The following is a 144,179-nucleotide window of genomic DNA, read 5'->3' on the forward strand; positions in this document are numbered from 1 at the left end:
AAGCGTGCCAAATCACAACTTCCCTAGTACAAGTCCTATGGTCCGTTCTCTGATGAGGTCCCGGATCCTCAACTTCTAATTGTTCAAATCTGGGTTCTCGAAAAAGATGCACGAGCGTGCCAAATTGCAGAAATTTCCAACCGTGGCCCCAACGGCGCTGAAGAGGCATGAAATTCGAATCATGCATGGACAAATGTGTGGCAAGCAACCCGGATCTTTCTTGTTGCGTTCAGATGCGATTCGGACTCATTTCGGATCTAAAACTCTGTTATGGCGACTTTGCACTATCTTCGCTGGGACCCAACTTTGACGCACTGGGAAAAGTGATTGCGATGTCCAAATCCATGCACGGAGTGATGTGGACATAGAACTTCCCTAGCACAGGTCTGTGTGGTCCGTTCTCTGATGGGGTCTCGGATCCTCAACTTCTAACTGTCCGAATCCGGGTTCTCGAAAAAGATGCACGAGCATGGCAAATGGCGGAAATTTACAACAATGGCCCAAACGGTGTCGCGAAAAGGCATTAAATTCAAATCATGCAAGGAAAAATGTGTGGCAAGCAACCCGGATCTTTCTTGTTGTGTTTAGATGCGATTCGGACTCATTTTGGATCCAAAACTCTATTATGGCAATTTTGCACTATCTTCGTCGGGACCCAACTTTGACGTACTGGGAGAACTAATTGTGATGCCCAAATCCATGCACGGAGTGATGTGGACATAGAGTAACTTCCCTAGCATAAGTCCGTGTGGTCCATTCTCTGATGGGGTCTCGGATCCCCAACTTCTAACTGTGTGAATCCGGGTTCTCGAAAAAGATACACAAGCATGGCAGAAATTGCCAACCGTGGCCCAAACCGCGCTGAAGAGGCATGAAAATCGAATTATGCATGGACAAATGTGTGGCAAGAAACCCGGATCTTTCTTGTTGTGTTCAGATGCGATTCGGACTCATTTCGGATCCGAAACTCTGTTATGGCGATTTTGCACTATCTTCAATGGGATCTTCGGTGGGACCAAACTTTGACGCGTCGGGAGAACTGATTGCGATGCCCAAATCCATGGATGGAGTGATGTGGACATAGAGAAGCTTCCCTAGCACAAGTCCGTGTGGTCCGTTCTCTGACATTAGGGGAAGATTGAGGTCTATAGGGGCCCTTTAAGATGCCATGTGATTAAAAGGTTATTAAGGAAAAGAGCCAATCGTGTGATGCCATGTATACAAAAATGTTGGGTGATTAAAGGTGGTCAAAAGATTCTCTAGAAGATGCCTTTTTGTACTTTTCATTTTCAAAAAGTGGGGGGGAAAGTTTTTAAAATTTTGGGCCCCTATAGACCTCAACCTTTCCCTAATGTGGGGTGTCGGATCCTCAACTTCTAATTGTCCGAATCTGGGTTCTCGAGAAAGATACACGAGCATAGCAAATGGCAGAAATTTACAATAGTGTCCCAAACGGCACGCCGAAAAGGCATGAAATTCGAATCATGCATGGACAAATGTGTGGCAAGCAACTTGGATCTTTCTTGTTGTATTCAGATGGGATTCGGACTCATTTCGAATGCGAAACTCTATCATGGTGATTTTGCACTATCTTCGCCCGGACCCAACTATGACGCGCTAGAAGAACTGATTGCGATGCCCAAATCCATGCACGGAGTGATGTCGACATAGAGCAACTTCCCTAGCCCAAGTCCGTGTGGTCCGTTCCCTAATGGGGTCTCGGATACTCAACTTCTAACTGTTCGAATTCGGGTTCTCGAAAAAGATGCACGAGCGTGCCAAATGGTGAAAATTACCAACCGTGGCCAAACGGCACCGAAGAGGCATGAAATTCCAATCATGCATGGACAAATGTGTGGCAAGCAACTTGGATCTTTCTTGTTGTGTTCAAATGCGATTCGGACTCATTTCAGATCCGAAACTCTGTTATGGTGATTTTGCACTATGTTCACCAAGACCCAACTTTGACACACTGCAAGAAGTGATTGCGATGCCCAAATCCATGCACGATGTGATGTGGACATAGAGAAACTTCCCTAGCATAAGTCCGTGTGGTCCGTTCTCTGATGGGGTCCCGGATCCTCAACTTCTAACTGTCCGAATCCAAGTTCTTGAAAAAGATGCACGAGTGTGCCAAATGGCGGAAATTTCCAACCGTGGCCCAAACGGTGCTGAAGAGGCATGAAATTCGAATCATGCATGGACAAATGTGTGGTAGGCAACCCGGATCTTTCTTGTTGTGTTCAAATGCGATTCGGACTCATTTCGGATCCGAAACTCTGTTATGGGGTGATTTTGCACCTTCTTCGTCGGGACCCAACTTTGACACACTCGGAGAACTGATTGCGATGCCCAAATCCATGCACGGAGGGATGTGGACATAGAGCAACTTCCCTAGCACAAGTCTGTGTGGTCCATTCTCTAATGGGGTCTCGGATCCTCAACTTCTAACTGTCTGAATTTGGGCTCTCAAAAAAGATGCACGAGCGTGGCAAATGGCGGAAATTTCCAACAGTGGCCCAAGCGATGCCGAAGAGGCATGAAATTCGAATCATGCATGGACAAATGTGTGCAAGCAACCCGGATCTTTCTTGTTGTGTTCAGATGCGATTCGGACTCATTTCGGATCCGAAACTCTGTTATGGCGATTTCGCACTATCTTTGCCGGGACCCAACTTTGACGTGCTGGGAGAATTGCTTGCGATGCCCAAATCCATGCACGAAGTGATGTGGACATAAAGAAACTACCTAGCACAAGTCCGTGTGGTCTGTTCTCTGATGGGGTCCCGGATCCTCAACTTCTAACTTTTCGAATCCGAGTTCTCGAAAAAGATACACGAGCGTGGCAAATGGCGGAAATTTTCAACCGTGGCCCAAACGGTGCCGAAGAGGCATGAAATTCGAATCATGCATGGAAAAATGTGTGGCAACTTCCCTAGCACAAGTCAGTGTGGTCCGTTCTCTGATGGGGTCCCAGATCCTCAACTTCTAGCTGTCCAAATCCGAGTTCTTGAAAAAGATGCACGAGCGTGGCAAATGGCAGAAATTTTCAACCATGGGCCCAAACGGCGCCGAAGAGGCATGAAATTCAATTCATGCATGGAAAAATGTGTGGCAAGCAACCCGGATCTTTCTTGTTGTGTTTAGATGCGATTCGGACTCATTTCGGACCCGAAACTGTGTTATGGCGATTTTGCACTATCTTCGCCGGGACCCAACTTTGATGCGCTGGGAGAATTGATTATGATGCCCAAATCCATGCACGGAGTGATGTGGACATAGAGCAACTTTCCTAGCATAAGTTCGTTTGGTCTGTTCTCTGATGGGGTCCCGGATCCTCAACTTTTAACTCTCGGAATCCAAGTTCTCGAAAAAGATACACGAGCATGCCAAATGGCAGAAATTGCCATTCGTGGCCCAAACGATGGTGAAGAGGCATGAAATTCGAATCATGCGTGGACAAATGTGTGGCAAGCAACCCGGATATTTCTTATTGTGTTCAGATGCGATTTTGACTCATTTCGGATCCGAAACTCTGTTATGGCAATTTTGCACTATCTTCGCCAGGACCCAACTTTGACGCGCTACGCCGAGAATTGATTGTGATGCCCAAATCCATGCACGCAGTGATGTGGACATAGAGCAACTTCCCTAGCAGCACAAGTCCATGTGGTCCGTTCTCTGATGGGGTCCCGGATCCTCAACTTCTAGCTCTCCAAATCCGGGTTCTCGAAAAAGATACACGAGCGTGCCAAAACGCAGAAGTTTCCAACCGTGGTCCAAACGGCGCCGAAGAGGCATGAAATTCGAATCATGCATGGACAAATGTGTGGCAAGCAACCCGGATCTTTCTTGTTGTGTTCAAATGCGATTCGGACTCATTTCAAATCCAAAACTCTGTTATGGCGATTTTGCACTATCTTCGCCGGAACCCAACTTTGACCCGCTGGGAGAATTGATTGTGATGCCCAAATCCATGCACAGAGTGATGTGGACATAGAGAAACTTCCCTAGCACCAGTCAATGTGGTCCGTTCTCTGACGGGGTCCCGAATCCGCAACTTCTAACTGTCTGAATCCGGGTTCTCAAAAAAGATGTACGAGCGTGCCCAATGGTAGAAATGGCCAACCGTGTCCCAAACGACGTCGAAGACGCATGAAATTCAAATCATGCATGGACAAATGTGTGGCAAGCAACCCGGATCTTTCTTGTTGTGTTGTGTTCAAATGGGATTCGGACTCATTTCGGATCCAAAACTCTGTTATGGCAATTTTGCACTTTTTTTTTCAGGACCCAACTTTGACGCGCTGGGAGAAGTGATTGCGATGCCCAAATCCATGCATGGAGTGATGTGGACATAGAGCAACTTCCCTAGTATAAGTCTGTGTGGTTCGTTCTTTTATGGGGTCCCGGATCCTCAACTTGTAACTGTCCGAATCCAGGTTCTCGAAAAAGATGCACGAGCGTGCCAAATGGCAGAATTTCCAACCGTGGCCCAAACGGTGCCAAAGAGGCATGAAATTCGAATCATGCATGGGTAAATGTGTGGCAAGCAACCCGAATCTTTCTTGTTGTGTATGCGATTCGGACTCATTTTGGATCCGAAACCCTATTATGGCGATTTTACATTGTCTTTGCCAAGAAGTGATTGCGATGCGATGCCCAAATTCATGCATTGATCTAGCTGTGTACCATGGAAATCAACAAAACCAATTACTCTAAGAAGAGACCACGACGAGAACCAGGGAGCTAGAATTACATTTGATCTAGCTCTACCATGCGGTAAAGCTGTATTCTACCTAGACCACATGAAAATCGAATCATGCATGCAAAAATGTGTGGCAAGCAATCCGGATCTTTCCTGTTGTGTTCAGATGCGATTCGGACTCATTTCGGATCCGAAACTCTATTATGGCAATTTTGCACTATCTTCATCCCGGGACCCAACTTTGACGTGCCAGGAGAAGTGATTGCGATGCCCAAATCCATGCACGGAGTGATGTGGACATAGAGCAACTACCCTTAACACAAGTCCGTGTGGTCCGTTCTCTAATGGGGTCCCGGATTCTCAACTTCTAACTTTCCGAATCCGGGTTCTTGAAAAAGATGCACGAGCGTGGCAAATGGCAGAAATTTCCAACAGTTGCCCAAACGGCGCCGAAGAGGCATGAAATTCGAATAATGCATGGACAAATGTGTGGCAAGCAACCCGGATCTTTCTTGTTATGTTCAGATGCGATTCAGACTCATTTCGGATCTGAAACTCTATTATGGCGATTTTGCACTATCTTCGCCGGGACCCAACTTTGACACGCTGAGAATTGATTGTGATGCCCAAATCCATGCACGAAGTGATGTGGACATAGAGCAACTTCCCTAGCACATGTCAGTGTGGTCCGTTCTCTGATGGGGTCCCGAATCCTCAACTTCTAGCTGTCCGAATCCGAGTTGTCGAAAAAGATGCACGTGCATGGCAAATGGCGGAAATTTCCAACCGTGGCCCAAACGGTGCCGAAGAGGCATGAAATTGGAATCATGCATGGACAAATGTGTGGCAAGCAACCCGGATCTTTCTTGTTGTGTTCAGATGCGATTCGGACTCATTTCGGACCCGAAACTCTGTTATGGCGATTTTGCACTATGTTCGCCGGGACTCAACTTTGACGCACTGCGAGAAGGGATTGCGATGCCCAAATCCATGCACAGAGTGATGTGGACATAGAGAAACTTCCCAAGTACAAGTCCATATGATATGTTCTCTGATGGGGTCCCGGATCCTCAACTTCTAACTGGCCCAATCCGGATTCTTGAAAAAGATGCACGAACATGCCAAATGACGAAAATTTGCAATCGTGGCCCAAATGGCGCCGAAGAGGAATGAAAATCGAATCATGCATAGAAAAATGTGTGGCAAGCAAACCGGAGCTTTCTTGTTGTGTTCAGATGCAATTCGGACTCATTTCAGATCCGAAACTCTGTTATGGCGATTTTGCACTATCTTCATCCTCGGGACCCAAATTTGACGCGCTGCGAGAAGTGATTGCGATGCCCAAATCCATGCACGGAGTGATGTGGACATAGAGCAGCTTCCCTAGCACAAGTTTGTGTGGTCCATTCTCTGATGGGGTCACGGATCCTCAACTTCTAACTATCCGAATCCGAGTTCTCAAAAAAGATGCACAAGCATGCCAAATGGCAAAAATTTCCAACCGTGGGCCAAACGGTGCTGAAGAGGCATGAAATCCGAATCATGCATGGACAAATGTGTGGCAAGCAACCTGGATCTTTCTTGTTGTGTTCAGATGCGATTCGGACTCATTTTGGATCCAAAACTCTGTTATGGTGATTTTGTACTATCTTCGCCGTCGGGACCCAACTTTGACGCGGTGCGAGAAGTGTTTGCGATGCCCAAATCCATGCACGGAGTGATGTGGACATAGAGCAACTTCCCTAGAACAAGATTGTGTGGTCCATTCTCTGATGGAGTCCCGTAAAACTGTCTGAATCTGAGTTCTCGAAAAAGATGCACGAGCGTGCCAAATGGCAGAAATTTCCAACCATGGCCCAAACGGCACCGAAGAGGCATGAAATTTGAATCATGCATGGACAACTATGTGGCAAGAAACCCGGATCTTTCTTGTTGTGTTCAGATGCGATTTGGACTCATGTCGGATCTGAAACTCCGTTATGGCGATTTTGCACTATCTTCGCCGACGGGACCCAAATTTGACACACTGGGCAAATTGATTGTGATGCCTAAATCCATCCACGGACTGATGTGGACATAGATCAACTTCCCTAGCACAAGTCAGTGTGGTCCGTTCTTTGATGGGGTCCCGGATCCTCAACTTCTAACTCTCTGAATCCGAGTTCTCGAAAAAGATGCACGAGCGTGGCAAATGGCAGAAATTTCTAACCGTGGCCCAAACGGCACCGAAGGGGCATGAAATTCGAATCATACATGGACAAATGTGTGGCAAGTAACCCGGATATTTCTTGTTATGTTCAGATGCGATTCGGACTCATTTCGAATCCGAAACTCTATTATGGCAATTTTGCACTATCTTTATCGGGACCCAACTTTGACGCACTGCGAGAATTGATTGTGATGCCCAAATCCATGCACGGAGTGATGTGAACACAGAGCAACTTCTTTAGCACAAGTACGTGTGGTCCGTTCTCTGATGCGGTCCCGGATCCTCAACTTCTAACTATTCGAATACGGGTTCTCGAAAAAGATACACAAGCGTGCCAAGTCACGGAAATTTCCAACCGTGCCCCAAACAGCACCTAAGAGGCATGAAATTGGAATCATGCATGGACAAATGTGTGGCAAGCAACCCGGATCTTTCTTGTTGTGTTTAGATGCGATTCGGACGACTCATTTCGGATCCGAAACTCTGTTATGGCGATTTCGCACTATCTTCGTCGGGACCCAACTTTGACGCACTGCGAGAATTGATTGTAATGCCCAAATCCATGGACGGAGTGATGTGGACATAGACCAACTTCCCAAGCACAAGTCTGTGTGGTCCGTTCTTTGATGGGGTCCCGGATCCTCAACTTTTAACTGTTCGAATCCGGGTTCTCGAAAAAGATGCACGAGCATGTCAAATCGCAGAAATTTCCAACCGTGGCCCAAACAGCATCGAAGAGGCATGAAATTCGAATCATGCATGGACAAATGTGTGGCAAGCAACCCGGATCTTTCTTGTTGTGTTCAGATGCGATTCGGACTCATTTCGGATCCGAAACTCTGTTTTGGCGATTTTGCACTATCCTTGCCGAAACCCCACTTTGACGCGCTAGGAGAATTGATTGTATGCCCAAATCCATGCACAGAGTGATGTGAACATAGAGAAACTTCCCTAGCACAAGTCAGTGTGGTCGGTTCTCTGATGGGGTCCCGGATTCTCAACTTCTAACTGTTCGAATCCGGGTTCTCGAAAAAGATGCACAAGCGTGCCAAATCACAACTTCCCTAGTACAAGTCCTATGGTCCGTTCTCTGATGAGGTCCCGGATCCTCAACTTCTAATTGTTCAAATCTGGGTTCTCGAAAAAGATGCACGAGCGTGCCAAATTGCAGAAATTTCCAACCGTCGCCCCAACGGCGCCGAAGAGGCATGAAATTCGAATCATGCATGGACAAATGTGTGGCAAGCAACCCGGATCTTTCTTGTTGCGTTCAGATGCGATTCGGACTCATTTCGGATCTAAAACTCTGTTATGGCGACTTTGCACTATCTTCGCTGGGACCCAACTTTGATGCACTGGGAAAAGTGATTGCGATGTCCAAATCTATGCACGGAGTGATGTGGACATAGAACTTCCCTAGCACAGGTCTGTGTGGTCCGTTCTCTGATGGGGTCTCGGATCCTCAACTTCTAACTGTCCGAATCCGGGTTCTCGAAAAAGATGCACGAGCATGGCAAATGGCAGAAATTTACAACAATGGCCCAAACGGTGTCGAGAAAAGGCATGAAATTCAAATCATGCAAGGGAAAATGTGTGGCAAGCAACCCGGATCTTTCTTGTTGTGTTTAGATGCGATTCGGACTCATTTTGGATCCAAAACTCTATTATGGCAATTTTGCACTATCTTCGTCGGGACCCAACTTTGACGTACTGGGAGAACTAATTGTGATGCCCAAATCCATGCACGGAGTGATGTGGACATACAGTAACTTCCCTAGCATAAGTCCGTGTGGTCCATTCTCTGATGGGGTCCCGGATCCCCAACTTCTAACTGTGCGAATCCGGGTTCTCGAAAAAGATACACAAGCATGGCAGAAATTGCCAACCGTGGCCCAAACGGTGCTGAAGAGGCATGAAAATCGAATTATGCATGGACAAATGTGTGGCAAGAAACCCGGATCTTTCTTGTTGTGTTCAGATGCGATTCGGACTCATTTCGGATCCGAAACTCTGTTATGGCGATTTTGCACTATCTTCAATGGGATCTTCGGTGGGACCAAACTTTGACGCGTCGGGAGAACTGATTGCGATGCCCAAATCCATGGATGGAGTGATGTGGACATAGAGAAGCTTCCCTAGCACAAGTCCGTGTGGTCCGTTCTCTGACATTAGGGGAAGATTGAGGTCTATAGGGGCCCTTTAAGATGCCATGTGATTAAAAGGTTATTAAGGAAAAGAGCCAATCGTGTGATGCCATGTATACAAAAATGTTGGGTGATTAAAGGTGGTCAAAAGATTCTCTAGAAGATGCCTTTTTGTACTTTTCATTTCCAAAAAGTGGAGGGGAAAGTTTTTAAAATTTTGGGCCCCTATAGACCTCAACCTTTCCCTAATGTGGGGTGTCGGATCCTCAACTTCTAATTGTCCGAATCTGGGTTCTCGAGAAAGATACACGAGCATAGCAAATGGCAGAAATTTACAATAGTGTCCCAAATGGCACGCCGAAAAGGCATGAAATTCGAATCATGCATGGACAAATGTGTGGCAAGCAACTTGGATCTTTCTTGTTGTATTCAGATGGGATTCGGACTCATTTCGAATGCGAAACTCTATCATGGTGATTTTGCACTATCTTCACCCGGACCCAACTATGACGCGCTAGAAGAACTGATTGCGATGCCCAAATCCATGCACGGAGTGATGTCGACATAGAGCAACTTCCCTAGCCCAAGTCCGTGTGGTCCGTTCCCTAATGGGGTCTCGGATACTCAACTTCTAACTGTTCGAATTCGGGTTCTCGAAAAAGATGCACGAGCGTGCCAAATGGCGAAAATTGCCAACCGTGGCCAAACGGCACCGAAGAGGCATGAAAATCCAATCATGCATGGACAAATGTGTGGCAAGCAACTTGGATCTTTCTTGTTGTGTTCAAATGCGATTCGGACTCATTTCAGATCCGAAACTCTGTTATGTTGATTTTGCACTATGTTCACCAGGACCCAGCTTTGACACACTGCAAGAAGTGATTGCGATGCCCAAATCCATGCACGATGTGATGTGGACATAGAGAAACTTCCCTAGCATAAGTCCGTGTGGTCCGTTCTCTGATGGGGTCCCGGATCCTCAACTTCTAACTGTCCGAATCCAAGTTCTTGAAAAAGATGCACGAGTGTGCCAAATGGCGGAAATTTCCAACCGTGGCCCAAACGGTGCTGAAGAGGCATGAAATTCGAATCATGCATGGACAAATGTGTGGCAAGCAACCCGGATCTTTCTTGTTGTGTTCAGATGCGATTCCGACTCATTTCGGATCCGAAACTCTGTTATGGGGTGATTTTGCACCTTCTTCGTCGGGACCCAACTTTGATGCACTGGGAGAACTGATTGCGATGCCCAAATCCATGCACGGAGGGATGTGGACATAGAGCAACTTCCCTAGCACAAGTCTGTGTGGTCCATTCTCTAATGGGGTCTCGGATCCTCAACTTCTAACTGTCTGAATTCGAGCTCTCAAAAAAGATGCACGAGCGTGGCAAATGGCGAAAATTTCCAACAGTGGCCCAAACGATGCCGAAGAGGCATGAAATTCGAATCATGCATGGACAAATGTGTGCAAGCAACCCGGATCTTTCTTGTTGTGTTCAGATGCAATTCGGACTCATTTCGAATCCGAAACTCTGTTATGGCAATTTCGCACTATCTTTGCCGGGACCCAACTTTGATGTGCTGGGAGAATTGCTTGCGATGTCCAAATCCATGCACGAAGTGATGTGGACATAAAGAAACTACCTAGCACAAGTCCGTGTGGTTTGTTCTCTGATGGGGTCCCGGATCCTCAACTTCTAACTTTTCGAATCCGAGTTCTCGGAAAAGATACACGAGCGTGGCAAATGGCGGAAATTTTCAACCGTGGCCCAAACGGTGCCGAAGAGGCATAAAATTAGAATCATGCATGGAAAAATGTGTGGCAACTTCCCTAGCACAAGTCAGTGTGGTCCGTTCTCTGATGGGGTCCCAGATCCTCAACTTCTAGCTGTCCAAATCCGAGTTCTTGAAAAAGATGCACGAGCGTGGCAAATGGCAGAAATTTTCAACCATGGGCCCAAACGGCGCCGAAGAGGCATGAAATTCAATTCATGCATGGAAAAATGTGTGGCAAGCAACCCGGATCTTTCTTGTTGTGTTCAGATGCGATTCGGACTCATTTCGGACCCGAAACTGTGTTATGGCGATTTTACAAGTCCATATGATATGTTCTCTGATGGGGTCCCGGATCCTCAACTTCTAACTGGCCCAATCCGGATTCTTGAAAAAGATGCACGAACATGCCAAATGACGAAAATTTCCAATCGTGGCCCAAATGGCGCCGAAGAGGCATGAAAATCGAATCATGCATAGAAAAATGTGTGGCAAGCAAACCGGAGCTTTCTTGTTGTGTTCAGATGCAATTCGGACTCATTTCGGATCCGAAACTCTGTTATGGCGATTTTGCACTATCTTCATCCTCGGGACCCAAATTTGACGCGCTACGAGAAGTGATTGCGATGCCCAAATCCATGCACGGAGTGATGTGGACATAGAGCAGCTTCCCTAGCACAAGTTTGTGTGGTCCATTCTCTGATGGGGTCTCGGATCCTCAACTTCTAACTATCCGAATCCGAGTTCTCGAAAAAGATGCACAAGCGTGCCAAATGGCAAAAATTTCCAACCGTGGGCCAAACGGTGCTGAAGAGGCATGAAATCCGAATCATGCATGGACAAATGTGTGGCAAGCAACCTGGATCTTTCTTGTTGTGTTCAAATGCGATTCGGACTCATTTTGGATCCAAAACTTTGTTATGGCGATTTTGTACTATCTTCCCCGTCGGGACCCAACTTTGACGCGCTGCGAGAAGTGTTTGCGATGCCCAAATCCATGCACGGAGTGATGTGGACATAGAGCAACTTCCCTAGAACAAGATTGTGTGGTCCATTCTCTGATGGAGTCCCGTAAAACTGTTTGAATCTGAGTTCTCGAAAAAGATGCACGAGCATGCCAAATGGTAGAAATTTCCAACCATGGCCCAAACGGCACTGAAGAGGCATGAAATTTGAATCATGCATGGACAACTATGTGGCAAGAAACCCGGATCTTTCTTGTTGTGTTCAGATGCGATTTGGACTCATGTTGGATCTGAAACTCCGTTATGGCGATTTTGCACTATCTTCGCCGGCGGGACCCAAATTTGACACGCTGGGAGAATTGATTGTGATGCCTAAATCCATCCACGGACTGATGTGGACATAGATCAAATTCCCTAGCACAAGTCAGTGTGGTCCATTCTTTAATGGAGTCCCGGATCCTCAACTTCTAACTCTCTGAATCCGAGTTCTCGAAAAAGATGCACCAGCGTGGCAAATGGCAGAAATTTCTAACCGTGGCCCAAAAGGCACCGAAGGGGCATGAAATTTGAATCATACATGGACAAATGTGTGGCAAGTAACCCGGATATTTCTTGTTGTGTTCAGATGCGATTCGGACTCATTTCGAATCCGAAACTCTGTTATGGCAATTTTGCACTATCTTCATCGGGACCCAACTTTGACGCACTGCGAGAATTGATTGTGATGCCCAAATCCATGCACGGAGTGATGTGAACACAAAGCAACTTCTTTAGCACAAGTACGTGTGGTCCGTTCTTTGATGCGGTCCCGGATCCTCAACTTCTAACTATTCGAATACGGGTTCTCGAAAAAGATACACAAGCGTGCCAAGTCACGGAAATTTCCAACCGTGCCCCAAACGGCACCTAAGAGGCATGAAATTGGAATCATGCATGGACAAATGTGTGGCAAGCAACCCGGATCTTTCTTGTTGTGTTTAGATGCGATTCGGACGACTCATTTCGGATCCGAAACTCTGTTATGGCGATTTCGCACTATCTTCGTCGGGACCCAACTTTGACGCACTGCGAGAATTGATTGTAATGCCCAAATCCATGGACGGAGTGATGTGGACATAGACCAACTTCCCAAGCACAAGTCTGTGTGGTCCGTTCTTTGATGGGGTCCCGGATCCTCAACTTTTAACTGTTCGAATCCGGGTTCTCGAAAAAGATGCACGAGCATGTCAAATCGCAGAAATTTTCAACCGTGGCCCAAACAGCATCGAAGAGGCATGAAATTCGAATCATGCATGGACAAATGTGTGGCAAGCAACCCGGATCTTTCTTGTTGTGTTCAGATGCGATTCGGACTCATTTCGGATCCGAAACTCTGTTTTGGCGATTTTGCACTATCCTTGCCGAAACCCCACTTTGACGCGCTAGGAGAATTGATTGTATGCCCAAATCCATGCACAGAGTGATGTGAACATAGAGAAACTTCCCTAGCACAAGTCAGTGTGGTCGGTTCTCTGATGGGGTCCCGGATTCTCAACTTCTAACTGTTCGAATCCGGGTTCTCGAAAAAGATGCACAAGCGTGCCAAATCACAACTTCCCTAGTACAAGTCCTATGGTCCGTTCTCTGATGAGGTCCCGGATCCTCAACTTCTAATTGTTCAAATCTGGGTTCTCGAAAAAGATGCACGAGCGTGCCAAATTGCAGAAATTTCCAACCGTGGCCCCAATGGCGCCGAAGAGGCATGAAATTCGAATCATGCATGGACAAATGTGTGGCAAGCAACCCGGATCTTTCTTGTTGCGTTCAGATGCGATTCGGACTCATTTCGGATCTAAAACTCTGTTATGGCGACTTTGCACTATCTTCGCTAGGACCCAACTTTGACGCACTGGGAAAAGTGATTGCGATGTCCAAATCCATGCACGGAGTGATGTGGACATAGAACTTCCCTAGCACAGGTCTGTGTGGTCCGTTCTCTGATGGGGTCTCGGATCCTCAACTTCTAACTGTCCGAATCCGGGTTCTCGAAAAAGATGCACGAGCATGGCAAATGGCGGAAATTTACAACAATGGCCCAAACGGTGTCGCGAAAAGGCATGAAATTCAAATCATGCAAGGAAATATGTGTGGCAAGCAACCCGGATCTTTCTTGTTGTGTTTAGATGCGATTCGGACTCATTTTGGATCCAAAACTCTATTATGGCAATTTTGCACTATCTTCGTCGGGACCCAACTTTGACGTACTGGGAGAACTAATTGTGATGCCCAAATCCATGCACGGAGTGATGTGGACATAGAGCAACTTCCCTAGCATAAGTCCGTGTGGTCCATTCTCTGATGGGGTCCCGGATCCCCAAGTTCAGATGCGATTCGGACTCATTTCGGATCCGAAACTCTGTTATGGCGATTTTGCACTATCTTCAATGGGATCTTCGGTGGGACCAAACTTTGACGCATCGGGAGAACTGATTGCGATGCCCAAATCCATGGATGGAGTGATGTGGACATAGAGAAGCTTCCCTAGCACAAGTCCGTGTGGTCCGTTCTCTGACATTAGGGGAAGATTGAGGTCTATAGGGGCCCTTTAAGATGCCATGTGATTAAAAGGTTATTAAGGAAAAGAGCCAATCGTGTGATGCCATGTATACAAAAATGTTGGGTGATTAAAGGTGGTCAAAAGATTCTCTAGAAGATGCCTTTTTGTACTTTTCATTTCCAAAAAGTGGGGGGGAAAGTTTTTAAAATTTTGGGCCCCTATAGACCTCAACCTTTCCCTAATGTGGGGTGTCGGATCCTCAACTTCTAATTGTCCGAATCTGGGTTCTCGAGAAAGATACACGAGCATAGCAAATGGCAGAAATTTACAATAGTGTCCCAAACGGCACGCCAAAAAGGCATGAAATTCGAATCATGCATGGACAAATGTGTGGCAAGCAACTTGGATCTTTCTTGTTGTATTCAGATGGGATTCGGACTCATTTCGAATGCGAAACTCTATCATGGTGATTTTGCACTATCTTCGCCCGGACCCAACTATGACGCGCTAGAAGAACTGATTGCGATGCCCAAATCCATGCACGGAGTGATGTCGACATAGAGAAACTTCCCTAGCCCAAGTCCGTGTGGTCCGTTCCCTAATGGGGTCTCGGATACTCAACTTCTAACTGTTCGAATTCGGGTTCTCGAAAAAGATGCACGAGCGTGCCAAATGGCGAAAATTGCCAACCGTGGCCAAACGGCACCGAAGAGGCATGAAAATCCAATCATGCATGGACAAATGTGTGGCAAGAAACTTGGATCTTTCTTGTTGTGTTCAAATGCGATTCGGACTCATTTCAGATCCGAAACTCTGTTATGGTGATTTTGCACTATGTTCACCAAGACCCAGCTTTGACACACTGCAAGAAGTGATTGCGATGCCCAAATCCATGCACGATGTGATGTGGACATAGAGAAACTTCCCTAGCATAAGTCCGTGTGGTCCGTTCTCTGATGGGGTCCCGGATCCTCAACTTCTAACTGTCCGAATCCAAGTTCTTGAAAAAGATGCACGAGTGTGCCAAATGGCGGAAATTTCCAACCGTGGCCCAAACGGTGCTGAAGAGGCATGAAATTCGAATCATGCATGGACAAATGTGTGGTAAGCAACCCGGATCTTTCTTGTTGTGTTCAGATGCGATTCGGACTCATTTCGGATCCGAAACTCTGTTATGGGGTGATTTTGCACCTTCTTTGTCGGGACCCAACTTTGATGCACTGGGAGAACTGATTGCGATGCCCAAATCCATGCACGGAGGGATGTGGACATAGAGCAACTTCCCTAGCACAAGTCTGTGTGGTCCATTCTCTAATGGGGTCTCGGATCCTCAACTTCTAACTGTCTGAATTCGGGCTCTCAAAAAAGATGCACGAGCGTGGCAAATGGCGGAAATTTCCAACAGTGGCCCAAACGATGCCGAAGAGGCATGAAATTCGAATCATGCATGGACAAATGTGTGCAAGCAATCCGGATCTTTCTTGTTGTGTTCAGATGCGATTCGGACTCATTTCGGATCCGAAACTCTGTTATGGCGATTTCGCACTATCTTTGCCGGGACCCAACTTTGACGTGCTGGGAGAATTGCTTGCGATGCCCAAATCCATGCACGAAGTGATGTGGACATAAAGAAACTACCTAGCACAAGTCCGTGTGGTCTGTTCTCTGATGGGGTCCCGGATCCTCAACTTCTAACTTTTCGAATCCGAGTTCTCGGAAAAGATACACGAGCGTGGCGAATGGCAGAAATTTTCAACCGTGGCCCAAACATACATCCACATCCACATTCTCATTCACATCTATACATCCACATCTACATCCACATACATACATACATCCACATCCACATTTCCATTCACATCTATACATTCACATTCATATACGTCCACATTTCCATTCACATCTATACATCCACATTCATATACATCCACATCCACATTCCCATTCACATCTATACATCCACATCTACATCCACATACATACATACATCCATATCCACATTCCCATTCACATCTATACATCCACATCTACATCCACATCTACATCCACATTCCCATTCACATCTATACATCCACATTCATATACATCCACATCCACATTCCCATTCACATCTATACATCCACATCTACATCCACATACATACATATATACATCCACATCTACATCCACATCTACATCCACATACATACATACATACATACATCCATATCCACATTCCCATTCACATCTATACATCCACATCTACATCCACATCTACATCCACATTCACATCCACATTCCCATTCACATCTACATCTATATCCACATTCACATCTATGCATATACATCTTCATGTATACATCCATTTTCACATTCATATATCCATTTTCACATTCATACATCCATACTCCCATCTCCACATCCACACATCCACATACATACATCCATTTCCACATTCCCATTCATGTAACCCCATATGCCTTCACATCTAATCTTTTACATCACATCCATTCTCGTCCTATCACAACCCATATGCATCTTATCCTATCACATACACTTCTTACCTCATCCCCTACACATCTTATCACATCTTAATTCATCTTATCACCTCTTATCATCTCTTATACACCTCTTATCACATCCTATCACATCTCATATCTATTTATAGAATACAAGAGAACTCTTATATTTGATATAAGATTTCTTTACACATTTACTTATGCATAAATTCCATTTAAGGAGATTAATACTTCCGAAGAAAAATCAATCTTTTATGCATCTTCCTATGCATAAATTCATTTTAAATGAAAATGACACTTTTGAATTAAAATTCAATCTTTTATGCATCTTCCTATGCATAAATTCAATTTAGATGAGAATGACACTTTTGAATTAAAAATCATTTTTTTAAAATGCATCTTCTTATGCATAAAGTCAATTTGGTAGGAATTACACTTTTAGAATAAAAGAATTTCTCTTATGCATCTAAGTTATGCATAAAATCCATTTATGATGAAAATCACACTTTTAGTATAAAAAGAATATCTTTTATGCATACCTCCATGCATGAATTCCAATTATGATAAAAGTTACACTTTTATAATAAAATAATCAACTTTTATGCATACCTCTATGCATGAAATTCAATTGTGACAAAAGTAACACTTTTTACATTAAAATAATCATCTTTTATCCATACCTCTATACATGAAATCCAATATGATAAAAGTATCACTTTTGATATAAAAAAAAATTATCCTTTATGCATACTTCTATGCATGAAAATTAAAAATGATAAAAGTAACACTTTTGATATAAAAATTTTCCTTTATGCATACTTCTATGCATGAAAATTAAAAATGGTAAAAGTAACACTTTTAATATAAAAAAAATTATCTTTTATGCATACTTCTATGCATGAAAATTAAAAATGATAAAAGTAACACTTTTGATATAAAAAATTTTCCTTTATGCATACTTCTATGCATGAAAATTAAAAATGATAAAAGTAACACTTTTGATATAAAAAAAATTTCTTTTATGCATACTTCTATGCATGAAAATTAAAAATGATAAAAGTAACACTTTTGATAAAAAAAAATTTCTTTTATGCATACTTCTATGCATGAAAATTAAAAATGATAAAAGTAACACTTTTGATATAAAAATTTTTCCTTTATGCATACTTCTATGCATGAAAATTAAAAATGATAAAAGTAACACTTTTGATATAAAAATTTATCCATTATGCATAATATTAAAATTCAATTTCTCCATGATTGTAATGAAATTCTTTCAATTAATCTAGGATGATAATTCCTAGAATATGGTAGGAAGTCCTCTTTTTATGCTTTGAATGAGATTATTTTATGCATAATTTTTATAAAAATTTTGCCATAGCTCCGCTGCTATGACTGATAAATCTCAATTTTTCTAAGGGATAATGCTTATCATTAAGAAAATAATTAAAATAATCTCTAATTGGATTATCAATCCATAATGGATTGAATCATTAATATACATAAACTAAAAGCATAGAAAAAAGCCATTAATTTGGCCTCAAGCATAGCTTAATCTTGGGTTAAGGAAAAGCTTTATGAAAAGCTTGATTTGGATTGAGAACGGTTCATGAGTATGACCATTTCTTGAGTGAGAGAGAGAATTTTCATAAAAATCATTAGAATTTAAACATAAATGAAAATTAACTTCAATAGCATTATGTAACTCTTCACTACTATTCAAACTTCAATAGCATTAAAAAAAACCATACCACTTAAACTTCTCAAGCTTGAGAGGGGTTGAGAAGAGAGAAACATTGAGAAATTATAGAAAGATCAATATTCACTAATTACCTTACAACTTGCTTGATTCTTTGTTCACGGTAGAGGCCCCCAACCAATCAATTGGTTAAGTATGTTGATGGAGCCACTAATGGGGATTGAAGAAAGAGGGAAGCTCCAAAAACTAGTGAATTATTAAATGAATTCACAGTTTCTGGCTTAGGTGGAGTAGAGTAACGATGCATAAACACTATATATTTTTCAACAAGGGGGAGGCTTCTATTTATAGGAAAAATTGAGCTCCTAACCAAACAAACTAATTCTAGAATTTTCTAAATCAGTTTGGTCAATATTTGACCATTTTTAGATCAGTTAAGCTAACTTTTTGGAACTAGACTTGAATGAGGAGAGAGGAGAGATGAAATATCTCAATTTTTATGAGTTTAAAACTCATTCAAGCATGTGAAATATGCACCTCCTTTAAAGAACTCCCCTTCCTTACATATGTGTCATAATGGAATCATTTTAATATTGCTCATAGTTTTTTTTACTAATAAACCTTGTACATTTTCAACTCTTCATCTTATGTGAAATATGCACCTCCTTTAAAGAATTCCCCTTCCTTACATATGTCATATTTTTAATATTGCTCATAGTTTTTTACTAATAATCCTTGTACATTTTCAACTCTTCATCTTATGTGAAATATGCACCTCCTTTAAAGAATTCCCCTTCCTTACATATGTCATATTTTTAATATTGCTCATAGTTTTTTACTAATAAACCTTGTACATTTTCAACTCTTCATCTTATGTGAGCATTTAAGGGACTCCCCTTCCTTACATATGTGTCATAATAAAATCATTATACCCAAAATATCTCATATTTTTAATATTGCACATAGTTTTTTTACTAATAAACCTTGTACATTTTCAACTCTTCACCTCATGTGAGCATTTACTCATTTTTGGGTATTTTCTTTTTACAAGTTGGATTTATCTCCTCCCTACACATGGATTGATGCTATTGGTCCATAGGAACCTTAATTGGACCATAGTCTAAAGATTTCTGAAAATCTAGACCCTTAGGCTAAGGTTCTTTATAGCTATTTTCAATTAATTCCAATTGCACATTGGAAAATTCTTTTTGAATTTCTATTTCAGGGGAACTCATCTGAATTAGAAGAGATATTTTTCTATCCAAAAATATTCAAAATCTAAATATTCTCTCTCTAGAATATTTTTCTCTCTCTAGGCTAAAACAGATAGAAACAAGGTCTTTATATTTCTGAAGAGGGATTGATTACAGGGAAAGATACTAGACATCAAAAAGGGGGTGGGGGACGAATCTTACATTCTACCCCACTTAAAAAAATGCGAGATGTCCTCATCTCGCAAACTGGGATAATTTCGCAAGATGCACGAATATGAGACTTAGAGAAAAATTTTAATCAAGATTAACCACCAAGATAAGTCTTAAAGAGAGCAAGATTCAAAATACGAACAAGATTTAAACTTTATTCATTCTCGGAACTTATACAGTAAAGATAGAGGGACTCTTTACACTTCCATAAGCCTGTCCATCATATGGTCACAAAAGCAGTCCTCACAAGCTGCACAAGTATAAGGTAACTCATCTATGGGAATGATTCTGTGGGTTATTGCTGCGCCTATCTCAGTGGTATGAGGTGTTCTAACAAAAGGACCTCTGAGAGGCAAGCCAAAAACGGGGTAAAGGCATATCTTCTCATGAGGAAGAAAACACGCCAGTAAGAAGACCCGCTCAGAAAACCCAGGATGCCTTGATCTCATGACGCAGTAGTATCGGGGACCCAAACCCAAAGCTTCAATAACCATGGCCAAGCGGACATTGTTACGAAAGTGCTGCTGACCCCAGGGTGTTACCCTAGTTATGTCTTGATAGGTCCGCCATTTTGTCTGCGCTACAGAAGTTCCCAAGTGAGGGAAAAGTGAGCGCTCATACTGCTCTATAAAATCTTTCTTCACAGACTCCCTTGCGTCTTGAAGGTGAGAAATCATCATGGATAAAACTAATTCTTGTTGCCAAGCCATGAAGGAGATTAAGAAAGAAAGGAGATCGATGGAAGTAAGATTACTGTGAACGACAAGTAAAAGTTACGACTTATATAAAGGAAGGAGCTAGCGTAACTTAGAAGCCAACGGTAACTTGCCACTGAAGTTTTACCGTCTTTCCATGATTTGGGTTTGGCACATTTTTCTATAGAAGGCATTCAAAACTTTGAGATGAGGAGATAAAAGAAGTTCGTAAGCTAAATCACCTACTTTCTTTGGTCCACAATATCTGGGAGATAACTTCTTATACTTCCCAAGAGATAAAGAACTTCTTTTGGGCCGTACTCGAGACCAAAACCTTGATATCCAAAACATCGATTCTCACTTCTGAATCCTTAAAACAGGTGGGACTCTTGAGAAGTATTCAGGAAAAAGGTTCTTCCTTTTTTAAACAGAATCTTTCTTTTATTTTAGAGAGAGAATAATTATAAGATCAGAAAGGGAGATTCTTACTCCTGTATACCTCTAAGGCTGGGGAGGAACCTTACACGTTCTCTGATGGGGTCCCGGATCCTCAACTTCTAGCTCTCCAAATCCGGGTTCTCGAAAAAGATACACGAGCGTGCCAAAACGCAGAAGTTTCCAACCGTGGTCCAAACGGCGCCGAAGAGGCATGAAATTCGAATCATGCATGGACAAATGTGTGGCAAGCAACCCGGATCTTTCTTGTTGTGTTCAAATGCGATTCGGACTCATTTCAAATCCAAAACTCTGTTATGGCGATTTTGCACTATCTTCGCCGGAACCCAACTTTGACCCGCTGGGAGAATTGATTGTGATGCCCAAATCCATGCACAGAGTGATGTGGACATAGAGAAACTTCCCTAGCACCAGTCAGTGTGGTCCGTTCTCTGACGGGGTCCCAAATCCGCAACTTCTAACTGTCTGAATCCGGGTTCTCAAAAAAGATGTACGAGCATGCCCAATGGTAGAAATGGCCAACCGTGTCCCAAACGACGTCGAAGACGCATGAAATTCAAATCATGCATGGACAAATGTGTGGCAAGCAACCCGGATCTTTCTTGTTGTGTTGTGTTCAAATGGGATTCGGACTCATTTCGGATCCAAAACTCTGTTATGGCGATTTTGCACTTTTTTTTTCAAGACCCAACTTTGACGCGCTGGGAGAAGTGATTGCGATGCCCAAATCCATGCATGGAGTGATGTGGACATAGAGCAACTTCCCTAGTATAAGTCTGTGTGGTTCGTTCTTTTATGGGGTCCCGGATCCTCAACTTGTAACTGTCCGAATCCGGGTTCTCGAAAAAGATGCACGAGCGTGCCAAATGGCAGAATTTCCAACCGTGGCCCAAACGGTGCCAAAGAGGCATGAAATTCGAATCATGCATGGGTAAATGTGTGGCAAGCAACCCGAATCTTTCTTGTTGTGTATGCGATTCGGACTCATTTTGGATCCGAAACCCTATTATGGCGATTTTACATTGTCTTTGCCAAGAAGTGATTGCGATGCCCAAATTCATGCATTGATCTAGCTGTGTACCATGGAAATCAACAAAACCAATTACTCTAAGAAGAGACAACGACGAGAACCAAGGAGCTAGAATTACATTTGATCTAGCTCTACCATGCGGTAAAGCTGTATTCTACCTAGACCACATGAAAATCGAATCATGCATGCAAAAATGTGTGGCAAGCAATCCGGATCTTTCGTGTTGTGTTCAGATGCGATTCGGACTCATTTCGGATCCGAAACTCTATTATGGCAATTTTGCACTATCTTCATCCCGGGACCCAACTTTGACGTACCAGGAGAAGTGATTGCGATGCCCAAATCCATGCACGGAGTGATGTGGACATAGAGCAACTACCCTAACACAAGTCCGTGTGGTCCGTTCTCTAATGGGGTCCCGGATTCTCAACTTCTAACTTTCCGAATCCGGGTTCTTGAAAAAGATGCACGAGCGTGGCAAATGGCAAAAATTTCCAACAGTTGCCCAAACGGCGCCGAAGAGGCATGAAATTCAAATAATGCATGGACAAATGTGTGGCAAGCAACCCGGATCTTTCTTGTTATGTTCAGATGCGATTCAGACTCATTTCGGATCTGAAACTCTATTATGGCGATTTTGCACTATCTTCGCCGGGACCCAACTTTGACGCGCTGAGAATTGATTGTGATGCCCAAATCCATGCATGGAGTGATGTGGACTTAGAGCAACTTCCCTAGCACATGTCAGTGTGGTCCGTTCTCTGATGGGGTCCCGAATCCTCAACTTCTAGCTGTCCGAATCCGAGTTGTCGAAAAAGATGCACGTGCATGGCAAATGGCGGAAATTTCCAACCGTGGCCCAAACGGTGCCGAAGAGGCATGAAATTGGAATCATGCATGGACAAATGTGTGGCAAGCAACCCGGATCTTTCTTGTTGTGTTCAGATGCGATTCGGACTCATTTCGGACCCGAAACTCTGTTATGGCGATTTTGCACTATGTTCGCCGGGACTCAACTTTGACGCACTGCGAGAAGGGATTGCGATGCCCAAATCCATGCACAGAGTGATGTGGACATAGAGAAACTTCCCAAGTACAAGTCCATATGATATGTTCTCTGATTAGGTCCCGGATCCTCAACTTCTAACTGGCCGAATCCGGATTCTTGAAAAAGATGCACGAACATGCCAAATGACGAAAATTTCCAATCGTGGCCCAAATGGCGCCGAAGAGGCATGAAAATCGAATCATGCATAGAAAAATGTGTGGCAAGCAAACCGGAGCTTTCTTGTTGTGTTCAGATGCGATTCGGACTCATTTCGGATCCGAAACTCTGTTATGGCGATTTTGCACTATCTTCATCCTCGGGACCCAAATTTGACGCGCTGCGAGAAGTGATTGCGATGCCCAAATCCATGCACGGAGTGATGTGGACATAGAGCAGCTTCCCTAGCACAAGTTTGTGTGGTCCATTCTCTGATGGGGTCTCGGATCCTCAACTTCTAACTATCCGAATCCGAGTTCTTGAAAAAGATGCACGAGCGTGCCAAATGGCAAAAATTTCCAACCGTGGGTCAAACGGTGCTGAAGAGGCATGAAATCCGAATCATGCATGGACAAATGTGTGGCAAGCAACCTGGATCTTTCTTGTTGTGTTCAGATGCGATTCGGACTCATTTTGGATCCAAAACTCTGTTATGGCGATTTTGTACTATCTTCGCCGTCAGGACCCAACTTTGACACGGTGCGAGAAGTATTTGCGATGCCCAAATCCATGTACGGAGTGATGTGGACATAGAGCAACTTCCCTAGAACAAGATTGTGTGGTCCATTCTCTGATGGAGTCACGTAACTGTCTGAATCTGAGTTCTCGAAAAAGATGCACGAGCGTGCCAAATGGCAGAAATTTCCAGCCGTGGCCCAAACGGCGCCGAAGAGGCATGAAATTTGAATCATGCATGGACAACTATGTGGCAAGAAACCCGGATCTTTCTTGTTGTGTTCAGATGCGATTTGGACTCATGTCGGATCTGAAACTCCGTTATGGCGATTTTGCACTATCTTTGCCGGCGGGACCCAAATTTGACACGCTGGGAGAATTGATTGTGATGCCTAAATTCATCCACGGACTGATGTGGACATAGATCAACTTCCCTAGCACAAGTCAGTGTGGTCCGTTCTTTGATGGGGTCCCGGATCCTCAACTTCTAACTCTCTGAATCCGAGTTCTCGAAAAAGATGCACGAGCGTGGCAAATGGCAGAAATTTCTAACCGTGGCCCAAACGGCACCGAAGGGGCATGAAATTCGAATCATACATGGACAAACGTGTGGCAAGTAACCCGGATATTTCTTGTTGTGTTCAGATGCGATTCGGACTCATTTCGAATCCGAAACTCTGTTATGGCAATTTTGCACTATCTTCATCGGGACCCAACTTTGACGCACTGCGAGAATTGATTGTGATGCCCAAATTCATGCACGGAGTGATGTGAACACAGAGCAACTTTTTTAGCACAAGTACGTGTGGTCCGTTCTCTGATGCGGTCCCGGATCCTCAACTTCTAACTATTCGAATACGGGTTCTCGAAAAAGATACACAAGCGTGCCAAGTCACGGAAATTTCCAACCGTGCCCCAAACGGCACCTAAGAGGCATGAAATTGGAATCATGCATGGACAAATGTGTGACAAGCAACCCGGATCTTTCTTGTTGTGTTTAGATGCGATTCGGACGACTCATTTCGGATCCGAAACTCTGTTATGGCGATTTCGCACTATCTTCGTCGGGACCCAACTTTGACGCACTGCGAGAATTGATTGTAATGCCCAAATCCATGGACGGAGTGATGTGGACATAGACCAACTTCCCAAGCACAAGTCTGTGTGGTCCGTTCTTTGATGGGGTCCCGGATCCTCAACTTTTAACTGTTCGAATCCGGGTTCTCGAAAAAGATGCACGAGCATGTCAAATCGCAGAAATTTCCAACCGTGGCCCAAACAGCACCGAAGAGGCATGAAATTCGAATCATGCATGGACAAATGTGTGGCAAGCAACCCGGATCTTTCTTGTTGTGTTCAGATGCGATTCGGACTCATTTCGGATCCGAAACTCTGTTTTGGCGATTTTGCACTATCCTTGCCGAAACCCCACTTTGACGCGCTAGGAGAATTGATTGTATGCCCAAATCCATGCACAGAGTGATGTGAACATAGAGAAACTTCCCTAGCACAAGTCAGTGTGGTCGGTTCTCTGATGGGGTCCCGGATTCTCAACTTCTAACTGTTCGAATCCGGGTTCTCGAAAAAGATGCACAAGCATGCCAAATCACAACTTCCCTAGCACAAGTCCTATGGTCCGTTCTCTGATGAGGTCCCGGATCCTCAACTTCTAATTGTTCAAATCTGGGTTCTCGAAAAAGATGCTCGAGCGTGCCAAATTGCAAAAATTTCCAACCGTAGCCCAACGGCGCCGAAGAGGCATGAAATTCGAATCATGCATCGAAAAATGTGTGGCAAGCAACCCGGATCTTTCTTGCTGTGTTCAGATACGATTCGGACTCATTTCGGATCTAAAACTCTGTTATGGCGACTTTGCACTATCTTCGCTGGGACCCAACTTTGACGCACTGGGAAAAGTGATTGCGATGTCCAAATCCATGCACGGAGTGATGTGGACATAGAGCTTCCCTAGCACAGGTCTGTGTGGTCCGTTCTCTAATGGGGTCTCGGATCCTCAACTTCTAACTGTCCGAATCCGGGTTCTCGAGAAAGATGCACGAGCATGGCAAATGGCGGAAATTTACAACAATGGCCCAAACGGTGTCGCGAAAAGGCATGAAATTCAAATCATGCAAGGAAAAATGTGTGGCAAGCAACCCGGATCTTTCTTGTTGTGTTTAGATGCGATTCGGACTCATTTTGGATCCAAAACTCTATTATGGCAATTTTGCACTATCTTCGTCGGGACCCAACTTTGACGTACTGGGAGAACTAATTGTGATGCCCAAATCCATGCACGGAGTGATGTGGACATAGAGCAACTTCCCTAGCATAAGTCCGTGTGGTCCATTCTCTGATGGGGTCCCGGATCCCCAACTTCTAACTGTGCGAATCCGGGTTCTCGAAAAAGATACACAAGCATGGCAGAAATTGCCAACCGTGGCCCAAACGGCGCTGAAGAGACATGAAAATCGAATTATGCATGGACAAATGTGTGGCAAGAAACCCGGATCTTTCTTGTTGTGTTCAGATGCGATTCGGACTCATTTCGGATCCGAAACTCTGTTATGGCGATTTTGCACTATCTTCAATGGGATCTTCGGTGGGACCAAACTTTGACGCGTCGGGAGAACTGATTGCGATGCCCAAATCCATGGATGGAGTGATGTGGACATAGAGAAGCTTCCCTAGCACAAGTCCGTGTGGTCCGTTCTCTGACATTAGGGGAAGATTGAGGTCTATAGGGGCCCTTTAAGATGCCATGTGATTAAAAGGTTATTAAGGAAAAGAGCCAATCGTGTGATGCCATGTATACAAAAATGTTGGGTGATTAAAGGTGGTCAAAAGATTCTCTAGAAGATGCCTTTTTGTACTTTTCATTTCCAAAAAGTGGAGGGGAAAGTTTTTAAAATTTTGGGCCCCTATAGACCTCAACCTTTCCCTAATGTGGGGTGTCGGATCCTCAACTTCTAATTGTCCGAATCTGGGTTCTCGAGAAAGATACATGAGCATAGCAAATGGCAGAAATTTACAATAGTGTCCCAAACGGCATGCCGAAAAGGCATGAAATTCGAATCATGCATGGACAAATGTGTGGCAAGCAACTTGGATCTTTCTTGTTGTATTCAGATGGGATTCGAACTCATTTCGAATGCGAAACTCTATCATGGTGATTTTGCACTATCTTCGCCCGGACCCAACTATGATGCGCTAGAAGAACTGATTGCGATGCCCAAATCCATGCACGGAGTGATGTTGACATAGAGCAACTTCCCTAGCCCGTCCGTGTGGTCCGTTCCCTAATGGGGTCTCGGATACTCAACTTCTAACTGTTCGAATTCAGGTTCTCGAAAAAGATGCACGAGCGTGCCAAATGGCAAAAATTGCCAACCGTGGCCAAACGGCACCGAAGAGGCATGAAAATCCAATCATGCATGGACAAATGTGTGGCAAGCAACTTGGATCTTTCTTGTTGTGTTCAAATGCGATTCGGACTCATTTCAGATCCGAAACTCTGTTATGGTGATTTTGCACTATGTTCACCAGGACCCAACTTTGACGCACTGCAAGAAGTGATTGCGATGCCCAAATCCATGCACGATGTGATGTGGACATAGAGAAACTTCCCTAGCACAAGTCTGTGTGGTCCGTTCTCTGATGGGGTCCCGGATCCTCAACTTCTAACTGTCCGAATCCAAGTTCTTGAAAAAGATGCACGAGTGTGCCAAATGGCGGAAATTTCCAACCGTGGCCCAAACGGTGCTCAAGAGGCATGAAATTCGAATCATGCATGGACAAATGTGTGGCAAGCAACCCGGATCTTTCTTGTTGTGTTCAGATGCGATTCGGACTCATTTCGGATCCGAAACTCTGTTATGGGGTGATTTTGCACCTTCTTCGTCGGGACCCAACTTTGACGCACTGGGAGAACTGATTGCGATGCCCAAATCCATGCACGGAGGGATGTGGACATAGAGAAACTTCCCTAGCACAAGTCTGTGTGGTCCATTCTCTAATGGGGTCTCGGATCCTCAACTTCTAACTGTCTGAATTCGGGCTCTCAAAAAAGATGCACGAGCGTGGCAAATGGCGGAAATTTCCAATAGTGGCCCAAACGATGCCGAAGAGGCATGAAATTCGAATCATGCATGGACAAATGTGTGCAAGCAACCCGGATCTTTCTTGTTGTGTTCAGATGCGATTCGGACTCATTTCGGATCCGAAACTCTGTTATGGCGATTTCGCACTATCTTTGCCGGGACCCAACTTTGACGTGCTGGGAGAATTGCTTGCGATGCCCAAATCCATGCACGAAGTGATGTGGACATAAAGAAACTACCTAGCACAAGTCCGTGTGGTCTGTTCTCTGATGGGGTCCGGGATCCTCAACTTCTAACTTTTCGAATCCGAGTTCTCGGAAAAGATACACGAGCGTGGCAAATGGCGGAAATCTTCAACCGTGGCCCAAACGATGCCGAAGAGGCATGAAATTCGAATCATGCATGGAAAAATGTGTGGCAACTTCCCTAGCACAAGTCAGTGTGGTCCGTTCTCTGATGGGGTCCCAGATCCTCAACTTCTAGCTGTCCAAATCCGAGTTCTTGAAAAAGATGCACGAGCGTGGCAAATGGCAGAAATTTTCAACCATGGGCCCAAACGGCGCCGAAGAGGCATGAAATTCAATTCATGCATGGAAAAATGTGTGGCAAGCAACCCGGATCTTTCTTGTTGTGTCCAGATGCGATTCGGACTCATTTCGGACCCGAAACTGTGTTATGGCGATTTTGCACTATCTTCGCCGGGACCCAACTTTGATGCGCTGGGAGAATTGATTATGATGCCCAAATCCATGCACGGAGTGATGTGGACATAGAGCAACTTTCCTAGCATAAGTTCGTTTGGTCTGTTCTCTGATGGGGTCCCGGATCCTCAACTTTTAACTCTCGAAATCTGGGTTCTCGAAAAAGATACACGAGCATGCCAAATGGCAGAAATTGCCATTCGTGGCCCAAACGATGGTGAAGAGGCATGAAATTCGAATCATGCGTGGACAAATGTGTGGTAAGCAACCCGGATATTTCTTGTTGTGTTCAGATGCGATTTTGACTCATTTCGGATCCGAAACTCTGTTATGGCAATTTTGCACTATCTTCGCCAGGACCCAACTTTGACGCGCTACGCCGAGAATTGATTGTGATGCCCAAATCCATGCACGGAGTGATGTGGACATAGAGCAACTTCCCTAGCACAAGTCCATGTGGTCCGTTCTCTGATGGGGTCCCGGATCCTCAACTTCTAGCTCTCCAAATCCGGGTTCTCGAAAAAGATACACGAGCGTGCCAAAACGCAGAAGTTTCCAACCGTGGTCCAAACGGTGCCGAAGAGGCATGAAATTCGAATCATGCATGGACAAATGTGTGGCAAGCAACCCGGATCTTTCTTGTTGTGTTCAAATGCGATTCGGACTCATTTTAAATCCGAAACTCTGTTATGGCGATTTTGCACTATCTTCGCCGGAACCCAACTTTGACCCGCTGGGAGAATTGATTGTGATGCCCAAATCCATGCACAGAGTGATGTGGACATAGAGAAACTTCCCTAGCACCAGTCAGTGTGGTCCGTTTTCTGACGGGGTCCCGAATCCGCAACTTCTAACTGTCTGAATCCGGGTTCTCAAAAAAGATGTACGAGCATGCCCAATGGTAGAAATGGCCAACCGTGTCCCAAACGACGTCGAAGACGCAACACCATATTGGGGAATATGGGAATTTCCCATAAGTTTGGGACATGTGGTCAAAAGTTTGGATTAACCATAACTTGAACACCACTAATCCAAAATGAGCGCTTTATAGCTCTTTAGATTCCATTTTTCAAGCGCTTTCCAACAATAGGTCATATGATAGGGTTTTGAGAAACTTACAAACATGTTATCCATGTCCCCTTTTTTAAGTATTCAAAAATGGGAATTGGGAAATTCCCAAATTCACTAATATGGTGTTACGCATGAAATTCGAATCATGCATGGACAAATGTGTGGCAAGCAACCCGTTCCTTTCTTGTTGTGTTGTGTTCAAATGGGATTCGGACTCATTTCGGATCCAAAACTCTGTTATGGCGATTTTGCACTTTTTTTTTCAAGACCCAACTTTGACGCGCTGGGAGAAGTGATTGCGATGCCCAAATCCATGCATGGAGTGATGTGGACATAGAGCAACTTCCCTAGTATAAGTCTGTGTGGTTCGTTCTTTTATGGGGTCTCGGATCCTCAACTTGTAACTGTCCGAATCCGGGTTCTCGAAAAAGATGCACGAGCGTGCCAAATGGCAGAATTTCCAACCGTGGCCCAAACGGTGCCAAAGAGGCATGAAATTCGAATCATGCATGGGTAAATGTGTGGCAAGCAACCCGAATCTTTCTTGTTGTGTATGCGATTCGGACTCATTTTGGATCCGAAACCCTATTATGGCGATTTTACATTGTCTTTGCCAAGAAGTGATTGCGATGCCCAAATTCATGCATTGATCTAGCTGTGTACCATGGAAATCAACAAAACCAATTACTCTAAGAAGAGACCACGACGAGAACCAAGGAGCTAGAATTACATTTGATCTAGCTCTAACATGCGGTAAAGCTGTATTCTACCTAGACCACATGAAAATCAAATCATGCATGCAAAAATGTGTGGCAAGCAATCCAGATCTTTCCTGTTGTGTTCAGATGCGATTCGGACTCATTTCGGATCCGAAACTCTATTATGGCAATTTTGCACTATCTTCATCCCGGGACCCAACTTTGACGTGCCAGGAGAAGTGATTGCGATGCCCAAATCCATGCACGGAGTGATGTGGACATAGAGCAACTACCCTAACACAAGTCCGTGTGGTCCGTTCTCTAATGGGGTCCCGGATTCTCAACTTCTAACTTTCCGAATCCGGGTTCTTGAAAAAGATGCACGAGCGTGGCAAATGGCAGAAATTTCCAACAGTTGCCCAAACGGCGCCGAAGAGGCATGAAATTCGAATAATGCATGGACAAATGTGTGGCAAGCAACCCGGATCTTTCTTGTTATGTTCAGATGCGATTCAGACTCATTTCGGATCTGAAACTCTATTATGGCGATTTTGCACTATCTTCAATGGGATCTTCGGTGGGACCAAACTTTGACGTGTCGGGAGAACTGATTGCGATGCCCAAATCCATGGATGGAGTGATGTGGACATAGAGAAGCTTCCCTAGCACAAGTCCGTGTGGTCCGTTCTCTGACATTAGGGGAAGATTGAGGTCTATAGGGGCCCTTTAAGATGCCATGTGATTAAAAGGTTATTAAGGAAAAGAGCCAATCGTGTGATGCCATGTATAAAAAAATGTTCGGTGATTAAAGGTGGTCAAAAGACTCTCTAGAAGATGCCTTTTTGTACTTTTCATTTCCAAAAAGTGGGGGGAAAAGTTTTTAAAATTTTGGGCCCCTATAGACCTCAACCTTTCCCTAATGTGGGGTGTCGGATCCTCAACTTCTAATTGTCCGAATCTGGGTTCTCGAGAAAGATGCACGAGCATAGCAAATGGCAGAAATTTACAATAGTGTCCGAAACGGCACGCCGAAAAGGCATGAAATTCGAATCATGCATGGACAAATGTGTGGCAAGCAACTTGGATCTTTCTTGTTGTATTCAGATGGAATTCGGACTCATTTCGAATGCGAAACTCTATCATGGTGATTTTACACTATCTTTGCCCGGACCCAACTTTGACGCGCTAGAAGAACTGATTGCGATGCCCAAATCCATGCACGGAGTGATGTCGACATAGAGCAACTTCCCTAGCCCAAGTCCGTGTGGTCCGTTCTCTAATGGGGTCTAGGATACTCAACTTCTAACTGTCCGAATTCGGGTTCTCGAAAAAGATGCACGAGCGTGCCAAATAGCGAAAATTACCAACCGTGGGTCAAATGGTGCTGAAGAGGCATGAAATCCGAATCATGCATGGACAAATGTGTGGCAAGCAACCTGGATCTTTCTTGTTGTGTTTAGATGCGATTCAGACTCATTTTGGATCCAAAACTCTGTTATGGCGATTTTGTACTATCTTCGCCGTCGAGACCCAACTTTGACGCGGTGCGAGAAGTGTTTGCGATGCCCAAATCTATGCACGGAGTAATGTGGACATAGAGCAACTTCCCTAGAACAAGATTGTGTGGTCTATTCTCTGATGGAGTCCCGTAACTGTCTGAATCTGAGTTCTCGAAAAAGATGCACGAGCGTGCCAAATGGCAGAAATTTCCAATCGTGGCCCAAACGGCGCCGAAGAGGCATGAAATTTGAATCATGCATGGACAACTGTGTGGCAAGAAACCCGGATCTTTCTTGTTGTGTTCAGATGCGATTTGGACTCATGTCGGATCTGAAACTCCGTTATGGCGATTTTGCACTATCTTCGCCGGCGGGACCCAAATTTGACACGCTGGGAGAATTGATTGTGCCTACATCCATCCACGGACTGATGTGGACATAGATCAACTTCCCTAGCACAAGTCAGTGTGGTCCGTTCTTTGATGGGGTCCCGGATCCTCAACTTCTAACTCTCTGAATCCGAGTTCTCGAAAAAGATGCACGAGCGTGGCAAATGGCAGAAATTTCTAGCCGTGGCCCAAACGGCACCGAAGGGGCATGAAATTCGAATCATACATGGACAAATGTGTGGCAAGTAACCCGGATATTTCTTGTTGTGTTCAGATGCGATTCGGACTCATTTCAAATCCGAAACTCTGTTATGGCAATTTTGCACTATCTTCATCGGGACCCAACTTTGACGCACTGCGAGAATTGATTGTGATGCCCAAATCCATGCACGGAGTGATGTGAACACAGAGCAACTTCTTTAGCACAAGTACGTGTGGTCCGTTCTCTGATGCGGTCCCGGATCCTCAACTTCTAACTATTCGAATACGGGTTCTCGAAAAAGATACACAAGCGTGCCAAGTCACGGAAATTTCCAACCGTGCCCCAAACGGCACCTAAGAGGCATGAAATTGGAATCATGCATGGACAAATGTGTGGCAAGCAACCCGGATCTTTCTTGTTGTGTTTAGATGCGATTCGGACGACTCGTTTCGGATCCGAAACTCTGTTATGGCGATTTCGCACTATCTTCGTCGGGACCCAACTTTGACGCACTGCGAGAATTGATTGTAATGCCCAAATCCATGGACGGAGTGATGTGGACATAGACCAACTTCCCAAGCACAAGTCTGTGTGGTCCGTTCTTTGATGGGGTCCCGGATCCTCAACTTTTAACTGTTCGAATCCGGGTTCTCGAAAAAGATGCACGAGCATGTCAAATCGCAGAAATTTCCAACCGTGACCCAAACAGCACCGAAGAGGCATGAAATTCGAATCATGCATGGACAAATGTGTGGCAAGCAACCCGGATCTTTCTTGTTGTGTTCAGATGCGATTTGGACTCATTTCGGATCTGAAACTCTGTTTTGGCGATTTTGCACTATCCTTGCCGAAACCCCACTTTGACGCGCTAGGAGAATTGATTGTATGCCCAAATCCATGCACAGAGTGATGTGAACATAGAGAAAGTTCCCTAGCACAAGTCAGTGTGGTCGGTTCTCTGATGGGGTCCCGGATTCTCAACTTCTAACTGTTCGAATCCGGGTTCTCGAAAAAGATGCACAAGCGTGCCAAATCACAACTTCCCTAGTACAAGTCCTATGGTCCGTTCTCTGATGAGGTCCCGGATCCTCAACTTCTAACTGTTCAAATCTGGGTTCTCGAAAAAGATGCACGAGCATGCTAAATTGCAGAAATTTCCAACCGTGGCCCCAACGGCGCCGAAGAGGCATGAAATTCAAATCATGCATGGACAAATGTGTGGCAAGCAACCTGGATCTTTCTTGTTGTGTTCAGATGCGATTCGGACTCATTTCGGATCTAAAACTCTGTTATGGTGACTTTGCACTATCTTCGCTGGGACCCAACTTTGACGCACTGGGAAAAGTGATTGCGATGTCCAAATCCATGCAGGGAGTGATGTGGACATAGAGCTTCCCTAGCACAGGTCTGTGTGGTCCGTTCTCTAATGGGGTCTCGGATCCTCAACTTCTAACTGTCCGAATCCGAGTTCTCGAAAAAGATGCACGAGCATGGCAAATGGCGGAAATTTACAACAATGGCCCAAACGGTGTCGCGAAAAGGCATGAAATTCAAATCATGCAAGGAAAAATGTGTGGCAAGCAACCCGGATCTTTCTTGTTGTGTTTAGATGCGATTCGAACTCATTTTGGATCCAAATTTCTATTATGGCAATTTTGCACTATCTTCGTCGGGACCCAACTTTGACGTACTGGGAGAACTAATTGTGATGCCCAAATCCATGCACGGAGTGATGTGGACATAGAGCAACTTCCCTAGCATAAGTCCGTGTGGTCCATTCTCTGATGGGGTCCCAGATCCCCAACTTCTAACTGTGCGAATCCGGGTTCTCGAAAAAGATACACAAGCATGGCAGAAATTGCCAACCGTGGCCCAAACGGCGCTGAAGAGACATGAAAATCGAATTATGCATGGACAAATGTGTGGCAAGAAACCCGGATCTTTCTTGTTGTGTTCAGATGCAATTCGGACTCATTTCGAATCCGAAACTCTGTTATGGCGATTTTGCACTATCTTCAATGGGATCTTCGGTGGGACCAAACTTTGACGCGTCGGGAGAACTGATTGCGATGCCCAAATCCATGGATGGAGTGATGTGGACATAGAGAAGCTTCCCTAGCACAAGTCCGTGTGGTCCGTTCTCTGACATTAGGGGAAGATTGAGGTCTATAGGGGCCCTTTAAGATGCCATGTGATTAAAAGGTTATTAAGGAAAAGAGCCAATCGTGTGATGCCATGTATACAAAAATGTTGGGTGATTAAAGGTGGTCAAAAGATTCTCTAGAAGATGCCTTTTTGTACTTTTCATTTCTAAAAAGTGGGGGGAAAAGTTTTTAAAATTTTGGGCCCCTATAGACCTCAACCTTTCCCTAATGTGGGGTGTCGGATCCTCAACTTCTAATTGTCCGAATCTGGGTTCTCGAGAAAGATGCACGAGCATAGCAAATGGCAGAAATTTACAATAGTGTCCCAAACAGCACGCCGAAAAGGCATGAAATTCGAATCATGCATGGACAAATGTGTGGCAAGCAACTTGGATCTTTCTTGTTGTATTCAGATGGGACTCATTTCGAATGCGAAACTCTATCATGGTGATTTTGCACTATCTTCGCCCGGACCCAACTTTGACGCGCTAGAAGAACTGATTGCGATGCCCAAATCCATGCACGGAGTGATGTCGACATAGAGCAACTTCCGTAGCCCAAGTCCGTGTGGTCCGTTCCCTAATGGGGTCTCGGATACTCAACTTCTAACTGTCCGAATTCGGGTTCTCGAAAAAGATGCACGAGCGTGCCAAATGGCGAAAATTGCCAACCATGGCCAAACGGCACCGAAGAGGCATGAAAATCCAATCATGCATGGACAAATGTGTGGCAAGCAACTTGGATCTTTCTTGTTGTGTTCAAATGCGATTCGGACTCATTTCGGATCCGAAACTCTGTTATGGCGATTTTGCACTATCTTCGCCAAGACCCAACTTTGACGCGCTGCGAGAAGTGATTGCGATGCTCAAATCCATGCACGATGTGATGTGGACATAGAGCAACTTCCCTAGCACAAGTCCGTGTGGTCCGTTCTCTGATGGGGTCCGTTCTCTGATGGGGTCCCGGATCCTCAACTTCTAACTGTCCGAATGCAAGTTCTCGAAAAAGATGCACGAGTATGCCAAATGGCAGAAATTTCCAACTGTGGCCCAAACGGTGCTGAAGAGGCATGAAATTCAAATCATGCATGGACAAATGTGTGGCAAGCAACCCGGATTTTTCTTGTTGTGTTCAGATGCGATTCGGACTCATTTCGGATCCGAAACTCTGTTATGGGGCGATTTTGCACTATCTTCGCCGGGACCCAACTTTGACGCGCTGGGAGAACTGAATGCAATGCCCAAATCCATGCACGGAGGGATGTGGACATAGAGCAACTTCCCTAGCACAAGTCTTTGTGGTCCGTTCTCTGATGGGGTCTCGGATCCTCAACTTCTAACTGTCTAAATCCGGGCTCTCAAAAAAGATGCACGAGCGTGGCAAATGGCAGAAATTTCCAACAGTGGCCCAAACGACGCCGAAGAGGCATGAAATTCGAATCATGCATGGAAAAATATGTGGCAAGCAACCCGGATCTTTCTTGTTGTGTTCAGATGCGATTCAGACTTATTTCGGATCCGAAACTCTGTTATGGCCATTTCACACTATCTTCGCCGGGACCCAACTTTGACGCACTGGTGGGAGAATTGATTGTGATGCCCAAATCCATGCACGGAGTGATGTGGACATAAAGGAACTACCCTAGCACAAGTCCGTGTGGTCTCTTCTCTTATGGGGTCCCGGATCCTCAACTTCTAACTTTTCAAATCCGAGTTCTCGGAAAAGATGCACGAGCCTGGCAAATGGTAAGAATTTTCAACAGTGGTCCAAACGGCGTCGAAGAGGCATAAAATTTGAATCATGCATGGACAAATGTGTGGCAAGAAACCCGGATCTTTCTTGTTGTGTTTAGATGTGTGCGCCACGAATGGCTGCAAGCATACAACCAGGAAAGCAAGCTCAAACAGAATGCAAAGGGTGTGTGACTCACCGCTGAACCGCCGCCTTGAAGGATTCCCGCGTCGCAGCCGTGAAGAAGGAGCCGCCATCGCCGCTCTACCGCCTCTCTGCCGCCGTGCCGCTACACAGTGCCCGATCGCTCTCTCACTCTCTCTCTCTCACCACACACGCAGGAGAAGGAAACCAAGGAGATAAGGCAAGAGCACTCTTGTATTCACAACACATGAGAATGAGGGTTTTAGGGTTACATTTGACTCTTATAGGTGACTTGGCCGTTCACACATGGGCGCCCATACATGGCCGGCCAATCCTAACCCTTACCCTACTGATATTCAAGGTTCGCCTCTCATCGGCGATCACCCAATCCCTTTATCCTTAACATATGGTGCCCACAAGCCCGGCCCATGACTCAGAATATTTAAATTAATGACGTAAAACATAGTACGTCTCAATGTTCATCATAGGTTAACATGCCCCCCTTCCTGATATAGATTCCGTCCTCGGAAGCTGTGGTATGGTAAGCTCGATAGGGTTGTTGTGGTGGACTGTCTGCAAAACAGGGAAGTAGAGTGAAAGTATGCTGGAATTCAAAAGATATAAAGTGTATAAATTCAAGCATGTTAGACCACAATGGATGTTGCTATGAGAACTTAGTTTAAGGGTCATATGAATGAGCTAGTGTAACAAATTAACAGGAGTTTAAAATTATTGAAAGTAAATCAAAAGTTAGCAAGGTGTCAAAGGTTAATCAAGGTTTATAATAACTGGCCTAAGTCAAGGAAAATAACCAAGCTTAATAAATAAACAGATGACCACACTGTGTCTACTCTAAGAACAAGTTAATACCATGAGCCTAGGGACACAAGAAACATCAGAGTTACAGGAGCCTTTTGCCTTTATTTCTTTATGCACGTGACAATTTTTATACACAATGGCGACCTTCCTAAGGCAAAACTAACATCTATCCTGGTACCATGTTTAACACAAGGCATTATCTAGGAATCTATTAGCTCACTTTAGGCAAGATTACCCCCTACCAACCAAGGCATCGGTGTGAAGTAGAATACTCCTCGCCTACCAAGTATCAATAAGGCGATAGGCCAACATTAAAGCACATCATAGACTTGTATTGCCATTTATTGTAGGCTCTTTTTTTTAATAATTTCTTTTGATCTTCGCTCCTGAACTATAATTTGTCTTGCATCCTTTCGACAAAGGGGTAAAAGCTATGTCCTAGAGGTCAACACACACATGGCCAGGTGTCAAACATTAAGATGGTTTGACCCTAGACCTAAGACAATCGTATTCCAAGGTTAACTAAAGACGTCATGCATTCTCAGGAATATATCCAATAAGGTTAAGCTCATTAATGATTTACACTAGCACGTCAACCAACTTCAAAAACTAACTAGTACATTGACAATTTCCATGTGGTCATGCATTATAGTTCATGCAATTAATTGAACAGAAAAAACGAAAGAGAGTGGGTATGGAAGAATTACACCTGTATTTTGGAGATCTCCTTGATTCGATGAGAGAAATGCCCGCAATTTGATGAGATATTTATGTATGAGCGTTGCAGCTATCTCAAGACTTGAAAGCGAACCGACCTCAAACTTTTCAACCTGTACAATCAACTAACAAGCACTATACCTCGAGAGGCACATCAGTGTGAAAAATTAAAGACTCGTTTAAGAAATCCAAACTAGAAAAAACTTGAAAACACTAACCTACCTACCACTCACCACACTAGTACTGAGGATACGGTAAGAGGATGTTGTAGAGTCCTAGCTCTAGCCCTAAGGCTAAGCCTCTATCCACATCATCCAAATAAATAAAGTCAACCTCAGTAGTGCCATGAGTTTCATCCGTCCATTCATCATTGTCAGATATTTCCTTTTCATTTTCCCATCCACATAAACTCATCAAGAATGTAACCATGTGAGGATAGTCATCTTGTGGAAAAGGAAAGCATTGGGCTATCGGGGATATTTCCTCTATACGGAGTAGGGGTCAGTCATGGTCAATAGGCGAATTAGCCATTCTAATTCCTCAACATTTTCCTCTCTGGCTAGTACATCTTGTTGAGATATCGAGCTCGTCTAGTGAGGCGGTGGACACTGATGACCCGCCTGGGGGATAGGCCCCACACTTACACCACTGGCATGGTTGGTGAGATCATGGGAGATATGCGGCCAGTGGGATGACAGGCTGTGTGACAGCCATTCTAGAGACTGGCAAAGTTATAGCGCCAGCTCATTTAGTCGGGTTCACACTATAGAGAACCCGTGTATGTATTGGTTGAGTACCTTTCATATTAAGTGTACTCTTATTCTTGTATATGGTGTGTTGAGTGTTGAGTAGAGAAGAAGAAGATTTTCAACCTCTCACCTTGTGTGTTCTCTATTAGGGTTTTGTGAGTGTGTGTGTGTGCTTGTTGCAAGAGCTCAAGCTCTCTTCCCCCCTGCATCTTTTCATGGTATCAGAACCTGGTTCCTGCTAAGGGCTGAGCTGCAAGCAAGAGAACCACAGGAAGCGGTACGAGGGTAAGAGCTTCAACTACTCCTCCCTATTTGTGTTGGTGACTACACCCTTGTTGTCGGGAGCTCTACGGGAGGCACCGAAAACGATCTCTGATTGAGGAGCTTTCTTCACGGGAGTAAAGCTATAGGGCAACTATAGTGTCCTATCGGACATATTTTACTGGGCCGAAGATGCGTTTCGGGCGTGTCTGGACCTCCGTTTTTCAGAAAGCAGGCGATTTCGAGCAGTGCGGGTAAGTCATCGATTCTCTGCAGAACTCTGTTTTAAGAACTGCAGGAAGACAGATTGACTGTGCAGACACTGTGGGTGCTGCAAAGAGGTCTACAGTTGCCATTGGGTGTATGTATGCACATTGAAGTCACTAGTTGTGACATTTGAGAGTACTACAGTATCGCTGTGCAAAAAATACAGCAGTTTGTGCATAAAAACCAGAGTGCAGGTTCTGGTAAAATTGTGTGTTTGGCAAAATGTCAAATGATGGGATAACCCAGATTGTGGCTGAGAAGCTTGATAAGAATAACTTCCATGCTTGGAGGTTCAGGTTAACGAATTTCCTGATGGGAAAAGGTTATTGGGACTACATAGAAGGTGAGCATGAAGAGGCACCAGAGATACCGGCTGCTGCAGATGTGAAAGAGTTTAAAGACTGGAACCAAGGAGCCAATAAGGTTATGTATTGGCTCTCCATTAGTATACAGGACACCATGATTGGGCACATTCAGGATGCCAAGTCTCCCAAGGAGGCGTGGGACACCTTGGTAAAGCTCTATGAAACAAATACCAAGGCACGTAAGATACAGTTGAAGAATGAACTTCATACTGTGGAGAAAAAGAGCATGTCTGAATGACTATGCATTGAAGATAAAGGGTATTGTGGAATCCCTTGCATCTATTGGTGTGTCAGTAGATGATGATGATAAGGTGGAGGTCTGCCTACGTGGTTTCGGGCCACAATACAAGGCGTTCAAGACGTCTATTCAGACTCAGGAAAACATTCCCAACTTTACAGATTTGGTGTCTATGCTGATTATCGAGAAGAGCTTGGGTGAAGACCAACAGTCTTCACAAAGCAAAAACAGTTCAGAGCAACAGACCTTCTACACAAGTTCAGGAAGAGGACGAGGTAGAGGAGGCCGTGGACGCGGTCAAGGAGGTGGCCGAACAGGCAATCAAAATTATGGCCAGCACAGCAGCAGCAACAACAACAGTCCCAGAATAATAAAAAAAACAACAACACCAAGGTGGAAGAGGCAAATTCAGAGGCAGGGGGGGTCAAAGAGGTCATGGAAATTGGCAAAGGCAATATAATGATGCACGTGAATGCTATTATTGTGGTAAGCCTGGACATGTGCAGGCAGAATGTTATAAGAAGCAGGCTGACATGCAAAATGGGAAAGTGCAGCAAAACAACTATGTATCCTCAAGCAGAAATAATGAGGATAATGAAAGGTTATTTGTTATGCAGCATGTCGTGAATGCCATGTCTGAAAATGTTGATGCAGCACAAAAAGATAATGTATGGTATGTGGATTCAGGTGCTTCGAACCACATGACAAGTCATGGGAAAATGCCAATTTGGGAAGCAAACAAAGCATGTGTTTCCACATAACAGATATGTGAGCAGAAATGCACTAGATGTTGTGCATTCAGATATATGGGGTCCTACGAAGACCATATCTATGGGAGGCTGTAGGTATTATGTGACTTTCATTGATGACCACACAAGGAAAGTGTGGGTATATTTCATGAAGGAGAAGAGTGAGGTGTTCACTCACTTTGAGAATTTCAGAGTTTTGGTTGAAAAGCAAACAGGGAAATATGTATAAGTGCCTAAGGTCAGATGGAGGGGGAGAGTACTTCTCCAATGAGTTCTCTAAATTTTTGAAGAAGAATGGTATTCGGAGACAGTTTACATGCAGATACACTCCGCAGCAAAATGGAGTTGCTGAGCGGAAAAATAGGCACATTGCTGAGATTGCGCGAGCATTGATGGAAGAGAAGAATATGCCGCATTGCTATTGGGCTGAGGCTGTTTCTACAGCAGTATACATCATGAACAGGACTCCAACTGCAGCCATACATGATGTAACTCCAGAGGAGAGGTTTACTGGCAGAAAACCAGATTTGTCTCATCTGAAAGTCTTTGGATGCATTGCATATGTGCATGTGCCAGATGAGCTGAGAACTAAGCTGGATCCAAAAGCTGAAAAATGTGTGGTTATTGGATACTCCCTTAAGCAAAAGGGATACAAGTGTTATAACCCTGCTACACGTGAGTTGAGGGTAAGCAGGGATGTTGTCTTTGATGAGATGAGCAGCTGGTATGCTACTGAAAAAGAAGCTGTTGGGGCTAATGTGAGTGGAAGTGTGGTTGCACAGAATGCAGGTCAGCAATCACAGTCTTTGAGTGGACCGGGAGAGTCCTCATCTAGTGGGTCTATTGATAGACCATGGAGTGGCAGGCTGCGTCATAATACCAGTCCTGCAAATGTGATTAGTACATCACGTAAAGGAAAAGAGAAAGTGGTTGAGCCCCTTGGTATGCCTGACATTTCTGTAGGGCATTCTCTTGTTGATGGAGAGTCTAGTGGCTCAGATATGAGCCTTGATGAGGATCTTGGAATCCCAGCTATGAGAACACCTAAGGCTATAACTCAAATTTAGGAATTTTGGGAAATATGCACAATTTTGGGACAATTCTTTGTTAGATCCAATACAATGTTTACTGTGCAATATGCAAGATTTATTATTGGATGTTCTCAACAAGCATTCTTTGTTGTTAGATCCAATACAATGTTTACTATACGATCTGCAAGATTTATTATTGGATGTTCTCAACAAGCATTTGAATAATGCGATATGATTTATATACTATTGTACATTTGTAACAAGTGTATATGATGTTGGTGGTGGGATGTAAATTTGCCTGCACACGAGGAATTAAGCTTGTTTATATCACGTAGCCTCCAGTTGACCATCAAATACAGAAATTTTAACAAAGAAAGGATATTCAATGTAACTTTAAGTTGTAAGAAAGTCTAGGTGATAGAATTAAAAAGATCACCATCTGTATTGAATCAAAATTCTTGAACAATGGGTGAACCATAAATCTAAAAGCTTAAGAAAGCCTTACAATCTGAATAATGATCGAACTATGAGTTTGGTAGCTTCATACAACATTGCTAAAAGATTACGAAGCTAGTTGCCCATATGCTAACAAATTATTCTTGCTGAACTGCACTGACATGTTGATTCAATTGATTCTGTTTGGCCTTCAGTATTATAGCCTTTGGAATCTTGATTTTCTCTGGAAGTCGTCCACCCTTGGGCTTTTCCATGCCCAAATGATGCAACTAGTATCTTCCCAGCGCTGAGGATCATTTCGTTCTCTCGCCAATACTTGTTCCAGCAATCCTTATAAACCTCCACATCACTTGCATTCTTCTTCTTTGAAATTGGTGCCCAATATTGTATCTGAACTTGTAGGTAGTTTATCGAGTTGTTGTTTTGATCAACATCACTTGTTGTCACTCCCAACCATATTGGGTAATTTGCATCACAAGGTTGTACAAGCGTAAAATCTCCTTTAGACACATCAAGAGTCGGGTTGAACTCTTCAGCAGGTCTGTTGCGCATTGGACCACAATAATGGTCCTCATTTACATCAAACCCTTCATCTAAATTATCCTCCACTTGAAGGTTAAGAGGCTCAGCTTTTTTGCATACACTCCTTGGCCAAAAGTCATAAAATCCAATGTCTTCCCTTGCACTAGGGGTTTGCATGTTTAGCATAAGATTCTCCCAATAGGCAAGGACCGGATTGATCCACTTAGCATAATCACTTTGGTCTCCTTTCTCTTGCAAGTGCTCTTTCCACCAATTGACATGTTTTTTTAAGCCCTCCACAACCTTCTCATTTTCCTTAACATACTCAAAGGGTGGCAATACTTTTGGAAAACCTTCAGGAAGCTTGGGTCCTCCCTGGTCATTTCTCTTCCATAACTCTATACCGCTTTCTGGTAACCAATCAACATTTTTGGGGTGTACTTTGTATTGCATCAAAGGTATTCCATCACTCATAAAAAACCTGAATTGCAATGGCTTTGAATGTCCAATCAAGCTATCGGCTCCATCATGTAAGCATCCCTTGACAAAGCCTTTGAAGTCTGCCACCTTTTGTAGGAGAAAGGGTGCTGGATGCATGCTAACACACTCATTAAAGATCTTCATCAAATGTGGAAATGTGAAAATGGTTTGTTTCCTTAACTTCTCAGAGAAGCGACTGAACAATGCATCAATATCTTCATGAGTATGACCAACCATAAGAAAACCAAGCTGCACCATGTCAAACACTCCTCGTGCAACCAATAGGGATAGATAGGCAAATACATAACGGTTCTTATTTTCAGAACCACAATTGTCAAGTTGCAACAACAACGTCCTTGGCAATCTCTTAAAAAATGTCCTTGAATTTGATGGCATTAAACTTGACGCATTTCCATTGCCCCTATCTTGCACATGTGTGTTAGTATGAAAGACTGACTGCATATGTGAAGAACAATTTCCCTCTATATCCACATTTGTTTCTGTCTCTGCATCTGCATCCTCAATGCTCTGCTTGCAATATGCATTTCTCTCCTTCAGTACTTCCATATGCTGATACAGGGCCATAGTAGACAAAACACAATCAAAAAGATCTGTTCGTGGTTCAGCATTTGAGTTTTGTGAGCTCAAGTCACCATACATGTGTTGCTCTCCTCTTTCTAAGTTTCTTAAACATTTTGAGAGAGATGAAATTGTGAAGTTGGGATCACTTGGCCATAACCCCAAGGCAAAGTGACCATAAGTTGTTTGTCCATGTCCATGAGTGAGCATTCCTGTTAAGGATACTGGAAGCCTCTCAACCCCATTGAGAGATTTAGGAACTGGTTTAATTTGTGGTATGGCAGTCTTTCTCTGGTCCATCTTATCATGTATAATACACAAATACCTGTTTGGGTTCATTTCGGAAGAGCTCCTCCAAGCATAGTATAGATTTCTACAACTCATTTGTTTCACTATGTGTGCCCTTCTTTGTGCCATGTATCTAGCACGCTCCTCTTGATTTTTTGTTGATTCCAACTTGACCTTGATTGCCGTACAAATGTCGCATTTTGAGAAGGTACTGGTTTTTGATAAACTAACTGTCTTGAACTCTGTGTTCCACAATCTTGAGAATGATGGTTGTGACAGTGGCCGGTATTCGAACGAGACAAGTGTGTCATTCACTTCACGCAATATGTCCACCTGTTTGTACATTGTTGGTAGAACACGTTGGGTCTCGCAAGCTCCATGCATAGTTGTCCTTGACCTATGTGGCATTTGATCGGCATTATTATCTATGAAGCCCTGCATGATTGATTTTGCCATCTCAACATGTGTCATGCCCTTCCGTATTATCCCACTGTTGCCATGACTGACATTACATGCACCATTCAAGAACTTCTTTCTGAGCCTATAGAACGTTGACTTACCGATGCCATGCATTACATACCATGCTTTACTACAAACCTTCTTCCCATCAAATGTGAACTCAAAGCACTCGTCATCTTGACCTTGTCTATAGGCCATGCCCATGCAATCTAGTACAAATGTGTATCGTGTACTATAGCTCTGTCCCCAAAAGTGTACCCTAGCTTGCATGATTTTGGATCTATCTCCAATTTGACAACATCGGTTCTCACAACAATCAATGGTTGCGACGTTGTGAATGTTTGCAACATCACATTTTTTGCCAGCTCCATGGGTTTTATCGTAATTTTTCATTACCCTTACCCTATGGACATAGCTCCTTTTCTTATTTGTCCCTTCAATGATATCATAGTCAGTGATCATGGCATCATGGTGTTTGTCATCAGAACTATCGCCATCATTGCCCTCTACATCATCATCCTCTTTTTCATCACTTGAAGTGTTTAGGCTGTCAATATTTTTTTGCATGAAGTGATCTTGAATACCCTCATCAATAGAAGAAGATTCTGTGTCCTTCACTAATGGTTCACCATTCTCAAATGTGAGTTGCCTGATCGGCCAACTAACCAAATTCAAACCTGAAACACAAGTTGAACTTGGATGCAAAGATCCTTCTATAATGACACCCAAGCTACTCTCCCCTAGTTCTCTACAATTTATAGCCTCATATGGGTGGACCAGCAATACTACTCCATTGCCAAGTTTTGTAGATCTGTTGTCATCCCAGAGGATGACACTTTTCTCTTTCCAGCTCTCCCTATCTATAAAGTGATCTTCTTGATCAACAAGAAGTTTCGCAAAATTATCCTCTTTGGTATTAGTAATGTCTCTGTCCATAACAAGGTTGACCAATGGCCATTTGATGATGCTTCCAACTGCTTGAGACATTGTTCTTGCATCCATTGTGGCAAATGGAATGAGAAATGTGTCATCAAAGCTTTGTTGAACATGTATTGCTGCACATGTCTCACCAATAAATTGAAAACCACATGTTTGAGATGCATCAATGGAATGAATAACCCCGCGTGCCTTCCTTGCAGAACCATCAATGAGAAACACTGAAGCACCTTGTTTTAGACCCTCCAATCCCTGAAAAAATCAAAATCTCAATAAACACTGAAGCGATGTTTTTGCGGTAGTACACAAAACTATAAATGTAATTCAATCTCAACATGAGTTCAGGCTCCAACCAAAGTTTGAATCTCACCTATCAATGCTAATTTGCTAAGAGGCTAGGCTCCATCTAAAGCTTGAGCCTTTGCCTGCATATACTTAGTAGGAGGCTCCATGAGGCTCACCATCATATGTTAGTTTGCTACTAGGAGGCTCCAGTTAAAGTTATCATCCTCACTTGCATCATATATTAGTTTGCATATGTTAGCTAGAATGGTAGGCTCCTCCAACAAAAGTTAAAGCCTCACCTGCGGATGCTAGTTCGCTTCTAGGAAGCTGCAGGTGTTCAAGGTCAAGCTCAAGGCTCGAACTTGAGTTTGAGCCTTGTCTATTACACAAGTGGGGAAACTAGCCTAATCCCATAGAACAAGTGGGGTGTGGATGAAGATGAGTATATAAGTATATTGGGTGTATGGGAAAAATAGGGAAGAAAACAAGAAATCTCAAGCTCAAGGCTCGAACTTGAGTTTGAGCCTTGTCTATTACACAAGTGGGGAAACTAGCCTAATCCCATAGAACAAGTGGGGTGTGGATGAAGATGAGTATATAAGTATATTGGGTGTATGGGAAAAATAGGGAAGAAAACAAGAAATCTCAAGCTCAAGGCTCGAACTTGAGTTCGAGCCTTGTCTATTACACAAGTGGGGAAACTAGCCTAATCCCATAGAACAAGTGGGGTGTGGATGAAGATGAGTATATAAGTATATTGGGTGTATGGAAAAAATAGGGAAGAAAACAAGAAATCTCAAGCTCAAGGCTCGAGCTTGAGTTCGAGCCTTGTCTATTACACAAGTGGGGAAACTAGCCTAATCCCATAGAACAAGTGGGGTGTGGATGAAGATGAGTATATAACCAAAAGTGAAAGTAACTATTATCAAAAGACCTGGGACCTGGGGCCTGGGCCTGGGCTTGGGCTTGGGGAATGAAACCAAAACCAGCTTTCTGCCGGACCGACCCGGCGCTCCTCCGTCCTCCTCGCATCCGGAACCGAGTCCGCGCAAATCGAATCCTCCCTCGAACAGCCAGCCCCTTTCTCCTCTCGGCGGCGGCGCAAATCAAGCAGCTCCCCCTCCCTTCCTCCGTCGGCGGCGGCGCAAATCGAGCAGCTCCCCCTCCCTTCCTCCGTCGGCGGCGAGCACAACCCCCCCTCTCGGCACAACCAGCTCCCCCTCCTCTGCTGCAGCCACCCTCTCTCCCCCCTTCCTCCTCCGTCGGCGCGCGCAGAACCCCCCCTCTCCCGGCGGCGAGCAAAACCCCCCCTCCCTTCCTCCGCTGCTGCAGCCACCCTCTCTCCCCCCTTCCTCCTCCGTCGGCGTGCGCAGAACCCCCCCTCCCTTCCTCCGCTGCAGCCACCCTCTCTCCCCCCTTCCTCCTCTGTCGGCGCGACGCGCAGAACCCCCCCTCTCCCAACGCAGCCAGCCTCCCTGACGGCCGCCCCCCCCCCAAAATTCAAATTCAAAAATTCCCCCCAACGGCCGCCCCCCCAAATTCAAATTCAAAAATCCCCCCCGGGGCCCAACGGAAATTCAAAAATTCGAAATTCCCCCCTCCCACGGAATTCCGCCCACACCCCGAAATTCCCCGCCGACCCCTAAAATTTTTTCGCCTTCTCTCTCTCGGAAAAAGAATCGCCTTTCGCCTTTTGCCTTCCCCTTCCCTCGCAAACAACCAGAATCGTCCGACCTCGCCAAAAAAACCTGCGCACCCGCCTTCATCTTCCCTCATTAAGAAAAACGGCCGACCTCCCGTTTCACCCATACAAAAAAACTGCGCGCCCGGGAGAAGATCTCTCGCAGCAAAAACTCTCCGCTCCCTGCGTTTCCAGTGCGCCCTCTGCAGAGCTTCGTTTCAAACGCATCTTGGAGCAGATCCAGCCCTGCGTTTCAAGCGCACCTTGGAGCAGATCAAGCCCTGCGTTTCAAGCGCACCCTGGAGCAGATCTCCCTGCAGCCCTGTGTTTCTAGCGGTTTCCTTTCCTCGGATACCTCAAGCATCCGTCAAGATCAAGACTGTGCAACATGGGAGACTTCAGAAAGTAAGTCCTTCTTTAAATGATTGTCTACACTAATATAAACGCTTACTTGATTGCATGCTAAGTGTGTCATTTGTCGATCGTTGCTCGTCGTAGATTGTTTGCACCACTTGCTGCTCTCTTTTGTATCTTTACATATGTCGAGAACCTGTAAAACTGATCCAAGATAGACTCCACAACTTGGATATAGACTCCACCTTAAGGCTCGAACTTGAGTTGGAGCCTTGGCTCTCGATGCTAGTGTACGGCCTTAAGGCTCGAACTTGAGTTGGAGCCTTTGTTCTCCAATCTAGTGTACACCGGTAGTGTACACCGGCATCGAGCGACAAGGCTCCAACTCAAGTTCGAGCCTTAAGGCCGGTGTACACTAGCATCGAGAGCCAAGGCTCCAACTCAAGTTCGAGCCTTAAGGCCGCGGTGTACACTAGATTAGAGAACAAAGGCTCCAACTCAAGTTCGAGCCTTAAGGCTGGTGTACACTAGATTGGAGAACAAAGGCTCCAACTCAAGTTCGAGCCTTAAGGCCGGTGTACACTAGCATCGAGAGCCAAGGCTCCAACTCAAGTTCGAGCCGTAAGGCCGGTGTACACTAGCATCGAGAGCTAGGCCTTAAGGCTCGAACTTGAGTTGGAGCCTTGGCTCTCGATGCTAGTGTACACCGGCCTTAAGGCTCGAACTTGAGTTGGAGCCTTGGCTCTCGATGCTAGTGTACACCGGGCCTTAAGGCTCGAACTTGAGTTGGAGCCTTTGTTCTCCAATCTAGTGTACACCGGCCTTAAGGCTCGAACTTGAGTTGGAGCCTTGGCTCTCGATGCTAGTGTACACTGGCCTTAAGGCTCGAACTTGAGTTGGAGCCTTTGTTCTCCAATATAGTGTACACCGGCCTTAAGGCTCGAACTTGAGTTGGAGCCTTGGCTCTCGTCGATGCTAGTGTACACCGGCATCGAGAGCCAAGGCTCCAACTCAAGTTCGAGCCTTAAGGCCGGTGTACACTAGCATCGAGAGCCAAGGCTCCAACTCAAGTTTGAGCCTTAAGGCCGGTGTAGATTGGAGAACAAAGGCTCCAACTCAAGTTCGAGCCTTAAGGCCGGTGTACACTAGCATCGAGAGCCAAGGCTCCAACTCAAGTTCGAGCCTTAAGGCCGGTGTATACTAGCATCGAGAGCTAGTGTACACCGGCCTTAAGGCTCGAACTTGAGTTGGAGCCTTGGCTCTCGATGCTAGTGTACACCGGCCTTAAGGCTCGAACTTGAGTTGGAGCCTTGGCTCTCCAATCTAGTGTACACGGCCTTAAGGCTCGAACTTGGAGCCTTTGTTCTCCAATCTAGTGTACACGGCCTTAAGGCTCGAACTTGAGTTGGAGCCTTGGCTCTCGATGCTAGTGTACACCGGCCTTAAGGCTCGAACTTGAGTTGGAGCCTTTGTTCTCCAATCTAGTGTACACCGGCCTTAAGGCTCGAACTTGAGTTGGAGCCTTGGCTCTCGATGCTAGTGTACACCGGCCTTAAGGCTCGAACTTGAGTTGGAGCCTTTGTTCTCCAATCTAGTGTACACTGGCCTTAAGGCTCGAACTTGAGTTGGAGCCTTGGCTCTCGATGCTAGTGTACACCGGCGGCCTTAAGGTTCGAACTTGAGTTGGAGCCTTTGTTCTCCAATCTAGTGTACGGCCTTAAGGCTCGAACTTGAGTTGGAGCCTTGGCTCTCGATGCTAGTGTACACCGGCCTTAAGGCTCGAACTTGAGTTGGAGCCTTTGTTCTCCAATCTAGTGTACATCGGCCTTAAGGCTCGAACTTGAGTTGGAGCCTTGGCTCTCGATGCTAGTGTACACCGGCCTTAAGGCTCGAACTTGAGTTGGAGCCTTTGTTCTCCAATTTTTAGTGTACACCAGCCTTAAGGCTCGAACTTGAGTTGGAAAGGCTCCAACTCAAGTTCGAGCCTTAAGGCCGGTGTACACTAGCATCGAGAGCCAAGGCTCCAACTCAAGCTCGAGCCTTAAGGCCTCCCATACATGGAACTTCGCCTTAAGGCTCAAACTTGAGTTTGAGCCTTGTCTCTCTATGCTAGCGTACCCCTAGCATATGAGTGCACAACTTGGATCTAGGCTCCACCTTAAGTCGAGCTTCTGTATAGATTAAGTAAATGCAAGTGAGGCTCTTGCTATTCAAGAAAACTTTTTGTAGCATGCATTAAGTTTCTTAAGTTTGATAGGTTTTGATTTGATATGTGTTGAGATATCGAGCTCTAGTGAGGCGATGGACACTGATGACCCGCCTGGGGGATAGGCCCCACACTTACACCACTGGCATGGTTGGTGAGATCTTGGGAGATATGCGGCCAGTGGGATGACAGGCTGTGTGACAGCCATTCTAGAGACTGGCATAGTTATAGCGCCAGCTCATTTAGTCGGGTTCACACTATAGAGAACCCGTGTATGTATTGGTTGAGTACCTTTCATATTGTGTGTACTCTTATCTTGTATATGGTGTGTTGAGTGTTGAGTAGAGAGAAGAAGATTTTCAGCCTCTCACCTTGTGTGTTCTCTATTAGGGTTTTGTGAGTGTGTGTGTGTGCTTGCAAGAGCTCAAGCTCTCTTCCCCCCTGCATCTTTTCATGGTATCAGAGCCTGGTTCGTGCTAAGGGCTGAGCTGCAAGCAAGAGAACCACAAGAAGCGGTACGAGGGTAAGAGCTACAACTACTCTTCCCTATTGTGTTGGTGACTACACCCTTGTCGGGAGCTCTACGGGAGGCACCGGCAAATGATCTCCGATTGAGGAGCTTTCTTCGCGGGAGTGAAGCTACAGGGCAACTATAGAGTCCTTCGGACTGAATTTTTCGGGCCTAAAACGCGTTTCGGGCGCGTCCAGGCCTCCGATTTTCAGAAAGCAGGCGATTTCGAGCACTGCGGGTAAGTCATCGATTCTCTGCAGAACTCTGTTTTAAGAACTGCAGGAAGACAGATTGACTGTGCAGACACTGTGGGTGCTGCAAAGAGGTCTACAGTTGCCATTGGGTGTATGTATATGCATTGAAGTCACTGGTTGTGACATTTGAGAGTACTACAGTACCGCTGTGCAGAAAATACAGCATTTGTGCAGGAAAAACCAGAGTGCAGGTTCTGGTAAAATTGTGTGTTTGGCAAGATGTCTAATGATGGCATAACACAGATTGTGGCTGAGAAGCTGGATAAGAATAACTTCCATGCTTGGAGGTTCAGATTAACGAATTTCCTGATGGGAAAAGGTTATTGGGACTACATAGAAGGTGAGCATGAAGAGGCACCGGAGATACCGGATATAAATCCGACTGTTGCAGATGTGAAAGAGTTTAAAGATTGGAACCAAGGAGCCAGGAAAGTAATGTATTGGCTTTCCATTAGTATACAGGACACCATGATTGGGCACATTCAGGATGCCAAGTCCCCCAAGGAGGCGTGGGACACCTTGGTAAAGCTGTATGAAACAAATACCAAGGCACGTAAGATACAGTTGAAGAATGAACTTCATACTGTGGAGAAAAAGAGCATGTCTGTGAATGACTATGCGTTGAAGATAAAGGGTATTGTGGAATCCCTTGCATCTATTGGTGTGTCAGTAGATGATGATGACAAGGTGGAAGTCTGTCTACGTGGTCTCGGGCCACAATACAAGGCGTTCAAGACGTCTATTCAGACTCGGGAAAACATTCCCAACTTTACAGATTTGGTGTCTATGCTGATCATCGAAGAGAAGAGCTTGGGTGAAGACCAACAGTCTTCACAAAGTAAAAACAGTTCAGAGCAGCAGGCTTTCTACACGAGTTCAGGAAGAGGACGTGGTAGAGGAGGCCGTGGACGCGGTCAAGGAGGTGGCCGAACAGGTAATCAGAATTATGGCCAGCAGCAGCAGCAGCAACAACAGTCCCAGAATCAACAACAACAACAACAACACGCAGGTGGAAGAGGCAAACTCAGAGGCAGGGGGAGCCAAAGAGGCCGTGGAAATTGGCAAAGGCAATATAATGATGCACGTGAATGCTATTATTGTGGTAAGCCTGGACATGTGCAGTCAGAATGTTATAAGAAGCAGGCTGACATACAAAATGGGAAAGTGCAGCAAAACAACTATGCATCCTCAAGCAGAAATAATGAGGATAATGAGAGGTTGTTTGTTATGCAGCATGTTGTGAATGCCATGTCTGAAAATGCTGATGCAGCACAAAAGGATAATGTATGGTATGTGGATTCAGGCGCTTCGAACCACATGACGAGTCATGGGGAGTGGTTCAAGGAAATGAAAAACCCGGAAAGACCAGGTTTTGTGGAAACAGGGGATGACACTGCTCATCCAATTGCCCACGTTGGAGATGTGCCATTGTCTATGCAGGATGGCAAAGTGAAGTACCTTGCAGATGTACTTCATGTACCGAACATAACAAAGAATCTGGTTTCAGTTGGCCAGATGATTGAGCAGGGTTTGCAGGTTCGGTTTAACCCTGATGGGTGTTATGTTGAAGATTTCAAAGACAAGTGCAGGTTGGTTGCAAAAGGCAACAGAGTGGGCAGAATGTTTACGTTGGATGTAGACATGCCTGAAATGAGTGCTGCAATGTTTGCAAATGGTTCAGGAGTTGTTGCAGACACAGACATATGGCATAAAAGGATTGGTCATGTGAATGTGCAGAGATTGAAGTCTATGCAGACAAAAGGAATTGTGACAGGGCTGCCAAAATTTAAAGTGGAAGGTATGCAGAAAATATGTGAAGCATGCCAATTTGGGAAGCAAACAAAGCATGTGTTCCCACGAAACAGATATGTGAGCAGAAATGCACTAGATGTTGTGCATTCAGATGTATGGGGTCCTACGAAGACCGTGTCTATGGGAGGCTGCAGGTACTATGTCACTTTCATTGATGACCACACAAGGAAAGTGTGGGTATACTTCATGAAGGAGAAGAGTGAGGTGTTCACTCACTTTCAGAATTTCAGATTTTTGGTTGAAAAGCAAACAGGAAAATATGTCAAGTGCCTAAGGTCAGATGGAGGGGGAGAGTACTTCTCCAATGAGTTCTCTGAATTCTTGAAGAAGAATGGTATTCGGAGACAGTTCACATGCAGATACACTCCGCAGCAAAATGGAGTTGCTGAGCGGAAAAACAGGCACATTGCTGAGATTGCGCGAGCATTGATGGAAGAGAAGAATATGCCGCATTGCTATTGGGCTGAGGCTGTTTCTACAGCAGTATACATCATGAACAGGACTCCAACTGCAGCCATACATGATGTAACTCCAGAGGAGAGGTTTACTGGCAGAAAACCAGATTTGTCTCATCTGAAAGTTTTTGGATGCATTGCATATGTGCATGTGCCAGATGAGCTGAGAACTAAGCTGGATCCGAAAGCTGAAAAATGTGTGTTTATTGGATATTCCCTTGAGCAAAAGGGATACAGGTGTTATAACCCTGCTACACGTGAGTTGAGGGTAAGCAGGGATGTCGTCTTTGATGAGATGAGCAGCTGGTATGCTGCTGAGAAAGAAGCTGTCGGGGCTGATGTGAGTGGAAGTGTGGTTGCACAGAATGCAGGTCAGCAATCACAGTCTTTGAGTGGACCAGGAGAGTCCTCATCTAGTGGGTCTGTTGATAGACCATGGAGTGGCAGGCTGCGTCATAATACCAGTCCTGCAAATGTGATTAGTACATCACGTAAAGGAAAAGAGAAAGTGGTTGAGCCCCTTGGTATGCCTGACATTTCTGCAGGGCATTCTCATGTTGATGGAGAGTCTAGTGGCTCAGATATGAGTCTTGATGAGGAGCTTGGGATCCCAGCTATGAGAACACCTGGTGTAAAGAAGGCTATGGAAGCCATGAATGAGAAGCTGCGAAGATCAGGGAGAGTGAAGAACCCTGTGCAGAGATTTACATATGATGGTTATGTGGCACATCATTATGCATATATGGCAAAAGTTGTGCAGGTTGTAGAGCCCACATGCATTGATGAGGCTGTTGGAAATGTGTGTTGGGAGAAAGCTATGGATGAGGAGATGGATGCACTATATGGAAATGAAACTTGGGATTTAGTGCAATTGCCTGAAGGCAAGAAAGCCATTGGATGCAAGTGGGTGTACAAAGTTAAACATAACAGTGATGGAAGCATAAACAGGTACAAGGCTAGATTGGTAGCCAAAGGATATGCGCAGACATATGGGATTGATTATGAGGAAACTTTCAGCCCAGTTGCCAAGATGGCAACGGTGAGAGTTGTGATAGCAGTGGCTGCGTCAAAGCAATGGTCTTTACATCAGATGGATGTAAAGAATGCATTCTTGCATGGGGATTTGCAAGAAGAGGTGTATATGTTGCAGCCACCTGGTTATGAGGATGTGGGTCACCCCGAGCATGTTTGCAGGTTGAAGAAAGCCTTGTATGGCTTAAAGCAAGCACCAAGAGCATGGTCTGACAAGATTTCTGAATATCTTGTCACTATTGGATTTCATGTAGCCAATGCAGATTTCTCATTGTATGTGAGACATGGTGATAGAGGAGTTGTGCTTGTTGTCATCTATGTAGATGACTTGATCATTACGGGGGACCATGACGCAGAGATCGTTGATGTAAAGATCTTGCTAAGACAGAAGTTCGAGATGAAGGATCTGGGGGAGCTCAGATATTTCTTGGGCATTGAGGTGATTAGGTCACCACATGGTATTGGATTACTGCAGAGACAGTATGGCTTGGACATGTTGTCCAAGTATGGTATGACAGGCTGTAAGCCTATTTCTGTGCCATTGGATCAGAATGGCAAGTTGAGTGCAGATTCAGGAGAGATCTTGGAGGATCCTACTATGTACAGACGCATAGTAGGAAGTTTGATCTACATGACGATCACCAGACCAGATTTGAGCTATGCTGTTGGGTTGGTGAGTCAGTTTATGCAGGTTCCACGGAAACCGCATTTGGATGCAGTCAGACGCATACTGAGGTATGTGAGGTCTACTTTGCATTGTGGACTATTCTATGAGACTGGGACAGAGATATGTGTACATGGGTACACAGATGCTGATTGGGCTGGTAGTATCTCAGACAGAAGATCTACCAGTGGATTCATGTTTTCTTTGGGGAGTGCTGCTGTGACTTGGAGCAGCAAGAAGCAGCCTACGGTTGCTCTATCGAGTACAGAGGCCGAGTACAGAGGAGCTGCTATGGCAGCATGTGAGGTAGCTTGGTTGAGAAAGCTACTTGCAGATTTGGGTCTATCTGTGGATAGACAAGTTGTCATTTTCTGTGACAACATTAGCAGTATACAGTTGGCCAGGAACCCAGTCTTTCATGCTCGTACGAAGCACATAGAGGTCCACTACCACTTCGTCAGAGAGAAGGTCTTGGCAGGAGACCTTGACCTTGTTTATGTCAGCACAGAGGATCAGGTAGCTGACATCTTCACCAAAGCATTAGGTACAGAGAAGCTCCGCAGATTCAGGGCTTCGCTTGGTGTACATGAGATGGAGTTGAGCTCGAGGGGGAGTGTTGAGATATCGAGCTCTAGTGAGGCGATGGACACTGATGACCCGCCTGGGGGATAGGCCCCACACTTACACCACTGGCATGGTTGGTGAGATCTTGGGAGATATGCGGCCAGTGGGATGACAGGCTGTGTGACAGCCATTCTAGAGACTGGCATAGTTATAGCGCCAGCTCATTTAGTCGGGTTCACACTATAGAGAACCCGTGTATGTATTGGTTGAGTACCTTTCATATTGTGTGTACTCTTATCTTGTATATGGTGTGTTGAGTGTTGAGTAGAGAGAAGAAGATTTTCAGCCTCTCACCTTGTGTGTTCTCTATTAGGGTTTTGTGAGTGTGTGTGTGTGCTTGCAAGAGCTCAAGCTCTCTTCCCCCCTGCATCTTTTCAATATGTAGCATTTAAATCCATTTTTTTCTAAGGTTTTGAAACTTTTTTTTGCTTCACAGGAATGGAAGCTAGCAGAGCGCCCACTACCTCGCAACCACATGGTGCACCAATCTTTACTCTGGATGCTCTTGAAACAACAACTCAAGCTAAAAGTGTCACTCCTAGAGTTAAGGTGGATAAAACCTTCGAATTAAGTAACAAAGAAGGAGTAAAATGGTTTTTGGATAGCTACGATGCTAGTGCAAACTTCAAAGGAGTCCTCCATTTGTTTTTGTCTCAAGGTGATACATCATATGGAGATATGGGATTGTGGTAGGCGCTGAGGATGATGTGGATGCAAGAGCAAACCCATGCTTCACATGCACTGTATTGCAAGAAGGAGAAACTACAAAAGCAAATAAGTTTTGCTTATCATTGGAAACTTTTCACCCAGCAGACATGACTGGCAGTAAACTAGGAAAGGACAATTGTATTGTAAAGTTAGGATTGAAGATCATTGACTTTTCCAATCAAGAAGACTCAGGGGTGGATAATGTGGAGGACCTGGTGAAAGCAGTGAGGCATGCAAAGAAGGCTTTGGATTCACGAAAAAAGTCCATACGTGAAAAGGAGACAACCACTCAAGTTAGGAAAATTGTGGAGAAAAAAGGCAGGGCCATAGTGAAGAGTGCACTTGAAGCATCTACAAATGCTGGTGCAACTTCTTCAAAACATAAAAAGGAGGGTGACAAAATAAAAGCCCTTGATGTAAGCACAATAGCATGGCAGGCTCTCAAGTGCAAGAAGAGGAGCAAGCACTTGCAAAGAAGAGAAAGGCAAAGCACTCTACAAAGGTTCAAGAAATCTCTTTAAAGAGGCAAAGGACAAAACCAGCAAGTGGTTCAAAGGAGATAGATGCGTCCGATGATGAGCTAATGGAGGTTGAGACTCTAAACAAGGGCAGCAAAGCAATTATCTCATTAGAAATAAAGAAGGGATATTATCCCTTTGGTCTAAATGAGGTCTTCAGCATTGATGTGATGAAATGTTATCCTGCTCCTTCAAGGCTATGTGTACAGAAGGTTAAATAAGGATTGGGTTCGTATTTTGACCCAAGACTTTATTGAGGACCTAAAGCAAGAGGAGATACTTGCAATTTTGATGCCCTATAATCGTGCTACAAAACAACCCCTTGATAAACTCGCAAAAGAAGATATTCATAAAGTTGAATATTGGATTATCTCTGGTCAACACTCCATTAGTGCTGCAAAAAGCTTGCAAGCTCTAAATATGGCTAAAGTGACCCCTCCATTGCGTCAGCAATTCACGTTCAGGAGATCTAAGATAATTGTAAATTGCCCGCCCAAGATTTCTCGTGACATTTCCAAGGATGCGAATTTATCTGTTGCAAAGTCAATGCAAAAGGAGCCATTCCTCGATCAACTTCTACAAGCTCGAGCACAATGGCATGCAAACGGTCGTCCTAGTAAACCTTTGCCTGGTGTCAATCAACCCAAGATGGACGAGTCTTGGAAGGTACTCTTTTGATTCTTTGCTATATCTTGGTAAATCATAGACCTACATTACTTCTTCTTTACTTCTTCATAGATCTATAGTTTTAAGTATAGCAGTAGCATAAGAAAGATGCATGTAAGGCTTCTTCTCAAACTACATAAACTTAATAGTTTGGTTTGAAATTGAACTTCAAGCCTCACCTCTCTGTGATGGTGTAGCACTTGCATATCTAATTATGGCTCGAACTTAAGTTGGAGCCTCACTTGCAAGTGCTAGATTTGCATACGGAGGTGATGCTCAAACCTAAGATCGAGCATCACCATTATATACTAGTTTAGCACTGCAAGCAGGGATTTTATATTCACGTGATCACAAGATTTTTTTTGTTAATAACACTTGTGAACATGTTATTAACATGTTCACATGTTTTCATGTTCTCAAAATAGCAGGTTACCAGTGACCTGGTAACCTGCCAAAGCCCGCCGGGCTTTTTGTTTTCCCGGCGGGCCCGCCGGGAAAATCCATTTTTCCGGCGGGAAAAAAAAAGTTAAAAAAAATGGTCAAAATATATTCATGTTCACAGTCATTCCTACCATTTTTGGGCCTTCTGGACTCATTTATGATGTCAAAAGTTCAAAATTCTTTGTACAAAAAAAGTTATCTCTAAATTTATCACCTTAAGCTCGATTACCATCAATTAGATCTTATTATACTTCCAATTGAGTCTAATTGACATCAATTACTATCCAATTAAGTCCAATTGGTATCAATTAAGTCTAATTGGGTGTCAATTGATCGATTGGGCTCAATTGACATCAATTGACACCCCATTGGACTCAATTGGGCTTAATTGAACTTAATTGGATTCAATCAATTGACACCCAATTGGACACAACTAGGCTTAATTGGACTCAATTGACATCGATTAACACCCAATTGATGTCAATTGAGCTCAATTGACATCAATCCTAGTCAATTGATATCCAATTGATGCCAATTGAGCCGAATTGACACCAATTGCACTCAATTGGTACCCAATTGATGTCAATTGAGTCCTCAATTAACATCAATTAACACCCAATTGAGTCTAATTGACATCAACTAATATCCAATTGAGTCAAATTGATATCAATTAAGTATAATTGGGTGTCAATTAATCAATTCGACTCAACTGATATCAATTGATATCCAATTGGACTCAATTGACATCAATTGGGTGCCAATTGAGTCCAACTGACACCCAATTGATATCAATTGCATCCAATTGGACTTAATTGACATCAATTAAGTGCCAATTGAGTCCAAGTGACACCCAATTGATATCAATTGCATCCAATTGGGCTTAATTGACATCAATTTACACCTAATTGATGTCAATTGAGTCTAATCCAGTTCAATTCACACCCAATTGATGTCAATTGGGCTCAATTGACATCCAATTGATGTTAATTGGACTCAATTGACATCAATTAACACCCAATTGAGCTCAATTGACATCAATCGTAGTCAATTGACACCCAATTGATGCCAATTGAGCCGAATTGAGCTTAATTGATATTAATTACACTCAATTGGCACCCAATTGATATCAATTGAGTTTGATTAGACTCAATTAACATCAATTAATATCTAATTAAGTCTAATTGATATCAATTAATACCTAAGTGAGTCAAATTGATATCAATTAAGTCTAATTGGATGTCAATTGATCAATTGGGCTCAATTGGTACCAATTGACATCCAATTGGACTCAATTGACATCAATTGGGTGCCAATTGAGTCCAAGTGACACCCAATTGATATCCATTGCATCCAATTGGGCTCAATTGACATCAATTCACACCTAATTAATGTCAATTGAGTCCAATCACGTTCAATTCACACCCAATTGATGTCAATTGGGCTCAATTGACACCCAATTAACTCAGCCCAATTGATATCAATTGAGTCTAATTCAAACCCAATTGAGTCTAATTACATCTAATTGGACTCAAGTGACATCAATTAACACCCAATTTATGTCAATTAAACTCAATTAATATTAATTAACACCCAATTGATATCAATTCAGCTCAATTGACATCAATCGTAGTTAATTGACACCCAATTGATGTTAATTGAGCTAAATTGGGCTTAATTGACATCAATTGCACTCAATTGACACCCAATTGATGTCAATTGAGACTCAATTAACATCAATTAACATCCAATTGAGTTCAATTGACATCAATTAATACCCAATTGAGTCAAATTAGGCTTAATTGACATCAATTGCACTCAATTGGCACCCAATTGATGTCAATTGAGACTCAATTAACATCAATTAACATCCAATTGAGTTCAATTGACATCAATTAATACCCAATTGAGTCAAATTGATATCAATTAAGTCTAATTGGGTGTCAATTGATCAATTGGGCTTAATTGATATCAATTGACATCCAAGTGGACTCAATTGACATCAATTGGGTGCCAATTGAGTCCAATTAACACCAAATTGATATCAATTGCATCCAAGTGGGGTCAATTGACATCAATTCACACCTAATTGATGTTAATTGAGTCCAATTAGGTTCAATTTACACCCAATTGGGCTCAATTGACACCCAATTGATATCAATTTGGCTTAATTGATACCTAATTGATATTAATTGGACTCGATTGACATTAATTAACATCCAATTGATGTCAATTGAGCTCAATTGACATCAATTATAGTCAATTGATACCCAATTGATGTCAATTAAGCCAAATTAAGCTTAATGGATATCAATTACACTCAATTAGCATCTAATTGATGTCAATTGAGTCTAATTGAGCTCAATTAACATCAATTAGTATCTAATTGAGTCTAATTGATATCAATTAACACCTAATTGAGTCAAATTGATATCAATTAAGTCTAATTGGGTATCAATTGATCAATTGGGCTCAATTGATATCAATTGACATCCACTTGGACTCAATTGACATCAATTGGGTGCCAATTGAGTCTAATTGACACCCAAGTGATATCAATTGCATCGAATTGGGCTCAATTGACATCAATTCACACCTAATTGATATCAATTGAGCCCAATTGATATTAATTGAGTCTAATTCACACCCAATTGAGTCCAAATTACATCTAATTGGACTCGATTGACATTAATAAACACCCAATTGATGTCAATTAAACTCAATTAATATCAATAAACACCCAATTGATATCAATTGACTCCGATTGGGTTTAATTGACACCCAATTGATGTCAATTAAGTCCAAATAGATACAATTAGGCTCAATTGACACCTAACTGATGTCAATTGAGTCTAATTGGGTTAAATTGGATGCAATTAGGCTTAATTGATGTCAATTGAATTAAATTGGATGCAATTTGTCCAATTGATGTCAATTGAGTTCAATTGGATGCAATTAGGCTCAATTGACACCTAATTGATGTCAATTGAGTTCAATTCATACCCAATTATTGTTAATTGTGTCCAATTGAGCTCAATTAACACCCAATTGATGTCAATTGGGCTCAATTAACATCAGTTAACACCCTTTTGAGTCCAATTGATGTCAATTGAGTCCAATTAGGTATCAATTGATATCAATTGAGTCCAATTGATCAATTAATACCCAATTAGACTTAATTGATGTCAATTGGACTCAATTCATTCAATTTAGCATCAATTATAATCAATTGACACCCAATTGATATTAATTGACATCAATTAGGTGTTAATTGATGTCAATTGAGCCCATGTGACATCAATTGTGTGTCAATTGAATCCAATTGATGTCAATTGAGCCCAATTGACATCAATTGTGTGTCAATTGATACACAATTAGCTTCAATTGGGCTCAATTGACATCAATTGACACCCAATTGATGTCAATTAGGCTCCATTGACACCCAATTAGACTCAATTTGGCTCAATTGACATCAATTGACACCCAATTAGACTCAATTTGGCTTAATTAAGTCTAATTAGACTCAATTAGACTCAATTTGGCTCAATTGATATCAATTGACACCCAATTATACTCAATTTGACTCAATTGACACCCAATTAGACTCAATTTTACTCAATTGACATCAATTGACACCCAATTGATATGAACTGATGTGAATTGAGCTCAATTGCATCGAATTAGGCTCAATTGACATCGATTGATACCCAATTAATATCAATTGAGAGCAATTGATGTGAATTGATGTCAATTGAGCTCAATTGCATGGAATTAGGTTTAACTGACACCCAATTAATATCAATTGAGTGCAATTGAGCCCAATTCAGCTCAGTGTAATCAATTGACACCCAATTGATGTCAGTTGCATCCAATTTGGCTCAATTGAAACCTAACTGATGTCAATTGAGTCCAATTGATGTTAATTGGCACCCAATTGATGTCAATAAGGTTCAATTGATGTTAATTGACCCCCAATTGATGTCATTTACGTCCAATTGAGCTCAATTGACACCCAAATTATCCAATTGAAGTCAATTAGACTTAATTGACTTCAATTGTGTTAATTGGATATTAATTGATATCAATTAACACCCAATTGCTATCAATTGAGTCTAATTCGGCTCAATTGATACTCAATTTACATCCAATTGGGCGTGAATTGAGCTCAATTGTATCATATTAGGCTCAATTGACATTAATTGACACACAATCGATCACACAATTGAGTGCAATTGAGCCCAATTGATATCAATTGTGATCAATTGACACCCGATTGATGTTAATTGCATCCTATTGGGCTCAATTGAGCACAATAGGATGCAATTAACACCCAATTGAGTGTCAATTAAGTGCAATTGAGCCCAATTGAGCTCAATTGATATCAATTGACACCCAATTGATGTCAACTGAGCTCAATTGAGCTTAATTGATATCAATTGACACCCAATTGATGTCAACTGAGCTCAATTGACACCCAATTGATGTCAACTAAGCTTAATTGAGCTTAATTGATATTAATTGTAATAAATTAACACCCAATTGAAGTCAATTGGGCTTAATTAATATCAATTAACATCCAATTATTATCAATTGAGTCCAATTCGACTCAATTGATACTTAGTTTACACAAATTTGGTGTAAATTGGGCTCAATTGCGTCGAATTAGGCACAATTGACATCAATTGACACCCAATTAATATCAATTGAGTGTAAATCAAGTGTAATTGAGTCCAATTGGGCTCAATTGAGTGCAATGATGTCATGGACAATTGAGTCAATTGATGTAAGTATAGTTAGATTTAATTGGTGTGTCAATTGAACTTAAGGCCAGCAAATTATACAAAACTTTTTTTGTGCCAATAATTTTGAACTTTTGACATCATAAATGAGTCCAGAAGGCCCAAAAATGGTAAGAATGACTGTGAACATGATTTTTTTATTTTTTTTATTTTTTTTATTTTTTTATTTTTTTTATTTTTTTAATTTGCCCGCCGGGAAAATGGGTTTTCCCGGCGGGCCCGCCGGGAAATGTAATTTTCCCGACGGGATTACTGGCAGAGAAGGTTTTTGCAGGTCATAAAAAATGCCCGTGAATATACATTGTGATCACAAGAATTTTTATGTTAACAATAGGTTTTGTTAACGTGATCACGAAATTGTGAAGACGTTAATGAAATCCCTGACTGCAAGTGAGGCTCAAACTCAAGTTTGAGCATAAGCTTCAAATGATTGAAAACCCATAGATGCATAATTCCTCCTAATATTTTGTGATATCTATAGTGAGGGGGCTAACTTCTTACTTTGCAACTTTGCAGGCCTTTGTGGAGACCACGGAGCACACATTACATAAGAACTTTGTCAAAAATGATTTACACTTGCTTCTATGTGATGATGATGTATGGCAGAACTGGGTTAAGATCATGAGGCTTTATGCAAAAGGCTTGCTACCAAATACAAAGGGAGAAACCCAAACTAAAGGTCTTGATCAAAATCCCAGACTTCCAACTTTGAAGAGTGGGCAAATTTAGCAGGCACCAGGAACAGTCCAACTAGGCCCAACGTTGTTTAGGTGCATTTTAGGCCTTCAGAAGAGTGAAGTTTTGGACATTCAAACATCACTTCTTGACAGGAGAATATTGCTTAAAAAGGGAAAGCAAACCCATCAAAGAATGGATATGGAGGAGATGGCTTGGAAGCTAAAAACAGATCGAGTTCTCAAAGATGCAATAACCGCCTTCTATTTTGATCTGACAAGGGAAAAGATGACTTGGGAACAGGTGTGTGAGACATATAAGCTAGGGGAGTATGAGTATAATCAATTGAGGAGTTACAGCCAGTCCTTTGTTAGGGATGCTCTCAATCCTTCAAAAAAAAAATCCTTCACTTCCAAAAAGTGTAGTAACTTTACTGAATCACCTATATAGAGCATCTATGGGTATTGTATCTCAACAAGAGTCTATTCCTTGGAAAATTAGGGGGGTGGGTTTTGATATGACAAAGATTATAGCCTTTTGTAGTGAAGAGCATGTACCATTTCAGCTGGCAATCATGGACCTACATGGTACAAAGGAGCAGCTCTCGTCAGAATTTTTCTCCAAGTTGGCACTTGCTTTGAACACACTAAACTCACAATATGAATATATTCTTGTGTGTTTTGTTGATTTCATCACCATTGGAATGCTTATCGAAGGGATTTCTAGCCAGTCAACAAAGGTGCACTATGAATTTGGTGTGATCCACACACAAAAAGATGATGCCTGGACATCTGGAACAGTTGAGATTGCAACTGTTATTCTTTTCATCAGCAAGGTTGACAAGTTTGAGGCCATTGATAAGGTTCTCACAAAAAATGTATTCATCTCAAGATCTAGTGGCCAAAATAGAGAATTCATCGACAAAGGCTTTATTGATGGTCTCATCACAGGGTTTTGTCCTGAACAGAGCTATGTTGTAGAGATATATTGTGGTGGAGTTGTGCTAGAGGAGAGCTTGCTAAAGAAGAGACGATGTATTGCTTTATGCAAAGATGATTTGGAAGCGATGGCATTAGAATCAAAGTGCTCTGCTCTTTTAGATGGTCACTCGTCCTTGCAAGAGTGGTGTGGTGCAAGTGGCGGCACAAAAAAGCAAACACTAGATGATGCAGAAACTTGAGAACCTTCAAAATCTTCACATTGATGACCCACCAAGTACAGAGGACGAAGAGGAAGGTGATGATATTGACAACAAAAATGACACAGATGATGATAAAGAAGTTGGGGATGCTACAGACTTTGAAGATGCAGGGCAAAGGAATGAAGAGGACCAAGGGAATGATGCTCTATTCAATGAGGATGCCGAAGACAATTTTGAAGATATTGGAAGGCATGAAAATGATGATGAAGGTGGGAATGGTGATGATATATTGGATTCTGCAAAAGCCATGGAAGCTACAAATGTTGGGGTTGCTATGGCCGTTGAGAAGATTGGGGATACAGATGTCAACAAGGCTTTCCATGCTCATAGCCCATCAAGCTCTCAACCAAAGAAAGGTAGAAAAGTGCATTGATAGTGCTTATTATGAATGTACAACGAATGGTGATCATTGAAAGGAGCTTATCAACAACTAATATTAGCATAGGTTTTGTTCAAAGTGTGGATTTGTTGAAATAATTATTTGTCTTTTAATTAATACATTGGCTTTTTATCCTTTATTTCATGCCAACATCAAGTACAAATGATGATGCACACTTACTATTAAGAAATTACTCCATATCCTAGTGTAGCAGTGAGGCTCAAAATTAAGTTTGAGCCTAATACAAATGATGACTCACACTTACTATTAAGAAATTACACTTACTCCATATCCTAGTGTAGCGGTGAGGCTCAAACTTAAGTTTCAACCGTACCTCCACTTATGTCCAACCTTGGGGATGTCTTCCAACACAAGGCACAATCTCAAGTTGAGCGATCTTTACGTTGCCCTTGTAAGTGAGGCTCAAACTAAAGTTTGACTCTTATGTTATGGTTCCTAATTCATTATGGTACATCAGTCGAAGTTTAGTAATCTAAGTTTGGATACAAAGTATATGTGTAGATATAAAAATGACTAGTATTGTATTAGCCTTGGTGTATTATTTAAATCCTAAAAGTAATAGCATTTTATTTTAATCTTACAGATATATACAAAGAAGGGAAAGACGAAGATAACATTGCTCAACTAGAACATCATCATGAAAGCCCTACTAGAGAGATCAACTCTCGTGATTTAAATGCTAGAAATAATGAAGACAACATGGTGGAGGTAGATCACATCGATGATTCAGCTTTGCAAACATCTTCAAGGCCTTCAAGTGATAGGACTAAAGAGACTAAGGACATTCCTAATTTGCAAGTTAATGTTGAGCTTAGTGAGAATAAAGATAAAGTTAATGAAGAGCTTCAAGAGACTTCTGCAACCAAGGAGAGACAAGAAGAGATTGTTGAACAAATGGTTGAGGCTACATATGCTACAAATAAAGGGAAAATAGTTGAAATCAAGGACTCTGTGTTGGGGGCAGAGGGTGTTGAAGAAATTGATGAGGCTACATATGCTACGAATAAAGAGAGAATAGTTGAAATCAAGGACTCTGTGGTGGCAGAGGGTGCCAAGAAACCTAAAGGTATATCTTTTTCAATAGGATGTTATTTAAGATGATTTATTCAGCAATTTTGTGTGTTAAAAAGTATGTTTCTCAGCGAGAGTTGTTTTTGCAGGTATAGCTACTTCTAACAATCACAAGTTAAGTACGCAAGAAATAGAGCAACGTGTTGAGGAGCTACGTTCCGATACACAAAAGAGTAGGCCTCTAGAAAGTTTATATTCTTTTGAGAGAGATGGAGATAGATTAGTATTTCAATCTTCACCAATCAATAGGGAAATGCAATCAAGTCTAGGAGCCATCGTCATAGATGAGTATGGGAGCATGAAACGAAAGTAAACTTGTGGATGTTTTGTTGTAATTAGCTCTCATTGATAATATAGGATCACTTGTTTTAATATTGTTAAGTATGTAAACACATTAAAGTGTTATCATTCTTCTATATTGTATGCAGAAAATATTCCTCGTGCAATCACCATAAAGAAACATGCACTTATACTTGATCTTAATGGAGTTTTACTCAACAAGGAAGAGAAGAGGCATCCACAAACAAATTGTATTCGAATTGATATTGGTCGCACCACAGTTGTTATTCGCCCCGGGTGTTTTGAATTTTTGGATGAGATTTGCCAGTACTTTCATGTTGGTATTTGGTCCACCATGCTACACAAGAATGTTTGTGCCTATGTAAACACTCTTGAACAGTATGCACATAAGAAATATCATTTCTTTATGGTGTGGGGACAAGAAGAATGTTATATCCATAAGATATTTGTAATAAGAAGAATACATTGCTTATTGATGATAGCCCTTTCAAGGGATGTGTTAATCCAAAAGACAACTGTCTCTTCCCTGAAAGTTTTCAAGGAGGGCACGACTACGTACTGTGCAATGACCTTCTACCCTACCTTTTAAATCTAAATAATACAAATGACATTAGGTCTATTATTTTGCTTAATCGGCTAGGTCAATCTCCTATCACACATGGCCATAATTTATTTATCGATTTTCAAGATGTACTGGAAGAATGGCTCCAATTCACCTCCCTATTTTTGCGAGAAGAAGTGGAAAACTCATCTTCTGCATCTTCACACTTACCATTCTATGGTGATAAGCTAAAGTATGTCCAATCAAGAGGGGAAAAAAGAGAAGTAGAATCTATAAGCAAGGATCTAGCAATGTTGGCATCCAAAGCTGGAGTACCATTACTATCCAAAGACCAGCTAAGCTTGTTAAAAGTGTGTTACAAAAGAAGGATTTTGAGTGATCAACACGCTATTGCTTATGCTACTCGCTTGGGATATGATCGTGGTCATCTCATAAGTGGAGTTGCAGAGCAAAAGCATACATATCAAGGCTACAAAAGGCTTACTTGAGCTTATGGGTAGGATAATGTCTGGTTTCATTAAACATTGAGTGACAGTATAATCAGATTCCAACCTAACCCAAACTAGTTGTTGCTGCAGGTCGAAGGAAACCATTTCTGAGGTCTAAACATGCAGTTTGAAGTATGGGATCTGCACAAATATCAAGACTTGTTGGGTGCAGAATGTTTGGAGCCATTTTGTACCTAAAAGCCTATAAGATAGACTTAGGCTTTGGCCAAAACAATGTGCTTAGATGGGTTTAATTTTTGGATTGTACGAGCCAAATCTTTACACTATTGTATCAAGAAATCAAATGCCTTCAAACTGACTGTCATTTGATTATCTCTTTTGTCAATATTTGCAATTCGATTGCAATAAAGATGTGTTTGTTTTTTATTGAATATATTGCCTTGTCAAGGTGTAAGGCTATGAATATCATAATAATTTAATTTGGATAGACTCAATTATCTCAATAGTGAAAATCTTTTATACATCATATTCAATAAATTTGATGAAATTTAGCATTGACAATATACTCGCTCTTTTATTTTTTTGGTTGAACTAATGAGGTATTGGAGCATTTGTCTATGAAGGTTTAAGACCATCCATATCATGGATGAATTTATGTTGTTGGCACATAATATATTTATTCAAAATTTTGAATGTACATTAACCAAACATTTTGTTTTCAACAGGATATGTTGAAGCATATAGCTTTGATTTCAAGTGTACAGAAAACTTACTATTGAGGTGGCACCAATCATTGGTGACTTATGTACCTAGAGGCAAAAGAGTTCCACCACCCCCAGATACAATAAGGAAACAAAGAAGAGTATTGATACTTGAACTCAATGGTGTTTTACTTAAGACCATTGAGATGCAACATGGTGATGTATGTCCAGACTGGGCCAAACATATGCATCTTGTGGAAGAGAATACAAGTGTTTGGCATTTTATTCGCAAAGATGCATTCACTTTCCTTGATTTTTGTATGCAATGGTTTGAGGTATGGATCTGGAGTACTAATAGACTACAAAGGACTCGATGCATTCTTGAGTTGTGCTTTCCTCTGCACCATCAAAAGTTTAAGGTCGTAGCAGGGCATGCAGCATGTCAAAAGACGGATCTTCTTATTAGATATCGATTTGTATACCACAAAAACTTAGATGTAGCATGGAGAATTTTTCATGACCTGGATGGAAATAACACACTAATTTTTGATGATACCCTCTACAATGTAATGTGGAATATGCCCGGAACCTACTTGATTTTTCCAAAGATGTGGAATCAAAATATAGAGGAGCTTCAAAGTTTTTTGGAGACAACAATCAGCGCATGGTTACTTGGTTGGATTTATGCAAAGAACAAACGGGAGTATACTTGCAACACTTTAGTAAATGAAGCAGCTTATGATAGAGAAACTTTGTATGTATTGGAGCAATACATGAGAAAACGCTATGTTTGAGATACAATTTATACTCAATTATTATCTTGACGAAGGGTTTTTGTCTTCGGATAAATTGTAAACTTGAATGTAATAATCTCATTGAATGTAACAAGTGTTCTTTGGCATTATCATCCCATGTTTTTACTTCAATGTCCCTCAAATTTGAGCATATATATCATGATTTATAATCTTGATATAGTGTCTAAGATGGGTTTTTATCTGTGGATCAATCGTAAACTTAGCATATTGTTACTGTCATTGAGATTTACTTTTTGTTTTGTTGTTTCTAACACCACACCCTTTAGAGATCTCTCCTTTCTAAGGTTCCTTTTTATAATGATATTTAGAATTCTTTTGGCAAATTAAATAAACCCCATGTTTCAATGTCTCAAAGTGGAGATAGTATTTAACATTATCTTCTTCATATGAAAGGTGTTGTATAATCTCAATTAAGTTTAGTGTCACGTATGTATCTATACAACTACAAACAAATACGCCAAATAGTTGTGTCAAGATATAATCTATTGGCACAAAGAGTGCACCAACAAATAGATGTTAGCTCAAACTACACAAAAATACCGAGTTTCCAACCAATCCTATAAGAAATGGGACTCGAATAATTCCCAAAATTCCTAAATTTGTCTTCTATGGAAGCCATGAATGAAAAGCTGCAAAGATCTGGGAGAGTGAAAAATCATGTGCAGAGATTTACCTATGATGGTTATGTGGCACATCACTATGCATATATGGCAAAGGTTGTGCAGGTTGTAGAGCCCACATGCATTGATGAGGCTGTTGGAAATGTGTGTTGGGAGAAAGCTATGGATGAGGAGATGGATGCACTATATGGAAATGAAACTTGGGATTTAGTGCAATTGCTTGAAGGCAAGAAAGCCATTGGATGCAAGTGGGTGTACAAAGTTAAACATAACAGTGATGGAAGCATAAACAGGTACAAGGCTAGATTGGTAGCCAAAGGATATACACAGACATATGGGATTGATTATGCATTAGGACCTCAATGGAAGGCTTCTTGGGCCCTTTTATTTGGCAGTTTAAGGAGTCAAACCTTTTCTCTTAAGAAGAAACGTTTTCTAATTAGAAGCTTCAAAACGGCTACTGTATTCGAATTTGAATTTTGGGGGGAAAATGGAATTTAAAATCTAGCGGACAAAACCATATCATGTAACATATCTATGGAAAGCTCTTGATGCGTAGATCACGGATCTATAATCTCCGCTCAAATCGGAGCTTGTATATAGAAGTTATGGAGGTCCGAAAACTGTAAAATTGCCTCCCCCTTTTTGGGGGGAAAAGTGCACCCTTTGACCACTCTTACACCTCTCTTACAAACCCAACATTTCAGTCCACATGGCAACCCCCCATTTGGCTATTCCTTAATCACCTTGATTAGGCTTGGGCAAATTAAAGGGCCCAAGAAGACCCCATTCACTTCCTAATGAGGAAACTTTCAGCCCAGTTGCCAAGATGGCAACAGTGAGAGTTGTGATAGCAGTGGCTACATCAAAGCAATGGTCTTTACATCAGATGGATGTAAAGAATGCATTCTTGCATGGGGATTTGCAAGAAGAGGTGTATATGTTGCAGCCACCTGGTTATGAGGATGTGGGTCACCCCGAGCATGTTTGCAGGTTGAAGAAAGCCTTGTATGGCTTAAAGCAAGCACCAAGAGCATGGTCTGACAAGATCTCTGAATATCTTGTCACTATTGGCTTTCATGTAGCCAATGCAGATTTCTCGCTGTATGTGAGACATGGTGATAGAGGAGTTGTGCTTGTTGTCATCTATGTAGATGACTTGATCATTATGGGGGACCATGATGCAGAGATCTTTGATGTAAAGATCTTGCTTAGACAGAAGTTCGAGATGAAGGATCTGGGGGAGCTCAGATATTTCTTGGGCATTGAGGTGATTAGGTCACCACATGGTATTGGATTACTGCAGAGACAGTATGGCTTGGACATGTTGTCCAAGTATGGTATGACAGGCTGTAAGCCTATTTCTGTGCCATTGGATTCAGGAGAGATCTTGGAGGATCCTACTATGTACAGGCGCATAGTAGGAAGTTTGATCTACATGACGATCACCAGACCAAATTTGAGCTATGCTGTTGGGTTGGTGAGTCAGTTTATGTAGATTCCACGGAAACTGCATTTGGATGCAGTGAGACGCATACTGAGGTATGTGAAGTCTACTTTGCATTGTGGACTATTCTATGAGACTGGGACAGAGATATGTGTACATGGGTACACAGATGATGATTGGGCTGGTAGTATCTCAGATAGAAGATTTACCAGTGGATTCATGTTTTCTTTGGGGACTGCTGTTGTGACTTGGAGCAGCAAGAAGCAACCTACGGTTGCTCTATCCACCAGTACAGAGGTCGAGTACAGAGGAGCTGCTATGGCAGCATGTGAGGTAGCTTGGTTGAGAAAGCTACTTGGCAGATTTGGGTCTATCAGTGGATAGACAAATTGTCATTTTCTGTGACAACATTAGCAGTATACAGTTGGCCAGGAACCCAGTCTTTCATGCTTGTACGAAGCACATAGAGGTCCACTACCACTTCGTCAGAGAGAAGGTCTTGGCAGGAGACTTTGACCTTCTTTATGTCAGCACAGAGGATCAGGTAGCTGACATCTTCACCAAAGCATTGGGTACAGAGAAGCTCCACAGATTCAGGGCTTCGCTTGGTGTACATGAGATGGAGTTGAGCTGGAGGGGGAGTGTTGAGATATCGAGCTCGTCTAGTGAGGTGGTGGACACTGATGATCCGCCTAGGGGATAGACCCCACACTTACACCACTGGCATGGTTGGTGAGATCATGGGAGATAAGCGGCCAGTGGGATGACAGGCTGTGTGACAGCCATTCTAGAGACTGGCATAGTTATAGCGCCAGCTCATTTAGTCGGGTTCACACTATAGAGAACCCGTGTATGTATTGGTTGAGTACCTTTCATATTAAGTGTACTCTTATTCTTGTATATGGTGTGTTGAGTGTTGAGTAGAGAAGAAGAAGATTTTCAGCCTCTCACCTTGTGTGTTCTCTATTAGGGTTTTGTGAGTGTGTGTGTGTGCTTGTTGCAAGAGCTCAAGCTCTCTTCCCCCCTGCATCTTTTCACATCTATATGATCCTATTCAGTTTCAATTACAGGATAGCACATGTGGAATATCTGAGAAAGGTACAGATGATACCTCTCACCAAAGGTGGATGAAGTGTGCGATGCTCTTGCATTTGCCATATCTGCAAACACAGATATAGCATCACTAGGTTTATGACAGGTCAATCTAGTTCGTGATTGTATACGGATATTTCTCCTCTTTTTGTGCTCTTGCTCTTTTTACTATTTTTTGTTTTTCTCTTTTCTTTTCTATGTATGAAGCTATATATATACATCCCCTTGAATTTGGCAATTACATGGTCAGGGGTGAAGGTTAGGGAGGAAGCATTAGAATGTCGAGCGTGAGTACATGCTCTCCCTTTCCTTGGGTAGATCATATTATTTGCAATGATGTTGCAGCCTCTTGAAACCAATTTGTCTAGCGGGTCATAGGTTGTGATGTGGGCAGATAGCTTTTTAGGACCCTTGTGGCCACATCTAATTGTAGAGATGGTAGTGTACGCTCCCATTGACGAATGGAGGAAATGGTTTTCGATGATACTATTACAAGGGGAGACATAGACTCATCGGTTTTTTGTTGGGTGTTGACAAGAGTAGGTGTAGAGCATGTAGAAACTTCTATATGAGTGTGTGCCTGGCATGAGGAGCTAGAAGCTTCATGTGGCTCCCCCCTTCCTGAGCTAGGTAATGATCGATATCGTTTGGGAATCCAAACTAACTCTGGAAGAAGTGGTGCGGAGCACTCTGTTACCTTTCCTTTACCACGATCTTGAATTGTCATTGGGGTGGCAACAATTGGTTTGCAAGGTTTTACAGGTGATGTAGAGGGATTCAACTTATGTTTCGGGACCCAAATCTGGTCATTCCCCTCGTAGTACCCTTGGACTACTAATAATTTTTTAGGGATCCATCGTGATGTTACATTGCCCTTTCTCGGGTGGGTAGCTGCTTTCCTTTTACGAGGCTTCTTGGTGGCTGAACGAGATTGAGCAGGGGAAGTAGCTATTAACGAAGCTTTTGGGACCCATTTGTATGTGTTTTTTGGCATAGTAAGCGGAACTTTAGAGACCACCCTGCATGTTTCCACTCTTGGCGTTGAAGCGTTAGAGGGGTGGCAAATAATCAAAGATGGTTTTTCCATTGGACTTTGTGATTTTTCATTATCTAGCATTTGAGTGGATGACTTAGGTGCGGGATTTTGAGCGGTCAGACCTAGTGTTGGTTCTTGCGTTGTGACTCGTCTAGTTGCCCAATCCATATTGCACTTGGTGGACATCATCCATTTGCGCCCTAAGTTTACAGTCCCTTCCATGTTACCCGCAGGCATAACCAAAAAGCTTTGAATTACGATCCCCTTGTCATAGGCAACTGGAGTGTGCAGAATTCCTGAGACAGGGGTTTTCTTCTTGTTGATACCTTGAACCTAGATAGCACTCTTGGATAAAGGTGGTTTTCCAAGTTGACACCACACACCATATGATAGCAAATTGTGTTGAGCTCCTGTATTCAATAATGCATTATACAGCACCTCCCCGTAAGTACTCTCTAACTCAATTGGGTATCTTAGAGGTGGGTTAGATTCTAGTGAATCCTCCTCTGCCTCCTCGAAAAATACTTGCGTAATTCCCAAGTTGGCTTCTCGTTGGCGCCTAGCACGCTGTTGACGTTCTTTGGCTTCAACTCTCGCTTGTATTTTCTTAAGTTCAGCTTGTTCTTTAGCTGCCTTCTTTTGATGGATTGCATATAACTCCTCTTGGCTTAGGGGGTCATAGTATCTTTTGAATTTACTCCCATTAAGGAATCCAATGGTTTCAACTCCGTCGAGAGTCTCCACTCTAATGGTACCTTGCGGGGTAATTTCACATACTCTATACGGTCCCTTACCAGCATATTTGAGCTTCTTTTTTTCGTTTTGCACTCCATACATCAGGAATTTATTCCCAACCTTGATGTCCTTGTCCTTTAGGTGGCAATCAAACCATTTTTTCCTTCTATCCTTCTCCACAAGGGCATTGTACACAGCCAATTGTCTTTCTTTGTTTAGCCGCTCAAGGATATATAGACGCTCTACTAATGGATTACCATCCCAACCCTCTTGAGTAGCGACACGAAGACTAGGAATGACAAATTCCCACGACATGACCGCTTCTTGGCCATATACCATTTTGAATGGTGTGCAATTAATAGCCACTTTGTACGCAGTACGATAGGCCCATAAAGCTGTTGTAAGCTTTAGATCCCAATCCGTGCGATGAGCTTCAACTCGTGGCATTAAGCGATCTCTTCCGTTGTGTTTTCTTTTTCTTTGCCTGAGCGATTGATGCAGTATCCCTCTCTTCAAGAATGTAGTTTGATTTTGAAGCATTGACCGTGTAACTACATTCGCGGGTACAACGGGTGTGGTTCCTCGTGCTTGGTTGGTGACCTCAACCAAATTCAATGGCGTAATATTGGGTGCATTAGGATTATGTGGACATTGAGCGATCAAATGATCTATGCCACAACGATTACATGTAAGTACCGGCATTCCCGATGTGCTCCCTTGATTTGGTTGCATCTAAGTAGCGATCTTCTGTAGCCTATTAGGGCACTCCGCTACTACACGATGCGGTCCACCACACTCGTAGCATTGAAGAGGTGGTCTCCTCGCCAAGGTATTAAGGTTTTGCCCTCTTGTGGCGAGAGCAGCCGCTTGATATACAGGCTTGACTTGCCCAAAATGATCCTCCATGTAGTACTGGAAAATCATTTGAAACGTATCAATCCCATATGGAGCAGTGGGGTCTATCTCCTCTTCATAATCCCCACACGCACTATGTGACTCACAACCCATCTGGTTTATTGGGGTTATCCTTGGTGGATGTGGAGGTTGTGGTCCTAGCACTGGCGGTGGTAACGGCACAGACTGGGACTACATTCGAATTCCTTAGAACTATGTGCTGTGATGGTTGCTCGACAGGTTGTGCAGGCATCAGCGCGGGTACTTGAGGTGTGTTTGACCAGGCTAGTGGTGCCTGATTTGCCAACATTCGCTTAAGTACTAGGCAATCTTTAGATTGATGGCCATACTTACCACATGCATTGCAATTCCCATTGAATTTGACTCTGAATGTGGGACATTCACTCGTGCTATGTGGTCCTAAGCACACCGAACACCATTGTTGCTCTCTCCTTGGGTACATATGGCTATTCTGAGGAGCTCCATTACCCCTAAAGTATTCTTGGAGAGCCTTAGTAAGGTCGGCCACAGACATTTCAGATATCTTGGGCTCCTTGGCAATAGGTTTTACCGTCATTGGCTCGTGCCCAGATACTTGCGAACTAATGGATTTTGTCTCCGAAGACACCTTTTTACCTGCAATCATCAAGTTGTCTTCTAACTAGATTGCATTGGCAGTGACTGCTTCCCACGTTGTAAGACCTCTAATGACTAGGCCATTGTATATGTCCTCGTGGCGCAATCCTCGGATGAATCTATCAAGCAGTTGGTTATTATTGAAGTGCTCATCGAGAGTGCAGCGAGAATTTAGATGCTTCAATTGAGTTATAAAGTCTCTCACTGACTCCCCTTCCTCGCGTTCAGCTTTTTGGAGTTGAGATGCTACTCCCCAAAGCACACCCTCACGTATGTATTCTTTCAAGAACAATCTCTTGAGAGTGGGGTAGTGAGTGTACTCTTCAACCCTTAAGGTTCGATACCAATCTTCGGCCTTCCCACTCAAGGTTAAGCCTAGGACTTTACACTTATGCAGCTCATTGTGCTCTTCCAAGGAATCACACACGTGTTCAAAGACTTCAATGTGCTTCCTAACATCCTTGTTACCACTAAAGTTCTGAGTGAGCTTAGCCACTTGTATTGCCTTGCTTCTAGGTTCTCTCTCAGGCATGCCCCGCATGTTTTTCGCAATAGATCGTCCGATTGTCTGAGCAAACGCTGCGAGATCACCTAGGTGAGCAGGCATAGCTGGTGGAGGCACTTCTGGGATAGCCTGGTTGATAGGAGTTGGTGGCGTTGGTCTGGGTATGTTGGCAAATGACGTAGGATATGATATGTGGCTAGGCCTAGCTCCTCTTGGATAAGGGTTGCGATAAGGCGGTCGTGGAGCATATGCCATTGGCATACTAAGAGGCGTAGGAGCTACATGAGCATGAGTAGCGATAGTTACATAGGGTCGATAGGCACTGGCACGCACTGTTTTGTAGGTACTGCTCCACTAGGTAGCGGCATCGTACTAACTACAGTGGTAATAGGTGCGCCTTCCATCATGCTCATCATTGGAGTAGGCATTGTAGATTCCCTAATGGAAAGTTGAGCCAAGGTTGGAAAGCTAAAGTTACTGCTCGTGGGCTCAACCTGCATTGAAACTCTAGGCGAAACAACATACAAAGGGTCTATCACATATCATTTGTTGTTGCTCCTCTAGATTAGTGGCGCTAGATGTAGATCGTAGGACTTCTAACCAACCTACATGGTATGTGTAACCCGTGTATAGGTCAGTTAGAGTCTCTGTGTGTAGATCATATTCCCAATTTTTATTGAGAAATATCCCATCCAGACTTGGTGTGCCAAACGGTTCTCTGGAAGTGGACGCAATGTCACTTCTTATGGATTGGCTTCTAGGGACCTCTACTTTAGGAAGAGCATCAAAATGTGGTAGCTCAGTAGGGTCCTCATTAAACGAAGTGGGTAGAATATCCACATGGACACTCTTTGGGAGGGTAGGGTCCACATGAGATGTAAATGGCGAATCCACTACCCCTCCTTCTTCATTTACTTCGCTTGTTGCATGTTCCGAGCGTGTAGCTCTACTAAAGGTCTCTATTAGACGACTAAACATGCTAGATCCGGGTTGTGGGGCCCAAACTGGCATGTTTTGGCTTGTCTCCTCAGGGTTCTTGGTAGGGTGCCCTTCCTGAGTCAAAGGACGAGTCACTATCCACTATTTGTGGATCTTGGGTTGCACTCCCTTGGGTTCCAGCGTGCGTTGGTAACTACCCTTGAAGCCCACACAAGTGGTTTCTTGGGTATTTCCCACCCCGTTTTTACTTGTTTTTAGATTGTTTTTAACTCGTTTTTTACCCCCTTACTTATGGTCGAACAACCTGGACTAGGGCGTGTAATAGCTCAAAATGAGCGTATCGTTTAAAGGGTCCTCGCGTGCTTTACAGCACCGTGTTCACCTATACAGAGCTCCTGTAGTCCTCAAAACAGTCTGTTTCCTTGTGGGGGAAAGGGTGAAGGCCTATTTGCTTGTGGAGGAAAGGGTGAAGGCTTTATCCCACATGCTCACTTCACTCCTTGGGGAGTGGGCTACATATAGGGCACAACTTCCCATAAGCTCTCACTTGAAAGAAACCTATGGAGGCTCACTCTCCTATAACCGAGGCCGAGGCCGGGGTCGGGGTCAATTGGGGGTTTTTCTTTTCAAAATTTTTTTCTCTAAATAAAAAATCTTTCCTCTCCACACGTTTGGTTTTTTCTTTAAAAATAAAATTTAATTTTTTATTTTACTTTTTTTTTATTTTTAAAATTTTTTTTGAGATAAGTTTTCTAGGGTTTCTTTCTAGGGTTCAGCCTTGGCCGCAGCGCAGTTCATGCACAGCACAGGTCTGGGAATTCAAAAATCCCCCTCACACGCAGAAAACCAGAGAACAGAACGCACACTCACACGCGGAGCAGAAAAATAACAAAAGAAACAGATTTGCAGAACACAAATTGCAGAGATAGATTGCAGAACACGGAAACACTTCAACAACAAACACACAGTTGCCTTTCCTACAGTGTAACTTTCACTTCACGCAGCAGCCCGAGCTGCAAACTGGAGCTTGGTGCAGGGCATCTCCCCGACAGAGCGGCGCCAAAAATGTGCGCTTTTGCCGCACAGGTCGTAGCTGGGGACTTGCCGAGAACACCGTATGCGATCCACGAATGGCTGCAAGCATACAACTAGGAAACCAAGCTCAAACAGAATGCAAAGGGTGTGTCACTCACCGCTCAACTGCTGCCTTGAAGGATTCCCGCATCGCAGCCGGAAGAAGAAGCCGTCGTCACCGCTTTACCGCCTCTCCGCCGCCGTGCCGCTACACAGTGCTCGATCACTCTCTCGCTCTCTCTCTCACACACGCAGGAGAAGGAAACCAAGGAGATAAGGCAAGAGCACTCTTGTATTCACAACACATGAGAATGAGGGTTTTAGGGTTACATTTGACTCTTATAGGTGACTTGGCCATTCACACATGGGCACCCATACATGGCCAGCCAATCCTAACCCTTACCCTGCTGATATTCAAGGTGCGCCTCTCATCGGCGATCACCCAATCCCTTTATCCTTAACATATGGTGTCGACGACAAGCCCGGCCCATGACTCAGAATATTTAAATTAATGACGTAAAACATAATACGTCTCAATGTCCGTCATATGTTAACAAGATGCGATTCGGACTCATTTCGGATCCGAAACTCACGCGCTGGAAGAATTGATTATGATGCCCAAATCCATGCACGGAGTGATGTGAACATAGAGAGAGCGACTTCCCTAGCACAAGTCAGTGTGGTCCGTTCTCTGATGGGGTCCCGGATCCTCAACTTCTAGCTGTCCAAATCCGAGTTCTCGAAAAAGATGCACGAGCATGGCAAATGGTAGAAATTTTCAACCGTGGCCCAAACGGCGCCGAAGAGGCATGAAATTTGAATCATGCATGGAAAAATGTGTGGAGCAACCCGGATCTTTCTTGTGTTCAGATGCGATTCGGACTCATTTCGGACCACCCGAAACTGTGTTATGGCAATTTTGCACTATCTTCGCCAGGACCCAACTTGACGCATTGGGAGAATTGATTATGATGCCCAAATCCATTGTGGGATCCCTGTTCCCACCGAGCAACAGATTCGGGGTACTAGCAGCGGAAGTAGCACTTCTCACGCGGGACAGGGGTCCCACATTCGGGGCCTCACCCACGGATATCCGGATAAGAGACTAATCCGTCGGTTGTTCCAAAACCGAACCTGAAAAAACTTCCTTTACCGGAAAGCACGGGTGATTCCACCACGAAAACTTTTACTCTAACGTAGTCAAACCCTTACTAATCAAACAGATTCGACTGCATCTATAAAGATACTTGGTCAGATCAAGGAAGAAACTTACACTTGGATCATTGGGATCAACGCTTTTTTCCCCATCAAGAGGCACAACCGTTGATTCCTATCCATAGAACAATTACTATCTGGGATTTGCTTCATTAGGACCTCAATGGAAGGCTTCTTGGGCCCTTTTATTTGGCAGTTTAAGGGAGTCAAACCTTTTCTCTTAAGAAGAAACGTTTTCTAATTAGAAGCTTCAAAACGGCTACTTTATTCGAATTTGAATTTTGGGGGGAAAATGGAATTTAAAATCTAGCGGATAAAACCATATCATGTAACATATCTATGGAAAGCTCTTGATGCGTAGATCACGAATCTATAATCTCCGCTCAAATCGGAGCTTGTATGTAGAAGTTATGGAGGTCCGAAAATTGTAAATTGTCCCCCCCCCCTTTTTTTGGGGAAAAAGTGCACCCTTTGACCACTCTTACACCTCTCTTAAAAACCCAACATTTCAGTCCACATGGCAACCCCCCACCATTTGGCTATTCCTTAATCACCTTGATTAGGCTTAGGCAAATTAAAGGGCCCAAGAAGACCCCATTCACTTCCTAATGTATCTATCGTAGTAATAGAATTTGAGTCTCGATTTACGGATCCATCAGTCCAGCCTAACCCCATCCAGTCCCATGGGTTAGCCAACCGCCCAACCATTGTAGTGATGGGAACCAATTAAGAATTTGGTTAGGTTTTGTCCCGAGTACCAAGGAAAAGAGTTCCAAGGCCCCCTAGCCGGAAGTTCATGCAAAATAAAACTAGTCACACCACTTACGCACCTAATATGAAATTGCCTTTTCACAGATTCAACCAGTTTTAAAACAATCCTTTGATAAAACCATAGTATCACTGATCACAGTCTTCCAATTTATCCGGTTGATTCATAATTTCCCATCATTCCTTCATCAGAGTATCTATGGCATCATTGGCAACCAGAACGCTCACCACCTGTCCACGCAGGGGCCTTTTCAATAGGTCCTAGCCCATAATACTCGGCAATATAATCACTTATAAAAATCAAGATGGTCTCTCGTTGAAGATCAGCAAGATCAACCAACAGATCCATATAAAGAGCCATGGACTCATCCATTGAAGACCAGCAAGGTCGATCAACTAGATCCATGCCCGGTTTCAGAAAACAACTCTTACTCCTTGTTCCAATATCTTCCTCGACGCACGCGTGGGTATCCTAGGCGACCCAGAGCCCGAGCACCGTATGGTCAGCACCCTCTAGGATCCTTCGCAGGTGACCTAGCGCTTCACTCATAGGCCGCTTCCTTGGCCCCTCATCCATCGTACCGGAAGCTCACCATTTTAATCGCACCGAGGCTGGTCAAGACCTCGGCCGACCTTGCTACGCGAGACGTCCTCCATTGATTGTCTGTCCTCAGCAGTTGCAACTTTATCAGTTAGGTCTCCACGACCTTAATCACAAGACGGTCAAAATGCTTTCCCAGCATTCTTGACATAAAACAGTCATTTACAAACAGTTTACAAATACAGTTTCTATATTAACTCTCATTTTTCCACATTATCCCTCATCAATCCACATTACTTATTCCACATTCCATTTATATGTGTACTCATCCCATCACATCATTCTCCATCTCATCACTTCAGATTTCTTCACATCACATATCATATATTCACATCCATACATATATCCACATCCACATGCACATTCACATCTATACATCCACATTTATATGCGTATATTCACATCTACATGTATACATCCACATCCCATCCATGCATCTACATCCACATCCTCATTTACATCCATACATCCACATTCACACTCACATCTACATGCATACATCCATACATACACATCCACATTTACATCCATGCATCCACATCCACATCCTCATTCACATCCATACATCCACATTCATGCATCCACATCTACATGCATACATCCATACATACCCATCCACATTCACATCCATATTCTCACCCTGTCACAACCCATATACATCTTATCCCATCACATACACTTCTTACCTCATCCCATACACATCCTATCACTTCTTAACTCATCTTATCACATCCTAACTCATCTCATATGCATCTTATCACATCTTATCACTTCCCATATCTTTTATGCATACCTCTATGCATGAAATTCAATTATGCTAAAAGTAACTCTTTTATAAAAAAATATTCATCTCTCATGCATACCTCTATGCATGAAATTCAATTATGCTAAAAGTGACACTTTTATAATAAAATATTCATCTCTTATGCATACCTCTATGCATGAAATTCAATTATGCTAAAAGTAACTCTTTTATAATAAAATATTCATTTCTTATGCATACCTCTATGCATGAAATTCAATTATGCTAAAAGTAACACTTTTATAATAAAATATTTATCTTTTATGCATAATATAAAAATCCAATTTTTCCATGATTACTATGAAATTCTTTCAATTAATCTAGGGTGATAATTCCTAGAATATGGTAGGAAGTCCTCTTTTCATGATTTGAATGAAATTATTTTATGCGTAATTTTTATAAAAATTTTGCCATAGCTCCGCTGCTATGACTGATAAATCTCAATTTTTCGAAGAGATAAAGCTTATCATTAAAGAAATAATTAGAATGATCCCTAATTGGATCATTAATCCATAATGGATTGAATCATCAATATTCATGAAATACATAAACTAAAAGCATAGGGAAAGCCATTAATTTGGTCTTAAGCATAGAATAATCTTGGATTAAGAAAAAAACTTTATGAAAAGCTTCATTTGGATTGAGAAAGGGTCATGAGTATGACCATTTCTTGAGTGAGAGAGAGAAATTACATAAAAACCATTTGAATTAAACATAAATGGAAATTTATGTAACTCTTAACTATCATTAATCAATTAACTTCAATAGCATTCATCAAATTATGTAACTCTTTACTACCATTCATCAATTAACTTCAATAGCATTCAAAAACCATTCCAATTAAGCTTCTCAAGCTTGAGAGGGGTTGAGAAGAGAGAAACATTGAGAAATTATAGAAAAGATCAAAATTCACCACTTACCTTACAAATTGCTTGATTCTTTGTTCACGGTAGAGGCCCCCAACCAATCAATTGGTTTAGTATGTTGATGGAGCCACCAATGGGAATTGAAGAAAGAGAGAAGTGTCAAAAACTAGTGAATTATTAAAGAATTCACAGTTCTTGGCTTAGGTGGAGTAGAGTAACAATGTGTAAACACTATATTTTTTTCAACAAGGGAAGGCTTCTATTTATAGGAAAAATTGAGCTCCTAACCAAACAAACTGATTCTAGAATTTTCCAAGTCAGTTTGGACTAGATTTGAACCTAGTTTGGTTACTTTTTTATTCGGTTTGGTTCCATTTTGATTTGGTTTGGTTCAAGAGAGATGAGAGATAAAAATATCACATTATTTTTGAGTTTAAAACTCATTCAAGCATGTGAAATATGCACCTCCTTTAAAGAACTCCCCTTCCTTACATATGTGTCAAAATGGAATGATTATACCCAAAATATCTCATATTTTTAATATTGCTCAGAGTTTTTTACTAATAAACCTTGTACATTTTCAACTCTTCATCTTATGTGAAATATGCACCTCCTTTAAAGAACTCCCCTTCCTTACAGATGTGTCAAAATGGAATCATTATACCCAAAATATCTCATATTTTTAATATTGCTCATAGTTTTTTACTAATAAACCTTGTACATTTTCAACTCTTCATCTTATGTGAGCATTTACTCATTTTTGGATACCCAAAATATCTCATATTTTTAATATTGCTCATAGTTTTTTACTAATAAACCTTGTACATTTTCAACTCTTCATCTTATGTGAGCATTTACTCATTTTTGGGTATCTTCTTTTACAAATTGGATTTATCTCCTCCCTACACATGAATTGATGCTATTGGCCCATAGGAACCTTAATTGGACCATAATCCAAAATTTTTTGAAAATCTAGACCCTTAGACTAAGGTCCTTTATACCCATTTCCAATTAATTCCAATTGCACATTGGAAGATTCTTTTTGAATTTCTATTTCAAGGGAACTTATTTTAATAAGATGAGTTATTTTTCTATCCAAAAATATTCATAATCTGAATATTCTCTCTCTAGAATAATTTTCTCTCTCTAGGCTAAAACAGTTAGAAACAAGGTCTTTATATTTCTGAAGAGGGATTGATTACAGGGGAAGATACTAGACATCAAAAAGGGGTTGGGGGAGGAATCTTACATTCTACCCCACTTAAAAAATGCGAGATGTCCTCATCTCACAAACTGGGATAATTTCGCAAGATGCACGAATATGAGACTTAGAGAAAAAATTTAATCAAGATTAACCACCAAGAAATGTCCTAAAGAGAGCAAGATTCAAAATAAGAACAAGATTTAAACTTTATTCATTCTCAGAACTTATACAGTAAAGATAGAAGAACTCTTTACACTTCCATAAGCCCGTCCATCATATGGTCACAAAAGCAGCACTCACAAGCTGCACAAGTATAGGGTAACTCATCTATGGGAATGATTTTACTGGTTTTTGCCGCACCTATCTCAGTGGTATGAGGTGATCTAACAAAAGGACCTCTGAGAGGCAAGCCAAAAACAGGGTAAAAGTATATCTTCTGATGAGGAAGAAAACACGCCAGTAAGAAGACTCGCTCAGAAAACCCAAGATGCCTTGATCTCATGACGCAGTAGTATCGGGGACCCAAACCCAAAGCTTCAATAACCATGGCCAAGCGGACATTGTTACAAAAGTGCTGCTGACCCCCCCAGGGTGTTACCCTAGTTATGTCTTGATAGGTCCGCCATTTGGTCTGAGCTACAGAAGTTCCCAAGTGAGGAAAAAGTGAGCGCTCATACTGTTCTATAAAATCTTTCTTCACAAACTCGCTTGCATCTTGAAGGTGAGAAATCATCATGGATAAAACTAATTCTTGTTGCCAAGCCATGAAGGAGATTAAGAAGAAGGGAGATCGATGGAAGTAAGATTACTGTGAGCGACATGTAAAAGTTACGACTTATATAAAGGAAGGAGCTAGCGTAACTTAGAAGTCAACGGTATCTTGTCACTGAAGTTTTACCGTCTTTCCATGATTTGGGTTTGGCACATATTTCTATGAAATACATTAAGAACTTTGAGATGAGGAGGTAAAAGAAGCTTGTAGGCTAAGTCACCTAACTTTCATTGAATTCAGATATAAGGCTCACAATATCTGGGAGATAACTTCTTATACTCCCCAAGAGATAAAGAACTTCTTTTGGGCCGTACTCAAATGAAAACCAAAACCTTGGTATCTAAAACACCGATTTTCACTCCTGAACTCATTGTTCTGAATCCTTAAAATAGGCGTGACTCCTGAGAAGTATTCTAGGGAAAGGGTCTTCCTTTTTTAAACAAAATCTTTCTTTTATTTTAGAGAGGGAATAATTATAAGATCAAAAAGGGATATTCTTACTCCTGTATACCTTGAAGGTTGGGGGAAGAATCTTACATTCTACCCCACTTGAAAAGTGCGAGATGTCCTCATCTCGCCAAGTAGAGAACAACTCTTTTTCTTAAGATCCAATTTATTCTGGGGTTCCTTATATTCTGGTCAACCCAACAGAATACGAGGATAATCATCCTTTAAATAGAACTCATCATTAAATAACAATTCATTCAATCATATCATTCATATCTTTAACACGATAATGGTCCATTAGACCGAAAAATTCCCTTTTGAACATTCCTCTACGAGAATTTCAGTTAAGCTAGTTCTCAATTTGTCATCCCTTAACTTGATCTACCGAGTCAAGTGTTAACAGAAGCAATCTAACAACACAATCTACTAATCTCATAGAGATTTGCTGAATTCATTATCATCATTCCAGTTATATGAATATCATCATAGGGACTCGTCCCATTAATCCTCATTGTGGTTTTATTCAGATTATTATATTTCAACTAATTTCTGAAATCATCATTTTTCAATCAGAATCCAAATCAATTCATCAATTCTCAAACAGAATTAAAAATCATATCAATCACATTCGAAATCATCATCTGGATAGCATTAACGCTTATAATTTCAAGTCTTAGATTTACTCGTATATACTGTCAGTAAAGAGCTGCAATTATACTCTCAGTATATACGGTAGTCACGGCCCTTAGAATTATAAGGTAAATACCATCATGTCTAGGCCTCAAGCAAATCAAGGATTCTATATAATTGCGGTATTTCCATCTGAAGACCCAATTACCAAATTACGAATTTCAGTTTGAATATCAAATTGTATGAATTATATCACACAATTACAATCTTTTTTTGTGCTTCTTGATAAATTTTTGACATCTTTGACTTCTCAGTTGATCTTTATTAGTCAATTTGCTCTGATACCAACTGTGGGATCCCTCTTCCCACCGAGCAACAGATTCGGGGTACTAGCAGCGGAAGTAGCACTTCTCGCGCGGGACAGGGGTCCCACATTCAAGGCCTCACCCACGGATATTCGGATAAGAGACTAATTCGTCAGTTGTTCCAAAACCGAACCCAGAAAAACTTCCTTTACCGGAAAGCACAGGTGATTCCACCAGGAAAACTTTTACTCTAACGTAGTCAAACCTTTACTGATCAAACAGATCCGACTGCATCTATAAAGATACTTGGTCAGATCAAGGAAGAAACTTGCACTTGGATCATTGGGATCAATGCTTTTTTCTCCATCAAGAGGCACAGCCGTTGATTCCTATCCATAGAACAATTACTATCCGGGATTTGCTTTATCTATTGTAGTAACAGAATTTGAGTCTCGATTTACGGATCCATCAGTCCAGCCTAACCCCATCCAGTCCCATGGGTTAGCCAACCGCCCAATCTATGGCATCATTGGCAACCAGAACGCTCACCACCTGTCCACGCAGGGGCCTTTTCAATAGTTCCTAGCCCATAATACTCGGCAATATAATCACTTATAAAAATCAAGATGGACTCTCGTTGAAGATCAGCAAGATCAACCAACAGATCCATATAAAGAGCCATGGACTCATCCATTGAAGACCAGCAAGGTCAATCAACCAGATCCATGCCCGGTTTCAGAAAACAACTCTTACTCCTTGTTCCAATATCTTCCTCGACGCACGCGTGGGTATCCTAGGCGACCCAGAGCCCAAGCACCGTATGGTCAGCACCTTCTAGGATCCTTCGCAGGTGACCTAGCGCTTCACTCATAGGCCGCTTCCTTGGCCCCTCATCCACCGTACCGGAAGCTCACCATTTTAATCGCACCGAGGCTGGTCAAGACCTCGGCCGACCTTGCTACGCGAGACGTCCTCCATTGACTCTCCGTCAGCAGTTGCAACTTTATCAGCTAGGTCTCCACGACCTTAATCACAAGACGGTCAAAATGCTTTCCCAGCATTCTTGACATAAAACAGTCATTTACAAATAGCATTTACAAACAGTTTACAAATACAGTTTCTATATTAACTCTCATTTTTCCACATGATCCCTCATCAATCCACATTACTTATTCCACATTTCATTTTTATGTGTACTCATCCCATCACATCATTTTCCATCTCATCACTTCAGATTCCTTCACATCACATATCATATATTCACATCCATACGTATATCCATACATATCATATATTCACATCCATACATATATCCACATCCACATGCACATTCACATCCATACATCCACATCTATATGCATACATTCACATGTACATGTATACATCCACATCCCATCCATGCATCTACATCCACATCCTCATTTACATCCATACATCCACATTCACACTCACATCTACATGCATACATCCATACATACACATCCACATTTACATCCACATCCTCATTCACATCCATACATCCACATTTATGCATCCACATCTACATGCATACATCCATACATACCCATCTACATTCACATCCATATTCTCACCCTATCACAACCCATATACATCTTATCCCATCACATACACTTCTTACCTCATCCCATACACATCCTATCACTTCTTAACTCATCTTATCACATCCTAACTCATCTCATATGCATCTTATCACATCTTATCACTTCCCATATCTTTTATGCATACCTCTATGCATGAAATTCAATTATCTAAAAGTAACACTTTTATAATAAAATAATTATCTTTTATGCATACCTCTTTGCATGAAATTCAATTATGCTAAAAGTAACTCTTTTATAATAAAATATTCATCTCTTATGCATACCTCTATGCATGAAATTCAATTATGCTAAAAGTGACACTTTTATAATAAAATATTCATCTCTTATGCATACCTCTATGCATGAAATTCAATTATGCTAAAAGTAACTCTTTTATAATAAAATATTCATCTCTTATGCATACCTCTATGCATGAAATTCAATTATGCTAAAAGTAACACTTTTATAATAAAATATTTATCTTTTATGCATAATATAAAAATCTAAATTTTCCATGATTACTATGAAATTCTTTCAATTAATCTAGGATGATAATTCCTAGAATATGGTAGGAAGTCCTCTTTTCATGATTTGAATGAAATTATTTTATGCGTAATTTTTATAAAAATTTTGCCATAGCTCTGTTGCTATGACTAATAAATCTCAATTTTTCTAAGAAACAAAGCTTATCATTAAAGAAATAATTAGAATGATCCCTAATTGGATCATTAATCCATAATGGATTGAATCATCAATATTCATGAAATACATAAACTAAAAGCATAGGAAAAGCCATTAATTTGGTCTTAAGCATAGAATAATCTTGGATTAAGAAAAAAACTTTATGAAAAGCTTCATTTGGATTGAGAAAGGGTCATGAGTATGACCATTTCTTGAGTGAGAGAGAGAAATTACATAAAAACCATTTGAATTAAACATAAATGGAAATTTATGTAACTCTTAACTATCATTAATCAATTAACTTCAATAGCATTCATCAAATTATGTAACTCTTCACTACCATTCATCAATTAACTTCAATAGCATTCAAAAACCATTCCAATTAAGCTTCTCAAGCTTGAGAGGGGTTGAGAAGAGAGAAACATTGAGAAATTATAGAAAAGATCAAAATTCACCACTTACCTTACAAATTGCTTGATTCTTTGTTCACGGTAGAGGCCCCCAACCAATCAATTGGTTTAGTATGTTGATGGAGCCACCAATGGGAATTGAAGAAAGAGAGAAGTGTCAAAAACTAGTGAATTATTAAAGAATTCACAGTTCTTGGCTTAGGTGGAGTAGAGTAACAATGTGTAAACACTATATTTTTTTCAACAAGGGAAGGCTTCTATTTATAGGAAAAATTGAGCTCCTAACCAAACAAACTGATTCTAGAATTTTCCAAGTCAGTTTGGTTGAATTTGGATTAGATTTGGACCTAGTTTGGTTACTTTTTGATTCGGTTTGGTTTCATTTTGATTTGGTTTGGTTCAAGAGAGATGAGAGATAAAAATATCACATTATTTTTTAGTTTAAAACTCATTCAAGCATGTGAAATATGCACCTCCTTTAAAGAACTCCCCTTCCTTACATATGTGTCAAAATGGAATGATTATACCCAAAATATCTCATATTTTTAATATTGTTCATAGTTTTTTACTAATAAACCTTGTACATTTTCAACTCTTCATCTTATGTGAAATATGCACCTCCTTTAAAGAACTCCCCTTCCTTACATATGTGTCAAAATGGAATCATTATACCCAAAATATCTCATATTTTTAATATTGCTCATAGTTTTTTACTAATAAACCTTGTACATTTTCAACTCTTCATCTTATGTGAGCATTTACTCATTTTTGGATACCCAAAATATCTCATATTTTTAATATTGCTCATACTAGTTTTTTAATAATAAACCTTGTACATTTTCAACTCTTCATCTTATGCGAGCATTTACTCATTTTTGGGTATCTTCTTTTACAAATTGGATTTATCTCCTCCCTACACATGAATTGATGCTATTGGCCCATAGGAACCTTAATTGGACCATAATCCAAAAATTTCTGAAAAATCTAGACCCTTAGACTAAGGTCCTTTATCTCCATTTCCAATTAATTCCAATTGCATATTGGAAAATTCTTTTTGAATTTTTATTTCAAGGGAACTTATTTTAATAAGATGAGTTATTTTTCTATCCAAAAATATTCATAATCTGAATATTCTCTCTCTAGAATAATTTTCTCTCTCTAGGCTAAAACAGTTAGAAACAAGGTCTTTATATTTCTGAAGAGGGATTGATTACAGGGGAAGATACTAGACATCAAAAAGGGGTTGGGGGAGGAATCTTACATCCATGCACGGAGTGATGTGGACATAGAGCAACTTTCCTAGCATAAGTTCGTTTGGTCCGTTCTCTGATGGGGTCCCTGATCCTCAACTTCTAACTGTCCGAATCCAGGTTCTCGAAAAAGATGCACGAGCGTGCCAAATGGCAGAAATTGCCAACAGTGGCCCAAAAGGTGGTGAAGAGGCATGAAATTTGAATCATGCATGGACAAATGTGTGGCCCAAAAGGTGGTGAAGAGGCATGAAATTTGAATCATGCATGGACAAATGTGTGGCAAGCAACCCCGATATTTCTTGTTGTGTTCAGATGCGATTTTGACTCATTTCGGATCCGAAACTCTGTTATGGCAATTTTGCACTATCTTCGTCCTCGGGACCCAACTTTGACGCGCTACGCCGAGAATTGATTGTGATGCCCAAATCCATGCACGGAGTGATGTGGACATAGAGCAACTTCCCTAGCACAAGTCCGTGTGGTCCGTTCTCTCATGGGGTCCCCGATCCTCAACTTCTAGCTCTCCAAATTCGGGTTCTCGAAAAAGATACACGAGCATGCCAAATCGCAGAAATTTCCAATCGTGGCCCAAACGGCACCGAAGAGGCATGAAATTCAAATCATGCATGGACAAATGTGTGGCAAGCAACCCGGATCTTTCTTGTTGTGTTCAAATGCAATTCGGACTCATTTCAAATCCGAAACTCTGTTATGGTGATTTTGCACTATCTTCACCGGAGCCCAACTTTGACCTGCTGCCTGCTGCTGGGAGAATTGATTGTGATGCCCAAATCCATGCACAGAGTGATGTGGACATAGAGAAACTTCCCTAGCACCAGTCAGTGTGGTCCGTTCTCTGATGGGGTCCCGAATCCGCAACTTCTAACTATCCGAATCCGGGTTCTCGAAAAAGATGCACGAGCGTGCCCAATGGTGGTGGAAATTACCAACCATGTCCCAAACGGCGCCGAAGACGCATGAAATTCGAATCACGCATGGACAAATGTGTGGCAAGCAACCCGGATCTTTCTTGTTGTGTTGTGTTCAAGTGGGATTCGGACTCATTTTGGATCCGAAACTCTGTTATGGCAATTTTGTACTTTTTTTTTGGGACCCACCAACTTTGACGTGCTGGGAGAAGTGATTGCGATGCCCAAATCCATGCACGGAGTGATGTGGACATAGAGAAACTTCCCTAGCATAAGTCTGTGTGGTCCGTTCTCTGATGGGGTCCCGGATCCTCAACTTGTAACTGTCCGAATCCGGGTTCTCGAAAAAGATGCACGAGCGTGCCAAATGGCAGAATTTCCAACCGTGGCCCAAACGGTGCCGAAGAGGCATGAAATTCAAATCATGCATGGGCAAATGTGTGGCAAGCAACCCGAATCTTTCTTGTTGTGTTCAGATGCGATTCGGACTCATTTTGGATCTGAAACCCTGTTATGGCGATTTTGCATTGTCTTTGCCGAGAAGTGATTGCGATGCCCAAATTCATGCATTGATCTAGCTGTGTACCATGGAAATCAACAAAACCAATTACTCCAAGAAGAGACCACGACGAGAACCAAGGAGCTAGAATTACATTTGATCTAGCTCTACCATGCGGTAAAGCTATATTCTACCTAGACCACATGAAAATCGAATCATGCGTGGAAAAATGTGTGGCAAGCAATCCGGATCTTTTCTGTTATGTTCAGATGCGATTCGGACTCATTTCGGATCCGAAACTCTATTATGGCAATTTTGCACTATCTTCGTCGGGACCCAACTTTGACGCGCCAGGAGAAGTGATTGCGATGCCCAAATCCATGCACGGAGTGATGTGGACATAGAGCAACTACCCTAGCACAAGTCCGTGTGGTCCGTTCTCTAATGGGGTCCCGGATCCTCAACTTCTAACTTTCCGAATCCGGGTTCTTGAAAAAGATGCACGAGCGTGGCAAATGGCAGAAATTTCCAACAGTTGCCCAAACGGCGCCGAAGAGGCATGAAATTCAAATCATGCATGGAAAAATGTGTGGCAAGCAACCCCGATCTTTCTTGTTATGTTCAGATGCGATTCAGACTCATTTCGGATCTGAAACTCTATTATGGCGATTTTGCACTATCTTCGCTGGGACCCAACTTTGACGCACTGCGAATTGATTGTGATGCCCAAATCCATGCACGGAGTGATGTGGACATAGAGAAACTTCCCTAGCACAAGTTAGTGTGGGCCGTTCTGTGATGGGGTCCGGAATCCTCAACTTCTAGCTGTCTGAATCCGAGTTCTCGAAAAAGATGCACGAGCATGGCAAATGGCAAAAATTTCCAACCGTGGCCCAAACGGTGCCAAAGAGGCATGAAATTGGAATCATGCATGGACAAATGTGTGGCAAGCAACCCGAATCTTTCTTGTTGTGTTCAGATGCGATTCGGACTCATTTCGGACCCGAAACTCTGTTATGGCGATTTTGCACTATCTTCGTCCGGACTCAACTTTGACGCATTGCGAGAAGTGATTGCGATGCCCAAATCCATGCACAGAGTGATGTGGACATAGAGAAACTTCCCAAGTACAAGTCCATGTGATCCGTTCTCTGATGGGGTCCCGGATCCTCAACTTCTAACTGGCCGAATCCGGGTTCTCGAAAAAGATGCACGAATATGCCAAATGGCGAAAATTTCCAATCGTGGCCCAAATGGCGCCGAAGAGGCATGAAAATCAAATCATGCATAGAAAAATGTGTGGCAAGCAAACCGGAGCTTTCTTGTTGTGTTCAAATGCGATTCCGACTCATTTCGGATCCGAAACTCTGTTATGGTGATTTTGCATTATCTTCGTCGGGACCCAAATTTGACATGCTGCGAGAAGTGATTGCGATGCCCAAATCCATGCACGGAGTGATGTGGACATAGAGCAACTTCCCTAGCACAAGTTTGTGTGGTCCATTCTGTGATGGGGTCCCGGATCCTCAACTTCTAACTGTCCGAATCCGAGTTCTCGAAAAAGATGCACGAGCGTGCCAAATGGCAAAAATTTTCAACCGTGGGCCAAACGGTGCTGAAGAGGCATGAAATTCAAATCATGCATGGACAAATGTGTGGCAAGCAACCCGGATCTTTCTTGTTGTGTTTAGATGCGATTCGGACTCATTTCGGATCCGAAACTCTGTTATGGCGATTTTGTACTATCTTCGGCGCTGGGACTCAACTTTGACGCGGTGTGAGAAGTATTTGCGATGCCCAAATCCATGCACGGAGTGATGTGGACATAGGGCAACTTCCCTAGCACAAGTTTGTGTGGTCCATTCTCTGATGGGGTCCCGTAACTATCCGAATCCGAGTTCTCAAAAAAGATGCACGAACGTGCCAAATGGCACAAATTTCCAACCGTGTCCCAAATGGCGTTGAAGAGGCATGAAATTAGAATCATGCATGAACAAATGTGTGGCAAGTAACCTGGATCTTTCTTGTTGTGTTGAGATGCGATTCGGACTCATTTTGGATCCGAAACTCTGTTATGGCGATTTTGCACTATCTTCATGCCAGGACCCAACTTTGACGCGCTGGGAGAAGTGATTGCGATGCCCAAATCCGTGCACAGAGTGATGTGGACATAGAGCAGCTTCCCTAGCACAAGTTCGTGTGGTCCGTTCTCTAATGGAGTCCCGGATCCTCAACTTCTAACTCTCTGAATACGGGTTCTCGAAAAAGATGCACGAGCGTGGCAAATGGCAGAAATTTCCAATAGTGGCCCAAACGGGCGCCGAAGAGGCATGAAATTTGAATCATGCATGGACAACTGTGTGGCAAGAAACCCGGATCTTTCTTGTTGTGTTCAAATGCGATTCAGACTCATGTCGGATCCGAAACTCCGTTATGGCGATTTTGCGCTATCTTCGCCGGGACCCAACTTTGACGCGCTGGGAGAATTGATTGTGATGCCTCCTCAACTTCTAACTCTCCGAATCCAAGTTCTCGAAAAAGATGCACGAGCGTAGCAAATGGCAGAAATTTCTAACCGTGGCCCAAACGGCGCCGAAGAGGCATGAAATTCGATTTCTAGATTAGTTTGGTCAATTTTTAACCATTTTTGGGTCAGTTTAACTTACTTTTTGGATCTAGTTTTGAAAAAGCTGGAGGGAGGTTGAATCCTAATTTCCATTTTTTCCTTCATCGGTGTATTTATGGCATCATTGGCAACCAGAACGCTCACCACCTGTCCACTCAGGGGCCTTTTTGATAGTTCCTAGCTCATAGTACCCGGCAACATATTCACTTATAAAAATAAAAATGGAATCTCCATTGAAGATCAGCAAGATAAACCAACAAAACCATATAAAAGAGACATAGACTCATCTGTTGAGGACCAGCAAGGTCAATCAACCAGATCCATGCCCAAATTCAGAAAACAACTCTTACTCCTTGATCCAAATATCTTCCCCGACGCATGTGTGGGTATCTTCGGCGACCCAGAGCCCGAGCACCGTATGGTATGCACCCTCTAGGATCCTTCACAGGTCACCTAACGCTTCACTCATAGGTCACTTTCTTGGTCCATCATCCACCGTATCGGAAGCTCACCATTTAAATCAAACCGAGGCTGGTCAAGACCTCGGTCGACCTTGCTACATGAGACGTCCCCGTCAGCTGTTGTAACTTTATCAGTTAGGTCTCCACCACGGCCTCATTCACAATTCCGTCAAAATGAATCCCCACCATTCTTGACATAAAACAGTCATTTAAAAACAGGTCATAAATACAGTTTCTATGACGAACTCTCGTCTTTCCACATTGTTCCACATCAATCCACATTATTTAATCCACATCCATTTCATATGTATTCCTATTCTACATCATTTTCATCTCATCACATCTTTCCTCATTTATCCTCATCAGATCTCATCCACTCGTATCTACCAATATCCACATCTCATCACATCACATTCATTCACATCTCATCCATTCATATCTACCCCGATCCACATCACATCACATCACATCCATTTCACCTCACATCTCATTCATTCACATCTATCCTGATTCAATTCCCATCACATCTCATCCATTCACATCACATCTCATTCATTCACATCATCTATCCCGTTTCACATCACATATCATCCATTCACATCTATCCCAATTTACATCACAACCATTTCACATCACATCTCATTCATTCACATCCCGATTCACATCACATCACATCTCATCTATTCACATCCCATATCATTCATTCAAATCCTGATTCACATGACATCACATCTCATTTATTCAGAGTCATCCTGACTCACATCACATCTCATTCACTCACATCTATCCATTTCACATCACATCACCTCCATTCATTCACATCCATCACATCACATTCATTCATATCCATCACATTCATCCTCATCACCATCCCATCACATACATTTTATCCACATAACATCACATCACATCTATCCACATCATATCTCCTTCATACACATATCATCTCATTAATCCATATCCATCCAATCGTTCTCATGTACGACTACACACATCTATCCATACATTCATATCTATCACTTCACATCCACATATTTTCATGTCACATCACATCTCTTTACATCACATCACATTCTTTCACATACACATCCACATCCATTCTTTCACATACACATCCACATCCATTCTTTCACATACATATGCGTAGGCTCTATGCATAATATTTATGCATGAAGCCTTTGTACATAGCTATTTATGAATATTTAATGCTTCAAGCAATTGACTCTTATGCATGTATTTGGTCTAGGTTATATGTATAGGAAATTTTGATCGACCCATCGTAGGATCAAGATATCGCAAACCTCCTGAACATCATCAACCAAGATATGGGCAATAGGCATGGAATTAGTTCTCCAGACGTAGGTATGGTTTGACATCCCTTTTCACAGACATAGAGTTTATCCTATGTGCATTTTGTAAGTCAATTTGTTTAATCCTATATGTAGGCCAACATACCATTGGGCCAATCAACTCCATATGGACAATCTACTCCATATGGCCAGGCATCTCCATGGGGAATGTACGTCCACTCCATTAATAGCCGCAAATTTGAGAGGTGCAAGACCATCCAGTGTTATGGTTGTAATGAGCCTACACCACCAATGTCGACTAGACCCACCAATGCTCGCTCATGTCCATCTTCACCACCCAATATCATAAGGAGTCTCAGAGCTCTAGTAGACATAGTAGCATAGGGAAGCAGGGTGCTTTTACTTTGGCAAACGCAACACTCTCTGGAGTGATCTCCCCAAGGGGGGTTCCTCATCTTATCATTTTGAGCCACCCTTGAGGAGAGCCATCCCACCATTTGATCCATGAACCCTACCATATAATGTGTATGTCAATGGGCCCTCATGATGAATGCACACGAGGGAAGTAAGTCATCAACCGGATGCATGTACTTGCTAACCAAGAGCTCACAACCTTCTTTAATAAGTGGAAATCCCAAGATGAGCTCTCAAAATAATTTGTTTATTGATGTGCTCAATACTGAGTTTGTTGTTCCACATGCAGGCCTTGCCTTCTCAGAGGACTAGATAAAGACAAGGATAAAGATTTTTCTCTTGAACAAGAGAGGAAACATTAAGAGAGGTGCAAAGAACAACATGGAGAAGGGAAGCCTTTGCTTAGAGGCACGCATAGAGATTTGTGAGAAAGCATCCAGGTGCTTTTCAACAAGTAAGTGCTTCACGACTACCGAAGTGAGGAGCATCGCACTTTAGCTCAAGAGGAAAATTCTCATTCATTGCTCAATTTGTAAGTTTCTATTTATTAAAAGTATGGATCAAGCTCTCCTATAATGACAATACATCTACCTAATTATATACTAATCCTACACTAATCACAACACTAATCTACTCTAATGACATTGCGAATCTAAGGTGGATAAAAATGAAAGAGACTCATTGTGATGAGTGTGTGCTTATTAAGTTTAGACTCAAGTTCAGTTAGGTTACAAGATGGAAACTTGTACTCATAAAAAAAATTGAGATGTTGTGCTTGTATTCCAATGCTTGAAATGTCCTCCTTTTATATGAGGAGAGTACATCTTAGCATTTCTCTTGCATGTGGGATAATTCTCATTTGGTGATGTGGCTTCTTACACTCATTCCACATTTTCCTTGTGCTCTTTGGCACCATATTTCTCTACACCCCCCATTGGTGCTAAATCTTTGGGCTACTCAAGGTGGTTGGATGTTGGTTACATAATGTTATTTGAACTTTTCCTTTCTACATTCCCCTATGTGCTATGAGCAGCTTTGGCCCATGTGCTACTCTGGAAATTCCCCCCCTTAATGCTACTTTAGCTCTTAGTGAGAGATAAATTTCTAGCTTGGGTACGTCATCGATGCCAGAAGCACTTTTTGTAGGAAATAGGATTTAGAATTTTTTGGTAGGTGAGAGGATTTTTTATTACGTGCTCTTTTGGCCGCTTAGAATGATGATATTCAACTCATGATTAGACAAAAAAACTTTGGTGAGATTTAGTGATGCCCAAGTTGATGATGATGCGGAAGACTTTTTAACCACATTGTTTGATGACGATGCGGAAGACTTTTTAACCACATTGTTTGATGGAAGAATTTTGTTGATGATGATCCAACCATTACATATGGCATTGATGCCCATGAAAGAATGCATACTTATCTTGGGCTTGCAAAGTGTGTGAACACTCTTGAGTGAGAGGTTTCCTACACCATACATTTTAATTTTTAAAAAACTAGGTTTTCAAAAAAGTAAACTTTATCACCACAGAGTTTTTGTGAGAAGGCCACTGCCTTTACAAATCAATCGTGCTGCCCCTGCCTGCTACTTCCTTCTCAATGCCTTCTCTTTTTCTCCTACACTCCTTGCTTTGCCCAACAATAGCCACACTTCTTGTAGTGCCCTTTCCTTTGATGCTGCAAGTGGCTTGCACTTTGGACCTGGCTGAGATGACATCTGTGTTGCGGTTCAAGGAAGAAAAATGGAATAAGGTGTTAGAGTTGTTTTCTGAACTCGGGCATGGATGTGGTTGATTGACCTTGTTGGTCCTCAACGGATGAGTCCATGACTCTTTTATATGGATCTGTTGGTTGATCTTGCTGATCATCAACGGAGAGTCCATTTGGATCTTCTTATGTGATTATATTTCTGGGTACTATGAGCTAGGAACTATTGAAAAGGCCCCTGAGTGGATAGGTGGTGAGCGTTCTGGTTTGCCAATGATGTCATAGGTACACCGATGAAGGAATGATTGAAAATTAGAATTCAATCGAATATTTTGGAGGATTATAATCAGTGATACTATGGTTTCATTAAAAGATTATTTTAAAGATAGGTGAATCTGTGAAAAAGGCAATTTCATATTGGTTGTGTAAGTGGTGTGACTATCTTGAAGTTTGCATGAAGCGTTGGCTAGGGGGCCTGGGAACTCTGTTCCTTGGTATACCCGGGACAAAACATAACCAAATTCCTAAATGGATCCTATCACTACAGTGGTTAGGCGGTTGGCTAACCCATGGGACTGGATGGGGTTAGGCTAGACTGATGGATCCCTTAAATGAGACTCAATTATGTTATGTTACGATAGATGAAGTAAATCTGGATGGTCTTTGTTCTATGGAAAAGAATCAACGGCTATGCCTCTCGATGAGGAAAAACGCGTTGGTCTCTATGATCCAAGTGCAAGTCTTTACCTAGATCTGACCATGTGACTTACAGGTTCCGTCAAATCAGTTTAGTTAGTTAAGGCTCTTGACTATGTTAGAATAAAAATATCCTCGAGGAATCACCCATGGTTTCTAGGCGAGGGAAGTTTTTACCAGGTTCGGTTCTCAAAGAACCGAGGGATTAGTCTCTTGTCTGGATATCCGTGGGCGAGGCCCTGAGTGAGAGACTCTGCCTTGCGCAAAAAGTGCTTCTTCTGTTGCTAGCACCCCCAAATTTATTGCGCAGAGGGGGCAGGGATCTTTCACCAGGTATCAGAGCGAATTGGCTAAAGTGGATCAACCGAGAAGCCAGAAATGTCAAAAATTTATGAAGTAGCAAGAAAAGGTTGTAATTGTCTGATGAAATTCATACAAATTGATATTTAGAATGAAGATTCATAAATAGGTAATTAGGTCTTCAGATGGAAGTACCGCCATTGTATGGAATCCCTGACTTGCTTGAGGCCTAGATATGATGGTATTTACCTTATAATTCCGAGGATTGTGTAACTACCCGTATATACCAAGGGTATAACTGCAGGTCTTTACTGGTTGTATATACGAGTAAATCTAAGATGTTGAAATTCTAATAAAAAATGCTATCCAGATGATGAATTCAAATGCTGGTTGATATTATTTTAGAATTTTGGTTGAGAATTGATGAGTTGATTTGGATTCTGATTTAAAGATAATGATTTCTGAATTCTAGTTGAAAGAAGATAAGTTTAACAAAGCCACAATGAGGATGAATGGGACGAATCCCAGTGATGATGATAGTAACTGGAATGATGATTGTGACTTCAGCAAATCACTATGATATTAGTGGATTGTGCTGACAGATTGCTACTGTTGACCTTGACCCAGTGACTCTAATTAAGGGATGACAAATTGAGAAACTATATAACTGAAATTCTCGTGGAGGAATGTTCAGATGGAACTTCCGATTTGATGGACCATTATTGTGTTCTCATCTTTGAGCTATACCATGCCAATACTACATTAAAATACACATATTTTCTATTACCCCTTAAAAATCCTCTACTTTTGAAGAGAGTGGAGCTTCTCTCTCTCTTTAACCTTCCTTGGAGCTTTCTTCTCAACATACTAACCAATTGATTGGTTGGGGGCTTCTTCTAAGATAGAGAAGTTGGCAAAAACAAGAGGTAAAGTGTAATTTTATGGTTTTTCTCTACTATTCTCAATGTTTTCACTTCTCAACCCCTCTCAAGCTTGAGAAGTTTCTAAATTAAGTATTTATAATGCAAATCAAGCTTTTCTTAGAAGTTGTAATGAATAATTAAGAAAAGTTTACATTTATGCTTAATTAGGATGCTTTTTATGTTTATCTCTCTCTCCCCAAAAGAATGGTCATACCTATGACCAATTCTCTATTCAAATGATGCTTTTCATTGAAAAATTCTCAATTCACAAATCAAACTCTAGGCTTGTGAAGCTAGAGGTTAAGAAAGTGGCTTTTTATATTTTTATGCTTCTAAAATTATGATAATCTTATGATTTAAACCCATAAATTGGATTTAAGTTTAGAAAATAGTTATACTATCATAATTGTATTACTAAGTTTATTCTTTTCTAAAATATTAAAAATTATGAGTAATAGCAGCGGAGCAATGGTAATTTTTTTAAGAAATTGATACATAATTCATTCTTATGCATAATTAAATAATTAAGAAAAGAGAAAATTATGGTATTTTTATTTAAATAATAAAAAAGGAATTCCCATGACATTTAGAATTCAATCATTTAAATGGAAAAAGTGAAATTCTTAGCATATTGGAATTAATGGATATTTTATTTAAATTTAAAGATGAATTTTAGATAAATTTATTTTATGCATGAAAACATTTAAATGCAAAAAGAGAAATTTCCATGACATTTTGAATTCAATCATTTAAATGGTAAAAGTGAAATTCTTGGCATATTTGGATAATGGATATTTTTATTAAAGAAAAGAAGGATTTTAGATTAATTTATTTTATGATAAAAGAGGAATTCCCATGACATTTAGAATGCAATTAAATGCAAAAAGAGGAATTCCCATGATATTTGAGATCTAAGAAATTAAATGGAAAAAGAAAATTTTTAGTATAATTCAATTTATGAATATTTATCAAAAGTGGAATTTTGAGCATTATTGGGAAATATGGGTAGAATTGATTTTTGTAAATCTCATGAATTCTTTTATTCAAAAGAAGAATATTGAACATATTTCACTTGAGAAATTTGAGAAAGAATATGAAAATAGTCGTCTCGAGAAAAAGAACCTTTACCTACGCCAAGCAATTATGGCATAAATTTAGAAAAAGTCCCATCGTGGGTATTGAAGCTACTAAATGGGAATGAGATGTGATAGGATGTGATAGGATGTAAATGGATGTGAATGGATGTGAATGGGATGTGATAGGATGTAAATGGATGTGATAAGATGTGAATGGGATGTGATAGGATGTGGTGTGATGTAAATGAATGTGGATGAGATGTGAAGTAAATGGATGTGGATGTGAATGATGAGATGAGAATGAGATGTGCGGTTATTTGAAAGGATGAGATGGTGGATGTGGATGAGAGGTTATGTGAAAGGATGAGATGTATAATAAATGGATGTGGATGTGTATGTGAAAGAATGTGATGTAAATGAATGTGGATATAAATGATGAGATGAGAATGAGACATGAGGTTATGTGAAAGGATGTGATGTAAATGAATGTGGATGTGATGTGATGTAAATGGATGTGGATGAGATGTGATGTGGTGTAAAGGGATGAGGATGTGAATTTGATGAGGTGTCAATGAAATGTGATGTGATGTGAATATATGTGGATGTGAATGTGAATGAATGGATGGATGTGAGTAGACGTGCATGTGAATGACTGGATGGATGTGGATGAATGAGGTGGAATGTGTATGGATGTGATGAGATATGGATGGATGTCGATGTGATGTAATGTGGATGGAATGAATGAGATATGATGTGAATAGATGTGGATGTGATGTAATGTGGATAGAATGTATGTGATGGGATGGGAATGCAATGAATGTGATGGATGTGAATGTGATGTGAAATGGATGTGATGTGAATGGATGAGATGTGATGTGAATGGGTAAGATGTGATGTGATGTGAATCAGGATAGATGTGAATGGGTGAGATGTGATGTGGATGTGATGAGATGTGGATGTGGATGTGATGAGATGTGATGCGAATCGGGATAGATGTGATGTGGATGTGATGTGAATCGGGGTAGATGTGAATGGGTGAGATGTGATGTGAATCGCGATAGATGTGAACGGGTGAGATGTGATGTGGATGTGATGAGATGTGATGTGAAGCGGGATAGATGTGAATAGATGAGATGTGATGTGAATGGATGTAATGTGATGTGATGTGAATTCGGGATAGATATGAATAGATGTGATGTGATGTGGATCGGGGTAGATGTGAATGGATGAGATGAGATGTGAATGGATGTGATGTGAATGGATGAGATGAGATGTGAATGGATGTGATGTGGATATGGGTAGATGAGAATGGATGAGATGTAATATGATGTGACTGGATGAGAATGGATGAAGGACGATGGTAATACATATGATTAGATTAAGCAATGTGAACTGATGTAGAAGAATGTGGAATAATGGGAAATGATGTGGAACAATGTGAAAAGATGAGAGTTCATTAGAAACTGTATTTATGACCTGTTTTTAAATGATTCTTTTATGTCAAGAATGCTAGAGAAGCATTTTGACCATCTTGTGCATGAGGTCGTGAAGACCTAAGTGATAAAGTTGCAACAGCAGTGGCTGCTGACGGAGAGTCAATGGAGGATGAGCTTTCGATATACGGTGGATGAGGAACCAAGGAAGCGGCCTATGAGTGAAGCGCTAGGTGACCTACGAAGGATCCTAGAGGGTGCTGACCATACGATGCTCGGGCTCTCGGTCAAGATACCCATGTGTGCGACGAGCAAGAAAAATGGAACAAGGTGTTAGAGTTGTTTTCTGAACTCGGGCATGGATTTGGTTGATTGACCTTGCTGTGGTCCTCAACGGATGAGTACATGGCTTTTTTATATGGAGCTATTGGTTGATCTTACTTATCATCAACAGATAGTCCATCTGCATCTTCTTATGTGATTATATTTCCGGGTACTATGAGCTAGGAACTATTGAAAAGGCCCCTAAGTGGACAGGTGGTGAGCGTTCATGGTACCAATGATGCCATAGGTACACCGATAAAGGAATGATTGGAAATTATAATTCAACCCGATATTTTGGAGAATTATGATCAGTGATACTATGGTTTCATTAAAAGATTGTTTTATAGATAGCTGAATCTGTGAAAAAGGCAATTTCATATTGGGTGTGTAAGTGGTGTGACAATCTTGAAGTTTGCATGAAGAGCCGGCTAGGGGGCCTGGGAACTCTCTTCCCTAGTACTCGGGACAAAACATAACCAAATTCCTAAATGGATCCTATCACTACAGTGGTCCCATGGGATTGGATGGGGTTAGCTGGACTGATGGATCCTTCAAATGAGACTCAATTCCATTATATTACCATAGATGAAGTAAATCCCGGATAGTCTTTGTTCTATGGAAAAGAATCAACGGTTGTGCTTCTCGATGAGGAAAAAACGTTGGTCTCTATGATCCAAGTGCAAGTCTTTTCCTAGATTTGACCATGTGACTTACGGGTTTGGTCGGATCAGTTTGGTTATTTAAGGCTCTTGACTACGTTAGAATAAAAATATCCTGGAGGAATCGCCTGTGCTTTCTGGGCGAGGGAAGTTTTTTCTAGGTTCGGTTTTGGAAGAACCAAGGGATTAGTCTCTTGTCCGATATCCATGGGCGAGGCCCCGAGTGAGAGGCTTTGCTCTATGCAAGAAGTGCTACCTCCATTGCTAGCACCCCCGAATTCGTTGCACGGAGGAGGCAGGGATCTTTCATGGCCCAACTCTTTGCATGCATTGGCCATGTTTCTTGTCCCTACAAACACATCAATGATCGTGTCTCCTAGCCTTGTAGAGCAATGTATGAGAAACCTGCAAAGCATTGAGAGTTAAATAAAACATTCATAGAATTACATCTTAATAAAGCACACACTTCACATAGGGACCTCATATAGATAACTTACCCACTCAAGCTTTTATTCCTCTCTACACCTCCTCGAACAATGGCATTTTGGAAAGTTGATATTTTTTCCTCTCCAAGCTTTGACTCCCTCATCCAATTGGTACCAGCAGCAATGCAAAGTTTAGGATATTTCTTAAATGCTTCTACCTTGTTGTATATGAGTGGCTTACAATAGTTACGAAAGAAAGAGGATAGCACTAGCCATTCAACCTGCAAGAATGGAAAGACACTAAAGCTATGTGGGAACATAACTTAACTCATAAACATTTACAAATTCCATTAAAATAATGAAATACATTATATCTTTTATGTTCATGTTGATTTACCACCTCTTTTGGATCCTTGTACATGTAGGAAGAGTTGATGTATACCATCAATGTACGATAGAGAGTAAACCCATGAGTAGCAGCTGCCTTATGGATCAGAGGAAGGTGCTCTGGTAAACGTGTTGTGACCATCCATCCCTTATCTGCCCCACAAACTCCCTTGCAAACTTGAAAATAGCTTTTGCTAAAGATATTTCATTCGAGAATTTGTTGGCCCATCCCACATTGTGCAACTGGAAGGGATGTCAGAAAGTCTGCCCACATCATCATAACCACCTGATCACTACTTGTGCTTTGCAGTGACAATTCTTTGAGGACTATTCAAAATCAAGAAGTTTGAAACTTTCCGAAGCACCCTATAAATAGAGAATCATATGTACACGTGGTCAACAATAGAATGGTTTATACATCACATGATGATGCTCACATAGAGATACTACTAACCTGTGGCCATCTATTGTTCCAATGGCATCTGCAACCATCACAATGTCACCTTGATGACACGATGGTACACATCTTTAGATAAAGAACCTCCTCCTTCGCCTGGGAACATGGTTAGGAATTACATATCCATATATTGAACTTTACCTTGTATTCATGCCAAATATTTCTTACCTTGCATTTCTACAATCTTCTTTCCATGGTCGTGCGTGCCTCCCACATCAACCTCTGGCTGGTCCATGTCTAAATGGATTGAATCGAAGAGGTTCTTCTTACTACTCAAGTAGTTAGCTCCTCTCTTGGTTCTTAACTCCTTTTTCTTGGAAGCTGAACCTTGTTCAGGAGCCTTCAGGAGCCTTCATACCCCGCTCTTTCCATCTCAACCATTTTATTATTCAAAGTGGTAAAGATAATACATGGATTGCCCATCAAGCATGTGGTGCAATGGAAGCTAAAGATAAGACATGGTTTTTACCTGCAAACAAGTTGGCCTCCAAAGGGTGTCTCTTTCTCGATGGATAATCGATCCACCAAGGACACACATCCAGGACACACATCCAACTCCCATTTTGTGTCCATCCGAGCCACAAGACTTGGTGGATACATGGTAGAGGTTCCATCTTTAATCACCCAATCATGACACTCCATGGGAATATTCGAGATATATTGTCCTCGGAGTGGGTGCATAACCCAACTGAAATATCCAAGTTTACTTTTACGTAAGTATGCATTAGACATGCATACTATTGACCTTGTTAAATTATCATCTTAACAAGTCACCTATAAACAAGATGATGAACAGACATAGTCATGAATGGTTGTTTTTCAGGAAGAACATGGTGTCTCATGTCATCCTCAATGTCAAAGAATGCACCCTTGAAATGTATTTGTCGACAACTTCAGAAATAGATAAGTTCATCTCGGGGAACCTGTACTTGATCCTCTCTAAGATTGAGAGTCATAATAGAAACCATCTCTGTTGCAAGATCAATCATTTGACTCCAATATGTCTCCTTGTGGAGATGTACTTGTGGAATGACTTATTGTCAACCTTCATGTCATGAGCTTCCCATGTGTCCGAATGTGAAGCAAGGAGCTTTAACACCTCTTTCTTCCTATATAGTCCATTAAACAATGATACATGTTGTTGCATGCAAAACAATGATACATGTTGTTGCATGCAAAACAATGATCATAGCATGTACAAGACAATGCTATGTGCAAAACAAAAAGCAAGAAAGTGATTTACGTAAGAGTAAGGGAAAAGATCATTTACTTCTCGGATCCAATCTTGCTTGCGCATAGGTACCCTAGTAAACTTGTCTTCAGTTACTTGTTTTCCCTTTTGCTCAAAGTTAATCGAGAGAACCCATTTACATCTTATCGCATCCCATTTACATCTTATCGCATCCTATTTACATCTTATCACATCCATTTCACATGCTATTCCCATTTAGTAGCTTTTTCTAGTTTGATTTCGATAATGGGACTTTCTCTAAATTTCTACCAATTGCTTGGCCTAAATAAAGGTTCCTTTTCTCGAATGACTATTTCTATTTTCTTCTCAATTCCTCAATTGAATTATATTCAATATTCCTCTTTTGAATAAAAGAATTCATGGGATTTACAAAATTCAATTATACCCATATTTTCACTTTTGATAAATAATCATAAATTGAATTATACTAAAAATTCCTCTTCTTTCCATTTAATTTCTTGGATCTCAAATACCATGGGAATTCCTCTTTTTTGCATTTAATTATTTGCATTCCAATGTCATGGGAATTTCTCTTTTATTATCAATATTTCTCATAATAAAATACCCATCAACTCAATGTTACGAATTTCTCTTTTTCCATCTAAATGATGGAATTCCAAATGTCATAGGAATTTTCCTTTTACTATTTAAATATTTCTCATAGATAAAATAAATTTATCTATAATTCATCTTTAAATTTAAATAAAATATCCATTAATTTCAATATGCTAGGAATTTCTCTTTTCTCATCTAAATGATGGAATTCCAAATGTCATAGGAATTCCTCTTTTACCATTTAAATATTTCTCATAGATAAAAAAATTTATCTATAATTCATCTTTGAATTTAAATAAAATACTCATTAATTTCAATATGCTAGGAATTTCTCTTTTCTCATCTAAATGATGGAATTCCAATGTCATAGGAATTCCTCTTTTACTATTTAAATTTATCTATGAAAAAAGATAAATTTAACTAAAATCTTTTTTTATTTATTAAGTAAAATATACATTATTTTACTTCATTGGAATACATGGATTTCCATTGTCATGGGGATTACTCTTTTAACATAAAAATGAATTACTAGAAATTCTTCTTTTTCCTAATTAACTATTTATGCATAAACATAAAAATCAAATTTTTCATGATTATAATGAGAATCATTCAATTAATCTAGGATGATTAATCCTAGAATATGGTAGGAAGTCCTCTTTTCATATTATGAATAAAAATGATTTATGTGTTAATTTTTAAGAAATTTTACCATAGCTTCCCTACTATTACTGATAACTCTCAATAATTTTGAAAACATAAAGTTTAGTAATATCATATGATAGAATAACCATTAATTGGATCAATATCCAATTATGGACTTGATTCCTAATTTTTCCATGAATTAAATAGCATAAAAGCATTAAAAAGCCACTTATTTGGCCTCAATTTGACAAGAATAGAAATTACTTTTAGATTAGAGAATTGCTTCATGAGGAGCTTTATTTGAATATATAATAGGTCATAGGAATGACCACTCTTTGGGGTAGAGAGAGACATGCTTAAAAAAAATTTTAATTTAAGCATAAATAAAAATTTATGTGTTTTATCACTACAGTTCATTAAAGAACTTCAATTGTATTAAAAAGCCATTCAATTAAATGCTTCTCAAGATTGAGATGGGTTGAGGAGAGAGAAACATTTGGAGATTTAAAAAAAAGACCATAAACCACACTTTACCTCCTTAATTGCTTGATTCTTTAATGAAAGTAGAGGCCCCCAACCAATCGATTGGTTTCATATGTTTATGAAGACTCCAAGGAAGATTTAAGAGAGAGAGAGAAGCTCCAATCTCTTCAATTTATAGAGGATTTTTAGAGGATAATAGAAAATATCATTATTTCAGTATAATACTGGCATGGTATAGTTCTCATATTTTTTTTTACAAAGGGCTAAGGATCAATTTATAGGTGAGGGAGACCTCTAACCAAGTCCAACTAGTTTTTAGAATTTTCTAGGTTTAGTTTGGCCGAATTTGGACAAGATTTGGACCTAGTTTGGCTCCCTTTTGATTTGGTTTAATCCAGGAGAGAGGAGAGAAAAATATCACAATATTTTTGAGTTTAAAACTCCACCACACATGTGAAATAGGCGCCTTCTTGAAGAGAACCCTTCTCCTTTCAAAGGTGTCAAAATTGAATCATTATACCCAAAATATCTCATTTTTTAGTAATATACATAGTTTTTTTACTAATAAACCTTGTACTTAGTCAACTCTTCATCTTAAGTGGGCATTTACTCATTTTTGGGTATTTTTCTTTTATAAATTGGATTTATCTCCTCCCCACACTTGGATTGATCCTATTGGCCCATAGGAACCTTAATTGGACCATAATCCAAAAATTTCAGAAAATCTAGATCCTGTCTAAGGTCCTTTATACTTATTTTCAATTAATTCCAAATGTACATTGGAAGTTCTTTTTGAATTTTTTTTAAAAGGGAAACCATTTTAGACACTAGGAGGATTTTTATATCCAAAAATATCTCAATTTTGGATTACCTCTCTCTAGATATTTTCTCTCTCTAGGTCAAAACAGGATAAAACAGAATCTTTCTTTTATTTCAAAGAGGAGAATAATTACAAGATCAGAAAGGGGACATTCTTACACTTGTACACCTCAAAAGCTGGAGGGAGGAATCTTACACTATAAATAGAGAATCACATGTACATGTGGTCAACAATAGAATGGTCTATACATCACATGATGATGCTCACATAAAGATACTACTAACCTGTGGACATCTATTGTTCCAATGGCATTTGCAACCATCACAATGTCACCTTTGATGACATGATGGTACACATCTTTAGATAAACAACCTCCTCCTTTGCCTGGGAACTTGGTTAGGAATTACATATCCATATATTGAACTTTACCTTGTATTCATGCCAAAGATTTCTTCCCTTGCATTTCTCCAATCTTCTTTCCGTGGTCGTGCGTGCCTCCCACATCAACCTCTGGATGGTCCATGTCTAAAGGGATTGAATCAAAGAGGTTCTTCTTACTACTCAATTAGTCAGCTCCTCTCTTGGTTCTTAACTCCTTTTTCTTGGAAGCTGGGCCTTGTTCAGGAGCCCTCATACCCCGCTCTTTCCATCTCAACCATTCTATTATTCAAAGTGGTAAAGATAATACATCGATTGCCCACCATCAAGCATGTGGTACAATGGAAGCTAAAGATAAGACATGGTTTTTACTTACAAAGTGGTAAAGATAATACATTGATTGCCCACCATCAAGCATGTAGTACAATGGAAGCTAAAGATAAGACATGGTTTTTACTTACAAACAAGTTGGCCTCCGAAGGGTGTCTCTTTCTCGATGGATAAACGATCCACCAAGGACACACATCCAACTCCCATTTTGTGCCAATCCAAGCCACAAGACTTGGTGGATACATGGTACAGGGTCCATCTTTAATCACCCAATCATGACACTCCATGGGAATATTGGAGATATATTGTCGTCGGAGTAGGTGCATAACCCACCTGCAATATCCAAGTTTACTTTTACATAAGTATGCATTAGACATGCATACTATTGACCTTGTTAAATTATCATCTTAACAAGTCACCTATAAACAAGATGATGAACAGATATAGTCATGAATTGTTTTTTTTCAGGAAGAACATGGTGTCTCATGTCATCCTCAATGTCAAAGAATGCACCCTTGAAATGGATTTGTCAACAGCTTCGAAAATAGATAAGTGCATCTCGGGGAACCTGCACTTAATCCTCTCTAAGATTGAGAGTCATAATAGAAACCATCTCTGTTGGAAGATCAATCATTTGACTCCAATATGTCTCCTTGGAGATGTACTTGCGGAATGACTTATTGTCAGCCTTCAAGCCATGAGCTTCCCATGTGTCCAAATCTGAAGCAAGGAGCTTCAACACCTCTTTCTTCCTATATAGTCCATTAAACAATGATACATGTTGTTGCATGCAAAACAATGATCATAGCATGTACAAGACAATGCTATGTGCAAAACAAAAAGCAAGAAAGTGATTTACGTAAGAGTAAGGGAAAAGATCATTTACTTCTTAGATCCAATCTTGCTTGCACATAGGTACCCCAGTAAACTTGTCTTCAGTTACTTGTTTCCCTTTTGCTAAAAGTTAATGGAGAGCAACACTCAAAAAATTCCTTCACCATGTATAGGATTTTCAATGGTAGCAAGCTTATATCCTTTACCTTTCACCAATTCCTCTACCTTCTTTATTGCTGCTCCATGTGCCTCCTCACACTCCTCAAGTGTCATGGTACCTCAGCTTACTTTATTCATCTCCTCCTCATAATTCTTTGTAAACTTATCCTTATTCAATCAATAAAGGAAAATAGAATCAAAGACCAAACAACAATGATTGAGCAAAAGAAAAAGCAAGAATGAGCTCATAGATACCTTGAAAATAGACTGTGAGAGAACTGCCATGGGACAATTATACCAAGGTTTATTTTTCCCCTTCATCTCTTTTCTCATGAGAGCAAGGATTTTTTGCTCATCATTGGAGAACTACCTCATTAAAGTACCGTTGTCGGACATTCCAAACTTTTGCATAAGAAATATATCATGTGCAAGTGTATGAGGCACATGGACCCAAGTAAGCCTAAAAGAAAAATACATTCAAATACTCATGTATTTCTATTCCACAAGAGTCTACGAAGAAAAGGGTGCTCACAAGTATCCTACCTATTAACTTCAACAAGTACAAGCAACATTTCACCTTCTTTAGATTTTTCAAACTTCGAAAACTGACAATAAACATGAACATGATGTCGAGTATACTACAATGTTTATTCAATGTATTATACAAAGGGATAACAATTAGAGTAGAGGGAGGGATCAAAGTTGAGTGGATAGATTACCTTGCTTGATGCGTTCCATCCATGCCTTACATCTATGGTTTCCGTCCCAAACAAGAAACCTTTTATTGCTCAATATGCTCCACTCTAGATCATCTTGAATCTCTGTGCCTTAAATTCTTTATTGACCAGATTCCACATTGGGCCCTACAATGCATGATCATCATCATTCACCTCAAGGTCAAGCTCCCCAAGCCTACTCACATAGATACCAAGAAGTTTCCCATGGAACCACAATAGCCCATAGTATCAAACTTTGTGGCAAGCTCATTGATATTACCACTGATGTTTCTTCCTGCCTCATTGATAAGAAGCCTACAAAGAGGGATTTGCAGTGGAGCCCTTCTTTTCTTCATTGACACAGTTTGTAACACATCTTGCAGAATGTCAAGTTTGATCTCTTTGCCATACCTATTGAGATCCACATCTTTTCCTAAAGCAGCTGCATCATCATCCTCATTTACACAGACTTCAAGATTGAGGCCTACTTCACCTTGTTGAACATTAGCCGCACTCTCAAATCCTGTCATTACATATTGAGCTTCATGCCCTTCATTTGCTTCAACTACAATGTTTTCATCTTGATGTGTTGAATCCCAACAATGAGACCGTAGTGGATATCTACTAGAGGTTGACATTTCCCTGCACACATGGAGGAGACTGTTAGACATACATAAGCGATTACAAATGCCAGTCATCACGAGAGATGGTGAAAATAAAGTCAAAAATTCAATGGTTGCACAAAGACAGTTTTGTGTTGCTACTTGCGCATGTTGCCCACTGAAATTATTAGCAATAGCGTAAGCCCAAAAGTGGCTAGAAGAATTACTTCAAGGTTATGTGTCATTATTTGCAAGAATAGCAGGTGTGTAGAGAATAGCAGAGAATAATCGCAAGCACTCGATGGTGATAGGAAATGCCTCCTCTATCATTGAGGGTTTTACGAATCAATCTCATGAGAAACAAATAATCACATGCGCGAGGGATGCTCTATGATTGGAAGACCACTACGGCAAAGAAGCAGGCTAGGTAGTTTTGGGCATAACACTAAGACTGAACTTTATACTCTCTAATACGAGCCATGGCCCACATGGACCCTAGTCAATGGCTTTCACGCGCCAAGCATAAGTGAAAAATTAGTAGCACGACCATGAGCACCAATCAAGGGCACAAGCACCAATCACAAGGGCAGTGAAGGACAACTTGCACCGGGGGCGCAAGGGAAGTGAGGGCTCAAATAAGCTTGTCATAAAATGTGTATAAGCTCATGCATCTATAGAGAGGGGTCACAAATTCTTTATTGTTTGCATAATAGACATCCTAGAGGTTTTCTCATGCCCTCCGGTTACTCTTTTAGTATTTGAAAGAGTAGGGAACATCATGGAGATTTTAAGCATGACAGATCATAATGGTTTTCCTGTGCTTGAGACTACATCTTTATCTAAATATCCTACTATGTATGGTCCTATTTTGCCTCTACAGACACATCTAGTGGTACCCTCCAAGGGAGGCCCTCCAAGGGAGGGAGTTTTTCTCTCTAAACATATCTAATTCCATATATCATGGCAACAAGTTTTGTTGAGTTTATTTTGAAAATCTAGGGTCAGGGAAAGACATAAAGATTAAAGGCTTCTCCTAGAAGAAATTTAAACTCCTTTTGTATAGGAGTTAAAACTTAAGGTGGCCAACTTGGCCTAATGGAAAATTCTGTGCGGGAAGATGGGTACACATGTGCGCCTAGGCCTAAGTGCCTTTTGCTCAACAACCTCACCCTAGAGAATATACTGATACAAGGAGGACCCCAATTAATGGCTTGCGTCGAGCGTAAGGGAAAAAAAGCACACAAGTCGATTGATTGATTGATTCCACAATCAAGTCTTTCAAAGTTTCCAAAGGGGAGGTGCATGCAATGGGGTAGCGTTGGCACTGTGTCGAGGGGCTAGCTACTAATCTCTATTAGCGGAAAGATTAGTGACTGTTAATTGCTTTAAGCTTTAAGCAGTTTTTGTGAGAGATCAACGGTGGACAGGGGCAGCCCGCATGGCCGCCGCGTCAGGACATTCCCATCCTAACGCGTGGCAGATGCAATCACATGCAAGGCCCTCGCTACTACAGTTCAACTCACCGATTCGACCAATCGACTTCAATGGATTTGCACCAAGTCCTGCGAGCTTTCCTTCTCCACCTGCTTCTGCAGTGTACGAAGCCTTCCATGGCCATATCAAGGAAGCTGGTCGTAAGGTGCATGATGTTGATTCTAGTCCAGCCAGAAACCCCCTCCTCCTCTGGCTATCGCATCTCTGGTCGCCCATGGACATCCTGCCTCTGAACATCTCTGTAGCGGTAGCCTCGGTGTTGCTGGAGCAGGCACAGGAGATTCTCATGATGGAGGTAAGCCCTCAGTTACTCTTCCTTCTTCCCAAATCAGAAGGATTCAGCATGATCTGGAAACCAGGACGCTCATCGGACTGTTGGCGGGTCCTAGACCCCCTGGAGAGGCGATTAGAAGTTGGATACGCTATCAGTGGGGTGCGCTTGGTGAAGTGGAGACCATCCAAGCTCTCCCTAAAAACCATTATCTGTTTGTCTTCAAACTCCCGCAAATGGCGTTTGATGTCCTTAGTAGAGGCCAGTGGCTCATTCGTAACTCCCCTCTTAGTTTATTTCGCTGGAATAAAGACTTCAATCCTGAAGCCTCTGCCTTGGTTAACTACCCGGTCTGGGTAGAGTTTCCTAATCTGTCCCTCCACTATCATAATCACCTTGGAGTTATTGGCTCTAAGCTTGGGAAAGTTCTAGGAGGTAAACCCCGCTCTGATTATGTGCCTTCATGGCACCCTCAAGTACTCATCGAAATGGACATTTCTCTGGATCTACCCTCAGCTATAGACATCTTCACTGACAATGGGGAACACCTCGAGCAAGCCATAATTTACAAGTACCTACCCTCTGCCTGTTTTCACTATGGTGCCAATGGGCACTTCGTCTCAGAAACTGCCCTCGACGTGCCCCAGATAATGTTCCTTCCCCAGCTTCTCTAGATTCCACCCCTCTTCAGCAAGGCCCTAAAGTAGCAAGAGACACCCCCCCTAAGAGGGCGGCCAAAGAGACCTGGCAGGAACAGACTAAGCCCAGGTTGAAATCTGTCAACAAATTTGCTCTCCTAGCTTCTTTACCAGAGTGGGTGGACTCGGAGGTTGAAGAGTCTCTTCTCTTTGGCTCTAATGAAGAAGCCGATGTGGACAAATCGCTAGAAGACCAGGTCAATGAAAATGACCAAATTACAATGCTTGATCTGAATGCAAATTCTCAGGCGAGAGACACCTCTGCTAATAAAGGTAAGAAAGTGCATGCGGAGGGGGATGGGCTTTCCACTCCTATGGAGATCCATAAAGACCACAAAAGACCAATGCAAGCTGCTTCTCAAGCATCGCCCATGAGATCCCATGCTAAGAAATCCATCAAGAAGTCCCATAAATGAGGATTGTTTCTTGGAATATCAAGGGTCTGTCAGACCCCAATAAGGCTAGGAAATTGAAACAATGGTTTCGCATTAACAAATCGGAGATAATAGCACTACAGGAGGTCAAAGCAACTGGCAACGACCTTCTTAGCCGTCTTAAGGAGGTCTCAGAGGATCACACATGGTTCTCTTCGACTCATTCCAGGGGTTCTGGAGGAGCTGTTCTGGGAGTTCCTGGTAGTTGGGGTGTTGCTCCTAACTCGGTTGTTGGGGGTCTGAATTGGATCTCAGCTAGGCTAGATAATCCAGTCAAAATGCAGATTTGTTCCGTCTATGCAAGGGGTTTGGCTGCTGACAGAGCCAATCTGTGGAGTGAGCTCAAGGCGATGGATGGCCTTGCAGTTATTGTTGGAGATTTCAATATGGTGGAGTCTTCAAGGGATAGATACAAAGGCCTGGGCCAGGTAATTAAGGGTCTGGAGAAAGAGAGGTGGACTCAAGTCAAAGAGATCTTTTCTTTGTGGGACTTAGGTGAGGAGGCTGAGTTTACCTAGCAGAACTACTCCTCTGGTGATAATGCCAGAAAGGCTAGATTAGATAGATGTTACATTTCTTCAGATATAGCCAATATTTACTCCAGGGTTAAGGCTAAACCTAAATACTCCTCCTGTTTGTCGGATCATTATCCACTGATAGTCACCTTGGATAATAAAGCCACCAAGATAAAAAATTCTTGGTTCCACACTGATGCTTCCCTCTTCCAGCTAAGGGTGGTTCAGAAAGAGCTCAAGAAGATTTGGATGAATGCATTCTGCAATGCTCACTCACCAGCTGCAGCTTGGTCTCAAGCTCTAAGGGAGACTCAAAAAGCACTCACTGGGTTTAGGAAGAAGGAGGTGACTATTATAAGAAGGAAAAGAAGAGAAGCAGCCTACCAACAGCTTATGGAACTTGAAGCCAAGGCCAATGTTGTAGCGGAGGTCCAGGAGGAGATTACCCAGTTGAGGGCTCATATTAGATCTGAGGAGGAGCTGGCCTTCAAACATGCCATGGTTTTCTTTAAAGAATGGTAGGCTGGCATGATTGACCGTCCGTCTAAAGAAATGTTCAAGATTCTTAGGAAAAAACAAGTTAAGGACTTAGTACCTTTGCTGTCCCCACCAGTGAAGGTGCTGCCAGAACTGAGGAGGAAAACTGTTTGCTGGTTTGCAATCACTTTCAAAAGCTGTTTAGTGCATCGGAGCAGTCCTCGGAGCTAAAGGCTAAGGCACGCAATTCGGTTTGGGAGGCTAGAACTAAAGTCATCTCTATTGAGCTGGCAAGGCAGCTTGATGTGCCTATTTCAATCTTAGAAATTAAGATGGCCATTGAGAGCTTGAAACCAAATAGAACTCCGGGCCTGGATGGAATGTCGGGTGAGTTCTTCCATGCCTTTAAAGACTGGATTGCCCCATTCATCCAGAGGGTTTGGGAAGAATCTGTGAAGTATTTGGCCTTGCCCACCAATATTAATGCTGGAGTGATAAAACTGATTCACAAACGCGGGCCTAAGGAGCTCCTAGAAAACTGGAGGCCACTGACTATGCTGAATTCTGTATACAAAGTGTTAGCCAAAGTAATAGCATTCAGAATCACACCCAGCTTAATGAGGCACATCTCAGCAGAGCAGAAAAGTTTTATCCGAGGAAGGAGACTCATTGAAGCTGTCATTGCAATTTGGGAAGGAGTAGAGCATGCTCAGGAAAAAGGGATTGACTTTATCTTTGCCAAAGTAGATTTTGACAAAGCCTATGAGACAGGCTTGATTGGAGCTTTGTATTGCTCAATTTGGAAAAGATGGGGTATGGCCCGGGCTTGATCGAGTTTGTAAAAACCCTCTTCAATAATGCTTCAGCTAGAGTGGCGCTAAATAATTCAATGTCAGATTCCTTCCCCCTGGCTAGGTCGGTCAGGCAGGGATGTCCTCTTGCTCCACTGCTGTTTGTGTTATCAATGGATAGCTTGAATTGTATGGTACAAAGATACCAGGGATTGGGGCTAATTAAAGGCATTCCCTTGCCTAACTCAGATTGTGTGTAGATTCTTTCTTAGTTTGCGGATGACACCAATGCGCTACTCAATAATGATCAGAACTCTCTCTTGACTTTCTGGAAGGTGTTGGACACCTTTTGCTTAGCATCTGGATCCAAGGTAAATCACACTAAAACGGGAATATTCTCTGCTGAAGGAAATCTTCCCAATTGGCTGGTGCAGCAGGGTTGTCAACGTATTCGGGTTGGTGAAGTATTTCGGCTACTGGGTATACCTATGGGTTTCGGAGCTACCCTGAAGCAAAGGTGGGATTGGGTAGTTGATAAGTTCAGGGGTAAGCTGAATAGGTGGCTGGGTATGCAGTTATCGTTAGCTGGCAGAGTGCTGGTAATCAATCACTTTCTAATTGCTTACATCCTCTTCTTCCTCACCTGCTGGTGGAGACCCCCAGACAAGGAAATTGAAAAATTATGTAGAAACTTCCTGTGGACAGGAGACCCTTTCAGGAGAGGAGCTGCCAAAGTGAGATGGGAATTTTGCTGTCTCCCCAAGGACAAAGGGGGGCTGGGGGTTGTAGATATACACGCTTGGGCTGACAGGCTTGCTGTTAAAACTATTATTAGAGAAGTTTCTTACCCTGAGGAGCTTTCGTCCCTGCTGCTGTTTAGAAACATTGACCAATTCTCCTTTGAGAAATTTTCAGGTTGGAGGGATCTGCCTCGCATTACTATTTTGATAGGACATGAAGCTATTAAGCCTAAAGGGTCGGATCTGCTTCACTCATTATGGAGAGCTTGGAACAAATTTCGGGACAAGGTAGGGGTTGTGTGGGAAAATAGACACAGCTACTCTATAAGAGCTCTTGACTCTTTGTGGTTTCCTCTTAGTCCATTACCATCGGTGTCCAGCAATTTAATGCATACGGCCCTACGTATTCACAAGAAGGGCATCAGACTATGGGCAGATGTGTGGCAAACTCACTCCCAAAGGTGGATAACCAATGATGAACTGATGTTAAGCTTCTCAATTCTTCCTTGGGAAGTTCAGCTGGTGCGTGAGCGTATCAACAACTTTCCTGAGCGTGAGGCCTGGCAGCTAACAGTCTCAGAGCCCTTATCCCTCAAAGCTCTATGCTGGAGAGGAGGAACAGCTTTCGACCACCCCCCTCGTGTGCACTCAGTGCCGTCGTCCCCTGTGCATGTGGTGCTTTAATAAGAGATGGTCAATCCTCTATGACAGACGCCAATGGAATTTTAAATTCTCAACAATTTGGTCTCAAGAGATTCAGCCTAAGAAATCAGTTCTATTGTGGCTGATTATGCATAAAGCCATATGGACAGGCGACAAGTGCAGGAAATGTGGGTTAACAGATGGGGTATGTGCTAGATGCAAACTTAGTATCGAAGATATTAGTCATCTGTTCAGAAACTGCCAGAGATCTGTAGATATTCTTACACCGGTCTGGTCTGTTTTGGGTTGTCTGCCCTCTGCAAAACAACTGTTACTAGGGGACACTGTTGGGTTGCTCCCCCGGTGCTGGGCTGGAGTCAGAGCTAAATTGCTTTGGGTGATATGGAAAGATAGATGTGCAACTGCATTTGAAAGTGCTTACCAGATTCCAAATCAGAAAAGTCTTTTTGCTGACTTTCATGTGCAGATTTATGACTTTCATATGGTGCAGACGAGATTGTACACCACGCAAGCTGGGATACTTCGAGAATCTCCAATTCAACCAAGTAACTTGGATCACTTCACTTCATCCAGAATCAGCTGAATGAGCTCCAAAGGAAGACTGATGAGTCCAACCGTTTTGTGGCTATGCTGCAAACCAGAATTGAAGCACTATGCTAATGATTATTGAGATGTGTAATTGCTATGTCTGTGATCAGTGGATTCCAATGCAGTATCCCAGCCACTTATTGTAATTTTGTCTCTCTTAATTAATTCTTGCGCTTGTTGGTAAAAAAAAAAAAGCACACAAGGACGAGCACCAATCAAGGGCTTCTGTCAGGCGCAAGGCCAGTGAAGGATAGGTTGCGCCGGGCGCAAGCTGTGTAAGGGACGAGCACCAATCAAGGGCTTGCGTCGGGCTCAAGCTGCGCAAGGGCAAGTGAGGCTTGCGCCGAGCGGCGCAAGGGCAAACCTGAGGGTTTGATCAAACCTACGGGGCCGGAGCTTCTGGGCGGCGTGGGAGCGATGAGCGATCAAAGTACCTCCTGAATAGAATGGGCACAATGCCGGCCGAGGAACAAGAGATCTTGAGGAATATGGGCTCCGCCAAGTCAAAATGTTGCAAGGGGGGCTTGCACCAGCTGCCGTCGTTGTGTTGCTACCAGACACGGCGTAGTTTGGAGGGCATAAGTTTGTGGCAGTCACCACGATGGAGGGCTCCCTTGCCAAACACCCTGTGGGGTCATTCCAGCAAGCACCACAGCTCTTCCCATTGTCAAACACGGAAGTGCTTACTGTCGTCGTTGCTACACCACCGTAGCCTTGACTGTACAGGTTGCCATATCCGCAAGCACCTCTTGCAGTTACCACACAAAACAACAAGTAATAATATAATCACAAGATCAATGAATGATTAATTTTATGTGTAAATCAAGAGTTCCTTAGCCCCTACCCATTGTCCCAGCTGCATCATGTCTTTTATAGAAGGTTACATGGCCACTAATCCAAGGTTGGTTGATGTCATGATAATATTATGCATGAAGACTCAAGGACAAAGCGACTGTTTGGAGTAAGTAGATGCGAACTACTAGAACTGCAGTTCTGCAGCGCAACGACTCGTTACAGTGGAAAGCCATAGCTTGCCAATATGATATTGATAAGTTCAAAGCTGCAAGTTGAGTACGAAGGAGCAGAGCAAAGCTGATTGAGAAAACTCTCAAGAGGAGGCCTTTGTTATCTACTTGCAGTTGATCCACATGAATACCAAGAGGTCACTCACATCAGACCCTCTCACATCCAAAGATCTACTCGATAGAAGTCGTTGAATCCGGAGTGCAGTATAAAGGGTTCATACCTTACCACTAGAAAATGTCATCTTGATATTTCACGGGCACCACAATCAATCTCATTTGGGAACTATTATCATGTACATATGCACCAAACGCAAGGCTCATTTTGGCTGAGAGAGTTTCTAGCAGGGGGCACTCCTGAGGTCTCAAAGGCACCTCTTCATCCACACCTCAGTACCATCATCATCTAGGTCAAAGTCAATATTGATTCCATAATCTTTTTCTTTACCATCTTTCATTATTGTTTGATACTTTAAATCATCTTCTGATGCAGAATCCTCCACAACTATATGCTCAGAACCTTTCTTTGATGTGTTGGGATTGTCCCCATCTTGCAAATGGTAGGAAACAACGTTATATGCCAAGGATATGCTTGAGTCCAAGATGTATTGGATACTCTCGTCAATGTCTATGTGTTCACTTAAAGGAATCACAAGATGCTCTGAAGAGGCATTATCTATTACAGCACTCAAGTTTACAAAAACATGGCCATGTTGAAGCTTTCTCTCAAGGAACCTTCTACTAATAACTCCTTTCCAATCAACCAAAGGAACATAAAGGCTATGGCCAAAGGCATCTCCAAAGGTCACAATGGCATGCATGATTTTTTTCATTGTAGGCCGTAAACCTATTTCAGTGCCATTGGAGCAGAACACAAAGCTTTCCGGAGATACAGGTGAGCTTTTGGAGGACCCCACTACATACAGGCGCATAGTGGGTAGTTTGATCTACATGACCATTACGAGGCCAGACTTGAGCTATGCTGTTGGACTTGTGAGTCAGTTTATGCAGGCCCCTAGGAAGCCACAATTGGATGTTGCTAGACAGATTCTCATGTACATAAAGTCCACAGTTGATTATGGACTTTTCTATGAGGCTAGTACAGAGATACAACTGCATGGGTACACAGATGCTGATTGGGCTGTTAGTATTACAGACACGAGATCTACCAGTGGTTTTATGTTCTCATTTGGGAGTGCTGCTGTGAGTTGGAACAGTAAGAAGCAGCCACAGTTGCCTTGTCAAGTATAGAGGCAAAGTATAGGGGTGCTGCTATGGCAGCTTGTGAGGTAGAAGACCGTATTAGATATTATGGAAAAAATCCCGCATTATGGGAATTTTGAAATTGAGAGGTTTCATGTATTATGGGAATTTCCCACTTAATGTGGGAAAAGTTATTGTGGAATTTCTTAATATAGAACGGAGGAAGGTAGTGTTGATAATCACTGCTCAAACCAAAAAAGTGGTATTAGTATTTGTGCATAAACATATTTGAAAGGAGTTTGATAATCATGTTGGAAGGTGGTGTTGATAAACACCATTAATAAGATAGTGGTATTTGTTTCTTTGCAAGAACGTGCACCAATTGAGTTGTACACTGCACAAAATTTATGAAACAATTGAACAAATAAGATAGAAACATTATTATATCAAAAAAATGTAGGAGGCACAAAGAAAAATTTCATTTAATAAGTGAAAATAAAAAAATTAAGAAGATACCAAAGTACATCTCTTTTGGATATTAGAGTTATAACCTAAAAATCCACATTGTCAATATTGAATCTACAAATGCTACTCCTCATTGAAGGAACCATCAATATGAGCTTCATCCGCACAAGCCAAGCCTAAGCATGCTTTTGCTTTACGGGCTTCCTTTTCTAGTATCTTGATTCTTTTGTATGGTGGTGGGTTCCTTGGTTTGCACGACCAAAGAATTGCATCAGAATTTTCCCATACTTGTTGTTCTGCCTCATTAACTTGCCAATATCCCTTCCAACAATCAGCATAAGCTTGAGCATCTGTCAAACCTTTCTTCCTTGCACAAGGTCCCCAATATTGAATCAAGAGTTTCTTGTAATTTGGTGATGTAGGCTCATCATCAATATCCGATTCAGCCATAGCAAGCCAAACTGGATAGATGTTTGTGTCATCTGGGTGCAACATCTGGGTGCAAAATGACAAAGTGTCCTTGCGGAACATGTAGCATAGGGTTAAATGCCTCCCTTGGTTTATCCCGTGCAAGCCCACAATAATGATCATTATGTTCTTGAATACCTAATAATCTTTGTGCCTGCAATTGTTCAACATTCATATCATCTAATTGATGGGACCCTTCATATTTTGGCCAAAAATCTGTGTACTTTCTTGCCTCTAATTGTCTTCATGCCAGGACCCAACTTTGACGCGCTGGGAGAAGTGATTGCGATGCCCAAATCCGTGCACAGAGTGATGTGGACATAGAGCAGCTTCCCTAGCACAAGTTCGTGTGGTCCGTTCTCTAATGGAGTCCCGGATCCTCAACTTCTAACTCTCTGAATACGGGTTCTCGAAAAAGATGCACGAGCGTGGCAAATGGCAGAAATTTCCAACAGTGGCCCAAACGGGCGCCGAAGAGGCATGAAATTTGAATCATGCATGGACAACTATGTGGCAAGAAACCCGGATCTTTCTTGTTGTGTTCAAATGTGATTCAGACTCATGTCGGATCCGAAACTCCGTTATGGCGATTTTGCGCTATCTTCGCCGGGACCCAACTTTGACGCGCTGGGAGAATTGATTGTGATGCCTCCTCAACTTCTAACTCTCCGAATCCAAGTTCTCGAAAAAGATGCACGAGCGTAGCAAATGGCAGAAATTTCTAACCGTGGCCCAAACGGCGCCGAAGAGGCATGAAATTCGATTTCTAGATTAGTTTGGTCAATTTTTAACCATTTTTGGGTCAGTTTAACTTACTTTTTGGATCTAGTTTTGAAAAAGCTGGAGGGAGGTTGAATCCTAATTTCCATTTTTTCCTTCATCGGTGTATTTATGGCATCATTGGCAACCAGAACGCTCACCACCTGTCCACTCAGGGGCCTTTTTGATAGTTCCTAGCTCATAGTACCCGGCAACATATTCACTTATAAAAATAAAAATGGAATCTCCATTGAAGATCAGCAAGATAAACCAACAAAACCATATAAAAGAGACATAGACTCATCTGTTGAGGACCAGCAAGGTCAATCAACCAGATCCATGCCCAAATTCAGAAAACAACTCTTACTCCTTGATCCAAATATCTTCCCCGACGCATGTGTGGGTATCTTCGGCGACCCAGAGCCCGAGCACCGTATGGTATGCACCCTCTAGGATCCTTCACAGGTCACCTAACGCTTCACTCATAGGTCACTTTCTTGGTCCATCATCCACCGTATCGGAAGCTCACCATTTAAATCAAACCGAGGCTGGTCAAGACCTCGGTCGACCTTGCTACATGAGACGTCCCCGTCAGCTGTTGTAACTTTATCAGTTAGGTCTCCACCACGGCCTCATTCACAATTCCGTCAAAATGCATCCCCACCATTCTTGACATAAAACAGTCATTTAAAAACAGGTCATAAATACAGTTTCTATGACGAACTCTCGTCTTTCCACATTGTTCCACATCAATCCACATTATTTAATCCACATCCATTTCATATGTATTCCTATTCTACATCATTTTCATCTCATCACATCTTTCCTCATTTATCCTCATCAGATCTCATCCACTCGTATCTACCAATATCCACATCTCATCACATCACATTCATTCACATCTCATCCATTCATATCTACCCCGATCCACATCACATCACATCACATCCATTTCACCTCACATCTCATTCATTCACATCTATCCTGATTCAATTCCCATCACATCTCATCCATTCACATCACATCTCATTCATTCACATCATCTATCCCGTTTCACATCACATATCATCCATTCACATCTATCCCAATTTACATCACAACCATTTCACATCACATCTCATTCATTCACATCCCGATTCACATCACATCACATCTCATCTATTCACATCCCATATCATTCATTCAAATCCTGATTCACATGACATCACATCTCATTTATTCACATCATCCTGACTCACATCACATCTCATTCACTCACATCTATCCATTTCACATCACATCACCTCCATTCATTCACATCCATCACATCACATTCATTCATATCCATCACATTCATCCTCATCACCATCCCATCACATACATTTTATCCACATAACATCACATCACATCTATCCACATCATATCTCCTTCATACACATATCATCTCATTAATCCATATCCATCCAATCGTTCTCATGTACGACTACACACATCTATCCATACATTCATATCTATCACTTCACATCCACATATTTTCATGTCACATCACATCTCTTTACATCACATCACATTCTTTCACATACACATCCACATCCATTCTTTCACATACACATCCACATCCATTCTTTCACATACATATGCGTAGGCTCTATGCATAATATTTATGCATGAAGCCTTTGTACATAGCTATTTATGAATATTTAATGCTTCAAGCAATTGACTCTTATGCATGTATTTGGTCTAGGTTATATGTATAGGAAATTTTGATCGACCCATCGTAGGATCAAGATATCGCAAACCTCCTGAACATCATCAACCAAGATATGGGCAATAGGCATGGAATTAGTTCTCCAGACGTAGGTATGGTTTGACATCCCTTTTCACAGACATAGAGTTTATCCTATGTGCATTTTGTAAGTCAATTTGTTTAATCCTATATGTAGGCCAACATACCATTGGGCCAATCAACTCCATATGGACAATCTACTCCATATGGCCAGGCATCTCCATGGGGAATGTACGTCCACTCCATTAATAGCCGCAAATTTGAGAGGTGCAAGACCATCCAGTGTTATGGTTGTAATGAGCCTACACCACCAATGTCGACTAGACCCACCAATGCTCGCTCATGTCCATCTTCACCACCCAATATCATAAGGAGTCTCAGAGCTCTAGTAGACATAGTAGCATAGGGAAGCAGGGTGCTTTTACTTTGGCAAACGCAACACTAGGTCTCTGGAGTGATCTCCCCAAGGGGGGTTCCTCATCTTATCATTTTGAGCCACCCTTGAGGAGAGCCATCCCACCATTTGATCCATGAACCCTACCATATAATGTGTATGTCAATGGGCCCTCATGATGAATGCACACGAGGGAAGTAAGTCATCAACCGGATGCATGTACTTGCTAACCAAGAGCTCACAACCTTCTTTAATAAGTGGAAATCCCAAGATGAGCTCTCAAAATAATTTGTTTATTGATGTGCTCAATACTGAGTTTGTTGTTCCACATGCAGGCCTTGCCTTCTCAGAGGACTAGATAAAGACAAGGATAAAGATTTTTCTCTTGAACAAGAGAGGAAACATTAAGAGAGGTGCAAAGAACAACATGGAGAAGGGAAGCCTTTGCTTAGAGGCACGCATAGAGATTTGTGAGAAAGCATCCAGGTGCTTTTCAACAAGTAAGTGCTTCACGACTACCGAAGTGAGGAGCATCGCACTTTAGCTCAAGAGGAAAATTCTCATTCATTGCTCAATTTGTAAGTTTCTATTTGTTAAAAGTATGGATCAAGCTCTCCTATAATGACAATACATCTACCTAATTATATACTAATCCTACACTAATCACAACACTAATCTACTCTAATGACATTGTGAATCTAAGGTGGATAAAAATGAAAGAGACTCATTGTGATGAGTGTGTGCTTATTAAGTTTAGACTCAAGTTCAGTTAGGTTACAAGATGGAAACTTGTACTCATAAAAAGAATTGAGATGTTGTGCTTGTATTCCAATGCTTGAAATGTCCTCCTTTTATATGAGGAGAGTACATCTTAGCATTTCTCTTGCATGTGGGATAATTCTCATTTGGTGATGTGGCTTCTTACACTCATTCCACATTTTCCTTGTGCTCTTTGGCACCATATTTCTCTACACCCCCCATTGGTGCTAAATCTTTGGGCTACTCAAGGTGGTTGGATGTTGGTTACATAATGTTATTTGAACTTTTCCTTTCTACATTCCCCTATGTGCTATGAGCAGCTTTGGCCCATGTGCTACTCTGGAAATTCCCCCCCTTAATGCTACTTTAGCTCTTAGTGAGAGATAAATTTCTAGCTTGGGTACGTCATCGATGCCAGAAGCACTTTTTGTAGGAAATAGGATTTAGAATTTTTTGGTAGGTGAGAGGATTTTTTATTGCGTGCTCTTTTGGCCGCTTAGAATGATGATATTCAACTCATGATTAGACAAAAAAACTTTGGTGAGATTTAGTGATGCCCAAGCTCGGGGGGGTCGCTCACAAAAAAATGTGAATATCACGTGCGTTCAACAGAAGCATATTTTTAATTTATGAAACTTATAGAAATATATTTACATAAGGGTATGATTTAAATTTTTTTCAAAAAAAATTATAGATTCCTAAAGAAAAGGGGATATTATATGGATTAAAAAATTCACAGATAAGGGATTTAAAATATAGGCCTTGAACGCACGCGATAGGGATATTCTACATAGAGTGACCCCCCCGAGTGCCCAAGTTGATGATGATGCGGAAGACTTTTTAACCACATTGTTTGATGATGATGCGGAAGACTTTTTAACCACATTGTTTGATGGAAGAATTTTGTTGATGATGATCCAACCATTACATATGGCATTGATGCCCATGAAAGAATGCATACTTATCTTGGGCTTGCAAAGTGTGTGAACACTCTTGAGTGAGAGGTTTCCTACACCATACATTTTAATTTTTAAAAAACTAGGTTTTCAAAAAAGTAAACTTTATCACCACAGAGTTTTTGTGAGAAGGCCACTGCCTTTACAAATCAATCGTGCTGCCCCTGCCTGCTACTTCCTTCTCAATGCCTTCTCTTTTTCTCCTACACTCCTTGCTTTGCCCAACAATAGCCACACTTCTTGTAGTGCCCTTTCCTTTGATGCTGCAAGTGGCTTGCACTTTGGACCTGGCTGAGATGACATCTGTGTTGCGGTTCAAGGAAGAAAAATGGAATAAGGTGTTAGAGTTGTTTTCTAAACTCGGGCATGGATCTCGTTGATTGACCTTGTTGGTCCTCAACGGATGAGTCCATGACTCTTTTATATGGATCTGTTGGTTGATCTTGCTGATCATCAACGGAGAGTCCATTTGGATCTTCTTATGTGATTATATTTCTGGGTACTATGAGCTAGGAACTATTGAAAAGGCCCCTGAGTGGATAGGTGGTGAGCGTTCTGGTTTGCCAATGATGTCATAGGTACACCGATGAAGGAATGATTGAAAATTAGAATTCAACCGAATATTTTGGAGGATTATAATCAGTGATACTATGGTTTCATTAAAAGATTATTTTAAAGATAGGTGAATCTGTGAAAAAGGCAATTTCATATTGGTTGTGTAAGTGGTGTGACTATCTTGAAGTTTGCATGAAGCGTTGGCTAGGGGGCCTGGGAACTCTGTTCCTTGGTATACCCGGGACAAAACATAACCAAATTCCTAAATGGATCCTATCACTATAGTGGTTAGGCGGTTGGCTAACCCATGGGACTGGATGGGGTTAGGCTAGACTGATGGATCCCTTAAATGAGACTCAATTATGTTATGTTACGATAGATGAAGTAAATCTGGATAGTCTTTGTTCTATGGAAAAGAATCAACGGCAATGCCTCTCGATGAGGAAAAACGCGTTGGTCTCTATGATCCAAGTGCAAGTCTTTACCTAGATCTGACCATGTGACTTACAGGTTCCGTCAGATCAGTTTAGTTAGTTAAGGCTCTTGACTATGTTAGAATAAAAATATCCTCGAGGAATCACCCATGGTTTCTAGGCGAGGGAATCAAAGAACCGAGGGATTAGTCTCTTGTCTAGATATCCGTGGGCGAGGCCCTGAGTGAGAGACTCTGCCTTGCGCAAAAAGTGCTTCTTCTGTTGCTAGCACCCCCAAATTTATTGCGCAGAGGGGGCAGGGATCTTTCACCAGGTATCAGAGCGAATTGGCTAAAGTGGATCAACCGAGAAGCCAGAAATGTCAAAAATTTATGAAGTAGCAAGAAAAGGTTGTAATTGTGTGATGAAATTCATACAAATTGATATTTAGAATGAAGATTCATAAATAGGTAATTAGGTCTTCAGATGGAAGTACCGCCATTGTATGGAATCCCTGACTTGCTTGAGGCCTAGATATGATGGTATTTACCTTATAATTCCGAGGATTGTGTAACTACCCGTATATACCAAGGGTATAACTGCAGGTCTTTACTGGTTGTATATACGAGTAAATCTAAGATGTTGAAATTCTAATAAAAAATGCTATCCAGATGATGAATTCAAATGCTGGTTGATATTATTTTAGAATTTTGGTTGAGAATTGATGAGTTGATTTGGATTCTGATTTAAAGATAATGATTTCTGAATTCTAGTTGAAAGAAGATAAGTTTAACAAAGCCACAATGAGGATGAATGGGACGAATCCCAGTGATGATGATAGTAACTGGAATGATGATTGTGACTTCAGCAAATCACTATGATATTAGTGGATTGTGCTGACAGATTGCTACTGTTGACCTTGACCCAGTGACTCTAATTAAGGGATGACAAATTGAGAAACTATATAACTGAAATTCTCGTGGAGGAATGTTCAGATGGAACTTCCGATTTGATGGACCATTATTGTGTTCTCATCTTTGAGCTATACCATGCCAATACTACATTAAAATACACATATTTTCTATTATCCCTTAAAAATCCTCTACTTTTGAAGAGAGTGGAGCTTCTCTCTCTCTTTAACCTTCCTTGGAGCTTTCTTCTCAACATACTAACCAATTGATTGGTTGGGGGCTTCTTCTAAGATAGAGAAGTTGGCAAAAACAAGAGGTAAAGTGTAATTTTATGGTTTTTCTCTACTATTCTCAATGTTTTCACTTCTCAACCCCTCTCAAGCTTGAGAAGTTTCTAAATTAAGTATTTATAATGCAAATCAAGCTTTTCTTAGAAGTTGTAATGAATAATTAAGAAAAGTTTACATTTATGCTTAATTAGGATGCTTTTTATGTTTATCTCTCTCTCCCCAAAAGAATGGTCATACCTATGACCAATTCTCTATTCAAATGATGCTTTTCATTGAAAAATTCTCAATTCACAAATCAAACTCTAGGCTTGTGAAGCTAGAGGTTAAGAAAGTGGCTTTTTATATTTTTATGCTTCTAAAATTATGATAATCTTATGATTTAAACCCATAAATTGGATTTAAGTTTAGAAAATAGTTATACTATCATAATTGTATTACTAAGTTTATTCTTTTCTAAAATATTAAAAATTATGAGTAATAGCAGCGGAGCAATGGTAAATTTTTTAAGAAATTGATACATAATTCATTCTTATGCATAATTAAATAATTAAGAAAAGAGAAAATTATGGTATTTTTATTTAAATAATAAAAAAGGAATTCCCATGACATTTAGAATTCAATCATTTAAATGGAAAAAGTGAAATTCTTAGCATATTGGAATTAATGGATATTTTATTTAAATTTAAAGATGAATTTTAGATAAATTTATTTTATGCATGAAAACATTTAAATGCAAAAAGAGAAATTTCCATGACATTTTGAATTCAATCATTTAAATGGTAAAAGTGAAATTCTTGGCATATTTGGATAATGGATATTTTTATTAAAGAAAAGAAGGATTTTAGATTAATTTATTTTATGATAAAAGAGGAATTCCCATGACATTTAGAATGCAATTAAATGCAAAAAGAGGAATTCCCATGATATTTGAGATCTAAGAAATTAAATGGAAAAAGAAAATTTTTAGTGTAATACAATTTATGAATATTTATCAAAAGTGGAATTTTGAGCATTATTGGGAAATATGGGTAGAATTGATTTTTGTAAATCTCATGAATTCTTTTATTCAAAAGAAGAATATTGAACATATTTCACTTGAGAAATTTGAGAAAGAATATGAAAATAGTCGTCTCGAGAAAAAGAACCTTTACCTACGCCAAGCAATTATGGCATAAATTTAGAAAAAGTCCCATCGTGGGTATTGAAGCTACTAAATGGGAATGAGATGTGGTAGGATGTGATAGGATGTAAATGGATGTGAATGGATGTGAATGGGATGTGATAGGATGTAAATGGATGTGATAAGATGTGAATGGGATGTGATAGGATGTGGTGTGATGTAAATGAATGTGGATGAGATGTGAAGTAAATGGATGTGGATGTGAATGATGAGATGAGAATGAGATGTGCGGTTATTTGAAAGGATGAGATGGTGGATGTGGATGAGAGGTTATGTGAAAGGATGAGATGTATAATAAATGGATGTGGATGTGTATGTGAAAGAATGTGATGTAAATGAATGTGGATATAAATGATGAGATGAGAATGAGACATGAGGTTATGTGAAAAGATGTGATGTAAATGAATGTGGATGTGATGTGATGTAAATGGATGTGGATGAGATGTGATGTGGTGTAAAGGGATGAGGATGTGAATTTGATGAGATGTCGATGAAATGTGATGTGATGTGAATATATGTGGATGTGAATGTGAATGAATGGATGGATGTGAATAGACGTGCATATGAATGACTGGATGGATGTGGATGAATGAGGTGGAATGTGTATGGATGTGATGAGATATGGATGGATGTCGATGTGATGTAATGTGGATGGAATGAATGAGATATGATGTGAATAGATGTGGATGTGATGTAATGTGGATAGAATGTATGTGATGGGATGGGAATGCAATGAATGTGATGGATGTGAATGTGATGTGAAATGGATGTGATGTGAATGGATGAGATGTGATGTGAATGGGTAAGATGTGATGTGATGTGAATCAGGATAGATGTGAATGGGTGAGATGTGATGTGGATGTGATGAGATGTGGATGTGGATGTGATGAGATGTGATGCGAATCGGGATAGATGTGATGTGGATGTGATGTGAATCGGGGTAGATGTGAATGGGTGAGATGTGATGTGAATCGCGATAGATGTGAACGGGTGAGATGTGATGTGGATGTGATGAGATGTGATGTGAAGCGGGATAGATGTGAATAGATGAGATGTGATGTGAATGGATGTAATGTGATGTGATGTGAATTCGGGATAGATATGAATAGATGTGATGTGATGTGGATCGGGGTAGATGTGAATGGATGAGATGAGATGTGAATGGATGTGATGTGAATGGATGAGATGAGATGTGAATGGATGTGATGTGGATATGGGTAGATGAGAATGGATGAGATGTGATGAGATGTAATATGATGTGACTGGATGAGAATGGATGAAGGACGATGGTAATACATATGATTAGATTAAGCAATGTGAACTGATGTAGAAGAATGTGGAATAATGGGAAATGATGTGGAACAATGTGAAAAGATGAGAGTTCATTAGAAACTGTATTTATGACCTGTTTTTAAATGATTCTTTTATGTCAAGAATGCTAGAGAAGCATTTTGACCATCTTGTGCATGAGGTCGTGAAGACCTAAGTGATAAAGTTGCAACAGCAGTGGCTGCTGACGGAGAGTCAATGGAGGACGAGCTTTCGATATACGGTGGATGAGGAACCAAGGAAGCGGCCTATGAGTGAAGCGCTAGGTGACCTACGAAGGATCCTAGAGGGTGCTGACCATACGATGCTCGGGCTCTCGGTCAAGATACCCATGTGTGCGACGAGCAAGAAAAATGGAACAAGGTGTTAGAGTTGTTTTCTGAACTCGGGCATGGATTTGGTTGATTGACCTTGCTGTGGTCCTCAACGGATGAGTACATGGCTTTTTTATATGGAGCTATTGGTTGATCTTACTTATCATCAACAGATAGTCCATCTGCACATAACCACCTGATCACTACTTGTGCTTTGCAGTGACAATTCTTTGAGGACTATTCAAAATCAAGAAGTTTGAAACTTTCCGAAGCACCCTATAAATAGAGAATCATATGTACACGTGGTCAACAATAGAATGGTTTATACATCACATGATGATGCTCACATAGAGATACTACTAACCTGTGGCCATCTATTGTTCCAATGGCATCTGCAACCATCACAATGTCACCTTGATGACACGATGGTACACATCTTTAGATAAAGAACCTCCTCCTTCGCCTGGGAACATGGTTAGGAATTACATATCCATATATTGAACTTTACCTTGTATTCATGCCAAATATTTCTTACCTTGCATTTCTACAATCTTCTTTCCATGGTCGTGCGTGCCTCCCACATCAACCTCTGGCTGGTCCATGTCTAAATGGATTGAATCGAAGAGGTTCTTCTTACTACTCAAGTAGTTAGCTCCTCTCTTGGTTCTTAACTCCTTTTTCTTGGAAGCTGAACCTTGTTCAGGAGCCTTCAGGAGCCTTCATACCCCGCTCTTTCCATCTCAACCATTTTATTATTCAAAGTGGTAAAGATAATACATGGATTGCCCATCAAGCATGTGGTGCAATGGAAGCTAAAGATAAGACATGGTTTTTACCTGCAAACAAGTTGGCCTCCAAAGGGTGTCTCTTTCTCGATGGATAATCGATCCACCAAGGACACACATCCAGGACACACATCCAACTCCCATTTTGTGTCCATCCGAGCCACAAGACTTGGTGGATACATGGTAGAGGTTCCATCTTTAATCACCCAATCATGACACTCCATGGGAATATTCGAGATATATTGTCCTCGGAGTGGGTGCATAACCCAACTGAAATATCCAAGTTTACTTTTACGTAAGTATGCATTAGACATGCATACTATTGACCTTGTTAAATTATCATCTTAACAAGTCACCTGTAAACAAGATGATGAACAGACATAGTCATGAATGGTTGTTTTTCAGGAAGAACATGGTGTCTCATGTCATCCTCAATGTCAAAGAATGCACCCTTGAAATGTATTTGTCGACAACTTCAGAAATAGATAAGTTCATCTCGGGGAACCTGTACTTGATCCTCTCTAAGATTGAGAGTCATAATAGAAACCATCTCTGTTGCAAGATCAATCATTTGACTCCAATATGTCTCCTTGTGGAGATGTACTTGTGGAATGACTTATTGTCAACCTTCATGTCATGAGCTTCCCATGTGTCCGAATGTGAAGCAAGGAGCTTTAACACCTCTTTCTTCCTATATAGTCCATTAAACAATGATACATGTTGTTGCATGCAAAACAATGATACATGTTGTTGCATGCAAAACAATGATCATAGCATGTACAAGACAATGCTATGTGCAAAACAAAAAGCAAGAAAGTGATTTACGTAAGAGTAAGGGAAAAGATCATTTACTTCTCGGATCCAATCTTGCTTGCGCATAGGTACCCTAGTAAACTTGTCTTCAGTTACTTGTTTCCCCTTTTGCTCAAAGTTAATCGAGAGAACCCATTTACATCTTATCGCATCCCATTTACATCTTATCGCATCCTATTTACATCTTATCACATCCATTTCACATGCTATTCCCATTTAGTAGCTTTTTCTAGTTTGATTTCGATAATGGGACTTTCTCTAAATTTCTACCAATTGCTTGGCCTAAATAAAGGTTCCTTTTCTCGAATGACTATTTCTATTTTCTTCTCAATTCCTCAATTGAATTATATTCAATATTCCTCTTTTGAATAAAAGAATTCATGGGATTTACAAAATTCAATTATACCCATATTTTCACTTTTGATAAATAATCATAAATTGAATTATACTAAAAATTCCTCTTCTTTCCATTTAATTTCTTGGATCTCAAATACCATGGGAATTCCTCTTTTTTGCATTTAATTATTTGCATTCCAATGTCATGGGAATTTCTCTTTTATTATCAATATTTCTCATAATAAAATACCCATCAACTCAATGTTACGAATTTCTCTTTTTCCATCTAAATGATGGAATTCCAAATGTCATAGGAATTTTTCTTTTACTATTTAAATATTTCTCATAGATAAAATAAATTTATCTATAATTCATCTTTAAATTTAAATAAAATATCCATTAATTTCAATATGCTAGGAATTTCTCTTTTCTCATCTAAATGATGGAATTCCAAATGTCATAGGAATTCCTCTTTTACCATTTAAATATTTCTCATAGATAAAAAAATTTATCTATAATTCATCTTTGAATTTAAATAAAATACTCATTAATTTCAATATGCTAGGAATTTCTCTTTTCTCATCTAAATGATGGAATTCCAATGTCATAGGAATTCCTCTTTTACTATTTAAATTTATCTATGAAAAAAGATAAATTTAACTAAAATCCTTTTTTATTTATTAAGTAAAATATACATTATTTTACTTCATTGGAATACATGGATTTCCATTGTCATGGGGATTACTCTTTTAACATAAAAATGAATTACTAGAAATTCTTCTTTTTCCTAATTAACTATTTATGCATAAACATAAAAATCAAATTTTTCATGATTATAATGAGAATCATTCAATTAATCTAGGATGATTAATCCTAGAATATGGTAGGAAGTCCTCTTTTCATATTATGAATAAAAATGATTTATGTGTTAATTTTTAAGAAATTTTACCATAGCTTCCCTACTATTACTGATAACTCTCAATAATTTTGAAAACATAAAGTTTAGTAATATCATATGATAGAATAACCATTAATTGGATCAATATCCAATTATGGACTTGATTCCTAATTTTTCCATGAATTAAATAGCATAAAAGCATTAAAAAGCCACTTATTTGGCCTCAATTTGACAAGAATAGAAATTACTTTTAGATTAGAGAATTGCTTCATGAGGAGCTTTATTTGAATATATAATAGGTCATAGGAATGACCACTCTTTGGGGTAGAGAGAGACATGCTTAAAAAAAATTTTAATTTAAGCATAAATAAAAATTTATGTGTTTTATCACTACAGTTCATTAAAGAACTTCAATTGTATTAAAAAGCCATTCAATTAAATGCTTCTCAAGATTGAGATGGGTTGAGGAGAGAGAAACATTTGGAGATTTAAAAAAAAGACCATAAACCACACTTTACCTCCTTAATTGCTTGATTCTTTAATGAAAGTAGAGGCCCCCAACCAATCGATTGGTTTCATATGTTTATGAAGACTCCAAGGAAGATTTAAGAGAGAGAGAGAAGCTCCAATCTCTTCAATTTATAGAGGATTTTTAGAGGATAATAGAAAATATCATTATTTCAGTATAATACTGGCATGGTATAGTTCTCATATTTTTTTTTACAAAGGGCTAAGGATCAATTTATAGGTGAGGGAGACCTCTAACCAAGTCCAACTAGTTTTTAGAATTTTCTAGGTTTAGTTTGGCCGAATTTGGACAAGATTTGGACCTAGTTTGGCTCCCTTTTGATTTGGTTTAATCCAGGAGAGAGGAGAGAAAAATATCACAATATTTTTGAGTTTAAAACTCCACCACACATGTGAAATAGGCGCCTTCTTGAAGAGAACCCTTCTCCTTTCAAAGGTGTCAAAATTGAATCATTATACCCAAAATATCTCATTTTTTAGTAATATACATAGTTTTTTTACTAATAAACCTTGTACTTAGTCAACTCTTCATCTTAAGTGGGCATTTACTCATTTTTGGGTATTTTTCTTTTATAAATTGGATTTATCTCCTCCCCACACTTGGATTGATCCTATTGGCCCATAGGAACCTTAATTGGACCATAATCCAAAAATTTCAGAAAATCTAGATCCTGTCTAAGGTCCTTTATACTTATTTTCAATTAATTCCAAATGTACATTGGAAGTTCTTTTTGAATTTTTTTTAAAAGGGAAACCATTTTAGACACTAGGAGGATTTTTATATCCAAAAATATCTCAATTTTGGATTACCTCTCTCTAGATATTTTCTCTCTCTAGGTCAAAACAGGATAAAACAGAATCTTTCTTTTATTTCAAAGAGGAGAATAATTACAAGATCAGAAAGGGGACATTCTTACACTTGTACACCTCAAAAGCTGGAGGGAGGAATCTTACACTATAAATAGAGAATCACATGTACATGTGGTCAACAATAGAATGGTCTATACATCACATGATGATGCTCACATAGAGATACTACTAACCTGTGGACATCTATTGTTCCAATGGCATTTGCAACCATCACAATGTCACCTTTGATGACATGATGGTACACATCTTTAGATAAACAACCTCCTCCTTTGCCTGGGAACTTGGTTAGGAATTACATATCCATATATTGAACTTTACCTTGTATTCATGCCAAAGATTTCTTCCCTTGCATTTCTCCAATCTTCTTTCCGTGGTCGTGCGTGCCTCCCACATCAACCTCTGGATGGTCCATGTCTAAAGGGATTGAATCAAAGAGGTTCTTCTTACTACTCAATTAGTCAGCTCCTCTCTTGGTTCTTAACTCCTTTTTCTTGGAAGCTGGGCCTTGTTCAGGAGCCCTCATACCCCGCTCTTTCCATCTCAACCATTCTATTATTCAAAGTGGTAAAGATAATACATCGATTGCCCACCATCAAGCATGTGGTACAATGGAAGCTAAAGATAAGACATGGTTTTTACTTACAAAGTGGTAAAGATAATACATTGATTGCCCACCATCAAGCATGTGGTACAATGGAAGCTAAAGATAAGACATGGTTTTTACTTACAAACAAGTTGGCCTCCGAAGGGTGTCTCTTTCTCGATGGATAAACGATCCACCAAGGACACACATCCAACTCCCATTTTGTGCCAATCCAAGCCACAAGACTTGGTGGATACATGGTACAGGGTCCATCTTTAATCACCCAATCATGACACTCCATGGGAATATTGGAGATATATTGTCGTCGGAGTAGGTGCATAACCCACCTGCAATATCCAAGTTTACTTTTACATAAGTATGCATTAGACATGCATACTATTGACCTTGTTAAATTAGCATCTTAACAAGTCACCTATAAACAAGATGATGAACAGATATAGTCATGAATTGTTTTTTTTCAGGAAGAACATGGTGTCTCATGTCATCCTCAATGTCAAAGAATGCACCCTTGAAATGGATTTGTCAACAGCTTCGAAAATAGATAAGTGCATCTCGGGGAACCTGCACTTAATCCTCTCTAAGATTGAGAGTCATAATAGAAACCATCTCTGTTGGAAGATCAATCATTTGACTCCAATATGTCTCCTTGGAGATGTACTTGCGGAATGACTTATTGTCAGCCTTCAAGCCATGAGCTTCCCATGTGTCCGAATCTGAAGCAAGGAGCTTCAACACCTCTTTCTTCCTATATAGTCCATTAAACAATGATACATGTTGTTGCATGCAAAACAATGATCATAGCATGTACAAGACAATGCTATGTGCAAAACAAAAAGCAAGAAAGTGATTTACGTAAGAGTAAGGGAAAAGATCATTTACTTCTTAGATCCAATCTTGCTTGCACATAGGTACCCCAGTAAACTTGTCTTCAGTTACTTGTTTCCCTTTTGCTCAAAGTTAATGGAGAGCAACACTCAAAAGAATCCTTCACCATGTATAGGATTTTCAATGGTAGCAAGCTTATATCCTTTACCTTTCACCAATTCCTCTACCTTCTTTATTGCTGCTCCATGTGCCTCCTCACACTCCTCAAGTGTCATGGTACCTCAGCTTACTTTATTCATCTCCTCCTCATAATTCTTTGTAAACTTATCCTTATTCAATCAATAAAGGAAAATAGAATCAAAGACCAAACAACAATGATTGAGCAAAAGAAAAAGCAAGAATGAGCTCATAGATACCTTGAAAATAGACTGTGAGAGAACTGCCATGGGACAATTACACCAAGGTTTATTTTTCCCCTTCATCTCTTTTCTCATTAGAGCAAGGATTTTTTGCTCATCATTGGAGAACTACCTCATTAAAGTACCGTTGTCGGACATTCCAAACTTTTGCATAAGAAATATATCATGTGCAAGTGTATGAGGCACATGGACCCAAGTAAGCCTAAAAGAAAAATACATTCAAATACTCATGTATTTCTATTCCACAAGAGTCTACGAAGAAAAGGGTGCTCACAAGTATCCTACCTATTAACTTCAACAAGTACAAGCAACATTTCACCTTCCTAAGATTTTTCAAACTTCGAAAACTGACAATAAACATGAACATGATGTCGAGTATACTACAATGTTTATTCAATGTATTATACAAAGGGATAACAATTAGAGTAGAGGGAGGGATCAAAGTTGAGTGGATAGATTACCTTGCTTGATGCGTTCCATCCATGCCTTACATCTATGGTTTCCGGCCCAAACAAGAAACCTTTTATTGCTCAATATGCTCCACTCTAGATCATCTTGAATCTCTGTGCCTTAAATTCTTTATTGACCAGATTCCACATTGGGCCCTACAATGCATGATCATCATCATTCACCTCAAGGTCAAGCTCCCCAAGCCTACTCACATAGATACCAAGAAGTTTCCCATGGAACCACAATAGCCCATAGTATCAAACTTTGTGGCAAGCTCATTGATATTACCACTGATGTTTCTTCCTGCCTCATTGATAAGAAGCCTACAAAGAGGGATTTGCAGTGGAGCCCTTCTTTTCTTCATTGACACAGTTTGTAACACATCTTGCAGAATGTCAAGTTTGATCTCTTTGCCATACCTATTGAGATCCACATCTTTTCCTAAAGCAGCTGCATCATCATCCTCATTTACATAGACTTCAAGATTGAGGCCTACTTCACCTTGTTGAACATTAGCCGCACTCTCAAATCCTGTCATTACATATTGAGCTTCATGCCCTTCATTTGCTTCAACTACAATGTTTTCATCTTGATGTGTTGAATCCCAACAATGAGACCGTAGTGGATATCTACTAGAGGTTGACATTTCCCTGCACACATGGAGGAGACTGTTAGACATACATAAGCGATTACAAATGCCAGTCATCACGAGAGATGGTGAAAATAAAGTCAAAAATTCAATGGTTGCACAAAGACAGTTTTGTGTTGCTACTTGCGCATGTTGCCCACTGAAATTATTAGCAATAGCGTAAGCCCAAAAGTGGCTAGAAGAATTACTTCAAGGTTATGTGTCATTATTTGCAAGAATAGCAGGTGTGTAGAGAATAGCAGAGAATAATCGCAAGCACTCGATGGTGATAGGAAATGCCTCCTCTATCATTGAGGGTTTTACGAATCAATCTCATGAGAAACAAATAATCACATGCGCGAGGGATGCTCTATGATTGGAAGACCACTACGGCAAAGAAGCAGGCTAGGTAGTTTTGGGCATAACACTAAGACTGAACTTTATACTCTCTAATACGAGCCATGGCCCACATGGACCCTAGTAAATGGCTTGCACGCGCCAAGCATAAGTGAAAAATTAGTAGCACGACCATGAGCACCAATCAAGGGCATAAGCACCAATCACAAGGGCAGTGAAGGACAACTTGCACTGGGGGCGCAAGGGAAGTGAGGGCTCAAATAAGCTTGTCATAAAATGTGTATAAGCTCATGCATCTATAGAGAGGGGTCACAAATTCTTTATTGTTTGCATAATAGACATCCTAGAGGTTTTCTCATGCCCTCCGGTTACTCTTTTAGTATTTGAAAGAGTAGGGAACATCATGGAGATTTTAAGCATGACAGATCATAATGGTTTTCCTGTGCTTGAGACTACATCTTTATCTAAATATCCTACTATGTATGGTCCTATTTTGCCTCTACAGACACATCTAGTGGTACCCTCCAAGGGAGGCCCTCCAAGGGAGGGAGTTTTTCTCTCTAAACATATCTAATTCCATATATCATGGCAACAAGTTTTGTTGAGTTTATTTCGAAAATCTAGGGTCAGGGAAAGACATAAAGATTAAAGGCTTCTCCTAGAAGAAATTTAAACTCCTTTTGTATAGGAGTTAAAACTTAAGGTGGCCAACTTGGCCTAATGGAAAATTCTGTGCGGGAAGATGGGTACACATGTGCGCCTAGGCCTAAGTGCCTTTTGCTCAACAACCTCACCCTAGAGAATATACCGATACAAGGAGGACCCACTACAAGACAATGCTGCCATACACGCGTTTCATACACGCGATAAATTACGAACGCGTGTATGGTCGCGCTTGTATTTGAATAAAATCGGGCGCGTGTATTTTAGCATTTAACTTCGCGTGTATATTTGCATTTATCAACGCGTGTATAAACGCGTTTATATACACGCAGTAATACAGGCATAAATACACGATAATATTCACGGGATAATACTCGCTATTATACACGGAAAAATACACGCCACTATACACGGATTAATACACGCATGGCAAAGAAAAACTGAAAAAAAACTGAATTCCTTAACAAAATTAAAAACTATTTTCCTTAAACCATCTCATAGTACATTACAGTATACATCATTACACAATCCCACTACATGCATTTACAACAATGAAATATATTCAAAAATAAATCATGCATATGAGATGATAGAAATGTCATCAATTTAGAACATACAGTGACGGATTGGTTAGGGTTCGATCTCATCTTCAATAAGATCCATCCTTGTCAAACGATCAACATCAATATCCATTTGATCAATTGGTAAGGCTACGATTAAATTTATTCCACTATCGATATTCTGTACTCCATTGATAATGGTATCGATGTCCTGATCATCCTCATCATCATCACCATCATCCTCAATGGTAGGGTCATTCGCATGATCATGAGAAATGGCATGCTCATCCTCATTATCACGATCATCTCTTATTTCTTGATCATCGATCACAACATCTTCAATGGCATGTTCGACGTCATCTTCATTGCGGCTTGTTACATCCTCCATATGCTCCATATCAGTGAATGTATTATACATCACTTTGGAACGTGGTGCAATAGGGATGACGTACCACCATTTGATGTCATGCACCATTGGTAGATAGATAACCTACTCAAATACACACAGTACAGTAATTAATTAGCATATCAAAAGTCAAGGGGTACGCGAGCTTAGATATATATGTACATGAAATACATTAGTAAAAAAATGCATACCTGCTCACATTGTTGTGGCAATACGAGCCTATCTTTCTTTGTTTGCCAGAACTTTGTAGAGTCAATAGTTACATATCCACTTGCATGGCGTTTTATCGTTGCATCAGGCCCTTTTTCCACCACGTTCATTTGCCATTTGACATCCAAAACATACACAAAGAAGCGACGAAAGTCAAGCCTAAATATGTCTTGGATTATGCCACAATAATCATCCATTTTTCCATTAGCTCCCTCAAAGCTACTAATGACACCGCAATCTTGTGTATTTCTCTTTTCATCAATTCTTTGTGTTCGAAAATGCTTGCCTTCACACCATATAGCATTGAACATAGTGCACTGGACCAAAATAGAAGCAATATTTGTGTAAGCAATGTGAATAAATATTAAAAGAAAATCACTTACAACTAATGCAAAACATTAGTTCTATGTACCTTTGACATGCATCCTCGTGCATACTCCCATTCTTCCGCCGTGATATGCAGCCCCTCGTCACTCTCTGCTCTCTCCATTTCCTCATGCAACCAATCAACATGGATATCATTCGGAAGTGTTGCTAGATGCTTAGGGTACACCTTCCGAGAGCCATGTTGCCTCCGAAAGAGAGCTCTTTCTGCTTGCCTTTTTGTCTTTGCATCCTCATATCTTGTAACCCATCTGCTCATCACATCACTATTAAGGATACAAGTGAAATTGAGATCATCAATCAATGTTCTGTCAATTACTTTACTCTGTCCTTTTCCTTGAGGCACAGAGGTCATCCTCAAGTCCTCTTCATTGCTCCATAGTCGTGGCAAAGAGCTGTCCACCTGACCAAGAAATTCTGAAATATATACAAGAGACTCTTGTATCAACCAACCCTCGGCCATGCTTCCTTCAGGCCTTGCACTTTGCCTCACAAAGTCTTTTAAGGTCTTCATGAAGCGCTCTAGGAAGAACATCCAACGTGCATGCACAGTACCACATAAAGCAATTTCGTCCACTAAATGCACAATGAGATGTAGTTGACTTGTGAGAATGGTTCGCGGAAAAGTCTCCTCTACCAAACAAACCACCTCCACTGCCATAACACGCGCATCATCCAACGTGGCTGGATCAATTGCTTTGGAACTAACATATCTGAAAAATAAATAAATAGTACGTTATACCTCATGCACGTTCATTTTGCAAGGTATAATGAAGGGTGATCTGAGCATGGGTTTTACATACCTCACAAGCTCGCCCATCTTATAAATACATTTTTTCAAACTCTTATTCGCACAATGGTCGATGCTAGTAGGTAGTATGAACTGCGCACATAAGAGCACATTTATGGTTTATGGCATTACAAAATTTAATTTCAACGTACGTACAGGACTTGGAAAACACTTACTTGAAGCATCTTGTGCCAATTGTGGGACTTCAACCCATATAGTTGCTCAACGCCTCTTTTCTTAGTGGTTGTAAAGGCTCCCTTCAATGATCTCATGCATCCAGTGGGAGTACGCAAAGTGGTGATGGCCTGCTTTACCTGCTTCTCCTCTTTCTTTGATATAATCCATGGTGCAGGCGGAAGACGAACGTGCCCACCCACCTCTCGTGGCCAAGCTTGACGCATACGTCCTGCGACCCGCAAGTCCTCACGTACGCTAACATTGTCTCGTTTACCAGTAATATGTTCCCAAATACCAGATCCCACATTCTTGAAGATGTGCATGGGATCAAGAAGATGGTTGATCTTAAGATGGGTCCAATATGGCAGCCGGAAAAAAATGGAGTACCTGCACAAGGGATTGCTCTATGTGACCTTTAATCCAATTAGAGACTACACAAAACAAGATTGAAAAAACATCACTATACCTGTTCATGCCATCTGGAGGAAGAATAGTTGTAGACTCCCAAATACGCTTCCAATCTTTTGCACGAAGTGTTTGTGGAGGAATGTTACTCTTACTAGCAACATATTTAGGATGATCTGAGGGGAGAAATCGATGATGATTATCGAATATAGTCTTACACAAACCATCAGCATACTCATGTACTAACGAAGGGCCACAAACAGGACATGCATGTTTACCCGATGTTTTCAAACCTGTTAAAATATAAATAAAAGTTAGAATAATAAAGTCAAACCGTCTAATTAATATATATAGCCAATAGTAATAGAGTAGGGAGGTAATTAGAATTCTTACCAGAACAATCGCTGTATCCTGGAAAGTCATGCATTGTCCACATCAACACTGCTTTTAAGTCGAAGTGTCGAGAGGAGGGAGGCCTACTAATGTCCACCACCGCAACACCTCTCCATAGTTCCTCCAACTCATCAATCAGTGGTTCAAGATAAACATCCATATGCTTGACTTTATGTTTCCCTGGAATTAGAAGGGATAACATAAGATGTCCCTTCTTGATCGCCATTGATGGTGGAAGGTTATAATTCACCAGCACAACTGGCCACACGCTGTACGCGGTGCTTTTGAAACCAAATGGATTCACTCCATCCATACCCAGGCCAAGTCTCAAGTTTCTGGGCTCTGTTTTAAAGCTGGGCCACTCATCTTCAATATGCTTCCAAGCAGGAGTGTCTGCGGGAATTCTCCACATGCCACCATCCGATCGATGTGAGGAATGCCATGACATGAGCTCTGCTATGGATTTGCACTTGAACATGTGTTTGATGCGAGGAATTATAGGAAAGTGTCGCAAGACTTTACGAGGTACATCAAAACTCTTCATATCTGTTGTGTACCTTGCTTCACCACAAGTGGGACATGTCAGAGCCTCCTTATGCGTCCCACGAAAGAGAATGCAATCATTGACGCATGCATGTATTTTATCATAATCCAGTCCTCCAAGAGATGTCACATAGCGCCTCGCTATGTCTCTTGAGGTGGGCAGTCTATTTTCCTTTGGAAGCATGTTTGACAATAGCCTGCATCCAATATCATCAATTATAATTAGTCTTAAATCCTAAACCTTAAACCACTAATTCAAATTTATAAGTTAGAATGCTTACTTCAACAATGCGTCAAGACTTGCATTGCTCCATCCATAAACTGTTTGTATATTAAGTAGTTCAAGGGAAGCACGTAAAACTGAGAATGTGCACCCTTCAAACACCGGTGTCGATGAAGCTTTATAAAGATGCTCTTGTTCCATATCATCGTCGTCCATACCTTTGGGATCATCCTTAAAAAGATTCCGCACCATATCATCAAGCACCTCCTCTTCCACAACTTCGTGGGGTGCAGGGCTATTGTCGTCCCTTTCCCACTCATCTCTGACATTAGATCCCGAAGCTCCAGCATCATCTCGTCGACGCTTTACGTGCTCTCGTCGCGCGTAGGGTACCATGTTAGGGTGTGGTACTGCATCCTGCTTCAATTTATCAAATTATATGTTACAACTCTATTAATTTAATTTGGATACCATGAGTCATTTGAATACCATCAATTTACATCTACTCACCTCTAAACCTGTTTGATTCCATTCTCCATACATGGAGATGTGATTCAAGGTAATTCGACGTGCTCGTACAATGCATCCTTGACATCGATTACACATACATTTGATCCGTTGTCCCAACCACACATCGCGATTATGATGACGCATTGTCTCATCTTCCCCAGAACTGCTTGAAGAGGTTGATGACATCCTGTGTACAAACCAGAAAACACAAACTCATTATATATTTTTAATGAAAGCACAAAAACGCGTGTATTCACGCGGCTATCTCCTAAAACTTGCGTGTATAAACGCGGCTACTTCCTAAAAAACGCGTGTATAAACGCAGCTAAAATCATGTACACGCGAATATACCTGCGTTGATAAACGCGAACATAAACGCGGCCATAAACGCGGCGGCATATTTAAACTAAAAATAGCCCGCCTTCCCCAAATATAGATTTTGAACTTAGAAATCAACAGTGCATGCGTTTTCGCCTGTTTTCGCCTCTTCCAACAGCAAGGAGGGAGCAGAGAAAGGAGCACACACACGGGAGAAGGAGGGAGCAGAGAAGGAGCAGAGAGGACTCACTTTTTCAGAGGTGAGTCACTTTGTCCTGTGCCTTGTCTCTTTTGTCAGATTTGTTTACTTTGCTCTTTGCTCTTTGGGTTTGTCTTTTTGCACACGATTGGGTTGCTGCATCCTGACAGGGGCGACAATGGCTGGTCCTTTTATAAGGACATTCTGTTTTTGTCGGGGGGTCGGTCTTTTCGAGAAATTTTTTTCGCAGGTCGCGTGTACGAACGCGTGTAGGAGCGCGTGTAACCTGTCTGCAGAGTTTTTCCACGCGCATATACACGCGTTTTTTGCCGGGTATATACACGCGTTTTTTGACGGGTGTATACACGCGTTTCTGTAGACAGAAAACTGCGGCGTTTCAGATTTCATGGTTTGCAGGCATTTGACTTGTGTAATGACAATGTGTGAGTCAAGAGACAGCCCATGATGTACATGATGATGTTTGTTGCAGGTTCTTTATGGATATTCCAGGTTCTTCATCCGATCCATTTGCGTATAGCAATTGGTTGATGGAGATGATGAATCACTTTGGGCGCCAACCTGGTCCGGTTGAGCTTACAGAGTATATGTATGCCCATCCCCCTCCTTCCCTGCCTGGTGTCTATACCCCTACCGCGAGTATCCAGGGCACTCCAGTGCCGTCTATTCCTCCGAGTCCGACGAGACGGCATGCAGCTTCTCCTCTTCCACGTCCACCGAGGAGACATACCTCGTCCCAGACACACTCACGTACACCCTCACAGCCACCATCACGTGCTCCCTCAGAGCCACCGTCACGTCAGGGCTCACAGCCACCGTCACGTAGACAATCCCCCAGTCGTGACTCCA

The sequence above is a fragment of the Cibotium barometz genome, chromosome 11 (genome assembly GCF_041138505.1).
Source record: "Cibotium barometz isolate CiBa-2024 chromosome 11, ASM4113850v1, whole genome shotgun sequence".
NCBI lineage: Eukaryota > Viridiplantae > Streptophyta > Polypodiopsida > Cyatheales > Cibotiaceae > Cibotium > Cibotium barometz.